The sequence below is a fragment of the Akebia trifoliata genome, chromosome 1, assembly GCF_017979445.1.
Source record: "Akebia trifoliata isolate Shusen 1 chromosome 1, ASM1797944v1, whole genome shotgun sequence".
Taxonomy (NCBI): domain Eukaryota; kingdom Viridiplantae; phylum Streptophyta; class Magnoliopsida; order Ranunculales; family Lardizabalaceae; genus Akebia; species Akebia trifoliata.
In genome coordinates, this window is record NC_141375.1 from 13,127,101 (window position 1) to 13,271,279 (window position 144,179).

A 144,179-nucleotide genomic window follows, 5' to 3' on the forward strand; every position below is an offset into this window, starting at 1 on the left:
TTTCGAGATTTTTCAAAGGTCCTAAATTTATGAGGGATATTTTCGTCATTTTATTAATTTTTACAGATTTTTACGAATTTTAACGTGAGGTTTCTTTCAGTCCCTGTGTGGTTATTTCTAAGTCTTGAGGTTGTAATTTCTTAGCGTAGCGTAGTCTCTAAGTTATTGCACTATGTAGCAAACGTATGCGTGTGTGCTTGCAAAGTTGGGAGTATGATGTAGCGATCCTAAGTGTGCGTAACTTTTTATGTTAAATCGTGACGAGTAGGGGGGATGAAAAGACTAGAAACAGAAGGAATCAAGCAGTACTCACAAGTCTTCGAGTTCTTTTATACTCATTATTAGGAATCCACAGCAACCAGGTGACGTATTGTCGAATTAGGCAGATGTAGAAATAGGGTGTCTACATGCAGGTCTAGTTTGAATTGGTCCGCCCACTTACCTGTTGGTTGGATTGATTAGAGCAACCCGGGAATACCCATAGTCAGTTTGGGTCGTGACTTATAGGAAGGCTTTTAAACTCCAGGTTTACTACGTGCAATGCAATTTATCCGGCCACCCTTTTCCAAGTGCACCTCGAGTGTACTCAATCAGATGGTACGTGGTGACTTGGTTTGATATACTGTATAGGTGATAATCTATGACTCCAACTCAAATTTCTGAAGTCAAAAGCAACAAATCTAATCCCCAGTTGAGAGGTGGCTCACGATGCTGAGCAAGGGCCCACTTAAATACCTCTCGTCTAGAATAGACGTTGTCTATCCCCCTCGTACAATAAGGTACAGTGGGGCAGGATCTCGCTTAGGCACTGATTTTAACCAAGAAGTGCAGTTGATGAACTTAGATTAACTTTGATATACTGTATAGGTACTAGTCCAGGGTTGGCGATCGGGACATTTGACTGTGCGGCTTACAATAAGACAAAAGGCTCAAGTCACACCAGTATGGGTGCATCGATATACCTTTCAGTGTCACCTGATCAAACGGTACTGATGCCTCAGTTTTATATACCCTAAGGTACATGACTAGAGTTGTGATTTTCATGAATGATGTCGCATCTTTGAGGAGATCGGGTCACACACTAGTGCAAGGTTGGCTAGAAGGGACATGTAAGCGTGCAATACAATAAAATAAATGTGTTAGTGGTATGTGCAAAATAAGGTGGGGTGTGCCCGAGGCTTTTTTCAAATAAATGAGCCCATGGGCCTGATCATATCATTACAACATAGAATATCACATGATATTAACCAAACATTCAAAATCAAGACCTACACATCTCATATGTATATCAATTAAGATCATGGCATATCAATCAATGAATATAACACAGAATAATCAATCAGATCTAATATTGAAACATGCACAAATACATAAAGGATTTTTTTCTATGGTCCAATCAAGGGTTACTGTGGACGATCCAAAATAAATTAAGATTTTAATGAATATTGAATCAAGGATAAGATAAGGGGTGATGACTTTTTTCTTTTTTAGAAACAAATTATTATTAATTTTTTTTACGATTTTTTATTGGAATCCTCTTCTCATCACGAACATTAAAAAAAAAAAATTGTTTCTTAGCGTATCACTCACAAATAATTTATTTGAAAAGAAGATGAAAAAGAAAAAATCGTTTTCTGCTAACGGCACACCACACATAAAAATAATTTTTTTTTTATTTTTTGTTTTGTAATCTTTATTGGAATCCTCTCCTCATCACTAATAACAATAAAAAAAAAGTAATTTTTTTGTTTCTTAGCGCATCACTCACAAATAATTTATTTGAGAAGAAGATGAAAAATAAAAAATCATTTTCTACTAACGGCACACCACGCATAAAAATAAATTTTTTTTTTTGCGATTTTTTATTGGAATCCTCTCCTCATCACCAACAACATTAAAAAAATATATTTTTTTTGTTTCTTAGTGCATCACTCACAAATAATTTATTTGAAAAGAAGATGAAAAATAAAAAATCGTTTTCTGTTAACGGCACAGCACCCATAAAAATATTTTTTTTTTTTTGCGATTTTTTTATTGGAATCCTTTTCTCATCACAAACAACATTAAAAAAAAGTAATTTTTTTTATTTCTTAGCGCATCACTTACAAATAATTTATTTGAGAAGAAGATGAAAAATAAAAAATCATTTTCTATTAACAGCACACCATGCAGAAATATATATATATATATATTGAATTTTTTTCTTGGAATTCTCTCCTCATTACGAACAATATTAAAAAAGTAACTTTTTTATTTCTTAGCACATCACTCACAAATAATTTAATTTCACAACTTATCACCCATGCATAATAACGTGCTAAAACATTTCATCCACAAAATATTCTAAAACAAAAATAATTTTCCATGACTCTCACCCCAACCACAATCATTCCATCTTCAATTCATATGTAAATTTGAATATTTCTTTGTTTAGAGTCATCCCAAAATGACCCTAAGTTGAATCATAGAAAGTGATACTCCAAAATAACATACCCAAAATCAATCCAAATAATACCAAGAGAAGATAATTCAACAAAAAAAAAGGTCAACAATCATTATTTCAAATCATTACCTTTTTGAAATCCTGCATTATTTAGGATCATTCCGAGTGACCCTAGATTGAACCATAAAAAAAATGTGTCAAAACAAAATATTCACCATTCAAACAAGTAATCAATAATTGAGTAAAAAAGAACGATAAAAAAATAAAAATAAACAAAAAAATAAACAACTAAAAATAAAATAAAATAAACTAGGTCATTCTGGCAATACTTCCCATACTTGGGGTTTTTCAAGTCTGATCCTCAATAATCCCCAGTGGAGTCGTCACTGAAAACGCCCTCGATCCGCGGGGTGTGCGGATCCACTTTTGATTTTTGAGGTTTGGGAGTCGCCACCTAGTTATTTGGGTCTAGGAAACAAATATTGACTCTAACAGATAAAATAACTATTCTACGAATAAAAATAAACTATGGTCCAGGGATCACGTTACGGGGTTGGAAGGTGTTAGCACCAATCCCGTCCGACAAACGTTGATCTCTACTACTTCCCAAAAAAAGATTACATTACAAAAGAGACCTAGAATAAATAAAAAAATAAAAAATAAAAAGTATACCTAGATGATCGCAACGATTTGTTCCCTCAAAGCTGACGGAGAGACTCTTCGTATGAGATTCCTTATTTTTCCTCCGTTACTGGATCTGCTTCAGATCTCCAAGTTGATGTGTCTTCTTCTTATATCTAAGTATTTCCTAATTTTTTGATGGATTTCTAAGTGTTTTTAAAGGATTTTTGGTATTTTTGAACAAAATTTGGGTCTTGAATACTAAGTAGGGAGTTGGGACTTCAAAATCAGGGTTTGAAGAAGGCTAGGGAGATTTTTTTATCTACTTTTTCTAAGATTTATTTTGACCTAAGAAATTAGGCTATGGGGGCTCCTATTTATATATTTTTTGGAAGAATTAAGGTTTAACTAGGTTTCCTTTTAGATAAAGTGAATTAGAGTTTTGACTTAAGTCTTATTTGATTGACTAGGTTTTTTAGATTAGGATTTTAATTAGGGTTTTAACTTAAGTCTTATTTGATTAACTAGATTTCTTTAGATTAGGATTTTAATTCTTACGTACAATGAAAGAATATATTTTTTGATTTTTAAAGAACCTCCCTTAATTATATTTTAATTCTTTAGGCCCCTAGATAGAGGGGTCTTTTAATAAATATCGGGGTGCTCCACTTAAATAAGTGGGCAACCATCAACAATTTTGCCTAGGAGCTTGATTGATTAATTTTCTTGGTTCAGATTTTTAAATTAATTTTATTAAGATTTCACTTTACATTAATTAATGTTTTATTTATTAATTTCCAAATTTAAAATTGATAAAAATTGAAAAATTATTGTTTTACCCCCGAAGAGGACTTTTGTGTTGAGAAGTCATTTTTCGATATTTTGGAATGTTTTGGAATCGATTTTTCATAAGGAATTCAATGGGATTATCGATTTGTATCATTTATGAATTTTTTGGCATGAAATGATTGTGAACCCTATGAGGGGTATTTTTGTAATTTTATCAAATTTGGTGAAAATTGACGAAATAGTTTATTTGGTTTCACTTTGTTATTTTATGTGTTCGAAAGAATTTTTCCTAAGCTTAATGTGGGCTTTAAGGATGTTTTGATGTTAGGGGTATTTTGATAATTTGGTCATTTTTTAGTGATGTTAGGGGTAATTTGGTAATTTGGTCGTATAGCTTCTTTTTGTTTGCAAAATGATGATTTCTATATTTTTGGGGTTATATTTTCCTAACGTAGTGTGGTTTCTACAGTTTTGTTAGTTTGAGATACCTCATCCAAATTTCTGAAACATATCTAGCAACAAAATAGAACATTGGAATATTCATCCATCATTGGGAACCATCCCAATCGGGTTGACGAGTTGATTCATCAAACAAGTACAAAAATAGGGTGTCTGCACTTCCTTACTCTCAAATAGGCCATGATGACCACTCCTACATTGGCTATGCCGAACTTCAACGATGCCTTCACTATTGAAATAGATGCATCCGAGGAAGGAATTGGAGCGATCGTGTCTCAACAAAGCAAACTAGTGGAGTACATGAGTTGAGCCCTCGAAGTGACCAAGAAATCTTGGTCGACATACGCTAAGGAGATGTTGGCTATCGTAGAAGCCATATGCATGTGGCGGCCTTACCTTTTAGGCAAAAAATTTTATATTCAGACCGATCAACGTAGTCTCAAGTATTTTCTAAAGCAACGAATAGCAACTCCGAAACAAAAAAAAATGGGTAGTTAAGATCTTGGGCTACAACTACGAAATTATATATCGACTAGGCTGTGAAAACTCTGTAGCCGATGCTCTCTCACAAAAACAAGGTAGTCCCATTCTTCACCATATTTTCCTTCCGCAAGTTAGTTTATGGGAAGAAATTAAAAAAACTGCAAAGGGGCACCAGTACATTTAGTTAATGGGTCGTGCGGCCACGGAACAACTTAAAGGATCATATACATGGCGTCAAGGGCTACTACTATACAAAGGGAAGGTCATTGTTCCAGGCAATGCAGCTTTAAGGGCTAAGTTGTTACATGAAATGCATAACACCAAGGTAAGGAGTCATTCAGGTGTCCTACGTACGTTTAAGAAGTTGGGACAACAATTTTATTGGCATGAGATGCATAGATCAGTGCAAGAATATGTCAAGGGGTGCGAGGTATGCCAAAGATAAAGGCCCGAGACATTGGCTCTAGCTGGGCATCTTCAACTGTTGCCAATTCTGTGCCAAGTATGGGTCGACATCACCTTAGATTTTATTGAGGGATTACCGATTTCGCAAGGAAGGGACACCATTATGGTGGTTGTCGACAAGTTAAGTCCGCTCATTTTCTTACTTTAAGCCATCCTTTTACTCCAAAATTATGGTAGAAAAATTTGTGGAAGGCATCATTAGGCTTGACAAAATGCCAAGTCCATTGTTAGTAATCGGGACTCAATCTTCATCAGCAACTTCTGGCTAGAATTTTTCAAGATGTAGGGCACCAAACTGTAGCTCAGTTCTGCATACCATCCACAAATGGATGGCTAGATGGAAGTCAATAATCATTGCGTCAAGTAGTATCTTTGGTGTTTCGTTCATCAGTGGCCACGAAAATGGTGCTGCTACTTACTTTAGGCTGTGTATTGGTATAATACAACATACCATATTTCGACAGGAATGACCCCTTTTCAAGCGTTGTATGGAAGACTACCACCATTTCGACATACAATGAAGGACTTTCACCAATACACGAAGTTGATCAACAACTCATGAACCGAGATGAACTTCTATGATAACTAAAGGCCAACTTAAAAATCAGTTAATATAATGAAACAAATGGCAGATCAAAAGAGAAGGGACATTTCGTTCGAAACTGACAAATGGGTACTTTTGAAGCTGCACCCATACCACTAGCAAACGGTATTCAAACGGGTCCATCAGAAACTAGCTAGTTGTTTTTATGGACCCTACCAAATTCTAGACAAGATCGGACCTGTCACATACAAATTACAGTTACTATACGGGGTGCGCATTCATTCGGTGTTTCATGTGTCACTACTTAAACGATACCAGGACAACGGAGGAAATGTTGAGACGAAACAAACCGAGTTACCACCATTCACTGATGAAGGGGTAGTCATATTGGAACCTCAAACTATTTTAGACTACCGCTGGATCAAGCAAGGAACCTAGTTTGTCGAATAGAGTTTAGTGCAATGGAAATATCGTCCAGCCAATGAGGCAACGTGGGAGCCAACAAAAAAGTTACGAGAGATGTTTCCGACTATGGACCTTGAGGACAAGGATCCGCTTGATGGGGGAGGTATTGTTAGGCCACGACATTTTGGGAGGGGCCATAAGCCAAATCCCAAATATTTGGGATGAGTTGGGACATGAACACGTGAAGAACAACATAGGAGTGGATTGGGTCGTGGCAGTTGAGAGTTTTACGTTGCAACATGTGTTTTTTTGTTGCACATTTATTTTTGTTAGTTATGCTCTGTTTTTACATGTGTTTGAGTTCTAGTTCTAGTTGCTAGCTACTAGTTTTCCTTTTATTCAGGCATTTATGTACGTGGCCTTGCTTATGTAGGCAACCAAGAATTAATCAATGAAAGGAAAAAAAAAGAAGTTATCCAAACTATGGTACATTCTTACCCGAAGAGAACAGTTACTTAAGCACTAATCTTTAGCGGGACCTATCACAAACTGCCCTCTCTCTCTGTCTGTCTCTAAATGCATATAAATCTATGATTTTTTTTTTGTTTTTTTAGCAATTGATGTGGGGCATAATTGCATTATGATCTTCATTGTTTATAATTGTGTTTGGCATCTTTAGATGTATAATGGTGAAAAATATATATATATATATATGCATAAGGAACACATGCACTTCATCCTAAATGCCCGTATGATATAGTTCACTAAACAATAATTGTAGTTTTTCTAAATTAGGAAGCGCATCTGAAAGCACCCACGATCCGCGGGGTGCACGGATCCGCTTTTGACCTTTGAGGTTTGGAAGTCGCCACCTAGTTATTAGGTCTAGGAACCGAACATTGACTCTAAAAGGCAAAAGAAACTAATCTACGAAAAATAAGAAACTAAGTTTAAAATTAAATGACTTTCAAAAATACCCCTAATTTCAAGGTTGGATTTAACTGGAACTTGACTATAAGACTGATGGAGTGGATTACGCTTGAAAAATATGAACTCTGATGTATGACCGATAGAAGAATTGACATTCCCTTAAATTTAAGACTCTTAAGATTATTATATGTGCAATAAGGGATTGATCATTTTCTTTCGAATTTCTTTTGAAAAATATTTGAGCTGAACTTAAAAAATCTTGATAAATATTAGAATAGAAGATCTTTCTCTTCAAAGTGGTTGATGATTCTACATCTTCCATTAGCGAACACTTGAACAAGTAAACATACTCTTGAAGATCTCACAATGTTCAAGATGACTTCTGATTTTTTCGACTTCAACATTGTCTTCGTCGGATGTGAACTCTTGGCTGAAAAATGAATATTGTGACTTGAATGGTTCTGCATTTTCTAGTTTCTGCACAAGCTTCCTTTTGAATTTTTCTTCTTGATGGGACATTCCCTCCCATTTGATGATGCCCTAATTTTTACCTAGATCGCCTATTCAGATTTTCAATCTAGTGGGTTTTGTTTTTTTTTTTTTTTTTTCTGATGATGCCTTAATTTTTGCCTGGGTTGCCTTTTTAGGTCTTCAACCTAGCAGGCTTTCTTTTTTATAGTTATGCCCTAACTTTTGCCTAAGTCACATTTTTGGATTTTCGACTTAGCGGGCTTTTTTTTCGTGATGATCTTGAATATTTAACTCGACAGCTTCTTAGTTCCCTACACCTTAACTGAGTCAATTAGCATTCAGGAGGACTTAATAGGTGGGCTTAGGACATGGTTTAGAAAGAAAGGGTAAAAGGCTCGACTTCCCAAAATACCTCTAGTCTTATATTCTCTTTTTTTTATCATTCTTTTCTCTAAATTCTTTTGACTTTTTTTTTCTAATGCCCCTAGTTTGACATTCTTTTTTTTTCTACCAATTTTTTTTAATGCCCTTAGTTTGGCATTTTTTTTGAACATTTGAATAGGGGATTTTTCTTTTGGATGACATTTTTCTTAAAAGAATATATTTTTTTTGCGTGATCGGGCCTGAAATAACTTCTCAGGTTGCCTACGTACCCCAAATATTTCTTTTTTTCTTTTGGGATCAGGTCAAAATGTAGTTCATACTAAAATTTCCTCCCAAAGTTGGTCGGTGCGGTTTAGAAAGAAGAGGCTATTAATTTTTTTCAGAGGCTGCAAAGGGCTAAAGAAGGGTTTTTTTTCTCTTTTGGTAAGATAGGAAAATTCTTTGACCAAAGAAAGCCTCCTTTGGTGACTACTGCTTGACTTGGTCAAAATTTCAAGAATTCGATATCTGGATTGCTCTGTCAAGTAAGGTATTCTTTTGAAAATGTATATTTTTCCGTCTTGTTTTATGAAATCGAGTATGATCGAATTTTCTGTATTTGACTATTCAACTCTTCTAGAACTTGAGAAAATCTTTTATTCTTTTATGAATGAGAACTCTTCTCTCTTGAGTGAAAAAACATGGTAAATCCTTTTGTAAGTCTTAGCACCTTTGTCGATGGTTTCAACTGCATGATTCTTAAACTATAATTTTTTATTTTGAAAATCATCATTGACTTTATATCTTGATCTATTTGGGTGCAATCTATCAATATATCCTCATGAGACCATGAAGAAAAATTGTTGAATTTCTCAAGTAATTTATTATTCTATCATGTTCCCTTGAGGATAATGTATCACCAATTTGTACTTCTTAAGTGTACTCTTTAATTCTAATATTTATTAAGTTTGATTAATGAGCTCTAAGTCAATCCTTATATTAGATATTATGCTCAAATCATTATTACACGCATGATAATCAGAAGCTTCCATATTTTATTGGAATTGAAAAACATAGACTGACAAACCTTACTAAAACCCAAAAATAAAGATGACTAATTGAATTCAAAGACTGACGCAACTGAAGTTAAAAAAAACTAAGAAGACTTGAAAAGACGACATCATTCTGAATGGAGAGACACAATTCTAGGGCCTATGCCACTTTGATTATCTTAGATGGATGACTTGAACTTGCCAGTTTTTATTATCTTTTCATATTCTGATTTAATCTTGTTATATGTGGGACAACCCGTTGCTTCAATAATCGTTCTGTTCTTTAGTTCTAGTACTACCTTGGGGTAGATTTGTTCATCTTGGCATGATGGGGGTACACTGTTAGTACCAATTAGGTGAATGAAAGAAACTGGGTCAACTGATCGGGTTTGAATATGAATATTAGGTTTAGAGTAGGAGGGGGTTGATTTTGAAAGGTAGGTAAATGATTAGTTTTAGCACTATAAGTCTATGGTGACCAAGAAAGTGAGAAAGGTTAGACGCGGGTCTACCCTTGATTGGGATTGAACATTTGATCAGACAAATTAATTTGGTCTTAAGATCGAATCTTTCTAAATAAAGTGGTCTAAATCTTTAAAAGTGAAACCAATTAGTCCAACTGATTTGGTATTGATCAGTTGATCCATTTGTCAATTGGGCCAACTGATTGAATTGGTTCAAATTGATCGGTACATTTCACCGATTGGGTCGGACCGATATAGTGAATTTAGTTTGAACAGTCTAGATCAGTCCACCCTCTTATCTGTTGGTTGGATTAAATAGAGCAACCCGGGAACACCCACGATAAGTTCAGGTCGCGACCTATAAGGGAGGTTTCTAGACTCTAAGCTTACTACATGCAATGCATTTTCATCTAGACACCTTTGCCCAAGCACACCTATATACCTCTCGAGCGTACTCAATCAGACGGTACGTGGTGACTTGATTTAATATACCATATAGGTGATAATCTAAAACTTCAACTCACTTTTGTGAAGTCAAAAACAGCCAGTTTGATTCCCTATTGAGAGGTGGCACACAATGCTGAGTAAGGGCCCACTTAAATACCTCTCGTCTAGAATAGACGTAGTCTATCCCCCTCGTACAATAGGGTACAGCGGGGCAGGATCTCGCTTAGGTATTGGATTTGACCAAGAAGTGCAAATGATGTACTTGGATTATCTTTTATATACCTACGGGTACGAGTCAAGAGTTGTAGCTTTCATAAATGATTTAGCATCTCATGAGGGGATTGACCACGTACTAGTACTATGTTGGCTAACGAGACATGTAACTGTGTGGCTCACAATAGGTCAAAAGCTCAGGTCGTTTCAGCCTGGGTGCATCGATATACCTTTCAGAGTCACCTGATCAGACGGTACTGATGCCCTAGTTTAATACCCTAAGGTACATGACTGGAGTTGTGGTTTTCATGAATGACGTCGCATCTCCGAAGAGACCGGGTCATTCACTAGTGTCACGTTGGCTATATTGGGACATGCAAGCGTGCAAAATAGTAAACGTGCATGTGGTGTGTGCAAAACAGGATGGGGTGTGCCCGGGGCCTTTTTAAACAAATAGGCCCATGCGCTTGATTATACTATCACACATTGATACCATATGAATATTAGCCAAAATAAATACCAATCCAATAACATCATTAAGATTACCAGTAAGCACATCAACTATATATCTGATCAAGATCAATGGTAAATTAATTAATGAGCATGGCATATAATAATTGATCAAACCCAAATATTGCAATAGGCTTAATTTTTAAAAATTTTAAAGTCCAATCAATGATCACTTTTGGGTGATCTAAAATAAATCGAGATTCCAATAGATGTTACATTAATGATAGAATGATAATTATTGAGATGAGGAACGATGAACCCTTTTTTTTTAATTATAAAGAAAAAACTAGAAACACATCCCAAAAAAAATCAAAGAGAAAGATCCTAGTGCCAAATGAGCTCGCTTTCAGGAACATTAACTGTGCTAACACTAGATAAATTCGGATTTTCGGTGAATTAGAAAAATACAATCTGAACTTGCATCGATGATATCTAAGGTTCCCGTAACGAAATCGAGTGAATTCAGGTTCTAAATTAATCTACTCGATAGGATTTACATTTTATTAAAAGGTGCCCAGACCTAATTCTGACTAGAATGTTCTGTAAGAACGTTTTAACATTGTTATCTTAACCTTCATTTAGCAACAATTCCATATTTATAAATTGAACTTGCATCGATGATATCTAAGGCTTCCGATAATGAAATTGAGTGAAATCAAATTCTAAATTAATCTACTCGATGAAATCTACATTTTATTAAACAGTGCCCAGAATTAATTCTCACTAGAATGCTCTGTAAAAACGTTTTAACATTACTGTCCCAACCTTCATTCAGCAACAATTCCAGATTTACAGATTGAACTTGCATCGATAATATCTAAGGCTTTCGATAACGAAATTTAATGAACTCAAGTTCTAAATTAATCTACTCAATGAGATCTACGTTTTATTAATAGGTGCTCAGACTTAATTTTCACTAGAATATTCTGTAAAAATGTTTTAACATTGCTGTCCCAACCTTCATTCAGCAACAATTTCAGATTTACAGATTGAACTTGCATCGATGATATCTAAGGCTTCCGATAACGAAATTGAGTGAACTCAGGTTCTAAATTAATCTACTCGATGAGATATAAGTTTTATTAATAGGTACCTAGACTTAAGTCTCACTAGAATGTTCTGTAAAAATATTTTAACATTGTTATCCCAATCTTCATTAAGCAACAATTTTAAATTTACAGATTGAACTTGCATCGATGATATCCAAGTCTCTTGATAACGAAATTGAGTAAATTTAGGTTCTAAATTAATCTACTCGATGAGATCTACATTTTATTAATAGGTACCCAGACTTAATTCTTACTAGAATATTCTGTAAAAATATTTTAATATTGCTATCCCAACCTTCATCATTTCATCATTTTCATATGTCAATTTGAATATTTCATTATTTAGGGGTCATCAAAAAGTGACCCTCAATTGGACAAAAATACAATACCTAAAATCATCCACAATCAAGCCACAAAAATAAATAAATAAACAAATAAATAAATAAAATAAATCAAACTAAATAATTAAAAAACTAGGACATCCTGGCAATGCTCCCATACTTGGGATTTTTCAAGTCTGATCCTCAATAGTCCCCAGTGGAGTCACCACTGAAAGCACTCACGATCTGCGGGGTATGCGGATCCGCTTTTGACCTTTGAGGTTTGGGACTCGCCACCTAGTTATTATGGTCTAGGAACCGAACATTGACTCTAAAAGACAAAAGAAACTAATCTACGAAACATAAGAAACTAAGTCCGGGGATCACGTTACGGAGTTGGAAGGGGTTAGGCATCAATCCCGCTCAACAAACGCCGGTCTCTACTAATTCTCAAATAGAACTACATTGCTAAAAAGACCTAATCAATAAAAACATAAAAATAGTTACCTTTTTCGAACGCAATGGTTGTGTTCCCTCATATCTGATAGAACAACTCCTTGTACAGTATTCCTCGCTTCGTTCTATCATCGGATCTGATTTCTGATCTCCAAGTTGAGGTATCTCTTTCTTAGATCTGAATTCTTCGAATTTGTTTATGGGTTTCTGGGTGTTTTGGAAGGGTTTTTAGGTATTTTTTGAACTAAAATTGAGATATGGGTGTTAGGTAAGGAGTTAGGATTTTAAAATTAGGATTAATAGCAGGCTAGGGAAGCTTTTTGACCTACTTTTTCTAGGGTTTATTTTTTTATACGAAAATAGGTTGTGAAGACCCCTATTTATAGATTTTTTTAAGTGTTTGTTTAGATAGAATAAGTGTTTAATTATAATTCTTTTACTTAGAGTTATATTTTAATTAGAATTATTTTAGGTAGAGTTATATTTTAGTTAGAATTCTATTAAATAGAGTTATTATTTAATTAGGATTGTTAAATAGAATTATTATTTAATTAGAACTCTATTAGGGTTTTGACTTTTGGTATTATTTGATTGACTTTAGTCTTACTTGATTGACTTTAATATCGTGACTTTAGTCTTACTTGATTAATTTTAATTTTGAATTTAGTCTTACTTGATTGACTTTAATTTTTTGGAGAACCCCCCTCTATTATATCTTTAATTCTTTGGACCCCCAAATGGAGGGGTCCTTGAATAAATATCTTGACAACCATCAACAATTTTGCTTGAAAACCTGATTGATCTTTTTTTTGTTCAAAATTTTAAATTAATTTTATTAATGTTTCACTTTAATTATTTAATGTTTTATTTATTAATTTAAAAAAAATTTAATTATAAAAATTCTAAAATTACCGTTTTGCCTTTGGAGAGGACTTTTTGTGTTTCAAGTCGGCTTTTTTATGTTCTAGAATGTTTTAGAATCAATTTTTTGTAAGGAATTCAATGGAAATATTGATTTGTGTCATTTATGAAATTTTTGTGTGGAATGGTCGTGAACTTTATGAGGGGTATTTTCGTAATTTTGTCGAATTCTATGAAAATCGGTGAAATGATTTATTTGATTTCGATTTGTTATTTTATGTGTTTGAAAGGATTTTCCTAAGTGTAATGTAGACTCTAGGGATGTTTTAAGATTAAGGGTATTTTGATAATTTGATCATTTTTTAGTGATATTTATCGTAAAGTTTCTTTTTGTCTGCAAGATGATGATTTCTATATTTCTAGGGTCATATTTTCCTAGCATAGTATAGTTTCTTTAGTTTTGTCAGTTCGAGATACCTCATCCGGATTTCTGAAACATATCTAGTAACAAAATAAAGTATTGGAATATACATCTATCATTGGGAACCATTGCAATCGGGTTGGCGAGTTGATTAATCAGGCAAGTGCAAAAATGGGGTGTCTACAGCATCTAGAAAATCAATCTTATAAAAAATTACAAAAAATATTTTAATAAGGATCCAACTCCTTGATTGAAAAAGGTCAATGTCCATTTTTGTAGCTTGTCAGTTTTCTGTTTAACCCTCGGAGGAAAAACTAGGCCAAGAGGTTATAATTTGTGTTAAAAAAATTCCTAAGCCCAAGAACATATTGTTGGTTTGGACAACCCCCCCATCAACAAAGTGACTATTGGACATAATCTAGAAGAACCAACAGCTACCTCCACCCATAGTGACAAATATTTGGGTTTTATTTTTTAAAGAGATTAAATCCCAATTTTTTAAAGAGATTAAATCACAATTTTAAATCACAAAATCCTAAACAACATTCTAGACAAAGTTGTCTTATATGTTTAAAGTTTCAAAATGGAATGATTTTTTATGAGGATGATCTCTATAATCAGTAGATCATCCTCACAAAAAATCAACGAATTCTGAAATTTCTAACCCTAGTTTATAAGACAAAGAATCGTGAACTATCAATTTTTATCGTTAATTTGTAACAATTTTTCATGGGGTTAGAAGTTTTAGAATTCACTGATTTTTTGTGAGGATGATCTAGGGTTGCGTACTTTTGACAAAATCCTAGACAAAGTTTTATCTTATATGGTTAAAAAAATTCGGAATGGACTGATTTTTTATGAGGATGGTCTCTATTGTCAATAGATCATCCTCACAAAAAATCAGCCAATTCCCATGAAAAGTGGTTACAAACTTACGGTAAAACTTGACTATTCACGATTCTTCATGTTATAAATTAGGGTTAAAAATTTTAAAGTTGGCTGATTTTTATTGAAAATGATTTTCTCATCATAGAGATCATCCTCACAAAAAATCAGCCTATTCTGAAATTTTTTGCCCATATAAGACAAAATGCTTTGTCTAGAATGTTCTCTAAGATTTTGTCAAAAGAAAGCCACCCAGATATATATATGATTTTGTCAATAAATTTCAACAGATCTACTTCGAGATTCATAAAATATGATCGTAAATTATTTTATTGATTTTTGATAAAAAAAAAAAAAGAGATACAGATCTCAGTGTTTCCTCTGATTAATAGTTAAGTACAAAAAATAGTGACGATGTATGTAACTTTTCTTCTCTTCGGGCTTCGCGTTTTATCGGTTGAAAAGGTTGCTTGGACGGTGCCTTTGCTTTGTGCTTGATCTTCTGTAGAGGCTTCTGTAGATTTTCTTCTCTCTAGACTTAACACTTTATCGGCTGAGAAGGTTTTCTTGACTTCCGGAGAGGGACTTTATGCTTGATCTTCTCTTTAGTCGGAGTCCAGATCTCTGAAGAACTTTGCTTTGTCTCTAGAGGAGGGCCTGAGAGCTTTTTCTTCTCTAGAGGAAGAGCTTCTGTCTTCTGAGACAAAGTGATCTTGATCACCCCTCAATGAAAGAGGCCCTTGTATTTATAGACTTAAAGGTAATTTAGCTTTCCAATTATACTCCAACTTAAAGAGATTTAATTGATTTGTTTAAAAGGTTAAATTTGTCTAAATCCAATTTTAAGGATTTTATGGATTATTATTAGGTCAAACTTATTTATTTGGGTATAAGGCCCAATATTTAATGTGTGGATCACTTGAATTTATTGGATCATGGGCTTTATCTACGAAAACCCAAACCACATGAGGCCCATTCTGATTAATGAACTCCCAATTTGGACCTGTGAGCCCCATTTTGATTTAGGGGTTTTTTTTTATTAACTTAGCAAGCTACGAGGGCCCATTTGAATTTTGATGCCTACAAATGCCCCCTCAAGGATGACTTGATGGCAACGTAATTGAAGGCGATGTATCCTTGATCTTGTTTGTAAGCAGATGAATGCTTGAATTTAGAGACATTGGCCACGTGATTTCACCTTGTGACTCTTCAATTATCAACAAACAAACATCAATTTTTTTATTTTTTTTTAAGAACTTATTTGGTGGATTGCAAGAACGTGAGTTTGGAGTAGTTAACAATGCAAACTACAACCCACGTCACTTCTCCAAAATAGAGGTCCACGAATTTTAACAATTTAAGAAAATATTTTTTTGAATTTGCAAATATTTTCCAAAAGCTTTTTCTAGAAAGCATATTGGGAGAAACTAAGTCCATCAAAAAAAAATCTTGTACAGTGGTTGCTTTAACAATAATGACGTGGCCTCATATCTTCTCCCATTATTTCTTGGACTTGGGCTTTAGATGTAATGGGCCATTAGGTGAACCCAATGACTTAAGTAAGATTTGACTCTTACTAAGTTAGTAAGCTTAGCTTATTATCCTTTTTTTTTTATTGTTCTTCTTCTTTCTCACGTTCCTGCACGGTTGAGAGTCCCACTCCTCTTCCATCTTTTCTTTCCTACTCCTTCTCCAATTCCACCTTTTATTTTGCCTATTTATTTCATTCTCCCTTCCCTTTTTGTTATGCTTTTTTTTCTTCGTTGGAACGATGTTCACAACAGCCACTCATAGGTCTTCTTCTGTTTTCTCTCTCTCTCTCTCTCTCTCTCTGTTTTTTATTTTTTATTTTTTTTATTTTAAGGAGAACAGGGACTTCCCCAACATACACAGATGCACACACGTGCATCCATCTCTCCCTTTTCTCTTATCTTCTATACTGAATTTTTATTTTTATTTTTTTTCAGATTTTGAAGGAAAAACATCAGTAAGTATGTCTTCTCGCTACCACGTTTTATTTATTTATTTATTATTCCTCTTGTTGTTGTTGATCAACTTCATCTCTTACACGTGCTTTAAGATCGATGTAAAAGTCGAAGCCTCCTTTCATCAATTCGCAATCGTATAACAAGAACTGGGCTGGTCCTTTTTTTATGTTCACTGTGAGGTAACCTGTCTTGATCTGTATTCTGAAGCAGCATACCCATGCGTCCCTGCTACTACCGTGGATACATGAGTTTGTCTGTCGGTTGATGAGAACATGAATTTGCTTTCAAATTTTTGGCGTCAGGAATATGAAATTTTGATTTACCACTTTGAGAATGGGAATATGGACTCGACGATTTTTATACAATCGTGCTTCGATGAATCAATGGAATTCTTCACAGGATTTTTTTTTTTCAACTTTGAGATGTCATCTCTAGCAACGACAATCTCTAGTTGTTACTTAATTTTCCATACCGTTTGGCTCGAAATATAGAGTATTCTGGTCTTTCCCCGCCTTGGATTGAAAACACCCAATGTGATTTATCAGCTTCAGAGTGTGATTTAACCAAACCAATGAAACTTTCTGAAAAAAATCAGTCCATTTCCTTTTTCCTAAAATTTTTATTCAATGAGAACAGGGCCTGACCACCCGCGACACGGTAATTTCCACCAAAATATAACAAAATCCATTTCTTTTTAGAACGACTTTTTGAAGGATATGAATAGATTTCTTTGAGCATATATAACAATCTTCTTGAATTGATTGTAATTTGAACCCCTTTTTAATTACATTGTTGTACTTTGTCTCTTTTTCTGATTTGGTCTTGCCTTTTTTGTATGACTCAAAACTTGAAAATGAGTTAACATTGAAATTTTTTTTTTATATGACTTATCTTTTTCTTCCAGATCTAAGACTATCAATAATATTGATATAAAGATCTGATTCTTTTAAACTGATTGCAGCTCGACTATAGCTTCAAAAGCATAGAAAGGTATGGACCTTAGTCATTCCTCGCATATTTTTTATTTAAACTTTATTATCTTCACATATTTTTTCTTATTTTCTTATGATGAATTGTAGCAAGAATTACAAATCGGGAACTTATAACTCTTATCAGTCAATTTCTAGAGCATTTATCGGTTAGTCTGCTTAACAGTGGACAATGTTGAATTGTTAAAAGTGTTGCGTGATAAACGAAGTACACGCAGAAGAACCATGCGATGAACTATTTGTCCAGTTAGTTGGCCAATGTATAAAGCAGTTGTTTATCAGTAATGTTTAGGAGTAAACAACGTCAACTAGCTGACAAACGTCAATTGGCTTGCAGAATCATGAGACTCAAGATTTGTACACGCAGAAGAACCATGCGGCAACCTATTTGTCTAGCTAGTTGGCCAATCTCTAAAGCAGTTGTTTATCAGTAGTGCTTAAGAGTGGACAGCGTCAACTGGCTGATAAACGTCAATTGGCTAGAAGACTCACTTGATATAAGATTTGTTCACACAAAATAACCATGCAACGAGTCATTTGTCCAATCGGTTGGCCAATCTCTAAAGCAGCTGTTCATCAGTAATGCTTAGGAGTGGACAATATCAACTGGCTAACAAACGTCAATTGGCTTACAGAATCCCGAGACTCAAGATTTGTATACGCAAAAGAACCATGCAACGACCTCTTTTTCAAGCTAGTTGACCAACCTCTAAAACAATTGTTCATCAATAGTGCTTAAGAGTGGACAACATCAACTAGCTAACAAACGTCAATTAGCTAGAAGAATGACTTGACGTAAGATTTGTTCACACAAAATAACCATGCGACGAGCCATTTGTACAGTCGGTTGGCGAATCCCTAAAACAATTGTTCATCCATAGTGCTTATGAGTGGACAACGTCAACTGGCTGACAAACGTCAATTGGCTAGAAGAATCACTTGACGCAAGATTTGTTCACACAGAAGAACCATGCGACGAGCTATTTGTACAGTTGGTTGGCTAATCTCTAGTGCCATAGCATTATTGAGCATGATGGATTTTTTATTCATACTCTTATATACGTTTAGTCAATGTGACACTAGTACTTAGTGAGGCATTATATTTTTTGAATAAGTATGTTTATTCTTTTTTTTTTTTTTTGAAATTTCGCAAAGATAGTTAGGGATACTCTTTTCAAAGGTTTAATGAATAAGAATAGCGGAGCTTACCACATGAAGGTTGGGTAGATGACCATGTAGATCCTTCTTAGAAAGGAAAATGGCTTTGTTTTCCCCATGTTATGATAGTTGATCATTCAAGAGGAGGAAACATTTCATTTGTGGAGCTGAAGCTTATCGTGCATACACCGATGACTGGTCCTTTGAAGGCACAGGACACAGAAAAGGATACATCACTTGATATGACGGCTTTGAGTGACTATCCTTCAACAACTGACATACTCCTTGGAAATGAGATTGATACGGAACGTCAACCATATTTATGTCATTCTCTGCATCTGATCAAACTTTCAATTGTCCACAGGTTGTTTTGGTGTAGAAAATCATGCAACGCTTTACTCGATGGGATTCGGATATTGAACCTTAAGGTGACATTCGATATCTCAGTGATTTTTGGGATTGGAGCTCAGATGTGAGACATAAACTACAGAGCAGATAGTCAACAGCTTTCCTTGGTGAAGCTATATTTACAGCTAGTAAGGAGTACAGTCATCCTAATGGTATGTATCGGGCTTTGTATGAGTTTTGGTGTCTTGAAACCAACACTTTCGTGATGATTCATGGGAAAGTTGGCATTTTTTATGGGAAATACAGAGGATTCCTAAACTTTCTATCATGGGTGAATATTATGAAGAAGTGATGCCTAGTTTTGATGAACTCATGGGTTGCAATGGTGTTTTAGGACTTCATTTTTTTTGCCGGTATCTATTCAAGGCATATGTTTTACTAATTTTTGAAAAGGGGAGTGACTGTGTTAGCCATAGTGAGTGGCTTGATTTTTGGTACACCAAAGCTGAACGAATTTCTAATCCTTGTCTGACGGTAAAGTATAAAGAAAGGGTAAAATCGTTATACTTTAATCGTAATGGTCGTTAGTATCATAGAACAAAATTACGAAGACCCTTTTCTTCTCGAGTTACTTTGGCTAAGGGGGGTCATAAAGAGGGAGAGAATCCATTTATCAGACTCGATTTTCCTGTGAATCAAAATTTCGAAGATGAAGCTATGATAGCTGTATTTCTCTCACTGTGGTTGTGTCGTTTTGTTTTCCCTTGCGAGGATAGTGATAATCTTCGTCTAGGAATTTTCAAGGTAGTAGCGTTGATGGCTCGAGGTATTACATTCAATTTGGTACCTCCACTTCTGTGTTATTCGTACAAAGGTCTAACTCAAACCTATTGGAAAATGAAAACACAGAAAGTTGTGGGTACTTCTACGAGTTATTGCCTCCTTCATTATTTGTTTGGGTGGGTTGAACTTCATTTTCCTCGGAGAGTATTTGGTGACCTTGATACTGACTTTGGACTTCCATATTTGGTTCGCACAGCTAGTGTTTCCAACTCATATTTTTGTCAGGAAGATAGTACTAAGGATGCAAGGGATCTAATTATCACCATGAATTCTAATGATTTTAAATGGCATCCTGAGGAGTTTTGACCACCAAAAGGTCATAGAAGGCTATGGACTGATAATGGTGATGATCCTTCTGAGATTCAAGCCTTCATGATAAGTTGTCGTCCTGGATTTGTGTGTTTCGATATGGAAATGTTTGCGAGGTGGAAATGTATAGTCCTCACAGGTTTTCTCGTCAACAAGGCTTTCATCAACGTATCCTTGGAACTCTGATTCCTTTTGCAAGATCTGTGGATGTGATAGAGTTATACAGTTTGTAGCTATCTTTGACCCAGACCAAGAGTCGAGTCAACTTTTTTATTCCTCATAAAGTGCAAGACATGAGTCGACAATTTGATAAGAGTTATAGAGATTGGTGGATTCAAGACGTAGTACCTCACTTGGATGCCTTTGATTTTCGTCTTCTTGAAGAAAGTGTCTTCGTTTCGAACTTTAATTTTGACGAAAGGAAAGGAGTTGAAGATCGTGAGGAGCATCGTACTTTGCTTGCCATGCAAAAAACTTCTCGAAAAAGAAGAATAGAACACACGAATTGATGAAACACAGAATGTCATTACGAAGCCTAGATTGAAATTATGTTTCAAAAAAATATTGCCGACTCCCGTGACTACTCAAACGGAACAGGCCAACATTCTTGGGGTAGATGTAGAACAAGCTGTTCATAGATCAAGCCCAGTGGATTCTTTGAAGCATGTTGTTCAGACTGAGCCTAAAGATACGAATGTGACTCCGGATAGGTAAAAAGTTGAAGTTGAGAATGATGTGTTTCCTAGGAGAGGTAATTTTACACACTTTTTCTTTGTTAGAAATTTCACATTTCTAATATATATATATATATATATACATAAGTTTTGTGATTTAATTGTTCTCGTAGAATTATCAACCGATATATACCCCGTTGCTGATTTGTTTGCCCTAGAGGATTTTGTAGTCCTCCCTGCCTTTTTGGGTATGGGAGATGTTTGAAATGTCAGTTAGCTTAATAAGGGGGATTTCGAAATTAGTTGGTACTGAAGACCCTTTAAAGAGTGATGGGGACGAGGTTTCTTCATGTCCTCGTCAAAGTTCTCGTGAAACTCTATCAACTTCAACTACACATACGGATCGTATCGCATTAACATTACTTACTTCTAATAAGTTGGTTGATCCATCTGTGATTGCCCCGAAGCTGCGTGGAATGCTTACCGTTTCCACCCAAACTCGACAAGCTTCCTTGCATGATACAGACATCGACTTATGCGTTCAACAAGCATTACATAGAGCTCGTGATGAATTCCTTCAATCTAGAGTTGAGTTGATGCTCAATATTGGCTTTTCCAACCTAAGAGAATGACAATCTCTTCATATGCCTGCTATCATCTCTTCTCTCAATGATGCTTTCAGAACTAATCCTATGCCTTTCGTAAAAATTTTCAAGTCGCTTATAGCTAGAGTAAAGGCGTATCTTTCAAGACGAAAGAGAGCTTTATCATCTTTGTCAATAGATGATAGGGATATTCAGCTATCTGTCTTAGACAATGAAGCTCAACTAAAATGTCAATTAGGGATAGTTTACGTAAACAACTGATTGAAGCTAAAGAGAAAAAAGTTGAACTGACTAAACGAGAAGTTGAGTTAGAAACTGAGTTGACTCAGATCAGAGAATTGCTACCACAAGTTGTTGTTTCTGAAGAGTTTCTTAGTACCCAAGTTCGAGAAGAGGGGGAGGCTTTACTTACTATTGAAGCGGAGTGCACTCGCCTATCTAATGCGCCAATCATTGATGATGATGAAGTAACTACTTGCGAAGTAGAAAGAGAGTCTTTGAAGAAGAAGTTTTGGAACCTTACTTCTTTATATTAAGTTTATTTTTATTTATTTATTTATTTTTTCCATTATATAGGACTTAGGAAATCACAACATTGTTTATTTCGTTTAAAATTAATAAAATTCCATTTTTTCCTTATACAAGTATATATATATATATATTTTTTGTTGATGTGGTTGAACCTAAAGTAACTTTACAAGCTGCCTACGTACCCAAAATGAGATCAAACCATAACGTAGTTCAGATGGATAATGCTCTAAGTTTTGCCTAGATCGCCTTCTTGGATTTTCAATCTAGCGAGCTTAAAATTTTTTTTTGGCCCGTTCACAGTTTTAACTCATGCGGGTCAGGAGTATCATGTAGTTTAAGCTCGTACAATAAAGAGCATTGTCAAACAGTTTAGGCTCGTGCCGAGAAGTATTATCAAACAATTTAGGCTCGTGTTGGGGAACATTGTCAACCAGTTTAGGCTCATGCTAGGAAACATTATTCTTTTAAAGATAGTATCATTTGAGGAATTTGCCATTGATTAGACCAAGACGTAATCCTTCCGGTGTTACAAGAAGGTACACACCATTAGTGTATACATTTTTCACTACGTGAGGTCCATCCCATTTTGGATCAAACTTCTTTTCAAAACAGTGTAAGAGGATGATTGGCCGTTGTACGGCAATAACTAAATCGTCAACTTGAAAATAACGTGGTCGAACTTTCTTATTGAATGCACGTGACAAACGAGTTTGGTAACACTCTAGTCGTTGTTGTGCTTCCAATCTCTTTTCGTCCAACGCTTCAAGTTCAGCCAGACGTAACTTGACATTCTCATTACAGGTTAGACCTTCTTGGAACGCAATCCTTAGAGAAGGTATCTGACGTTCCAAAAGGAAAACAACTTCAACTCCATAAACAAATGAGTAAAGTGTAGCTTGTGTGGGGGTGCGGTATGAGGTTTTGTATGCCCATAGTGCTTCCCCAATTCATTTATGCCAAATTTTTTTTTATTTTGAGAAAACCTTCTCAAGAAGCTTGTAGAGAGTTTTGTTGAAAGCTTCGGCAAGTCCATTTGCTGCAACGTTGTATATTGTAGAACATATCTGCTTGATGTCAAACTTCATGCAGAACTGATCCATTAATATATTACTAAAAGACTTTCCATTATCTGTCATAATATATCGGGGAATGTCGTAATGGAAGACGATATTATTTTTGATGAAGTCGACTACCGTTTCTTTCTTGACCTCTCGAAGAGGAACTGCTTCAGCCCACTTAGAAAAGTAATCTATTGTGGTAAGGATATAAAGATGTTATCTTGAAGATTTTGGGAGTTGTCCAAAAACATCAAGTCCCCACCCGTCAAAGGGCCAAGATGTGATTGTAAGATGCAATGGCTTCGGTGGTTGACGAATGTAATTCCTATGAAATTGGCAAGCTTTACATCTTTTTGCATGGTCTAAAGAATCTTTCACCATAGTGGGCCAGTTGAATCCCATCATCTTTAGACTATGATAGAGTTTCGAACCTGACTAATGTGAACCGCACACTCCAGAGTGTACTTCTTCTAAAGCATCTCGGATTTCATCATCTCCGAGACATCTCATTAAGATGTCGTCGAAAGAGCGACAATATAACTTATCGTTGAAATATAAAAATCGAGGTGCCTTACGACGTATTTCGATTTTGTACTTTAGGTCGTCTGACAGCTTCCCATGTTGTAGATAGTCAATAAGTGGTTGTCTACAATTTTTGACTTCAACTATTTCAACAGTGTTTATTTCATGCGACTCGCAATTTTCATCTATCAGATGAGGTAGTACCCACATATGACAGATAGGGATACTCATTCCCTCTAGTACAATCAAACTTGTAGCAAGACTAGCTAAAGCGTCAGCCTGCTTATTTTCAACTCTCAGTATATGCCTAGTGATGATGTCTTCAAACTGACTTATAAGTTATACAGCATAGTGGTGATAAGGCACTAACTCATGTTTTCGAACGTCATACTCTGTTGAGAGTTGGTTAATGAAAAATTGTGAGTCCCCATACACATAGAATTGGTGTAGCTTCATCTCTAACTCGAATTCTAAACCAATGATTAGAGATTGGTATTCTGCAACATTATTTGAACATAGTTTTGTCAAAGTAAACGAGAATGGCAATACCTAATTTTGTGGGATGATAAAAATTATACCTGCCCCCACTCCATCTTTTCTAGCTGCGCTATCAAAGAACATTCTCCAAGCTGGAAGTACATCAATAGAGAATACTTGTTCATCAGGCAAGTTGTGAGACAATTCCCATTTAGTTGGAATAGGATAATCAGCAAGACAGTCGACTAATGCTTGCTATTTTACAGTCTTTTGAGGGATGTAAATAATCTCGAATTCTGATAAAAGAAGGGCCCATTTAGCTAGTCTTCCTGACAAGACTGGTCTTGTTATGATGTACTTGAGTGGATCAACTCGCACGGTGAGTCGGATTGTATGTGATAACATGTAATGCCGCAGTTTCTTTGTAACAAAGATGAGTGCTAAACATGTCTTCTCGATGGGTGAATAATTTACTTCTACTCCAACAAAAGTTTAATTCAAGTAGTAGAGTGCACCTTCTTTTCCTTCGTCATTTTCTTGAGCCAACAATGTTCCTAGTGACATTTCTTGCGCACTAATATAGATAATCAGTGGTTTCTCGAGAATTGGTGCAGAAAGAACAAGAGGCTTGAGAAGATACTCCTTAACCGAGGTAACACCAAAAGCACATTTTAATGGATTCATCTTGAGCTAGTACCGTCGCAATCTATCGAATGTATCACGTAGATATTGTAAGTGATCTTCTTTTTTCTTGGACTTTACTACTAGGTCGTCAACATAACATTCGACCTTGTCATATAGCATGTCATCAAAGATCTTTTGCATAGCTCGTTAGTAAGTGGCACTAGCATTTTTAAGTCCAAAAGGCATGACTTTATAATAATATATACCTTTCGGGATATAGAAGGCCGTGAGCTCTTCATCTTTTGACGATATTCGAATTTGATTATAACCGAAAGATCCATCCATGAAAGACAAAACTTCATGTCTTGTAGTTGCATCAATCATAAGTTCTATGATTGGAAGCGGAAAATCATCTTTTGGACACGTATTATTCAAGTCGCGAAAATCTACACACACTCAAATATGTTAATTCTTCTTTCTTATCGAAACTATGTTGAAAACTTAGGTTGGATACTCTACTTCTTAGATAAAGCTAGCTTCTATCAACTTGTTGACCTCTGTTTCAATCTGTGGTACCAATACTAGCTGAAAACGACATTGTGACTATTTTATTGGGCGAACTCCATGTTTGATTGCGAACTGATGAACAACGATCTTCGGGTCAAGTCTTGGCATTTCTTTGTAAGTTCAAGCAAAGACATCTTTGTATTCTTGTAGTAACTTGAAGTACTCAGATTTCTCATGCTGGTTTAGAAAAGTATTGACAAACGTGGGTCGCAACTTTTCAATTGTCCTAAAATTTATTTCTTTCAAGTCGTTGACAGTGGCTTGTTCGTCTTCTTCAAAGACCAGTGGAGAATTTTGAGTTCTTCATCTGATGACATAGAATCTTCTTCAAAGAATTCCTCAATGGTAATTTGATTTACATAAACAATATCTTCAGAATTATCTATCCCTATAGTTGAAGCTTGACTGACGCTTGTTTAATTTGTGAGGACGATGGTACGTCGCTTTACAACTAACACATCTGATATTGAGACTTCTAAAGCTGCTCGTTGTTTCATTCGAGACGGAATAGTGCTATGCAAACCACTGTTATCTTTATGCTCAACATGTTTATTTCTTTGCTTAGGTCGGCGTCGTGATTCCCTTCGTATTTTTACTCCAACATTCTGATCGAGTCTAGATAATGTAGATGCACGAGGTTTATGAACTTGTATATTATGGTGATCATCTAAAGCACCCAATCAGTCAAATATCGATGTGATCGAGATGTGGCCACCAATTCGATCAAAGACCAATGTGCGTGAAACTGGTGATTTTTTAATAGACTCATCGATGACTTCTACTGTAGTATGTTGTGAAGAAGCTGTCTTTATCTTAAAAATTTTGATTGGAGCCTCTAGCACATACCTTAGCCCTGCTCGTGTGAATAAAACTTTTTTTCCAGCTCGAACAAGTTTGACTTGTGTTGCAGTTAAGCCATGAATTTGATTAGTTTGTGATAGTTCACCCAATCGCACAGGTTCACCTTTCTCATAACCAACAATCTCGAATAACTTTGAAGTCTTAGGACCGAACCAACTTTTGGAGTCTACTTTTGTGAGATTATCTTCATGGCTTTTCGTGATTGATGTAGCTGGGATAACATTTTCCACAGGTGTCCTTACTATATAAGGTTTTTGGAAAGCTGTAACCGGAAGGGTTAACTCTTCTTTCAGTATCTCCAATTCGACTTTAGAGATAGAAGGCTTGGTCTTTGAAGAAATCTTTTTGAAAGGTGATTGTCCCTACTTTCGTCACGATTGCGGCACATAACAAAGCATTGGGGTTGACAACACAACTGTGGATGACGCATCCACCATTGATTGACTCACCTTGACCCGTTGAGTTTCTAGTTCTTGCTTCTTTACTCGTTCTTTCTGAAGTTGAGGGTCAGGAGAAATCTTCTCGGCATCATTCATAGTATGTTTTTCTTTGTTAGATTTCTACTTATTAGAAGGGGGTACCAAAATTGAAAATGCCTCTTGAATGACGTCGCTTCAAAAATAAAATTTTGCATCAGCAAAATACGTTTCTGCTTCGTCAAATGGTTGATCTTTGACTACTACACGTTTCTGCACACCATCTTGGTAATACTTGAAATACTGGTGTAGCGTGGATGGTATTACTCCAGTTTAATGCAGTCACGATCGATCGAGAAGTAAGTAATATGAAGTTTCACAATCAATCACGTGGAAGAGTATTGTCGATTCCAATTCTGCGATAAAGAGCTTGACTCTTATCATGTTGATAGCTCTCTGACCACCCAAGTTGAAGCCTTAGATCATCAACTTACTGCAAATGAGTTGATCCGATAAGATCCCAACTTGTTTCATGGTACGAATTGTCATGATGTTGACCGCAAAACCACAATCCAAGAAGATTCTTTGAACTTTATTCTCCCTCACATAACTTGTGACGTAAAGAGGCATATTGTGAGGTCGAGACCCCAATTGGAGATCCTCATCAGTGAAGGTAATTGTGGTCATGCACATACTATCTTGTTGTAGATCTATGTTAGGTTGAACTTCCTGTTTTGATTCAGTTGATCTTTACTTTGAAGTATGCTGAACTTTTTGGAGTTCATTGGACAAATCCAAGTTGATCTACGAATATTTTGTTTCCGATATGCTATTATTTTTCTCAAGTCGCTAATCTCCATTACTAGAAGTAGTAGGATGTTCTTTGGACCTATCATCAATATCATCTTTTAGTACTTCCGTTTTTACTTGATGACATGAAACACTGTAGACTTCCTTCAAGAGCTTCTTGGGTAAGAATTCTAGAAAAGTAACCGGCACATGGGAAGGTTGCTGAAGGATGTCTTCGGGGTCTATTGGAGGAACTCAGAAAGTCTTCTTCTTTGTTGCTCTCTTTCATTTTTTTACTTTGTACTTGGTTTTGATTTTCTTCTATTTCTCTTTGGCTTTGGAGTAGGAGGAGTCAGCACATGTGTAGAGCGTCTTTTTCGACAAATAACAACTGTCTACCCCTCGTCATCTACTGAACCAAACTTTGAGATGTTTGACTTTGAATTTGAAACCGAATGAGATTGTGATCTTTGTTGAGGTGAAGTAGGAAATGTGATGATCTTTATTTGATTTGGCCTTTCCCCCGACGTAGGATGGGCCTTTTCAATGTCAAAATGTACAGACATGAGTTGTGGTGGTTGAAGTAGAACTTTTATGATTTTGGGAGATGGAGTCTAAGTTGCATACTAACTTGCTAAAAGTATTGGATCAAAAGATCCAAAGGTGACAAAGGTCATGTTTGAAGTAGCAACATTTTCGATACAGTCAAGTTCAATTTTTTCTTGATGTACCAAATCCATAATTTTCTCCTTGAAGACGAAACATTTTTCAATCGGGTGACTAATCACCCTGTGATAGCGACAATACTTTAGATTATTGTCGCTATCGACTTCCTCGGGTCGTTTGGGTATTAGAAGGTCAATGAACGTTAATTTCAACAGCTCTTCGAACATGCCCAAGACGTCAACATCAGGAAACATGTACTCTTTCGCTTTGAGTTTTTTGAGAGTTTTCCAAGCTTTTCCTTTTTCTTGTGTTGAATCGGCTCTTGACTGATCTTCTCTTCTCTTACATGTGATCTTGACAGGTTTGCTGGTGGTGGTAGACAAGACTTCTTTAGTTTTGAAGGACTTGCCATCCTTATTTTCCTGCCTTCGAGACTCACTTGGTCGTGGAGTCTGATACACAGCTATACTCTACTTCATGTCGTGAGTTCGAGTAGCTAGCTCTTCGAAAGTATGTGATTTAATTTCTTTCAAGATGTAAAGGAACTGTCAGTGCATCCCTTGAACACACATCTCGATTGTAGAAGATTGAGAGAGTTAATCCATACAGTTAAGGGAAAGATTTCTCCAGTGTTCAATGTACTTGATGATCGGTTCATCCTTCCTTTGTTTAACGACAACAAACTCTACCATAGTCACCGTTCTTCTATTACTGTAGAAGTGATCGAGGAACACTCTTTCAAGTTAATCCCTACTATCTATTGAGTTGAATTCTAAGTCAGTGTACCAATCGAACGCATTGCAGCAAAGGGAGCAAACGAATTATTTCATCATGAAGCCATCGAATGTACCGACGTTGTTGCAAGTTTTGATGAAATGGGCAATATGCTACTTTGGATTGCCTTTTCCTTCGAATTATTGGAATTTTGACCGTTGATATCCCGTTGGAAGATGCATTTGTTCGATGTATTGGGTGTAGAGTTTGGAATAGACCAATGAGGATTGTGGCATGCCCTCATACTAAGTACGAATGGTGTCAATAATCATTGCTTGTAGCTGTTGAACGGAAAGTGAGACAATAGACCTATATGGTGGGTTTCGCGTAGCTTTACGTGAGCCAACATAGTCTTTTCGTTCTTCTTCACGCGAAGCCGTGTACGCTTCAAGAGTGAATCCTAAAAGATGCGAAGGTCCAGCACTCGATTCATTCTCCTTGTCTTTATGCTCTAAATGACTAATAAGGGTTGCAATCTGGATGTCTTTGTCCTCCATTGCCTTTGTCAATTTGTTGATGGTGTCTACCATTTGAGTAACTTGTTCCTTCATTATTAGCGCTCCAACTATCATCACTGCTCTGATAGAGGTGTGAGTTTGTGATGGAGAAGTGATCGATAGAGATCTAGACAATCATTCGCTTGACTTCGAATCAGATCCAGAATCTGACAAGTCGTCTTCTACAACGTCCGCCCACGATGCCTTTGTTGTAAGTGTCATTTTTGTGGCACATTTCTTGGAGTGATGCTAGAGAGGCTGCACTAGCTTGGATCCACCAGTTTTCATTATTGTTCACGTTACATGATGATCGCGACTGATAACCTAAGCAGACTCAAGGTTGGAAGAATTGAATTTCTTACCTTCTCAACAGTAGCTGATGCGATAGTGTTGACGTTGCGAGATGCCATCGATGTTTTGGTTGATGTTTTTGTAGTTGACTGAAAGATGAGAGGTTGAGATAGTCCCACCAGGCGTGTTAGAAATTTGTCGACAATAAATTTCAACAGATCTACTTCAAGATTCATGAAATATGATCGCAAATTATTTGATTGATTCTTGATAAAAAGAAGATACAGATTTCAGTGTTTCCTCTAATTAATAGTTAAGTACAAAAAATAGTGACGATGTATGTAGCTTTTATTCTTTCTAGGCTTCTTACTTTATTAGTTGAGAAGGTTGCTTGGACGGTGACTTTGCTTTGTGCTTAATCTTCCGTAGAGGCTTCTGTAGATTTTCTTTTCTCCAAGCTTCGCGCTTTATCGACTGAGAAGATTTTCTTGACTTCCGGAGAAAGATTTTATGCTTGATCTTCTCTTTAGTCGGAGTCTAGATCTCTGAAGAACTTTGCTTTGTCTCTAGAGGAGGGTTTGAGAGCTTCTTCTTCTCTAAAGAAAGAGCTTCTATCTTCTGAGAGAAAGTGATTCCGATCACCCCTCAATGAGACAGGCCTTTGTATTTATAGACTTAAAGGTAATTTAGTTTTCCAATTATACCCCAACTTAAAGAGCTTTAATTAATTTGTTTAAAAGGCTAAATTTGTCCAAATCTAATTTTAAGGATTTTATAGATTATTATTGGGCCAAACTTATTTATTTTGGTATAAGGCCCAATATTTAATGTGTGGATCACTTGAATTTATTGATATATGGTTTATTTTTTATTACCTTAGAAAGCTACGGGGGCCTGTTTAAGTTTTGATGCCTACAATATATATACATTTTTTTAGTTATTATATTTACGAAAGGTTTTCGAACCCTTGAAACTCCACTCTAATCTTTCTAAATAGGAGACCAGAGCTTAAAAGATATCTATAAATGTATATCTAGATATCTCTACAATTTAGGTTTGGAAAATTAAGGTTTTCCATATTTTTTGTTCTTTCTTTCTTAGTTTTGATTTTTGTAAAGAAACTCTGCCAGATTCAATTCCAAGATCAATAAAGATAACTTTTTTCTTTTCTCATCTCTTTCATTTTATTTTTATTCAATTATTGTCCTTGTAATGTTTCTAGGCTAAACCTCTATTAGAGAGGTCAATGAAGTCAGAGTAACATATAATGAATGGATTTGTTCTAAATCTATCTTGTTTAATGTTCTTAGTGATTTACTTTTTATTCATAAGTATTAGAAATCTATTTTAAATTATCAAGAGTTCTGATGGTTTAATCTTAGATAAGGTCAAATTAAATTATACTTAATTCCGGTAGTTTAATTTTTGTTTTGATATTTGTTTATTTAAAGAGGGAATCATACTTTTTAATTATTTATATACTAAACCAAATTTACTTTCCGATCTACGGGCATTAGTTTTGTTTGAGTAGATTTAGATAAAAAAGATTCGAACTTGTTTATTTACTATATTGTTAGGGTGGATTTGATTGATTTAAACTTTTCTCTTATAGTTTTATTCTTTCATTTTTATTAGTTTGATTGATAAATATTTTCAAATTAGTTTTTAATTGGTTACCCAAAATTCTTATTTGATTTGAGTTAGAAAGATAATTGGATAACGTTGTCTCTATGGATCGATCCTTGCTTGCCAAGATTTTTATATTTTGTTATATTATTATTATTGATTCATAACTACAGCTTGAACACTGTTGATGGAGGAGGGTGAAGATACGGCTGGAACGCTAATGTGTATGAAGCTGTTGTGGAGGCTGAGAAGAATAGAGAAGAAGAAGGTGGAAAACGTGATGGGACTACCGATTGGGGCTGTTAATGGATGAAGGTGAGCTGTTGTGGCTGGAGCATTAATGGTGGAAGGTGTGCTCTTCTTTTTTTTTTCTTCTTCTTTCCTTTCGCTTTTCTTTTCTTACAAACTCTTTCTCACTATTATCAAAGTTGAAATCCCTTTTTTTTATATAGCTATGTCGTTATTCTTTGTTGTCTAGAAAGAAAGGAAATATGATATATTTGTATAGGAGGTTGAGTGGGAGAAGATGTAATAAAGAATAAAGAGTGAGAAAATAGAGAACGTGTCATTCCAAGAGACAAAAAGAGTAAGCCCTCAACGTGTGAGAGAATGGAGGATTTTATACATTTTTTCTTTCTCAAAAAAACACTTCTTTCTATTTTATTTTTTATTTTTTATTTCCTAGACAAAATGGGATATTGGATTCTTATCTAAATTTTCAATTTTTTTCCAAATTTTCTTCCATGCAAGTTTCTTGTATAGTGACATGGGTAATGATCTTGTGCTATTCGCAAATCGATAGTCCTCTATCAATTTGGTGCATTTTAAATTTTACTTTAATTGGTCAATTGAATTTTAGTTTTAATTTGGTTTTATCGATTGGATTTTAATTTTAATTCAATTGGTTGCTTGAATGTTAATTTTAATTTGATCGATCGATTTTTAATTTCAATTTGATTGGTTGGCTAAATTTTACTTTTAATTTGATTGGACTTTAATTTCAATTTCGTTGGTCGATCAAATCTGAAAATTTTCAAACTTTTTCGTCATTTTACATGAAATTTTTTAATTTTCCTAAGTTTGAGATTTCTAAATCTTCTTGATGTGCAAGAATGTTATCGGAAATTTATTCTTCAACCATGTTTTCCTAGAAATTGAGGTTTCTAATTCGAACATCAAGGGACATTTTGATCATTTTTGGAATTCTTCGTAAAAATTCTCTATTTCTATTAATTTTAGTCTCGTTAAATTCGAAATCACATTTCGAGACCAATGAAGATATTTTTGGGACATTTCTGAGATGTGGAGTCCCAAGGGGTATTTTGGTTATTTTGTTGAATTTTGCGAATTTTTTTTAATTTTTTACTGAGATTTCTTTCGATCCTGGCATGATTATTTCTAAGTTTCAAAGTCACATTTTTCTAGCATCGTGAGATCTCTAAATTATCGAAATGTATAGCGAACCTAAAGATGTGTGCTTACTAAATCAGGTGCTAGGTGTAGCGATCCTAAGCGTCTGTGATTTTCTACGTTGTGTGGAAGAGGCGAAAAATGGAAAAATTAGGGGAGGTATTCTCAAGCTTTCAAGTTCTTTGCATTCATCATTAGGAATCCACCACAGTCGGGTGATGAATTGTCGAATTAGGCGAGTACAAAAATGGGGTGTCTAAATACCTTGTTCTCACCATGTTGGTCGTTTCTCCTTATAACGATTTTTCACGGACGATGCCAAATTGTAGATGCAAAAAATCTTGCACTACCTCAAGATTCCCATTGGATGGTTGACTTCTACCTCTAGTACTCTTAGATGTGCCTGCAACAACCTCTCCGACACTCAAGTTAGATTCTTAATACAAAATGTATTCAGGGGTTTATGCAAAAAAGAATTGCGTACATTTTCATACCCCTACCCCCTTGTATTCATAGATATTTTTGTCCTCTGATCATCTCCGATTTTCTCCTTAAATTTAGCCCTTCTGCTTGAGAGGTTCCCCCTTATTAGGGACTTCCCTTGATCCTTGCAAACATGATCGAATTCCTGATTCTCAAGAATTCGATGTGACTGGCTTAATCTTCCATTCCTTGGAATCTTATTTCGAGACTGATTTCCTTATGTGTCTATCTTTCCTTATTCCGACCCTATCTAAAGATGAATATCGATAGGTTAGATTCTCTTCACCTCTCAAAGACTGGAGCTCGATGAGCACATCTCCTGCTTGCCACGTGTCGCTATTTGACGTCGTACGAAAAATACCCTCCACACCCACCATCACAAGTTTTCTTAGGCTTGCATCTCTACTAAAATAAGACATGCATGTCATTACTCATTAGTTATGGCTACTAAGGCAAGTTTTCCACGCCTTGGATGAGAACATTGGAATTGGAAGCTAACAGCAATGGCAACGATAACTAGATTAGAAAATGTTTTTGATTAATGAACATAAAATTATGTATTTAATCAAGATGTGCACATAAGAGCCTAAGAATCATGAAAAGGATTATGCATACCCCAACGTGGGATTACCTAACATGAGTCCCAAGGTCGGTTCTACACTTAACTATAAATCTAATTCCCATGAATTCCCACAGAACCTTCCTTCAACTGAAGAAAAGCATTGGACGGAGATTAGTAACGAAGACCAACAAATTTTAACTAAGAGATATTGCTGATGAGTATAAAAAGGTAAGAAAATCTAGATGGAGATTGTACAGATGAATTCAGTGTCTTTATGCCACAATTACATTGTGCCCAACCTCTTAAAGAACAGTATTATAGGGGTATCATATATAGTATAAGGTTTTATCCACCCATAAAGATATTTTGGGGTTAAGTGTTAGAGTATTATTACATAGGATGCAATGTAATAAGATGTATTGTGCTACACTCTATCATTTAGGATTAGATTTATAACTAAAACATTGATTTAGATGATGATGATTAGGATAGATTACATTCTAGATTTGAAATTATCCTTTAATGTTTCTATTTAAATCCTATGAGGACTCATTGTAATCATCCAAGAATAATCAAATATCCTTCTTCTTTAGTAAAGATTGTATTGCACACATCACTGATCTAGTTAATTTGTCCAATCGGAGTTGATTGAAGTCAAGCCTGGCCGAACGAAATTTCATTTAAAGGAGTGTGCCCACCAAATGTCCACCATCATGCAGCTCAGAAATAACCTTCTCCTTTAGCCGGTAAACAAAGTGAGAGCTGGCTTCCCAGGGATAAGGGCGTAGCGGTCGGACTGATTCCCAAGGTGCCCTTTCTCAACTGGCCTTCAGAGGTTAGGAACATTCCTCGCTAACATAAACTTAACAACCTGAAACCACACAAAACTGCCCTCTCTCTCTCTCTCTCTCTCTCTCTCTGAATGCATGTATTTATCTATGATGGTTTTTGTTTTTTTAGCAATTGATGTGGGGGTTAATTGTATTATGATCTTCATTGTTTATAATTGTGTTTGACATCTTAGATGCATAATGGTGAAAAATATATATATTGACCTATGTCGTAGGCACGGGCATTTACTTATATACATAAGTCAGACATTCAGTGCTTTAAGAGCAGAAAAGAGACAGAAAAGATTCTGCATATCTAACGATAAGTTAAAAGGTCCCGTTCGGCACCCAACCATTTGCCCAACATGTTTTGTCCTACATGGGTTAGAAGTTTTGGAATGGGCTGATTTTTGGTGAGAATGATTTCTAACCGTAGAGATCATTCTCACTAAAAATCAGCCCATTCCAAAACTTCTAACCCATGTAGGACAAAACATGTGGACAAATTGTTGAGTGCTAAACATGTCCCTCTTCTCTCTCTCTATATATATATATATATCTCTCTATATATATATATATTAGAGGGTCCCGTTCAACACACATTTTGGCCAACATTTTAGCCAACCATTTTTGTCTTACACCGTAGAGATCATCCTCACCAAAAATCAACCCATTCCAAAACTTCTAACCCATGTTTACAAGTTGAAAAATCGTGGACCATCCATTTTTTGTAAACCATTTTTTATGGGGTTAGAAGTTTTGGAATGGGCTGGTTTTTGGTGATGATGGTCTCCTCACCGTAGAGATCATCCTCACCAAAAATCAACCCATTCCAAACTTTAACCCATGTTTTAAAAAATGTTTTGCCAAAATGTTTGGTGCTGAACATGTCCCATATATATATATATATAAATTAAGATCTGTGTACACATATATCTACTCATATATCTATAACGTGTTTTGTCCTATATGGGCTAAAAGTTTTTAATTGAGCTGATTTTTTGTGATGACGATCTATATGACAAGAGATCATCCCCACAAAAAATCAGCTAATTCTAAAACTTCAAACCCCATATTTATGAGTTGAAGAATCGTGGATAGCCCATTTTTTTGAAAATTACTTTTGACGAGTTTAAAAATCCTAGATTGAGCTGATTTTTGGTGATGATGATCTCCTCATCATAGATATCATCCTCACCAAAAATCAGCTCAATCCAAAACTTTTAGCTAATAGGATAAAACACGTTGTGGATATAGTATATATGGGTAACGTTATTTTAACAAAATCCTATACAACATTCTAGACAAAGTTTTGTCTTATATGATTAAAAATTTTTGAAATGAACTGATTTTTTATGATGATGAACTGATTTTTTATGATGATGATCTCTATAATCAGTAGATCATCCTTACAACAACAATAACAACAACAACAAAAAATCAGCCAATTCTAAAGCTTCTAACCCCATGAAAAGTGATTATAAACTAACTTTAAAAATTGACGGTTCAAAATTCATTTTATAAATTAGGGTTAGAAATTTTAGAATGGACTGATTTTTTATGGGTGGCATTCTTTTGACAAAATCCTAAACAACATTCTAGATAATACATTTTGTCTCATATGGGCTAAAATTTTCAGAATGGGCTGATTTTTTGTGAGGATGATCTCTATGGTGAGAAAATCATCTTCATAAAAAAAATCAACCAATTCTAAAATTTCTAACCTTAATTTATAAGATAAAGAATCGTGAACAGTCAATTTTTACCATTCATTTGTAATCATTTTTCATGGGGTTAGAAGTTTCAAAATTGTCTGATTTTTTGTGAGGATGATCTACTAACTATAGTGCTGACCCACAAAAAATCAGCCATTCTAAAAATTTTAACCCATATAAGACAAAATTTTATCTAAAATGTTGTCTAAGATTTTGTCAAAAGAACGCTACCCATATATATATATATATATATATATATATATATATATATATATATAGGATAGCGTTATTACGACCCCTATTAACTCACATTGCGACACACCATTTGTCTTACATGGGCAAAAATGTTTGGATGGGCTAATTTTTTGTGATGATGATCTCTGTGATGAGGGGATCATCCTGACAAAAAAATCATCTCATTCCAAAACTTCTAACCCCATCAAAATTGATTTACAAAAATTGGACGGTCTAAAATTTTTCAACTTGTAAACATGGGGCTAGAAGTTTCATAATGAGCTGATTTTTGGCAAGGATGATCTCCTCACCATAGAGATCATCCTCACAAAAAATCAGCCCATTCCAAACATTTTTACCCATACAAGACAAAACGGTGTGTCGCAATGTGAGTCTACGGACCCGACCCATGTATATATACACATTTTTTAAACTCAAAAAATCATTTTTATTTTTTAATTTATCCGATATTTTCCCAACTTTATCGACTTTTTCCAAAGCTTTCTATTGCCGAATTATTCCTGAACCCCTCCACCCTACCCGACCGAACTCCCCACAATTACCAATGGGCGATCATTACGAACTATGAGTCATGGATAAAGATGAAAGTGTATTTCTAGCTTGAAAGTATGGAAGTGACATTAATAATAAATAAAGTCAACAATAGGAATAAAATCATTATTGATCAAATAAGTCAACGGGGCACCCTTCAGCTTGAAAGAAGGGAGGGAGACAAGGCTTGTCTTCTAAAGATTTTTCTGCAATATTTTGTCAGCAGCACTAAATATGGGAACGATGTCCACTGGTACCTGAAATCAATGGCAGATGATTAACATGACCAAATTTCAGTTTCGTTAATATTATGAAAATAGGGGGCTTAAAAAAAACATGTTTGATGATGATGATGATGATTATTAAAGTGATGCTTCGTGGCATCATTGATCATTTATAAACGAATCTCTAAGTTAAAAACATTGAACACACCTAGTATCTTTGGCACTGTGTTTATGCATGGCCATTTCTCATTTATAATACTAGAATTTAGAATAAGCACTTATCTCTTGTGGTCGTTACAAATAAACGCAACTTTGATTGCAAGGCAAAACACTGGCAAATCATTTACTGTGGAAAACTCGTATTTCACCGTGTTTGACAGCAAAGTAAATTTAAAAAGCGGGGTAAGGATTTGCATTGCCCATAAGATTTGCTTCTTCAAGTGGAAAATCTTTTCTCACTGCTCCCCCCTAGGAAAACGATTTGCCACAAGAGACCAAAATTTGGATCTCATAAATGCTCCCCACTTTGCATTTAAACTTAATATAATCAGGTCATTTTGGTCAAAAACAAATAAAATCGCAACCCATGACTCCATAATCCCGATAATCAAGGTTGTTAGTTTTCAAAACTACAAAAAATATCCTTTTTAACAATAATAAAACCTTATTGATTTGCATTTAAGAACAGAGCACCATACCTTAATTTTTTCCAGTCTATCAAGTGCGACTCGCAATGGTTGCGTCATTTCGCAGTATTCCTGAAGGAGTGCCTTTGCAGCAGCTTTGTCACCTTTTGCCTGTATTGTTAGTATCTCCCTGCTTAAGCCCTCAACAGCTCCTTCAACCTTTCAATAGCACAACAAATTTTATGCCTTGGAAATTTGTTCCTTGAGAACTCTAAATTGTAAAACTCAGGAACTATGGAATGGTACCTCGGCAAAATTGACAGAAAATGTCCCATCTGAGTGTAAAATAAAAGCTCCTTTCTCGAATAACCAATTAAACTGCAAAGCTTGTCCTTTTCTGGTTCATTTAGTAACAAATCAGTCAAAAATTGAATGCAGTAGCAGTAAACACTTAACGGGCCATTAAGTAAGATAAAACGATCAGTAACTACCCATGTGCTTCGTCTAACCCAAAACGTATTGATCGGAAGCATCCCGCAAGGAAAGAAACATACATAGACTTTACCAAGGTTTTCGGAAGCAATCCCTGCAGCAAGGAGAGAGAAAATTCATCAAATAGATCCCAATAAACATTTTAGGCCTTAAAATTAGAAGACTATCAAAGAGAACAAAAATTTTAAGTTATTTATTGGAGAAATAACTTTCAACATTAGAGAAGAAACAAACAAGTTTATTACCTTCAGCTTAGTAGAATGACTCGATTTGGAAATTGTGAGCATTTTATTTCAGAGGGAATATAAAGTACCAATGGCTAAACCCCCATGAAATAAGCTTACTACTATGAATTGCAATCTAATCAACAAATTGTAACCATCCAATCTATTGATTATTTGAACAATAAATGTGTGGTTATAATTAATCAACCGTGCTCGTTATTCACGCTGTAGATTGAAGTGGCATTGTTAATGATGTGGTGTATCTCATGCACTGAATTGCAATTCTTACTTGTCTCCATCAAACGAATGTGTATCTTTGAGCACTATGAGTTTGTCAACATTGACACACCAAGAAGATGGCCGCCTTCGAAGAATTTTGTTGATGAAAAATTGCCTGGTGATCATCATTATGTTCATCATCAAAGCCTTATCCCAAAAAATTGTAATAAGGTGGAACAATTCACATTGCTTCATTCATTTCTCTCCAATCCATGTTTTCTATTAATTCAAGTATTTCCATTCCACTCCATCAATCCAATGTCCTTTCCTAGTCATCCTTTCAGTCCTCTAGAAGCTTCAACTTGCATGTGTTCCTTCTAACAAAGAAGGTTGTCGGTCCAAGTTGCAAATGATCAAACCATCTCAATCGACTTTCCCTTCGTTTATCACCTATTAAGGCTACTCCCACATTTTCATAAATGAGTTTATTTCTAATTTAATCTTTTCTGTCTATCAACTCATCCATCTTAGCATCCTCATCCAAGTTGTGCCCAATCTATGAACATGTTTCTTGATCGTACAACATTTCACTCCATAACACATAGTCAAGTCTTACTAGGTTCCTCTAAAATTTTCCTTTCAATTTGATTAAGCTACATCCGAAAGAGCACTTCAGAATCACACCTCCCCATTACCCATATAGCTTTAATTCTAAGGAAACTATCTATCTCAATCTCTCTCCATTTGTTGAATAACTCTATTTTTTAGTGTTTTTATTTTTGTTGTCCTTTTTAGTCTTTTCCACTTATGAGAATATGTAATCACCTTTAAAGCCTAATTAGGGCTTAATAATTAAATGATTATTGAGTTCTCTCAATTCAACTTGGTATCAAAACCTACCTCATCGCCCCCACCCCTCCTTGCTACAAACCCCATCGTCCCCCTCCTCTCTTAAATCCATATTCAACAGGTCTTGAAAGACACTTCTCGTCTTGGATTAAAACATCACCCCTAAAGGGGTTTTATCGCACCATGCGATAGAGTTGTTAGAATACATTAAAGCCCTACGGCAACAATAGAGTTGTTGTTAGGCCAAAATGATGGCCCTTGGATCATCCACAGAACCTTGCGACAATAGTTATGACAGTATCATAGTCAGTGGATGCCTTTGACAACCTGCGATAGCAGCTGATTAGTCTGTGGAGACTTGCGACAGCACCTGGGGTGCCTTTGAAGACTTGCGACAACAACGGCATAGCCTGTGGAGGCTTATGACAGCACCTGGGGTGCCTTTGGTTTGCGATCATAGCAGCAAGGCTGTTTTGGGGCTGTGCTCACATCTGTGTGGTTGTTTGAAGGTAACAACAACATCAACTTGTTGTTTGAAGCTTACGACAACGGCAGAACTGTCCCTTGGTGCCCTACGATTGAGTTAAATACTATTCTGGTCACCTACAACAGTATTTGATCACCTTCCACGTCTTAAGATTGTGTATTGCCACCTTTAGGGTGCTGCGATCAGTTTCTTATTTGAACTCTCTTCAAACCAAAGCACATCGACTATTTGATGGCCTCTGAGACATATTTTTCCTCGATCACTAGTAATAGTGATGGATCGGGTGGTCTTCCCTCTCGTTCGACCGACTTTCCAAGGCATCCAAATTACCACCTTAAAATTAGATGGTCCTAATTATCTTCTTTGGGCACGATCGAAATGTTTATTGGTGGAAAAGGAAAAATCATTACTTTACAGGGGCAGAAAAACAACCTCCACCAACTGACACTACTTACCCCCAATAGTTTGCTAATGACTCTATGGTCCGTTCTTGACAGGTTACATCTATGCAACCACACATTACTGCTGATTTTATGTTCTCTAAGACTGCAAGCCAGATATGGGAGTCCACAGAGAGTATTTACTCACAACGTCAAAACAATGTTCAAATCTTGAACTTAAAGCGTGAGATTTCCCGCCTTTCACAAGGTGACTCTTCAGTCACCACCTATATATCACAACTTCGTGCTCAATGGGAAGAGTTGACATTTTATTTCGCGTCCTATGCTTAGAAGGACCCTCTCGATGAGGTATTATATGCGTCGATATGGATAAGAATCGAGTCTTTCAGTTTCTAGCCGGTCTCCAGGATGAGTTTAATAATCTAAGAGTTCATTTATTGGTTATGGATTCCTTTCCGTCCCTACAAACTACATATTCTTATGTCTTAGCTGATGAGAGTCGTCATACAACAATCCTACCCCACTCTTCTCAAGACCACTCTACAAAGCTTGCTCGCATACCTTCTCCACAACCTCACAGTCGATCTTTGCCTATACATCAACAACATAAGTGTGATCATTGTCGAAAGTTGGGTCACGTGAAGGTCCGTTGCTATGCGCTTCATAGTCATCCTAATCAGCAACGTCAACTATCTCAACGATTGACAAGTTCAGGCAATTTTTCAATCAAATGGAGACTTCATCTCAGCCGGTCTCTATTTTTGTTCACTCAGGTACCTTTGCATCTACACAGTGTTTCCACCATTTCCTCATCCTGGATCATTGATTCTGCTACCTCAGATAACATGATCGGTACGTCCTTCCTATTCAAAACCTATAGTGTTTGTTCTAGTCATCACAAGGTTCCCCTTGATGATGATTCTTTATCTATTATCGTTGGTTAAGATCATTTTTCTATTACACTTTTATCCTTAACTAATACACTGCATGATCCTCAACTTACTATCTTATCTCTATTAGTAATATTACCAAACATTTGAATTGCAGTGTAATCTTTTTTCCCTCTCATTGTGTCTTTTAGGATCTGGAGTTGAAGAGAACGATTGGCACTGGACGTTAAGTGAATGGCTTGTATCTCTTGGACGCCTGTTTTACCTAGCACCCATTCTATTTCTCAGCTTAGTAGTAGTAGTTAGACTAATAAGGCAATGCGTTGACACTTACGTTTAGGCCATATTTTCTTTGGATATTTGAAACACATGTTCCCTACTTTATTTAATAATGCCAATTTGGTTGATTTTTCTTGTGAAATTTGTCAATTAGTTAAACATGTTCATTCTCATTATCTTATTAGTATGAATATTATTGCACCTGCTCCGTTTGACCTAATATATTCTAATGTATGGGGTCCTTCTCCCGTCACAACCACTATTGGTTTTCAATATTTTGTTTTGTTCATCGATGACCACAGTCGTACCACTTGAGTTTATCTTATGAAACACAAGAGTGAAGTATATGGGATTTTCAAGCAATTTCTTGCTATGATTCATACCCAGTTTGATCGTACTGTCAAGACTTTCTGTTATGATTATGGTATGGAATACACCTATAATGAAGTATTGAAGCTTTGTTTAGAGTATGGCATTGAGCATCAAATATCCAATGTTACGACTCCTCAGCAAAATAGTCGATCAGAAAGGAAAAATCACCATATTCTGGAAATATCATGTACCTTCTCTATTGGCATAAACATGCCACAATCCTATTGGATTGATGCAGTTCTTACTGTTGTTTACCTTATTAATCGAAACCCCTCCCGAGTTCTTCAGTTCGCCACTCCCTTCCTATAGCTCCATCCAGATGATTCATTTTTTCACTTCCTCCGCATGTGTTTGGGTGCTTCTGTTTTTTTCAAAAAATGTATTTTTTTAGTTATTCCTCTATTCAGAAAGGATACTGCTGTTATCATCCTCCCTTTTGAAGGCGTTTCATTTCTCGAGATGTCTCTTTCTTTGAGTATGTCCCATACTACATTGGGTCAATTGATATTCAATCTAAGTGGTTTCCTCTAGATACCCCTGATGATGACATCTCTGCCTTATTATTTCCTCTTCCCATGCCTGTTCCTCCTTCTACATTTCTTGTCAGTCCATCACCTCATCGATTGCAGGGTTACTCTCGGCAGCCCCGCAATACTACTATCACTTCTATGATAGACCAGCTCGTTTCCTTGCCTCCAACTCCGCCTTCTACTGTCCCTTGTGATGATTGTCCTATCGCTACTCACAAGGGTAAGCACACTTGTACTTATCTCATTTCTAATTATGTATCTGATTCTGCTCTCACACCCTCTTATTGGAGTTTTCTTGTTTTTGTTTCCGTTGTTTCTCTTCCTAATACTGTTTTAGAGGCTATTGTCCATCCTGAGTGGCGAGCAGCTATGATTGATGAATTGAATGCTCTTAAAAAAACTCAGACTTGGGAACTAGTTCCTCTTCCGTCTGGGAGGAAAGTTGTGGGATGCCGTTAGGTGTTCGCTATTAAGCATAATCCTGATGGTTCTATTGCTCGTTATAAGGCCCGTCTAGTGGCTAGAGGTTATGCCTAGACTTATGAAATTCATAATCAGGAGACATTTGCTCTTGTTGCCAAGATGACCACCATTCGAGTTTTCTTTTCTATTGCTGCTATCAGAGGGTGGCCCCTCTTTCAGTTAGATGTCAAGAATGCATTTCTTAATGATGATCTTTAGGAAGAAGTCTATATGGTCCAACCTCCTGATTTTCTTACACCTGCTTCCTCTGGACATGTCTATCATCTTCGTCGTTCTCTCTATGGACTAAAGCAGGTTCCTTGCGCATGGTTTGAGCGCTTTACTAAGGCAAGGCATCAGTTTGATTTCCATCAGAGTTCTATTGATCATATTTTTTTCCTGTGTCACTCCCAAGGAAAAACTGTCGCTCTGATTGTTTGTGGATGATATTGTGCTTACTGAAGAAGATTGTGACTGCATGACAACAGTAAAATCTTACTTAGGTCATCAATTTGAAATTAAGGACCTTGAGCATCTTCGTTATTTTTTAGGCATTGAGATTGCACGGTCCCAATCTGGTATCTTTATCTCTCAGCGTAAATATGTCCTTGATTTACTTAGTGACTACGGTCAACTAGGTTCTCGTCCCGCCGATACTCCTATTGAGAAAAATCACAGGTTTGCTGATTCTGAGGGAGAGTGTTTGTCGAATATTGGTCAGTATCGGCATCTTGTGAAAAAATTGATCTACTTGTCTATGACTCGTTTTAATATTATTTATGTTGTTAGTGTTGTAAGTCAGTTTATGTACTCTCCTCGCACATCCCATCTTACTGTTGTCTATTGTATTCTTAGATATCTTAAGGGATATCCTGGTCGCGGTATTTTGTTCAATAATCATGGTCATCTTCGCGTTGAGGCATGGACTAAGGCAAATTATGTTGGCTCAGTGACTGATAGACGGTCCATTTCTGGGTACTGTACTAAAGTTGGTGGCAACTAGGTAACTTAGCGCAGTAAGAAATAGGACGTGATTTCTCGGTCCAATGCTGAGTCAGAGTACAGAGCTATGGCACTTGGAGTGTGTGAGTTATTGTAACTCAAGACCTTACTAGCTGATTTGTGTCTTCTTATGACAACCCCATTTTCACTATATTGTGATGATAAATCAGCTATTAACATAGCAGAAAATCCAATTTGGCATGACAAAACGAAGTATATCAAAGTTGATCGACCTTTCATTAAAGAGAATTGTTTTTTGGCAAATTTGCACTCCCTTTGTTCCTACATCTCAACAACTTGCCGATATTCTTACTAAATGTATTAGCAAAACTGCCTTTGAAAATGTCTTGTCCAAGTTGGGCGTTGCCGATATTCATGCACCAACTTGAGAGGGAGTGTTGAATAACTCTATTTATTAATGTTTTTATTTTTGTTGTCCTTTTTAGTCTTTTCCACTTATGAGAATATGTAATCACCTTTAAAGCCTAATTAGGGCTTAGTAATTAAATGATTATTGAGTTCTCTCAATCACTCTGGGATGTTTACTAGCCATCAGGTTAAACTTCCCATTCCTTTCTCTATGCATTATCCTTTGAGTTATACACTATATACTCCGTCTTGGTCCTACTTATTCTAAGTCCTTTGGGGCTCCAAAAGAACTCTCCGAAATTGTATGTTTGTGTTACTCCATATCTAGTCTCACCAACTAACCATCCCACTATCTACAAAAAATATTACCTAGTCTCCAAAGTTTCCCTGTCATACCTTACCAGCCAAATGCCCATTGCTAATGAAGAACTTCCCAGAAAGAAGCATAGAAGTGAAGATCAAGTCTTACTGGGACATTGTCCCAAAAGAGGAGATCTACTTAAGTCAATCATTGGTGACCTCTATTGGGGCTTCAAACGGTCACAATACAAGCTCCACCGTGGGCTCAATATTGGTCATACTCAAGGATTTGGATTTTCAATAACCAACAAGCAATGGGGGTGGAATCTTTCCCCACATTTTTTTCTTTTCTTTTTGCCACTTTTGTTGTCTTCTTTTTGGAGTCCACTTGGTAATAGGGGTATGACCCTAAATGATCTGTAATCATTTTTTATTATTTATTTAATTTCATTTGCTTGCTTAGCACTAGCACGCACACACATACACACACACACACACATTCATTAAATATCAGTATCATTCATGATGAAGAGAGGATCATGCTCGCCTTCCTCTTTCAAATGTATGATGCCATATGCAACAAGGTCAAAGTTGTAGTTCATTCCTCGGGAAATGCTCAAAAAAATGAGGAGATCTTTAAATTCAAAAGAAAACAGAAGTTTCAATTGAAGCTAATCCATGTAGAAATAAGTCTCACCTGAGTCTCCACCCAATCATGACACTTTATCCAACATATATTAAGTATGCTATTTTTTTTTTTTTTGACATAAAAGTATGCTATATTTGGATCTAAAAGGTTCTAACGAAAAGAATCTTCAACCATCAATGAAGTCATGGAAAAATAGAAAAAAGAAATAAGGTCAAGCAAAGTGTTTTTACTTAATTCTGGGATAGGAGAATAGGATAGCTTTTACAGCTCCACATAGGTAAATTATTCCAACACTTGAGGATGAAGATGGAAAGTGAGAAGTATCAAGTCCAAACTCACCCAATTTATAAAGGCTAGAAATAATTAATAAGCAAAATGTAACATCTCTGACATTTACATCTTATGCAAAATTGAGTAGGCACAATCATGATCCCGAGAAAAAACCAAAAGGTGCCTTAAAGATCGAAAAAGAGCAAGCACAATTACTTTTACCAAATACGATACCTTGAAAGAATTGGCAGAATATTAATGCCTAACGAGGGTGATGTGCGAGAAGAAATCTAAAGACCCAAGGGCATGGCCTTGGTTGTCAATACTGTGTTTTTGTCAAACCTGAGATTTTGGTGTATGTCAGCTTTGCTCCTATTGGAAAGCATGTGAAGACATCGACAACAACACGCAAGGTCAGACACTTCGACGAAACGTTTCATGTGTGCTCAAGACCAAAAAAATGTAATAAGACCACCTAAACCATGCCCCTTCACCAAGATGATCTTTAGGTCAATTATTATTAGTAAAAATACGTAGTTTTCCAACTTGATCGATCATCGGAATTCCAGAAAACATAAAATGTCTGAAAAATGGTATTTTATAGTTCTGGGAATAGTATTTTCGATGCCACCGAAAATCTTCCCTTGCCACCAAAAATCAGCTTTTTTCAGTTAACAGAGAGGGTGTCTATTCGATTACACTGAAAGTACCCAACGGTCAAAAATATAATCGTTGCAATTTTCGGTACCACCGAATTGATTTTCAGTGCCACCGATCATAGAGTTGTTGCCAACTTTGTTTTTTTATATTGAGAAGCATTGGCTTCACTTGGGCTTGATCATTCTTGAGGATTTGAGCTCCCAGCTCCCCTATACACTTTGGAGCATCTTCAACACCCTTGAGAACCTAGATTTAATTGAGACCATCCTCAACCTCCTCTATGCCTCTCACCTAGAACCTTCTTCACATTACCTCAACCCTTGATCACATTGGCTCATCTATTAGAACAAGGAGTGAAGTACGAAGAGTTGAAAAACTTGCAGGCATGATTGGAACATCGGACCGTCGAAAAAGCTCTTGTGGACTCAAGGATTCAAAGACCTCAAAAATGTGATCGACATATGTCTAGCAATTGAGTAAGTCTTTGTTATTTTGTTTTTCATTTCAAAATCACTGTAAGAGGTTACTTGGTTCAACCCTAAAAACCAAGCTCTGGTTAGAATCTAGGACTCTTGACAAAAGTAGAGGTTCATGAGTTTCCGAGACACAAAACTCACCATTTCGGGAGAATGCGATTCTCTTGATCCTAAAGTTTTAGAATTTAGCCTAGGTATAAAAATTTTGTGTAAACGGTTAGAGGTAAACCATAAACCTTTTTTGATATTGATCACCAAGTTCCAAAAGAAGGAATTTTGGGAAACCACTATAAAACTACGCGTCTTGTGTTTGTGCAAGTGCCTCTATGAACTTACACTTAAATGAATGAATGCCATGAATGAATATTATGCTATGTATGACAATGCTATGAATGACACGAATTAGATATGATGAATTTTAGTATTAAATTCAACAATTGCACATCAAGACAGAGTGATTCTGGGACCCGGTGAATCAACTTAGGAAAGTATTTAGTCAAACTCACTGTTTCCTTAGTTTAAATTGAAAATAATTTAAAATTTTCCTATTCACCCCCTTTAGGACTAGACACGGTCAAAGCCGGTAATTTCATTGGTATCCCAAAAGGAGGAAGAGTTGTGGGGGCAGGAAAAACATTTTTTCCCTAGAATAAAAAAAAAATATCACCTTGAGATTAGAACATGCTAAGGCACAACCTGAAGATGGGTCAAGTATTTCCCATAAATGAGGATAGGAAATGTTCGAAGAAGCATTGATAGACATGTCAAAATAATAGGTGAAATAACTAGGGTGTACCGCTGTGATATTATATTGTTTCATCGTATTGCTTATTTACTTTATTACCATCTTTAGGAGTGTGGTTTTAGTGCATTGGATTCTAGCATGGAGTCATGGGGATTCGTGTTAGATTTTAGGGGCGCTACAGGTGTACCCTATCGGCATGGGGATCAAGGTAAAATTATAGGATCTCAACCATTTGTGACCCATATTTCGGGTTTGTACAAAAATCAAAATTCTTTTCACATTGCCAAACTTAATCTAGAATTGGTAAGTAACATTTTTGTGATTTGCCCAAAAAAACAGAATTCAATTCTAGTACTTAATTCCATATAAGGTATGATATGTTTTGATCCATACATATATAACCTTGATGCATTATCATTTTTGGAAAATTTCCCTCTAAATTAACCTACCATTGGTCATTAAAAAAAATCTACCCATCCTACATATGGTCCATTGTTATCAAGATCAAACAATATGAATTAAAAGCATAACTAGATTTTTTTTTTTTGAAAGGTAAAAACATAACTCAATCGAAGTCTCTAACCTGGTTGATGAGAAATTTAAGTGCCCAAAGGCCAACGATATCTGCTTTTGCTTCCTCCAAAGCCGAGTGGAGTTCTTGAAGTTCCTTTTTCATACCAACAAAGATAAGCATGTCAGTTAAACAATGTTTGCTATAGATAATGGCTTCTCTGTCATGTTGATATTTCAACAAAATTTTCAACTATTGACAAGTGTTAATGCCATCCCGAAATTCAATTATCCAATTAAAAATTTCTTAGTAATAGGAAAAGTACATGCCTAGTAAATTTCACATAACCAATTAAAAATGACGTTTAAAAAAACACATTTTAAACGCGACTTTTGCGATTATGATTGTGACAATTGGGTAGCCATGCACATTACTAGTAACTCAATCGATCAAGAGAAAAACATTACACAGAGAAGTTAACTATCATTTCATTAGAAAAAGAAAACTATAGCAATCAGAGAAGTTAACTGTCATCGTAGAAACAATTTGCGTATCTCTTCACTAAGGCCCTAAATAACAATACCCCAGGCAATTTGATTCAAGCTGGGCATGGATGATGTGTATGCTCCAACTTGGGGGGGGGGGGGGGGGGGGTCGGTCAAAATGTCATGCTTGGTTTGGTTAGAATATTTAGTCATTTGTCATCAACATCGTCAAAACCTTATACCAAAGATTTAGGGTCGGCTAAATGAATCTTGTTCCTCCATTCAAATGTACCCAAAATCATGTCATCCATAATGGACAGTGTGTTCATATCCACTTTCACTATCTCAATCCACACTCTTTTGGGTCTTCCTTTCGTCTTATTAGCACCTTCGATTTGTATATTCATTCTAACTTGGGCTGTAATGGACATGTGTGTAACATGCCCGGCCATCTCAATCAACTTTGTATTAGTTTATGGCCTATTGGAGCCACTCCTACATTTTCTCAGATGCTTCTTGATCACCCAACATTTAGTATAGCTAGTCTTACTACCATCTAATAAAATAAAAAAAATTTGATGTTTATGCATCGGTCACATAGCACATCTACACTTTAACCATCTACTTCGGATTCTATGGGGGAGATCTACTCAATGTCCCCATCATCATGTTTGTTAATAAGGGTACTTTTAGAATTTACATTTGTTCACTTAAGTGGGTGACATACTTATGTAATCAAGGAGAAGTACATGCCTTTTTCTTACGTAACGGCATTTATGATAAAAAGGGGGAGAAAGCTCAACAATCTGTACCCTATAGGTAGATCTTCATTAGTTACCCCATCATTATGTTCGTTAAATAAGGGTATGCTAGGAATTTACATTTGCTCACTCAAGTGAGTGACAAATTAATATAATTAAGTGGGATTACATGTCCTTTCTTACATAATGGCATTTATGATAAGAATGGGGGAGAAGGATGGGGGAGGCAATGAAAAAAAATAGGTTGAGCTGAGCTTCTGTCTTCAATCGATCTTTCATTTTCCCCCCTTCACCCCACTACATTTGCTTACTTAAGTGGATGTCACACTTGCGTAACTAAGTGGAATTACATGTCCTTTCTTACATAGTGGTATTTATGATAAGAAAGGAACAGAAGGCTAGGGAAAGCAATGAAAAAAATAGGCTGAGTTGAGCTTCCGCCTTCAGTCGATCTTTTTTTTCCCACCCTACACTGAGTCCCCCAATGTGGAGTCGCCACAATTGCGTCATCATACATTTAGGAGTTGTGGGCAATCTCTCAACAGAGACCATGGCTAGGTTATGATATATAGTCTGGTCGTTTCCTTCCCTTGCACGTACTAGCCGTTCTCCTCCCGAACTATGTAAATTTGTACCCAACAATTCTCTCTCTCAATCGATTCTCTCATGGTCTCTTTTCATTCTCTTTCTCCTCCTCTACTACCTTAGAGTCCGTAAACTCTAATTTCTAACTCAACCAATGTTTTAACCCATCTATTTTCCACTCAATAAATGAATTTTTTGAAAGAATCAAAGGCGATGGAACATAAGACTTGAGACATGAACATGATTGAACTTCCATAATTGTTTGTATACCATTTATGTTCACCCTTCTTTTGGCTTGAAGGATTTTCTATCCAACTTTCGATTCAAGACATTCGAGGCAACATTTTACTATCGGAACAACCATGGAGGGAGACATTGGACTTGAGTTCTTTATCCCGTCCCCGTTATCGAGGATCTGATCTCACAAGTAATGAATTGGTTGGATCCAATTTGGATTCGATCATTTAGATTTGGTACAAAATAATAAATTAGGATCCAAATTTTTAGCTGATCTTTCATAATTCTATATTTTGAAGTGAATTCAGTAATTAATATTAGGATTTCTGATCTTACCCGGAAATTCGATAGAAGAGAAAAGTAGACACAAAGCAAATCTTTGAAAATTTCCCAAATTTTCCTTTAGAATCTTCAAGTTGCAAATTCGACAGAGTTCCTCTCCTTCGGAAGCTCTCTCCTCTATTTTGAAGTAGATCCTTCCCTATTTATAGAGGAATAGGGGTGGCCTTTACATATAATGAAAGCAAAATAAAGGAAGCAAAGAAGGATGACTTCTATATATAGTGAATTAGAATTTTCTATATAGAAAATCCCCTTGGTCTTTATGCTTGCAATATATTATGCTCTTCCTCGGATTCTCCATACTTGATACTTGCTCATGTCCTTCTGATTTTTTGAAAATGTGTCTGATTGGTAGACATAAATTTTTGTGGGCCCAAAGTGATGTATAACAACTAGCTCTGCATTTGTTGCCTCTACTTCATCATCTTCCCTTTGATGGGTCATTGATTCAAGTGTTATTGACCATATGACGGGTGAGTCTCATGGGTTCTCTATGATTTTTGGTCATTCCACAACTTAGCTGATGGTTTCTTTACTCCTGTTAGGGGGGTAGGAACCATTCAAGTATCTTCATCTCTTTCTTTTTCACGTGTTATATGTGTCCTTCCTCCCATCTTTTGTTAGTTAGTTACATAGCAAACAAATTAAATTGTGTAGTTATCTTCTACCTCTCTCATTGTATTTTTCAGGGGGTCAATATGAAAATGATTGTTGGTAGAGGTGTTGAGTGAGGGGGCTGTACTACTTGGATCCACTACTATGTTTGGCTCTACATTTTCATTTCCTATCGTAGCTACTCATCAAACCTTGTTTTTGGGGCAAGCCAACCTTGGGCATGTGAGCTTTCAAACATTATGTTCAATGATTCCATCTCTTAGACAATTTTGCAAATCTATTAAGTTTCAATGTCATATGTGAACTTTCTAAGCATACTAGGCATGTTCATCTGCATGCATCGTTTCATTTTGATGCATGGGGTCCTTCTTTGGCTAATCTATTTATGGATTTTGATACTTTGTATCTTTTAACGATGATTGTACTCAAACTAAATAGATTTATCTCTTGGAGTCTAAAAATGATGTTCTTTCAAAATTTCAAGAATTTCATGCTGTGTGCATACCTAGTATGGTGTTCTTATTAAATCTCTTTGTTCTGATAATGGTGGTGGATACATTTCCCACTCATTTTTTTACTACCTTGAACAACATGGTATGGTATATCAATTTTAATGTCCATACAACCCACAAGAAAATGGTGTTGCCGAGCATAAGAATAGGCATCTTCTTGGTGTGATCCGTTCTTTATTACAAGGTATGTACATACTGAAGTTATATTGGTTAATGGCATTACTTACTACCTACTTCTTAATTAAACGCACTCCTAGGTTCTTAAGGGTCATACTCCTTTTCACTCTGTCCATCCTCAAGATCTATTTTTTCTATTAACCCTCGAGTTCAAGATCATCAACCTAGTCAATGAAAATTGGATATTGCTATCCGTTGTATTTTTTGTTGGCCATTATGGGGTGTACAAGGAATATACATGCTTTAATCCTCATTCCAAAAGTTTCTTCACTTTGATGGACGTCACATTTTTTGGACAACTTCCCTATTTTTCTTTTGACAATTCGGCATTGATTTCCTTATCTCCTACTCCTTTACCTGTTTTAGTAATTTTCCTGACTCTTCTTTGTAGCAACGTGAACATCTCACGTATATTTACTGACAATCTTGTATTCCCCCCTATATCCTATTATAGCCTCCATCTTTTTCGTCGGTAGCATCAACTGGTAATCTTAATCTTTTAGCCATGTCTCCTGATTTATCTCATATTAATGTTTCCTCTGTTGATTCTTCTAACCTAGATTTTCTTATTATTTTCCAAAAAAGAGTTCGTAAGTTTGTTTCCACTGCTTACCTTATTGCTCAGTATATGTGTTATCTATTGGAAATAATCTAGTTATTTCAGTCCTAATTGTTTTTAGTAATAGCTTTTATTTTTCTATTTCTTGTGTGTAAGGACATTTTTGTCTATTCACTCTTTTATTAATATAAATACCTGCCAAGCTCTCAGAAAAAGACTTGACAATTATTATTCTCAATTCTTCTTCGTATCAGAGCCTAGAGGATCCATCGACCCCCTTTGGGTTCCCCTCTATGGTTTGTGAGATCTTGAAGTCTCCTCTCTCCTTTTCTCATCTTCTTCCTCCCTCCATCAATAACCCTAGATTTTTGAGACCTAATAACCTAGTAGGAACTTCGTTAGAAGGTCTCCCCTTTGGGGGCTTTTTTTCTTCTTTTCTCATCTTCCCTTTGATAGCATGTGCGATAGGGATTCTATCAAAATTTTCACATGCTGCGAAAATATCTTTTGCGCTATGCTTCTACCCTACGATAGGGTTTCTATCTTTCATAGGTTGATTGAGTTGATTTTTACCTGCATTAAGGTTTGCACTTGCTGCTTGCGATAAGTTTCTATGGGCTAGGGATACCTGCAACAACAGTAGTAGACTATGTGAAGAGTTGCGATAGCAATAGCAGACTGTGAAGAGTTGCAAAAACAGTATCAAGCTGCTTGGTGACTCGCAACAGCAGTAATAGGCTGTTTGAAGTTTTGCAATTGCAGTAGCAGGCTGTTTAAAGTGTTACGACAACAGTAGGACTATTTTTGAAGACTTGCAACAAGTCTGCTGGACCTTCTGAAGAGTTTGACAAGTCTATTGGACCTTGAAAAGAATCGCAACAGCAGTAGCACTGTTTGTGAAGGTTTGTGATTGCTCTATTGGACCCTGTGAAGGAATACGACAACAGTAGGACTGCTGACCTGCTGTTTGGGCTGCTTCTAACTGTTATGTGGGTTGCCGACAGAAGTAAGACTGTTGTCTATGTGTTGCAACAAATTTGTTGGACCCCCTAGAGATTTGCGACAGAGTAGAACTGTTGTTAGGGCTGCTAAGAGACCTGCGACAGTGTTGTTGCCCCCCTTTCTACCTATAGCTTCTTCCACCTTGGGTTAATACTACGGGTAGATCTCCATTCAAACCAAAGTTTCTTCTTTCCTAACAAGCAATGACGACAAATCCAAAGCCTAAGGAATCTAACTCGACTCTTTGGACCAATTTCTCAACCCAACGCATCACCACTGCCTTATTCGATGGTCAGAATTTTCAATCATGGTCTCGGTCTATGCGTCTTTATTTGGGTAGTAGAAGGAAAACCGGATGGCTTTTGGGCACTATTACTAAACCACCCCTCACTGATCCCAAATTTGAACAATGGAAAATCGACAACTACATAATTCTTGGGTGGCTATTTAATTCCATGGAGCAATGCATCTATACCATGTTTATGTATCATGAGCCTATCTCATCTTTGTGGTCAGCACTCACTCAGACTTGTGCATATGCCAGGAATGACTCAAGGATTTATGAACTTTATAGAAACATAGCTCAGGCTACCAAGGGACTCGGAGTGTAACTGATTACTTTGATTTTCTTCAGTATCAGTAGAAGGAACTCCTTCATTATGAGTTTATGACTGAGTTGTCTGCAGAGGCAGCTGGGTATGTGGTTAAGAGGATTTCTCGACATCAAATATATCAGTTTCTCATGGGTTTACGTCCTGAGTTTGAGGCACTTCGGATGCAGATTCTTAACACCAACCCTTTGCCCTCTCTGTTTGAGACATTTGCGATCATTGATAGTGATGATGGACATCGTCGTGTCGTTCCCTCTCAGCCCCTGGTATTCTCTTTGCTCTGGATACAGATCAGATGGCTCTAATTACAAATTCGGGTTATTCGGCTCTCGTCCCTAGGGATCTGGGAGTCGTGGCCCGAGGAGGCCGTGGTCGTGGTAAAGGAAGTGATCTTACTTGCAGCCATTGTAGGAAGATTAGCCATCAACTCTATCCTCATTTGTTGAGATCTTCTACCACTCCATCTTTGAGGCATCTTGATCCTCATGCTGCTATTGTGGAATCATCTCCAGTGCCTCCTACTGATCCCTCACTTCTCTTGGCATTATTGATCTGCAATAACTCTAGACCTAGATTGCCACTATTGTACGAGATCAGATCCAGGCTCAACCTTACTCATCTTCCATTGTGCCCTCAGTTACCATGCCTCTAGGTACATCCACTGCATTTCATGTCTCTCAATCTAACTCTGCTCAAATGACTTGAGTAATTGATTCTGATGCGTTTGATCACATGACCGGTGAGTCTAGCCATTTTACTTATTCCATTGTACCTACTACTCATAGGGAGGTTCGCATTGTTGATGGATTCCTTACACCTATCCACAACAAGGGTATCATCTCTTTATCCTCTAATGTTTTCATTGATTATGTGCTTCATGTTCCTCACCTATCTCTTAACATTTTGTCTGTGAGTAGTATTACTAAATCTTTAAATTGCTCCGTAACTTTTTTTCCTACTCACTGTGTTTTTCAAGACCTGACTTCGAGAAGATTTTTGGCAAGGGATATGAGAGGGATGAGTTGTACCTGTTTGAACCTCAACCTATTGTTGTTCTGGCTTCTGTGCTTCCTCTTTTTGCGAGCCATACGTTTTTTTCTCAGACTTTAGATTTATGGTAAGATTGTTTACGACATGCTAATTTTCAACACTTATATTCTTTATTTCCTGCTTTAAAACCTTCTTGTAGTGTACACAAGTTTCAATGTCATATGTGTGAGCTTTCTAAACACACGTAATTCTTATATTCCATGCATACATCGATTTAATACAATATTTGATTTAGTTCATTCTGGTGTGTGGGGGCCCTCTCCCGTTACTACTTTTAATGGTCATAGATATTATTATGTTATATTTATTGATGACTACTCTCGTTGTACTTGGGTTTATTTGATGCATTCTTGTTCTGAGATGCTCCCTATTTTTGTTAATTTTCTGAAAATGATTCAAACCCAATACAACATTACTGTTAAATCTCTTAGGTATGACAATGGTGGGGAATATATTTCTGATGAGATTCAATCTCACCCTTACGAGCATGGTATGCTTCACCAGTTGACTTGTCCATACAATCCTGAACAGCATGAGGTGGTGGAATGCAAGAATCGCCACCTTATGACTATTGTACGTTGTCTTCTTCGAAGGATGTAAGTTCTCAAGTTATATTGGAATATGTCAGTCTTCAATGCTGCTTTTCTCCTTAATCTCATTCCGAATCATACTTTAGGAAGACAGGTACCTCTTCATGTTCTTCGACCTGATAGCACTCTCTTCCCCATTACACCTAGAATCTTTGGGTGTATTTGTTTTGTTCAAGACAGGACTCCTCATCGCACGAAATTAAATTATAAAACCATTTGTTGTGTTTTCTTGGGTTATTCTTCTATGTCAAAGAGATATCGTTGTCATGATTCCTTTTTCCATCGTGTGATTCATTCTTTCGATGTCACTTTTTTTGAAAATGTACCTTTTTTCGTGTTACATTTTCTTTGCAAGTCTCTTCATCTTTGTAGGATTCCTCCCAATGCTACCCTCTTCATTTTTCTCTCAATTTTTATCTTTGCCGCTCATGAAGGTCTACTCTCGTCACCGTCGCCCTTCTCCAACTTTGCCAACTTCCTCCTTGGACTCAGGTATAACCCCTTCTACACTTCCTATTCCATCTATTTCTAACTCTTGCTTGCCTATTGCACTTCGCAAAGGTAATCGAGGGTATGTTACTGATCATCCTATTATCCAGTTTGTTTCCTATCATGGACTCTCTCCTTATCAAGCCTACTTTGCTGCCACTGATTCTATTCGAGTTTCTCGATCTATATCAGAGGCTTTGCGATATCCTAAGTGGATTGGAGCCATGAATGCTGAGATGGATACTTTGCAGAAGAATCATACTTAGGAGCTTGTTCCCCTTTCCTCTGGGAAGGGGACTGTTGGTTGTAAATGAGTTTTTACTGTCAAATATCTCGCGGACGGCACCATCGATCAATACAAGGCCCGCCTACTTGCTAAGGGATATATGCAACTGCAGGAAAGGATTTTAATACTACATTCGCCCCTGTAGCTAAACTTTCTACTGTCCATCTCTTTATTCTTTAATTGTGTGTCATTCATGGCCTCTTCACCAGCTTGATGTGAATGCCTATCTGAATGGGAATCTAATTGAGGTTATATATATGGAACCCCTTCTCGAGTTTCATCTTCAGGAGGAATATTATGGGAAAGTATGTCATCTTCTCAAATCTTTATATGGCCCAAAACCATCTCCTCAAGCCTGGCTTCAACGATTTTCTAAGGTCTTTTTATCTATGGAGTTTTTCAGATGCCACTCAGATCATACTTGCTTTATTCGTCGAGGAGTGGATGGCCGTTGCACCATTGTTTTGGTTTATGTGGATGATATTATAGTGACTGGAAATGATGTATAGTGGATTGATAGGGTTAAGATGTTTTTGGGTCGTGCTTTTGAGGTTAAGGACTTGAGTCCCCTCAAATACTTCTTGGGGATAGAAGTGGCCTGTTCTCACCGTGGTATTTCATTATTGTAGCACAAATACACATTAGATCTTCTTTAGGACACCGGTATGCTTAGTTGTCGTCCTACCTCCTCTCCTATGGATCAGAATCATCGCCTTCATGCAGAAGCAGGTGATCTATTATCTGTCTTTTCTTCATACAGAGACTCATACACCGCTTGATTTATCTGACTAATACGAGATTGGATTTGACCTTTGCGGTTAGTGTGATCAGTCAATTCATGAATGCCCCACACACCTCTCATCTTGATGCTATTTATTGTATCTTTCACTATTTGAAGTCTCATCCTAGTCTTGGGTTTTTTTATTCTTCTACTGCCCAATCACATTTGTCCTGTTTTACTATTGTTGATTACATTAGTTCTCTTATAGATAGGAGATCTACCTTTGATTTTTGTATTTTTCATGGTGATAACCTGATTTCATGGAAAAGTAATAAACAGAGTGTGATTTTTCGTTCTTCTGCTGAAGCTATCGTGCTATGGCCCTTGGCACTTGTGAGCTTATTTGACTTAGATCTTTGTTGATGAAGCTAGATTTTCCAGTCTCTGGCTCTTCCACTCTGTTTTGTGATAATAAAGTCTGGCATCATGCTTACTTCTCACTCAATTCTTCACGAAAGAACCAGATGTTCACTTTCTTAGGGAGAAAATTCGATCTGATGATCTTCAGACAGTCTTCGTACCTTTTTCAAATTAGTTTGCCGACATGCTTACAATGTTTGATGGTCCTTCTATCACCAATTCTCATCTTGACAAGCTAGTTTTAGTTGATATATTTGCCCCAGCTTGAGGGGGAGTATTGGAAATAATCTAGTTATTTTAGTCCTAATTGTTTTTAGTAATAGCTTTTATTTTTTGATTTCTTGTGTGTAAGGACATTTTTGTCTATTCACTCTTTTATTAATATAAATAACTGTCAAACTCTTAGAAAGAGATTTGACAATTCTTCTTCTCAATTCTTCTTTATCAACCTATATCTCCCTCTTATAGAGTTTTCTTTTTGTTGTTGATACTATGTCTATCCTTGTACTATCCATGTTTTTATTCATTCTAAGTGGAAAGCTAAGATGAAGGAAGAAATGAATGCTCTGTAGCATAATCATACATAGGACATAGTCTTTCTTTCTTCAGGGAAGCTCATCATTAGCTATGGTTGGGTTTTTGCTGTGAATCACAACTTGGATAGCAATGTTGCTCGGTACAAGGCTCATCCTAGTTGCTCGGGGTTCTACTCAATCCTACTATCAGAACAAAGATGTCACATTTTCTCATGTGGACAAATTGACATTTGTTTGTGTTTTATTTCCCTTGTTACTAATCAGGGTTGGTCTATGTATCAGTTATATGTGAAGAATGCTCTTCATGAGCATCTCAAGAAAGAGGTCTATATGAACCCTTCTCCAACCTTTTGCTTCAGGCGGAGTTTCATGTGAAGGTTCATCATCTTCAAAAATCTATACATGGTTTGAAACAGTCAACTCGTGTTTGGTTACCTTACTTGAGTGAAATAGTAATCCACATGGGATTTTCAGAGATCCCACTCCAACCATATCATTTTCACCCATTCCAGTGAGATTGGACGTATTATTTTGTTGGTTTATGTAGACGAGATCATTCTTACTGGGAATGACTCTTCCTTTGTCTCTTATGTGAAGGATGAGCTTTGTCGCATGTTTGAGGTCAAAGATTTGGGTAGTTTGAAGTACTCTCTTGGTCTTGAGGTGGCTCGTTTAAGAAAATGAATATTTCCTTCTCAAAGAATATGTCATTGATCTCCTTAGTGATACTGGTATTCTAGGGTGCAAACCCTCTTCATCACCTATGAATTCTAAGCATTCACTTCAAGAGAGTGATGATGATCTTCTTTCTGATCCTCTAGTATACCAGCTACTTGTGGAGCATCTCATTTATCTTACTATCACTCGACTAGATCTCACATTTGATATTAGCTTGGTGGGTCAATTCATGCATACTACTCGTGCCTCTCACCTTGTTGTTGTCCATTGCAATCTTCAGTACATCAAATCTAGTCTCAGTCATGGATTTATGTACCGTTCTCATGGCCATCTAGATATGTCTAGATATAATGATGTTGATTGGGCAGGAGCAAGCACGGATCGTCGTTCTACTTCTGGATACTATGCATTTCTTGGAGGAAACCTGGTTTCATGAAAAAGTAAGAAGCAACATGTTGCTGCTCACTTTAGTATTGAGGCCGAGTACCAAGCCATAACTTGTGGACTGGAGCTTGAAAGATATTATGGCTTCATTCCTTCATTTTTGAGTTGGGATTTTCCATTGGCGGTTCCTTGCATCTTCACCGTGATAATGAAGCAACTTAAAAAATTGCATCCTATTTAGTCCTTCATGAGATGACTAAGCATATTGAAGGAGAACAGCACTTTATTAGAGAAAGTTTCTAATAAATCCATAATCCTTCAACATGTCTTCTCTTCTCAACAACTTGATGATATCTTCATCAAACCAATTGGGCCTACTACTTTTCATGATGTTTCTATCAAGCTGGGCATGTTTGACATGCATACTCCAACTTGAGGGGGAGTGTTGGTGTGTGTATTGTAAGTGTAGAGCTGGTGTGCTCTAACTAAGCTTCCATGCATTGCAAGTCAAACACCCTATCCCTTGATCTTTCAAATCATTCTGGACCCAACACATCTTCATTGAGGCTAAAGATGGACAATTCTGGAAAGGCAGCACATGACTTATAATCCCCATACAAATATCTAACTTTAAAACCACCAACAAAGAGGACACCCTTCCAACACCAACCTGTATCTAGAAGTGACTATTTTTAGCCCAACATAAGCTGGAAGTGCTCTAATAAGCATGTTGGAGACTCTCAATATTATAATGATTCAATAGATGAACAAGAAATTATCGTAGCAAGTGCAATTTGACAAGTAGGTTGTGCAAAGAAATTTCAATATACAAATAAAAATAAGCAGAAAAATTGATGTATCTCACCAATCTCACAGTGGACTTTTGACCATTTGGAAGTGTTATGGTATGAGGTCCAATCCCATGGCAGCACTCATGGCAAATTGAATGAGTGAAGAAAGAGTTGAAATCAATGTGTTTCCTCTGCTCCTCTGTAATACATATTCCAGCTAGGGGTTGAAGAATATGCTTGAACCTGGTTAGGATTAGGGTAAATTATGAAGTTTAGATTTCAAGTCCAACTAATCACAATATCGAGTGAAAATGGCAAGAACTGTCCAGGAATGTAGTTTAAAATGTACCTTTTTTTTTCAAAAAAAATAAATAAACAAATAAAAAAGAACTAATTAAGAAGAAATTCACTTGGCCTCTGAGACATTCTTGAGCATGACCATTGATGTTCCACGCTCCTTTACTATACGCTCATCATTTGGCAAATTGAAGGCAACAGTTTGAGGACCCTTCACATCCTGACAAAATAATAAAACTTATCAACTTTTGTCAATATATTACAATGCCAATTTTATTTTGTCACAGCAAAGAGAACATGAAGTCATGTAGGAAAAGGGAATAATAAATCATAATTAACATAACAAGAAGATATCTATGAAAAAGGAATAACAACTATCAACTAAGAACAATGGGATTTGAATCAACATTATTATTATTATTATTATTTATAGATCAAGATATAAGATATATTAAGTAACATTGTTTCAACTATGTGAATCACAACAATGTCAATCTTCCTATTCTTTATACTTGCAACCAAATAGGCAAAATAAATTAGAGTTCATGACTAATTTTCTCATAGTTCTGTTTCCGATGTTTCCAATTTCTTTGATATGGGAATGCACAATCTATGCGTGCTTCACCCGAAATCTGCTAACATCAGCAGATGATGATGTCAGCAGTCGTATGGCTGACGTCAGCCCTTCTAGCTTGTGATGGATTGGAAGAAAAAAAATTGCTCCTCTTGCTGAGATCGACTCTCTGATACCAAGTTGTAGAACAGATCTGAGGAAGAATGGAAGAGAGAAAATAGAGATAGAAGAGAGAAAAGATTAGGGAGAAAAAATATGAGATTAGGGTTTAATCAACCCTTCTCTCAGTATTTTTATAAAACGTTTCCATAATTACAATATACTCCCCATACTAATAATTATTGTGTTAGACCTCCTCTAACATGAACATATTACATAACTTTGCTACTTCTACAATTATGACTGAATTTTGGACAAAATGAAATGCAAGAACCTTTTGATACTAGTCCTTGTGGAACAGAAAATAATTCACAATATTTTCACCAAGTTACCAAAAACTTTTAATACCTTATATTCAACATCCAATCCAAATTGAATTAAGATAACACAGAAGCTATGATATCATCATCCATCAAATCTAAGCAACCCGAAACTTTAATCAATTATAGACTATCAAAAACAAATGAAGAAACAAAAAAGCCCTATGGTAGCAATGTCAAACTACGTCACAAAATGAGCATGTGTTGGGATCCATGTATAATATGGCTCAGTTGTACCAAAATAATATTAAAGAAAACATAGAATATTTTTAAACTTTATAATAACAAATAATACTACATTAAAATACACAAAAAATAAATTATATATTCATCTTCCAGTAATTAAAGAGGTCTAACACATTAATAGTTGGACCTATATTTGTAATTGATACCTATAAATGTACCCAAGTCCTAGAACATTGTATCAAATATGTCAACTATAACAAGGTGCACATGTGATACGATGTATCGTTACTGTTGTATCATTGTACCACAATCACAATATTAGACAATCAAGATTGGTGATAATTAGCAGGTGCAAGCTAGCCTCGTTGGTAAAGTCTTTGGGTGATGATACCATAGACTTGGGCTCAATTCCACCAGCACCAAACTGATCTCATTGAAAAATCAGGCTTACCGGAAAAAAAATTAGGTTGGTAATAATTAGGATTAGAAAATTATGATTATTTGCTTTTCCATATTCAGACTTTTGTAGTGTTCCACATAGAAAATCAATATGGGTCAATGTAATCACCCTACAAATATTAATAAACACATTCTATCAAAATGCAACCACCAAAGACAACTCACAAAAATCATTATCAAATAATCATTTGTTCCAACCCTGTCATTTATCCACTCGTTTTAGATGTAGAAAGAATATGGAAATTAATTATATAAGTGTTACAGACATTGTATGGATAAGATAATCCCTTCTGGTAAAATTGTACTTATATCTCTCATGTATGGCCTCAGTTTCATGAGTGCAAGAAAGGATAAAAAAACTCTGGTCCTTGAAAGGTTAATTAATGGGAGCAGGAAACATTATACGTGATATTAGAACTTAAAAATAGGTTGTGCTACATTGAAGTTTAGCCTACTCATTGTATATGAAAAATCTAAACATCTAACAATAATTAGAATAAAAGATAAAGTATAAATAATAAAAATAAAAATAAAAAAAGAAAACTCATGGCTCTAAAAATGGACTATAAAAATCTTGGAAGTGATAACTAGGGGCTGCGAAGTTTTGTGAGAGCAAAATTCCAAAGCAGAAGCAGCACCATTCGAAACAACTGAATTTAATTCCCTTGCATTGTGTGGCATGCATGCTTAGTTAAGGAGGATTCTTCTTGTCCGGATAAAAGTATTCATCAATAGAAAATATCCCTAAAGAACTAAGAACTCACCCCAGCATTGAAAACAAGTTGAATCACACGAATGGGAGCGGCAACCACATCTTTTGATTTGTATCGATCATCCAATGGTAGACTTTGTTCCAAAATCTAGTCAAATATTGTCATTGTTAAACTAAATAAATATATAATGACAAAGCCACAAACTAAGTGGGTCAATGATGCCTTTAAATTTACCTGCAAATGATCTCCAAAGAGTTTAACTTGAGATGTTGCTTCATCATCTCTTATTCCAATGAATGCTTCAAATGTAGCCTAGAAAATATGTAGTGCAACCTGTAAGTGACCCAATGAAACCTAATAGGAAATGAATGATATGAAATATCTGTACAGAAAGCTAAGTGAAACAAGTGAAAGACTAACTGCTTCAAATGTATATAAGCAAAGGAACACATCTGCGATACATCTTGGGATAAACAAACTACATATAAATAAAGAAAGAAGCTCCAAACCACCCAATTAACTTTTCGATGGACGAATAAATGCCATCACTAAATTCATCTAATTGAGATGACCAGCCAGCGTTGATTGAAAATATATACTTACGACATTCCTTCACAAACAATTCGAGCATGAGCTGTAAAACAATTTTAGAAGTAGAGGATAAGGTGTCTTCTTGCTAAGATTCCTTTGATGAGGCATTCCTTAAAATAGTGGCCCCATTTCAACCCCCATTTTGCCTGGCTGCAACATGTAAGGATTTGCATATCTACCATGTAAAGCAGAATTTAACCAAAATTCCACAAACAATACATCCTTCCTAAATTTACATGTCTTTGATCTCCTCATCATCTGAAGGAAACCGAATTCTTTCCAAACCAAACTTGAAAAAAGTTCAAATTAAAGCTGAATTTCAAGCTTTGACTGCATTACAAGAGGGACTCGGCCAAAGATCCCTTTCTACAGTACTAATATTGGAGGTGTGAATAGACCTTGAAAGCATGGACAGAGGATAGGTTAACTTGTTTTGTTTTGTATTACAATTTGCTATGTATAATCATGCCACGAGGTGTTTGTGTGCCAAAGTCGTACTGCATAGATTTAGTATTAGTCCTAATTATCTTAAAAACCCTCAATTTCTAAATGTATCCCTCCATGGACGATGCATTTACTTCTGTTGTAATTCAACTAACCAAGACTACAACATCAATAAATACTATGCATCATAGGATATCTCCTAAATATGATCAATTAATCCATCAATCACTTGTGCAAAAAGATGTGGACTTAGGTTGATCGCTAGTGTAACTCTACGACAACTGGAAACTCATTTATCTTACCACCAATTGTTCTAACACTATAACAACCCCAACAAAATATGCTTAACAATGTGATGCAAGACGGTGAGGAAAGAGGAGGAAAAAAGGGTGCTTAGGGAATGTGGTTGAGGATTTTGGGTAAGGATTAAGGATTAGGGTGATAATAGGAAAAGGGTTTCCAAAAGCCCAATTAGCTATTGAAATGTAAAATGCAAAGTTTTATAAATTATGATATTTTGATTGGGTTGGATAAGGGATAAAGGAAAAGGATTATAGGGTAAGGATTAAAGGTTAAGAGAATGGGGAAAGGATTAAGGGTTGAGGAAAAAAGTTTTCAAGAAATCAAGATTCAAGAATCAAAATCAAAGAATTCAAGAATCAAAACTCAAGAAATCAAGAATCAAGAATTCAAGATATCTTGAAAAATCAAGTAAACGTAATTTATGGATTGGTTTCTTGAAAAGATTAGAAGTTTCTTGATGCTTTCTTGATCTCTTACAAATAAACAAAAAAAAATTGTAGAAAAAATGGATTGAGGAAGAAGATAGAAGATAATAAAAAGATTAAAGAAAACGATATATTTACCTTGGAATCCCCTAATGATTTCCATGGCAACAACCATATTGAATGCCCCAATATTTAAAACAAGATAACAATTCTGTTTTTCTATTCATTCATCAACTATATTTGAAATCAATTACAATAGTCATATATATAGGTTAGACTCAATACCCTAATTCTAAAATTATAAAAAAAATTGATACTTTTGATATTAAGATGCAAATCCCATGTAAAACTGATACCCTACCAGTATTTTGACCATAACTTTCTCAAAACTAATGGGAATCACAAAATCTTGAGCTCGTTGGATAGGCATCTGATAACCTTTCAAACAACACCAAAATTAACTTAATACAATAAGTTTTGACCCCTCAAAACAATGTCTAAATAAAAATGACATGAATAGTACCTAGACTTGAATCAAATTCCTAAACTAACATAATAATAAACTTCTATAATAAAAAAAAAATGAAACAGACCCATAACTAAAGTCCAATAATTAAAATAAAATAAATCCTAAAACTAAAACATTACCCAAATAGGTTAGGCCCATGAACTTAGATGTCCCCATCACAATGTCACTAAATTTTTTGAGATAAGGCTTTCTTGATGATGCTGATGACTTGTTTACTCCACTTTTCGGAATACCAACCAAATTAACTTTCTAGTGATGTATTACTAAGTTAGTAAACCCATGTCTAATATGTTATCTTTTCTCAAAACTTCTCCATTTTTCTATGTAATAAGGAAGTAGCCTCGAAAGTAAACGTTCTTGACATAAATCCAAACTGGTTATGATACAACTGCTTTTTTTTTTCTTTACTTTTTCACCATCACTATGCTCCCATAATTTGTAGCGCAACTCATAGGTTTTATCCCACAACAATTTGTGAAAGTTTTCCCATCACCCTTGTTCTAATAAATAGGAGCTCTAGAACTTCTTCATTTACCAGACATCTCCTTAGACTACAAAAGCATATTAAACAACTTAGTTAACAATCATAATCCTATTTATTTCATGCACTTTCAAACCTCCATTGGAATATCAACTGGATGTGAATTCTTTCCTACAGTTGTAGGCATGGTTCAAAGTTTCGTTCTGTTTTGAAATATTTCAGTGGAAAATTCAATTTAAACTCAGAGTGGAACATAAAACATTGAATGATTCAGGAATGTTTCAAACTATCACATAATGTCTCGGAATGTTTTAATCAAGACCATCTTGGTTTTTCTCTTCATCAAGACATTGCGATCAGGAGAGATTATAAACCTTGGTTCTAAGAACCTTCTACCCTTTATGTGTTTCCACACCCTTTCATGCTTTAGAATTTCGCTCCAACATAGTGAAATAAAAAAAATTAAAATTTATCCACAATAGCCATTCCCAGCTCAAGCACCCAAGTCCCCTCCCCTCACGCAAGCGCTCGCTTCATGTACCTAAGGTCTTTCCTATCTTCACCTTAGCCAAATCTTCTTTAACCTCTGAAACCTTAATCTTATAACGTGAGTTTGTCTTGTTGACAAGAGTCATTCATCTTCAACAGATGGGAAAAGGAATTTCTCTTTATTCTTTGTCCCCAGTCCCTCCCATGTATTTTACAAAACAAACCTAAAGTGAACAAGAGTGAAAAATCAAAAAATTAAGTACACCATTGAACCTCAAGAAAGCAGCATGTACTAATTTTGTCAGTCAATCCACCCGATCTTATTTTGTCAGTCTTAGGCATCTTGTTTATGTGGTCTAAAGCTTGTAAAGAGCTTGCAGGGGTTTTCTTCGAGGATTTTGTAGGGAGATGGGATCAGGTGTATGGTATTGCGAGAGATTAACTACTATGTATTTTCTGTCCGCTTGGCTGGCCATCTCAGCCGACCTTGCTTTATTATCAATGAAATTTTGTGCTTATAAAAAAGAAAAAAGCAGCATATACAAATGACCATAAACCTTTAAGTGATTTATTTCTTATTGGTCCATGAAGTTGGAGTGTGATTATGCACTTATGGTAAAAATCGTGACAACCCATAGCAGGTCAATTTCTGTTTGAGAAAGCTAAGTGACAGATTTTCCAAAGTGCTGAAGGCAAAATAAGAGCCCAGAAAGAGTAGCATCTGCTCTGAGTTTTGCAGGCCTGATTCCAAAACCAAAAAAAACTAATATTTGAGACCTCCATATCATAAATTTATCTGTATCTATTTTCTCGGACTCTTTTTTTTTTCTTTTCAGTTCATTATTCTATAGTGCACATAGAGTTCACTACAATGCCTTCCATTTTCATCCGGTCATGACTTGTTATAGTCACACACACCATAGAAGATAACTGCAATATTTGGGAAGCTTCTGACGATATCTGGACCAGCAATATAAAAGAAAAATAACTGCAGATAAAGAAGCTTCCATATCTAAGTGAAATGCTAAACTCAATATAAGGCAAGGATGGGTAGTTCTAGGCCTTCATACGTAAAAGATAAAAATGGGAACAAAGGAGATGGCCAGATCAGATATACCTTATATCCAAAAAGTGTATCCTCGTATGTCTCGTATGGGCCTATAGTAACATCCAACTTAGAGTCCTGCAATTTATTAAGAAAAAACTGGTAAGTGAGTTGGTTACAGTCACATAAAAATCAGGACCAAAAAGGTTCTTATATCTCATATTCTAACAAAACATAGAACATAAAACAGTCCGATTGATATTCATGAAAAGCAAAAGCTCATCAAAGAAAGCAAGGAGCAGATTTCTCCATATGAAAGCTTTTAAACTTTGCTTACAGTAACACACACACACACACAAAGATTTTAGTGAACAATTCGGTCAGCTTGGGACTATAACATTTTGATTAATATAGAATACTATAAATTTTGTTACAATTAAAAGACAAATACTATCATGATGGATAGTAAAAGGAAATAAGAAGATGCACTCAACCTGTAAAGGATTTTTTACTTCAATATGCCCATCATACTTGTATCAACATGCGTATCAAACCCAACGAATTATAAACACCTAGCTCGCTGCCAGAGAAATTAGATTGATTTCCCCACCATGTAAGAGACTAAATGAAGACGATATAGTTCAGAATCCCAAATCATGTGGTGCAAATTTCCACATGTAAGTCCTACCAGGCTACCAATTATAACTTAGGACACCATGCCGATCAATCAAATCAAGGCAAATGGCACAATGTGAAAGGTGCTTTTTAAGGGTAGAAATGTCACAAAAAAATGCTTACATGATAATACATGGGACAAGATTCAGGGTAAAGTCTGGTGGATGAGAGAGACCAATGGAGGTATGTTACCACAAAAATATCCATGCAAAGTCGCTTGTGGGAAAAAAGCTGATAACATACAAGTTTTGGGCAACTAGGCTGACACATTCACTACGTGTCACCAAGCCTCATACATGTCAATGCTTATAAGGCTTGCAAAACTGAGTTGAGAGCATCATTATCCTTTCACACAATTCCATATTACAAGTAGGGTCCCGAGCACAAATCAGAACTGAACACAAGGTTACAAAGTAAGGGGTTCACAACTGAACATGACTAATTGAGAACTACATCACTCTAAAAGTCTTCTTTCAAGCTATGCTCCCTCTCAAACCCTCTCCCTCTCCCTCTCCCCTATACCACTTTCTCTATACATCCCTGATTGACGTAACAGCGACCAAATGCCAAATGGATCTTGCCTTGGTTTAGGAAAAAATTGAAGCCACCTTACCCAACCTTTCAACGACATGTACGCACACGTGCAAATAACAATTAGCATGTATGTCACGTGCAAATAGAAGGATCCACCCTGTTATACCGAGTGATTACTAACAAGATAGCAAAGAAAATGTTATAAATAAAAAGATGGATATGAAGTAAACCCTGCTGAATGATATAAAACTGATAGCAAATGCTGAACAAATTCATAAGCATAAAAATTATACTAACCAACTCCATCCAAGCTATGTCCGAGTCATGATAGTCATTTGAAAGAAAAGCATCGGCTTTGATTTTCAGCAACCTCTTCAAACTACACATGGAAAATAGTGTGGAATTTTAAAAATCTAAATTTGGTTATGGAAGTAAGAAATCTTATAAATGAACCCTTAGCTTTAGAAATTCAGTAAACAGCCTACCTAGGAGAGTTGGTCAAGTCCCCAGCTTTGTGAAGCAGCTCAGCTGCTTTCGTAAGAAGAGGCTTATACTCATGAGAGTATGGAACAATATAAAGATCATGAATAGACCCCAAAACCTGGTCATCACCACTAAATGTACTAATGACTTGAGGAGCATCCAAAGTAGATTCACTATGCCTTCTAATAACATTAAAAAACCCAGTTGCAGCTTCTTGTTGTTCATCCCGTAGACTACTCTTCCATAACTCAAACTCCTATGAAAAATACAGAAATCCATGGGTCTTCAAGTTGAATAAAAGAAATAACATGTAGATGATAATCCACCATGGAAAATTCAGAAGAAATTCCATTAAATCAAGGGAAGAGTATTAGTTCTACATATTTATGGTATAACAGTCAGCAAATAACTTCCCCAAGTGTCATCACATGTGCAATTACCTTTTTGTCCATATCTGGAGGATAGAAATTTGCACCAGGGGGTTTCAGCATTGGGAATGCAGCTCTGTATTCAAGACCCTTCCACCCTGGTATAGGTCTTGTAGATTCCACAAGCAACTTGACAGCAGAATCTGCAGTTGTTAAAAATGCCCGATTCTCATCAAGGCATGACCTGTTACATGATGAAAATGAGAACTTTTCGGGACAGTGTTTATAAAGCCATAATTATTCTCTGGCTTTTAGCTAAACTTTGAAGTAAATGATCTTTTCATGGAAATAAATTCTCTCTCCCAAAAAAGAGGGAGGAAGGCCAAAAAATAATTAAAGAGACATGCACAATATATTAAATTTTCATAATTGTAAACTAAAAGTTTCTCTTCCCAAAGTACCAATTCTCTTCCAAATTTCTGAAGTTATCACTTATTTATTTTTTTAAAGAATTTCAAACAATGTAGTTCTGCAAAAATATTAAAATTTCACTGTATACATTATTTGCTTGAGATTATGTTCGATAGAAAACCTTTTAGTTGGAATGGACGTTGGGTGACATGCAGGAATCCCACTCTAAACCAGTTTATGTAGCTGTGAGTGTAGAAGAAATTTAGAAGAGAAAAGTCAAGTCTCATAATGAGATGTTGGTATATATTTATAACCAATAATAAGGGAATGGACATAAATGCCCTTACAAAGAAATAAAACTAAATAAACTAATTTTAGTCAAACTAGAACTGACTATTCTAATATTTCCAATACTCCCCCTCAAGTTGGGGCAAATATATCAACTAGACCCAGTTTGGCAAGGTGAGAGTTAGTGACAGAAGCTCCAACAGATTTTGTAAGCATATTGGCCAGTTAATCTGAAGAAGGAACAAAGACTGTCTTAAGAGCACCAGATCGAACTTTCTCCCTAAGAAAGTGAACATCAACCTCGATGTGCTTAGTTCTTTCGTGAAGGACTGAGTCAGATGCAAGCATGATAGCAGACTTGTTGTCACAGAACAGCAAGGAGGAACTAGCAATAGGAAATCCCAACTCTGTCAGCAAAGATCTAAGCCAAAGAAGCTCACATGTGCCAAGAGCCATAGCACAATACTCAGCTTCAGCAGACGAACGGAAACCACACTCTGTTTCTTACTTTTCCATGAAATAAGGTTACCACCATAGAAAGTACAAAAACTAGATGTAGATCTCCTATCTGTAAGAGAACCCGCATAATCAACATCAGTGAAACAAGACAAATGTGGCTGAGTAGTAGACAAACAAAATAAGCCTAGATCAAGACGAGACTTCAAGTAGCGAAGAATACGATACACAGCTTCAAGATGAGAGGTACGCGGAGCATGCATAAACTGGCTAACTACACTAACCGCAAAGGTCAAATCCGGTCTAGTATTAGTCAGATAAAATAGACGGCCTACAAGTCTCTGGTAAGATGAAGGATCAGATAACAGTTCCCCAGATTCAGCTTGAAGACGATGGTTCTGATCCATTTGGGAAGATGCAGGACGACACCCAAGCATACCGGTGTCCTGAAGAAGATCCAATGTGTATTTGCGTTGAGATAACGAAATACCACGATGTGAGCGGGCTACCTCTATCCCCAAAAAGTACTTGAGAGGACCTAAGTCCTTAACTTCAAAAGCATTACCCAATTGCCTTAACTCTGTCAATCCATTGTGCATCGTTTCCAGTTAGTATAATATCATCCACATAAACCAAGACAATAGTATTGCGACCATCTACTCCTCGTCGAGTAAAGCAAGTATGGTCAGAGTGGCATCTAGAAAACCCCATAGATAGAATGACCTCAGAGAAATGCTGGAACCAAGCTCGCGGAGACTGTTTTAGGCCATATAGAGATTTGAGAAGACGACATACTTTCCCAGAATACTCCCCCTGAGGACCAAATCCCGGAGGGGGGTCCATATAAATGACCTCTGTCAGATCACCATTAAGGAAAGTATTCTTCACATCAAGCTGGTGAAGAGACCATGAATGACAGGCCGCTAAAGAGATAAGTAAACGGACAGTCGACAGTTTGGCTACAGGTGCAAATGTGGCTCCAAAGTCTTTTCCCGGATTCTGCGTAAATCCCTTAGCGACTAGTCGAGCCTTGTAGCGATCAACAGCACCATCTGCAAAGTACTTGACGGTGAAAACCCATTTACAACCAACAGTCCGCTCCCCAGAAGGAAGAGAAACAAGATCCCAAGTGTGATTCTTCTGCAATGCATCCATCTCAGTAGTCATGGCTCTAGTCCACATAGGGTCACGTACAGCCTCAGATACAGATCGAGGAACCCGAATAGAGTCTGTGGTGGCAACGTAGGCTCGATAGGAAGGAAAAGACCCTGATAAGAAACAAAATGGGCGATAGGGTAATTAGTAACACACCCTCGCTTACCTTTGCGAAGTGCAATAGGTAAGTGAGAGTTAGAAATAGAAGGAATAGGTGTAACCGTAAAAGGGGATATACCTGAGTCCAAGGAAGAGGTTGGCAAAGTTTGAGAGGGGAGGCCGACGAGAGCAAACTTGCAATGGTGGCGGCGAAGATGAAGATAGAGCGAAACTAGAGATGGTAGCACTATTGGAGAAGAATCCTGCAAAGGAGAAGAGTCCTGCAAAGAAGATGAAGTACGAAAATATAGAACATTTTCAAAAAATGTGACATCTAAGGAATGAATAATAAAATGAAATAAGGGATCATAACACTGATACCCCTTTGACATAGAAGAGTAACCCAAGAAGACACAACGGACAGCTTTGTCATCTAGTTTGGTGCGATGAGGAGTTCTATCCTGAATAAAGCAAGTACACCCAAAAACTCTAGGTGTAATAGGGAAGAGAGTGCTATCAGGTCGAAGAACGTGAAGAGGCACCTGTCCCCCTAAAGTGCGGCTCAGAACACGATTCAGAGGAAAGCAGCAGTAAGAACGGTCATATTCCAATAGGACTTGGGAACATGCATCCCTCGCAGAAGACAACGGACGATGTTCATGAGGTGGACGATTTTTACATTCCGCCACCCCGTTTTGCTCAGGAGTGTATGGGCAAGTTAACTGATGAAGCATACCACACTCATGGAGATGGGAATGGATCCTATCAGAAATATATTCCCCACCATTATCTGTTCTAAGAGATTTGACAGTAATGTTGTATTGAGTTTGAATCATTTTAAGGAAATTAACAAAAATAGGGAACACCTCAGAACGAGAATGCATTAAATAAACCCAAGTACAACGAGAATAGTCATCAATAAATGTAACATAATATCTATGACCATTAAAAGCAGTAACAGGAGAAGGTCCCCAAACATCAGAATGAACTAAATCAAAAATAGCATTAACTCTATGCATGCGAGGAATATAAGAAGTACGTGTATGTTTAGAAGGCTCACACACAGAGCACTAAATTTGTGTCCACTACAAGAGTTTTTTAAAGCAGGAAATAATGAACATAAGTGTTGAAAATTAGCATGTCCTAATCGAGCATGCCATAAGTCTAAAGTCTGAAAAGAAAAAAATATGAGTTCTAGTAAGTGGGAGAATGGAGGCTGGAACAGCAGTAGGAGGAGCTCCAAATATGTACAGCCCATCCCTCTCATACCCCTTGCCAAAAATCTTCCTCGAAGTCAGGTCCTGAAAGACACAATGAGTAGGAAAAAATGTTACAGAGCAATTTAGAGATTTTGTTATACTACTCACAGACATAAGATTAAGAAATAGGTGAGGAACATGAAGAACAGAATCAAGAAAAAAACAGGGGTTAAGGAGATAGTACCATTGCTGTGAATAGGGGTAAGAGACCCATCAACAAGGCGAACCTCCTTGTGAGTAGTAGGAAAAGTGGGAGAAATAAAATGATTAGACTCACCGGTCATGTGATCAGAGGCACAAGAATAAATCACCCAAGTCAGAGAAGTAGAGTCAGACTGAGAGGCATGACATGCAGAAGAGGTACCTGGAGGTGTGGTAACAGATGCGACTGTTGAGGATGAGGGAGTCTGAGCCTGGAGCTGATCCCGTACAATAGCTGTAATCTACATCTATAGATGTTGCAAATCCATAGTTCCAAGGGACGCAGAATCAACAAGGTAGATTCCACAAGAGCAACACGGGGCTATCCCCCAGAAGATCTCAACAGGTGGGGATAAAGTTGAAAACAATGGGCCTTTTCATGGCCAATCTTCCCACAGTGGCTACACGTAAGACCACTACCTTTACCACGTCCACGGATTCCACGGCCTGGATTTCCGGATCCTTGAGTACGAGAGTTAGAGAAACCCGAGTTGCCTGCAATAGCCATCTGATATGTGTCTAGATTAGGGAGAATGACAGGGGACTGAGTCTGGGAAGGAACTACACGGCGACGACGCTCATCGCTATCAATTGTCGCAAATGTCTCAAATAGGGACGGTAGAGGCGTGGTATTAAGGATTTGGGTCCGCAATGCCTCAAACTCAGGGCGTAGACCCATGAGGAACTGATATGTCTGATGTCGAGCAATTCTCTTGACCACGTACACGGCTGCCTCAGTAGACAACTTAGCTATAAATTCATAGTGCGAGAGTTCTTCCCAACGGGACTGAAGAAATCCAACGTAATCTGCAACACTCTAATTTCCTTGTGTATCCTGAGCAATATCCCAGTAAAGTTCATAAATTCGCGAGTCATTACGAGCATGTGCATATGTTTGGGTGAGAGTGGACCACAAAGAAGAAACTGTCTCATGATACATAAACATAGTGTAGATGCGTTGCTCCATGGAGTTAAATAACCATCCAAGAATGGTGCAATTATCAATTTCCCATTGTTCAAATTTAAGATCAGTGAGAGGTGGCTTTGGAACAATGCCGGACAGCCAACCAGATTTTCCTCTACTACCCAAATAAAGTCGCACCGACCGAGACCAGGACTGAAAGTTACAACCATCTAGAGGGGCATTAGTTATACGTTGAACTGAGAAATTAGCCCCAAGGTTTGAAGTAAAGTCCTTGGTTTCGTGAGTCGTCATGGCACACTATGAACAGGAAGAAACTTTGGATTGAAGAGAGATTTCCCGTAAGGCAAGATAATACTATTGATTGTTGTCAACAACACTCGAAATAGCCACTATTACTGTTGTTGGGATTTAGGTAACCAAAGTAGATGGCGTAGATCACAGAAACAGCCTATGCTGTTATCGTAGGACCTGTAGGCTGATCACAAGGGCAACGAACACTTGACAACTGCTGTGGCAGGGCCTGTAGGCACTGATTTCACCCAGTTGCTGCTGTCGCAGGTCCTGTAAGCTGATCGTAAGAGCACTAATACTTGGCTGTTGCTGTCGCAGGGCCTGTAGGGTTGATCAACTCTTGTTGTTGTCGCAGGACCTCTGGGACTAATCGCAGGGCACCAAAACCCTTGCTGGTGCTGTCGTAGGGCCTCTAGGGCTGATCGCAGGGCACCCAAACCCTTGCTGTTGCTGTCGTAGGGCCTCTAAGGCTGATCGCAGGGCACCCAAAAGCTGGTAGCTACTGTCGCAAGGCAGTTTCAGGCCTGTAGACTGATCGGAGTTCACCCAACCCTTGTCTAGGGTTGATCAACTCTTGTTGCTGTCGCAGGACCTCTAGGACTGATCGCAGGGCACTCAAACCCTTGTTGTTGCTGTCGTAAGACCTCTAGGGATGATCGTAGGGCACCCAAAAGCTGGCAGCTGCTGTCTCAAGGCAGTTTCACGCCTGCAGACTGATCGGAGATCACCCAGCCCTTGTCTGCTGTTGTTGCAAAGAAGATTAGGGCCTGTAGGGATGATTGCAGCGCAGGTAGGAACTGCAAAAAGCAGCGAATACCTAGGCGAATACCTAGAGGGATGATCGAAGTTCACCCAACAACACTAGGGCTAATCGCAAAGAGAAACCCTAACGTAGGGCAAAAAACACAGTGCAAATCTCTATTGCAGCATGTGATCCAAAAAATAATAATGAATCAGAAAAAAAAAAAAAATTTGCCCCTGAAGGGGCGAAACTCCGGATGAGACTACTACTAGATGATTGCGGTGATTAAAGAGAAGAAGAAAAATTGTTGAAGAGAGTGGTGTTTTAGCTCTAATACCAAGAAGAAATTTAGAAGAGAAAAGTCAAGTCTCATAATGAGATCTTGGTATATATTTATAATCAATAATAAGGGAATGGACATAAATGCTCTTACAAAGAAATAAAACTAAATAAACTAATTTTAGTCAAACTAGAACTGACTATTCTAATATTTCCAATAAGTGTAGGTTTCAGATGTCGAATCCATATCTTTCCAGTAAAGGAAGGAATGGATTAAAAAAATCAGTTTATTCGGATTAAATAAACAAGCCATAGGATGATGTGTTTTCAAAACAGATCCAGAACCTGGGTGACAGATCTTATATTTTTTTCATATATATTCAAAGGTTACCATGCTACTAAGAGTTGAGAGGACACCTCCTAACATGCTTAATTAATGCTAGTTTATAGGTTAAAAATTAAAATCCTTCCACATTAATTTGGGAGTGCTAAAACATTTCATCAAAAACACATGCAGGGACTAAATTCACCCTCCCCCCCAAACACCCCACCCATATCATCACTGCTGAATTTCTCAGCTTCAGTCATTTAAAAAAACGATATACTTGTAAAAGACTGATAGCCAAAAGGGGGTACTATGCCAACAGTTTGATAAGGCAAGGGGGCGTCTCAAATATAAACCAAAGCCTGGAGGAGTATGGTAACCCATATAGCATATAAATGGGCCAGGCAGGGCAGGATTCAGAGTTTGTCCCATTACTCCTCGTACGATATTGGCCCAATGGGCCAGCACCCCCTAGCCCAAGCCCTGTTCTCTTAATAACCAAGCCTAACCCAGCCTGAAATCTATTCAGCTTTACTTTTGTTGCCCACCCCAAACCAAATGGGATGGACTTCAGGGCAGCCCCTGGCCTGGTGACACACCTAATAACCAGCAATATGAGGGGGCGCTCTAATCCTATTGTCAACATGTTTTTGATCTTCCTAACACATCAATAAAAAAGAAAATATATATATATATATGACATACCAGGGACTCTTGTTGATCAAATAATACATCCATTTTAACTTATCCAAGTTAGATAAATCAGCGCGCTCCTTCAACCAATCTCTCAATGGTGGATTGTTGTACCATACCTAGAAAAAAAGTATCAATAACAGTCATCTGATAGCATTTAATATGTATGTATATATTGATGGGAAAGTTGGACTTAAACCCACAACCTCAAAGTTGCTTTGCAATATTTCAAACGAACTGAGAAATGGGTCCAAGCCCAATAGCATTTAATATTTAATGTGCATGTATTTAGATCAATATGCATTGAAATGAAAATATATCTAAGAAAGAATAGGACTACACACACACAAGCATGCACACACACACGAGAGAGAGAGAGGGAGAGATGTAACAACCTGCAAATAAAAAACTTCATCAATAACCATTGCACATTTAATAAGTAAGATAAGAGCTTCCATGTCTGCCTCCGTGAGCCCAGTCAACTGTATTCAAAAAGAAAGAAAGAATCAACAAAGATATTTAAAGATTAGAACCATAGAAATTTAAACAATATCACATTAATTTATGAGCCACACTGAGAATTTAAGGATAAAAAGTGATTGAGACAAGAAACACAAATATCATTTCACACCAGGTAAGTCAACAATCGAAGTTGATTTCTTGCTAAGACTATTACTGAAAAGCTTGGAGAAAATAGCAAGAATCTACGATCTTATATTGACTTAGAAAAAGTATATGGTAGTCCCTGGATAGTTAATGTGTGCACTAAGAATCAATTGTTACACTAATTAGTACCCGGATAGTAAATGAATTAACCCTACTTAGTGCCTTCGGTCATTTATTGTGAATCAGTTAACTATGGGCATTCAAATGGTCCCTTAGTATGCTATTTTCAGATGATATATTGTTGGTTGATAAACTGAAGAGGGAGTAAATTTCAAAACTAGAACTATGGAGGATATGATAATTAGAAGAGAGTGAGTACTCAACCACAATTCAGTATTGCCTACCACCCAGATTCAGATTAGCAGAATGAAGTGTGAATGGTATTCTAGAGGCAATAGGATCTAGCATTGCAACAAGAAAATTTTGCATATAACAATGCTCGTAGCAGATCAACTGGGAAGAGTCCATTGAAGTGGTTGATGGGCAGAACCCTACCCATTCATTAGACTTGGTTCCTTTTCCAACTACAAGAGAGATCATACTAATGCCAAGAAGTGTTAAAGTAGATGAAAGAGATACATGAACAAGTGTGAGATTACTAAGAAGTCAATACAACCAAGATCTTGAACAAGTAATGGGTAAGCCTCATCAGTTCAATGATTTCAATGTAGGAGACTTTACAATGGTTTACCCAAGAAAGAAGAGGAATCCGGTAGAAAAATATAATAAGTTGAATAATAGAAGGTAGGATCATTCAAGATCTTGATTAAGATGGGAAACATATATATATATATATATATATATATATAGATAGATAGATAGATAGATATCTATATGTAAGGATGAATTACCATCGCATATGGAGACTACAAATGTTGCTGATTTGTTCTAGTATCATGAGCTAGATCTTGGTGGAGATGATGGTTATAACTCAAGTTCTTCTCAACTGAGGGAGAATTACGAGGAGTAAATCCTAGGGACTGTTGATTCTCCACCATTAGATATTCAGATTCCTCCATGGCCAAGGTTTTATCGGAAGGATCCAAACCCTAAGAAAGATACAGAGAAATACGAAAAGTCTAAAAATTGATAGTGTTGTTGCACAATTGTTTTACTATTAGCAGTTTTTCAGTTTATTATTATTCAGTCCACAATTTTTCTTTATTTTTAATTGAAATGGATATTTTTAGGAGTAATAAGTTATTATTAGTAGGGGTAGCATTGTCTTTTTCTTTCTTTTGTTATTTGATTGTGATATATAATAGTTGTGTGGTTAGGGTTGCAGTCAATTTCGACTCCTCCATGTTTCTCCAATCTCTTGTTAAATTCTCCTTCTCAAACTCTTAATCTACATGGTATCAAAGCACACTATATAAGTTTGAATCTTTCCATTTTATTTTATTTTATTAATTTTTACTATTTCTCAATTGATTCGTAAGAAAATCATTTTTTTTATCTAATTGAAGATTAACAAAGAATTCGTATTTAATCCTCCATGCGGAGGTACGGTTGTGGTTGTAGTTGCATGTAGATCCTTATATAAGTAGATCTAAGAAGTTTTCTTAACGGTTGATACTATTTTCAGGTAAATTTTGTGGTTCGATGGTGTGGTGAAAGGTATTGATAGCAGTGTTTGAGGTCATTTGAGCCCTAAAATCAATTCTTCAATCCCTTCTAGCCTGTGTGATTTCACCAAGATAGTTTAGAAGAATTGTAGAAGAGAATTATCAAGTCTCATAATGAGAGCTCGACAGATATATATATATATTAACTAAAGTAAGAATGGACATAAATGCCCTTACATAGAAAACTAACAATAAATAAATATAAAAGGAAACTACATATTTCCAATACTCCCCCTCAAGCTGGAGCAAATATATCAATCAAACCCAGCTTGACAAGGTGAGAGTTAGTGATAGAGAGACCAACAAACTTCATAAGCATGTCGGCAAGCTGATCTGAAGAAAACACAAATATTGTCTGAAGAGCACTAGATCGGACTGCTCCCTGAGAAAGTGGACATCAAGCATGATAGCAGACTTTTTAAGCCAAATAAGCTTACATGTGCCAAAGGCCATAGTTCGATACTTAGTTTCAGCAAAAGAACGAGAAACCACACTTTGTTTCTTATTTTTCCACAAGATTAAGTTACCACCATGAAAAGTGTAAAAACCAAAAGTAAATCTTTTGTCTGTAATATAATCAGCATTAGTGAAGTAGGACAGATGAGATTAAGCTATGGATAAGTAGAAAAGACCAGGACACATCTTCAAGTACCGAAGAATACGATAAACGGCGTCAATATGAGAAGTGCGCGGAGTATACATAAACTGAATGACTACACTAACCACAAAGATCAAATTTGATCTAGTGTTAATCAAATAAATCAGACGGCTCACTAATCTCTGATAAGAAGAATGATCAGATAATATATCACCGGATTCAGCATGAAGGCAATGATTCTGATCCATAGGAGAAGAAGCAGGACGACAACCAAGCATACTAGTGTCTTGAAGAAGATCCAATGTGTATTTGTGCTGAGATAATGAAATACCACAATTAAAGCGGACCACTTCTATCCCCAAGAAGTAGTTGAGAGGACCCAAGTCCTTAACCTCAAAGACACGACCCAATAGCATCTTTACCCTGTCAATCCACTGGGTATCATCTTCATTTAGGATAATATCATCCACATAAACCAGAACAATGGCACAACAGTCATCCAATCCTTGACGTATAAAGTAAGTATGATCTAAGTAACATCTAGAAAACTCTATAGATAAAATGACCTCAGAAAAGCGTTGAAACCAGGCTCACATAGACTGCTTTAGGCCATACAAAGATTTGCGAAGGCAACATACCTTCCCAGAATACTCCCACTGAAGACGAAATCCAAGAGGGGGGTCCATATAAATAACCTCAGTTAGATCACCATTCAGAAAGGCATTCTTCACAGTGGAAATCGAACGGTGGAAAGTTTAGCTACAGGAGAAAATATAACACCAAAATCCTTTCCAGGAGTCTGCGTAAATCCTTAGCAACAAGACGTGTCTTGTATCGATCAACAATGCTATCCACGAGGTACTTAACAGTGAAAACACATTTACAACCAACAGTCCGCTCCCCAGACGAAAGAGGAACAAAACATCCATCTCAACAATCATGGCTCAGTCCACTGAGGATCACACAAGCCTCTAATACAGACCGAAGAACTCGAATAAAATCAGTAGCAGTAAGGTAAGCTTAATAAGAAGGTGAGAGTCCCTGATAGGAAACAAATTGGGCAATAAGATGATCAGTAACACACCCCCGCTTACCTTTATGAAGTGCAATAAATAGAAGGAATAGGAGTAGAAGAAGGTATACCTGAGTCCAAGGAGGAGGTTGGCAAGGTTGGAGAGGGGCGAGGACGACGAGAATAAACCTGAAAAAGTGGAGAGAAAACCGGAAATGGTAGCACTATAGGAGAGAGATCCTGCAAAGGAAAAGAATTCTACAAAGAAGAATTAGCATGAAAATATGGAACATTTTCAAGAAAGGTGACATCCAAAGAATGAATGACACGATGAGAAAGGAGATCATAACAGCGATACCCATTTGACATAAACGAGTAACCCAAGAAAATACATCGAATGACTTTGTCATTTAATTTCATGCGATGAAGGGTTCTGTCCTGAACAAACAAGTGCACCTAAAGACTCTAAGTGTAATGGGAAAAAAATGTTATCGGGTCGAAGAACATGAAGAGGCACCTATCCCCTAAGGTGCGACTCGGAACGCAATTAAGGAGAAAAGTCGCAGTAAGGACTACCATATTCCAATATAACTTGAAAACATGCATCTTTCGAAGAAGACAACGGACAATGTTCATGAGGTGGTGATTCTTTCATTCCACCACCCCGTTCTGTTCAAGAGTGTAAGGACAAGTCAACTGGTGAAGCATACCATACTCTTGAAGGAGGGGCCGAATCCCATCAGAAATATATTCCTCCCTATTATTAGACCTAAGAGATTTAAGTCTAAATCATTTTTTAGAAAATTAACAAAAATAGGAAGCATTATAGAACGAGAACGTATCAAATAAATCCAAATGCAATGAGAATAGTCATCAATAAATATAACATAATATCTATAACAATTAAAAGAAGTAACAGGGGAAGACTCTCACACATTAGAATGAACTAAATCAAATATTGCATTAAACTGATGCATGCGAAGAATAAAAGAAGTACGTATGTGTTTAGAAAGCTCACACACAGAGCACTGAAACTTGTGTCCACTACAAGAGATTTTTAAAACAAGAAATAAAGAACATAAGTGTTGTAAATTGGCATGTCCTAAGCAAGCATGCAATAAATCTAAAGACTGAGAAGAAAAAGTATAGCTCCTAGAAGATGGAAGCACAACAGCCGATACAGCAATAGGCTTAGATCCAAATAGGTGTAGCCCATCCCTCTCATACCCCTTGCCAAAAACCCTCCTCAAATATTACTGAACAATTTAAAGATTTGGTAATACTACTCACAAACAAAAAGTCAAGAGATAGGTGAGGAATATGAAGCACAGAATCAAGGGAAAGGCCAGAGGATAAAGGGATGGTACCCTTGTTGTGAATAAGTGTAAGGGACCCATCAGTAAGGCAAACCTCCCTATGAGTAGAAGGAAATATAGTAAAGGTAAAGTGACCAACTCACCAGTCATGTGATCAGAGGCACCAAAATTAATTACCCATGTCAGAGGAGCAAAGCCAAATTAAGCGACATGTAATGCAGAAGATGTATCTGAAGGAGTGGTAATTGAGGCCACAATCGAAGGGGAGTGGGTATGAGCATGAATCTGATCCCGTACAATATTGGCAATTTGAGTCTAGAGCTATTGCAAATCAATAGTACCAAGAGAAGGAGGAGGATCAGTGGGAGGGACTGAAGATAACTTAATAGTGGCGGCACGGGGAATAGAATGTCCCAAAGGAATTGCAGGAGATCGCAATAGATGGGCATAGAACTGAAAACATCAGGCCTTCTCATAGCCAATCTTCCTACAATGACTGCAAATAAAACCACTCCTATTACCACAACCACGACCTCCACTGCCACGATTCCCAGATCACAGGGCACAATAGTCAGAAAAACTCGAATTGACTGCTAGAGCCATCTAATTTGTGGCTGAAGCAAAAAAGAATACCAGGGGCCTGAGTCTGAAAGAGAACTATACGACAACGCTCATCATTATCAATGGCCGCAAATATTGCAAATAATGAAGGAAAAGGAGTGGTATTGAGAATCTGAGTCCGAAGTGCTTCAAACTCAGGACGTAAACCCATGAGAAACTGATATGTCTAGTGTTGAGTAATCCTCTTAACCACATACTCTGCTGTCTCTGGAGACAACTTAGTCATAGACTCATAATGGAAGAGATCCTCCCAATGGGACTGAAGAAACCAAAAATAATCAGTTACACTCTAAGAGCCTTGGGTAGCCTGAGCAATGTCTCAATACAATTCATAAATTCGTGAGTCATTCCTAGCATACGTATATGTCTAAGTAAGGGCTGACCACAAGGAAGAGATAGTATCATGATTCATAAACATGGTATAGATGCATTGCTCCATGAAATTAAATAGCCACTCAAAAATAGTGCAGTTGTCGATTTCCCATTGTTCAAATTTGGGATCAGTGAGGAGTAGCTTATGAATAGTACCCAACAGCCAACTAGATTTAACTCTACTACCCAAATAAAGTCTCACAAATCGAGACCATGACTGAAAATTACAACCATCAAATCGGGCATTGATAATATGTTAAGCAGAAGAATTTGTCTTGAGAATAGTGTTGGAATCCTTGATTTCTAGAGTCGATGTCATCGCTCACAGTAAAAAAGAATTTAAAAAATATTTGGATTGAAAGGAGATGACATGTAAAACCAATCCAAGACCAAGAGAATCAACACCTCAACCTTCTTGCAAGGCAACAAACAACCCAAGCAGCAGTCGAAATTAGAAATTAGAAGTCGCAGAAATAGCAGTCCAACAGATATTGTCAAAGGGCAGAAATAACCTCCGTACTTGCTGTCGCAAGGCAAAGAACCTCCCAAACAGACCTTTGTTGATGTCGTAGGGCAGAAACACTTCCCCACGTGCTGTTGCAAGGCAGTAAATCTCCCAAGGTTGTTGTCGTAGGGCCTCAAAAGGCTTCCATAAGGCAGCAGCAAGTTCAGAGACCAATCGTGTTCTCCAGTTGCTGTTGCAAGGCCGTAAATCTCCCAAGGTTATTGTCGTAAGGCCTAAAAAGGCTTCCGTAGGGCAGCAACAAGGTCAGAGACCAATCATGGTCTCCAACTAGGCAGAAAAAGGTATATTTGCTATCGCAAGACAAAAAGTCTCCCAAAGTTGCTGTCGTAGGGCAAAATTGTTTCCAACTTGGGCAAAAAAAACCTCTCAACAGCACCCTTTTGCTATCGCAAGGCAATCTTCCAATCACCTTATCTCAAACACAAACCCTAACGTAGGGTAGAAGACAAACCAAAAGACCTATCACAAGGTAGAAACCCTATCATAGCGCAAACAACACAGCGCAGAAAATTAATTGCAGCATGTGAAACATTGATAAAAAATCCTATCGCAACATGTGATTAGGAGAACATAAATAAAAGAAGCCCCTGAAAGGGAGACCTTCCAACAAAGCTGCTCTACGTCAGTAGGTCTCAAAAAATCCAAGAATAGGGGAGGGAAGAAGAGGAGAAGGAAAGAGAAGAGACAAAGAACTTCAAGAGAAAAACAAGCGAAGAAAGGAACCCAAGAAGGGAGACATTGGATTCTCTAGGGGCTCTAATACCAAGAAGAATTGTAAAAGAGATTTATCAAGTCTCATAATGATAGCTTGACAAATATATATATATATTAACTAAAGTGAGAATAGACATAAATGCCCTTACATAGAAAACTAACAATAAAAAAATAGAAATAAATATAAAAAGAAACTACATATTTCCAATAAGTTTCTGCAATTTTTTGGATGGTGTGATTTCATTAAGAGAGATATCTCTTTGTTTTTTAGAGGTTTTTCGCAGATCTTGACTATAAGGAATTAGTGCCAACGATATTTTCAGCCAATAGAAAATCATTCACAAAAATATCTGAAAACCTCTGAATCCAATTTTATTGTGTTCTCATGGTTAATTTATGGAACAGAAAACAAATTTGGGGATTTCGCAATGCCTTGTAAAGCTTCAGATAACTTCCATCAGACTTAATGGAAGCAATTACATTTAGTGGTCTAAAGCAATAAAGGTACTTTTGAAGGCAAAGGGAAAACACAGTCACTTGTTGACAGATAAGCCAACTTCTAAAGATCCGAATGTTACAGATGTATGGGAGCAAAGAGATACTTAGATTGTGACATTGTTGTGGAACAATATGGAACCGCAAATCAATGTAAACTTTATGTTCCTTGACACCTCAACGGGTAAAACACATGTATTCTAGATCAAATAATATCACATGGACTTATGAGCTCACACAAGAGCACTTTTCTTTGCAACAAGATGACAAGACCATAAAGCAAGTTTTTGCCTCTATCATGTGAATGCGTGAAAAACTTAATCAGTACCAACCTATTACTAGTGATATTCGCATGATTCAGAAACAGAGGAAAGATATGGATGTCATTTGATTCCACTTTTCTCTTCAACCAAAGTACGAGGTAGATAGATCTCAAATCCTGGGTAGTCAGGATCTTCCATTTCCTACAAATGTTTTCTCTCAACTTAAGAGAGCCACAATATCAGATAGTGGCAATGTTAGTGGTGATCAATCAGTTTTAGTGGTTCCTAGAGATCGAGGAAGCCTTGGTTGTGGTACTCGTGGTGGTCGAAGGGGTTGTGGTAAAGGTGGCAAGGGTGGTGGTATAGATTACCGAGGAGGTCGAAGTGGAGGTCGTGAAACCCATAAGTGCACCTATTCATGAAATGGGCTTTAAAGTAGAATTACCTGTAAGTCTATTTTGTGACAACTAGGAAGCCATACACATAGCTTATAATCATGTGTTTCATGAGAGGACAAAGCATATTGAAGTTGATTGTCACTTTGTTTGTGACAAACACCTGAATGGTGAAATTGCTACTCTTTATGTGAAGTTTGAAGATCAAGTTGTTGATTTGTTTACTAAGTCATTGGGTTGGTAGGGTTGACTATATTTGTAACAAACTAGGATTATATGATATATATTCTCTAGCTTGAGGAGAAGTATTAGGAGTAATAAGTTATTACTAGTAAGGGTAGTATTATCTTTTTCTTTCTTTTGTTATTTGGTTGTGATAGATAATAGTTGTGCGGCTAGGGTTGGAGTCAATTTCAACTCGCTCCCACGTTTCCCCAATCTCTTCTTCTATCCTCCTTCTCAAACTCTTAATCTACATGCTAAAAATGAGGGGTATAGGGTCTTGTAGCTTCAGTTGTATTTCATAATAAAGTAGGCATGTCATTCATGTTTTTAGAATTGAAGCAATTCACTTTAGAGACCTAGTTTGGATCTTGGGGGAGAAACTTCAGATCTTTTTACGTATGTTCTTGTGTTTGTGAACTATTTTACAGCACTCTTGTGTCGTTGTTGCAATACAAGCACTTCTAGGGTATTATGTGCTCATCGTGTGCTATAAAACCAGACAAAATATCTTACAAGGGCACAATAAGCTAGACAAAATTAACATCTTTTTAGGAAATTAAATAATAACGACAAAACAGCCTAGTTCAACAAATGACTTCAGTCTTATATCAACTTGAGCTTATAATGGGAAAAAGTCAACATAGAAAGCAAGAGAAAAAGCTATTTACCTCTACGTCGAAACAAATAGGAGCATAACGATCAAGTTGTTTTTGAATAGCCAGATGGCGTGCCCCCATGTTCTCTTTATACCTTGAACAATTTTGAACAAAAGATCATTTCCCATAAACAATATAATTCTAAATGAAAATTTAGTAATGCATTTGGTGAAGTGAAAATAACAGATTACATTATTAAGAATAAAGCCTTTCCTAAGAACACATTACTTACCAAGAAAAAAAATGTGGAACCTCAAAAACATTTACTGGTAAGAGCTGCATCATTTGCATAAAATATAACTGAATGTTGGAAGAGGAGTGGGTGCATGGGTAGTGTATGCATGTGATTTGTTCATGTTCACAAGATGTATAATGTCAGATTTTGGGGTTGGGGTGGGGGGGCATATACAAGTAAAATGGCAGTAAATTGAGAGGGAGAAGATTTCCTAGATAGATAATGATTACATTTTGATTTAAATGTTAAAAATGAACAAAGCTAGAAAAGCCTTGCTAAATAGGAACTATCTTTATGGATAGATACCTTAGAAACTGAGAGTTTTAGGATAAGTAGGAATAGGACAAAAAACATGCAGTGCAACAGGATTCGCTTAGCCAACCACAAATCTTTGGGATAAGGCTTTGTTGTTGTAGGAAAAGGACAAAAATACATGCAGTACAACATTACCAAGCACACCCATTGTGAAGAGAATTGGAAAGCATGTCAAATTGATATGCAAGAAGTGGCCCAAAGGGACTACTAATATTTAGGTTCAACCATCCATATAGATAGGGCTATTGGTAAAGATGTGACCATAGAATTAGTATTGAGTGGAGACTAGCATTTGGAGTTTTATGTGATATACAGCACAAATAAAACTAAAAGTTATGGCAGTAATAAGAAAAGTAACCATGCTTTTGGAGCTTTAAAAAGTTTGGGGAACTTGTTCATAGAATGAGAGCAACGGAAATAATGATGTTGAGATGGATGAGTGGTATTTCTAGCAAATATAATTAGAAGCGAGTACATTCAAGGAATATAGGAAAAGCCTTCATAGGAGATAAAATAAAGAGCACCAAGAAAGGATAAAATACAAGAAATCAATTGAGATGGCTTGGGCAAATACATTAATGACCAATGATAACACTATTGACAAGGAGCACTTTAACTCAAGTAGAATGCTCTAAAACAACAATAAGAAGGTCAATAATTACATGGATAAGAAGAGAAGATCTACATAAGCATGCCAAGACAGAAGACATAGCTCTAGAAAGAGTTGGAAGGAAGAAAAATGATTCATGTTGTTGATCCCAATATTTGGGTAAGGCATGGATGAGGATGCTTGTAGATACCATTCTCAATGGTATTGACCAATGCTTGATGACATTAAGACCAGGAAGGTGTCATCACTGACCTAGTTGTTGGGGAACTCCGCCAAATCAGGGAAGCTAAATGAGGTAAAGGTTTGTTGGGAAAAAGAAGGATCTGCCAAGAAAGACCGCTTCCACCTGGAAGGTTCGTAGGGCTGTCAAGGAAGAAAAAATGTTACCCAAGGTACGTCACTGCCTCACTGGCACCAAGGGGTAAATATAGTGGCTGACACATTTGGATGGGGTGTTACAAAGTATCCCTAACATTTTCCTAACTGGTAAGCATCACTGACAAACTCTGGAATATCTTATGACTTAGTGCAAGTCGTGCAGAGCATAAATTTCCTTGTTGAACTATCAAATGACTACGACACTGCTTACCTAACCTAGGTGATGGTGCAATGCCTGTCTAGTTTGAGACATACAAACACAAGAAAAAAGTGGGGAGAGTTCCACCTTCCTAGATATACCTAACCCCTTGGCAAAACAGGCGATCCAACCTTCTTCACTCAAAGGGATTGCTTCACTGTATTTCTCTCTCTCTCTCTCTCTCTCTCTCTCTCTCTCTCTCTCTCTCTCTCTCTCTCTTTCTCTCTTTTCTCTTCTTCTTTGATCAATTACATCTTTTTCTCTAACTGCTAAACTTTTTTCTAACTTCGTTATCCTCGACATTTCGGTGTAACACGACCCAAAAAACCATAGACTTGATTTAGGTGGAAGTCATCATGGATGAATCCTCATTCCAGGTGAGAAAAGACCTTATCCACCTCCTCAACACCCTATTACAATGGGGGCTCTACCAAGGAAGGTAGTTCACGCTGAATTACGAGAGGAAGGAGGAATCTTGTTAAAGTATAGGAATATGATTGACTCGATCAATGAAGTTAATACAGAGCAAGATAAGCCCAAGTAACCAATATGATGACTGTGCAAAGCATGATTGGGAAGGCATCTAAATCCAATAGAAGTATTGCACAATTTCATCCAAACGAGAAAAGAAATCATAAACTACTTACAATAATTGGCTTATTGTCCACATCAGTGGTTGAGCCATTGAAGTGTGTGAAGTTGAAGAGTTGTGTGTGTGTGTGTGTTGGGGGGGGCACTTACATCAATAAGTTATGGGCTTATGGGCCCAATGCTAAATATCACATAAAGATAAAGATAATAAAAATAAAATAAATCTAAACCTCTAACACTCCCCCTCATGCTGGAGCATACAAATCAAACATGCCCAGCTTGGTACATAATATAGAAAATAAACTCCTAAAGCAACGCTTTTGTGAGGACATCCCCCAATTGATTTTCTGACTTGATGTATAGAGTAATAATCTACTTGGTCAACATCATATCACAGATAAAATGACAATCCACCTCAACATGTTTTGTCCTCTCATGAAAATTGGGTTGCTAGCAAGATGGTTGGCCACCAGATATTTCAATACATAGACATAAGCGAAGAAACCTAAACTCTCATCACCTTGAATAGAGACTAAACCCAAAACATCTCACATGTTGTGTGAGCCATAGCCATATACTTGGCCTCAGCACCGGAACATGCAACCACATTTTGCTTTTTTACTTTGCCAAGTCACCAAATTGCTACCAACAAAGTACAATATACCAAAATGCCCTCATCTTCAACCTCTTGCCAAAAAGGCTTAATTTTCTTCCCAAAAAAAATCCATTGTACCCAACCATGTTCACCATTAGAACAAAATGTGGATAAGGTCTTACACGTATGGATAGATTCGTAGAGTGACTAGGATCCGATGTCCACTCAAACCAATGGTGTAATCATATGATCACCATTTGGATGAGAAAGAGACAAAAAATGATTGATAGGACCTAAATCAAATGGGGGATGAGAGACAAAGTGCTGGACAGAGAGAAGGAGAGGGGGAGAGAGAAAGTTGTGGGGACCAAGAGAATGTGCAGCGAGTTGGTACTCTTGAGGGTTTAATGATAAATGTCACATCTAAGGGACCACTTGAGTTTATAAAAAGAGGATCTCTCTCTCTCCTTCTCTTAGACAAAGGGAGTCAATCGAGGTAACAGATGGGTAGGTAAGACAAGTAACTATCCCAATCTGACTTCCCTTTTATCCGTACTTGTGTCAATAGAAAAGTCAACCTGGGACAACTATATCAATCTCGAGAGGCTATTAAGGGTGTTGTCAACAGTGCTAAGCTACTGACACCTTTGTCGTGCAAAACAAAAGCCTCTCAAATTTTATACATCTGTCAACCTCGAATCTCTCACTTAAGGCCCATCGAACCATGGCCTCATACTACTACTTCCTGGCTGGTTAGTCCTAAACCTTTTAATGTTGATAGGTGTCTTTGAATCTTGATTGACATGAATCTCGAGGATGCCAACCAGAACGTACAGAGGCTAGCAAGTCATGCACATCAACACGAGGCCACACTGCCATGACCATACAACAACTAGGTCTGCCAAAGACACAATTATTTTCCATACCAATACCACGCCTCAACCATAATAACACGCTAATGGGGTACTCACATCAAGTGACTCTCATGGAATAGATGGATGGCGTGCATGATCAAAGGTTCAACACTAACCAACTAAGGGGGGAATAGTACGAGAACAGGGTTCAATGGGCCTTAAGTAAGAGATCAAGGTTGACAGATGGACAGATAGATATAAAACCTAGGGAGTTTCTGTTTTGCAAAACAGAAGCTTCAGCACTATTGATAGCACTCTTAGCAGCCTCCCTGGGTTGACTTAGCTTTCATAGATTGACCTTCTTGCTAATACAAGAAGGAATAGATTGAATTTCGACTGGGACAATAATTTTTCCTACCTACCTATTTGTCATCTCAATTGCCACCATTGTCTTAGAAGTAAGAGAAAGATCTCATTTATATAAACCGAAGTAGTCCCTCAGATCGGACATCTATCATTAGACCCTCACAACTCTCTGCACATTTTCTTGATCCCCACAACTCTCTCTCTTTCTCCCTCTCAATTTCACTCTCCACCACCTGATCTCTCGCATCCCTCTTGGTTCAAGTTCCATCCATCCTACCTTATCTCTTCCTCAACCAAATGATAACCATACAACCACACTACTGATCTGAGTGGACTTCGAATCCTAGTCTCCCCGCTAATTTATCCATGTGTACAAGACCTTATCCACTTTCCATTCAAATGATGAACACTCATCAACCTCTAATGTTTCTCCACATAAACTGTTTTCCTCCACTAATATGATGAACACTCATCAGCACTCATCAACCTCTAATGAAAGTTTCTCCACATAAACTGTTTTCCTCCACTAATATGATGAAAAGGAAGGGAGAATAGCTTCCAAATAGTTAGTTGAAGTACCATTCACAAGGGTGAAAAAAAATGCTATCGAAACACAAATCCAAACCGTCTCATCCATTTTTCACTCAACCCTATTCTTCTAATATGTATTTTGCAAAGTCAATTCATGCGATCATAACAAAGGATAATGACTATATCCAAGAAGACCAATAAAGGCAATAGTCAAAAAGAGTGTTTTCAAAGCTTCCTCAAATGATGGGTTTTTAAACTTTAGTATTGGTATAAAATTCTTTTGTTGGGTGTAAAAAGTAGGGATATGATGTAAATTTAAAAAAAACACATTTAGGTTGGAGTGCAATTGGTGCTAACTACTTGTTGGTACATAGATGTGTTATACTCAATCTCTAGCAAACCACACAAGAAGCTCCTTGCTTTTTGTACCACATTTAGAAAACTTCAAAATACAAAATCCAGCATGGCCATGAATTTACATAAAAGGAAAGAATTACAAAAGAGGGTGGTCACAGATAAGAGAGATTACTAAAATTATTCACAAAATTACACCAGTAAATGCAACCAAAGAAAATGAAGTTCTCTATGATGGATGTCAGTGGTCTACCTTCTTGAAAGTACGTCGAATAGTTGACCATATTGTCCACTAACATCATAAGGGACATATTCAGGATCTTCTTTTGCGAGTAAATTTTGATATTCCTCCCAAGAAATATATTTAACAACAGAAACTTCTGTTTCCTACCAAAAAAAAAACAGGGCAATATCTAGTTTTATTTTATAATTAATTAAAAGAGAATTTACTACATGAAATCAATCACATGTTCCAGTAATCATGATGAAAAAAATGAGCAATTTTAAGTTGGAAGTTAAAACAAATATAAGCACCTTTAAATCATGCCCTAAGCCCTAAACTGACTATGTTTCAACCCTAAGACTTGAAAGGAAATTTCTAGAAATCCACCAACATAAAATCATTTATTTGACCCATAGCTCAGTTGATTTTAAGCATTGCAAAGCAACTTCGAGGTCGTGGGTTCAAGTCCAGCTTACCCATTAAAAAAAAAAAAATTTAAAGAAAAAACATAAAATCCTTTATTTGACATCAAAGGAACAAAACCGAAAAAAAGAAAAAATGGCCCAATGGTGATACTTTTGCCATAATTAATATAAAAAAATCCGATGCTTTGCCGACTTTTTCTAAAGTTTTCCCTTGTAAATTATTCCCAAACCCCAACTTTGTCACTATGCCTCCAAGCACAGGAGATCCTTGGAATTTAATGACTAACGAACATAGCTTCATGCATCAAAATACCAAAAAATAGTTGTAAAATTCATAGACCAACTAATTCAATGAAAGCCCTGATAAGCAACTGTGAGTGTGAAATACCAACATATGAGAATTAAAATTAAATACCTTGTCAATAAGATAGAGAAATAATTTGGTAAAGTGTTTATTACTTTGAATTAAGAAGTATAACCGAGAAATCTTACAGATTCTAGAACTAACCAACTGAACTATAGAGGTAGGTCAGAAAGCACTTTAGTTGATAATCAATATGATATTCTCACCTGAAGAGTAAAAGCCTCCAGAGGAATTGGAGCCAGAGTTGTTACAAGATATACGTCATCGAACTCATTGTTGATAAATTTTCCATCATTTATAACACTGCATTAACAATTTGAAACAAGAAACTGTAAACATTTACATGGCATTCAAGCGCTCATTAACTGTTCGGCAGAGTTCATGATTGAAAGCAGTTCAAGTCTTTGCGAAGCATATACTTAGATGTAGGGGTGCAACTTGGTACGGTTCAAACAAAGAAATGAGCCAAACCAAACCGATAGCTTTGGACTAGTTTGGTTCAATTTGAAACAAGTTGTGGTTCAGTTTTGGATTGAGAAAATGGAGAACCAATCAATTTGGTTTGGTTCTTGGTTCAAGAAATGTATAGAATCTTACTATTGTTTAGGAGTTAGGACATAGATGATTAATTACTCTTTTTTATAGATCAATTTATGACTCTTTTTTTTTAATAGATTAATGACTTATTACATGAAATTTCATGCTCATTATTTTTTTTTTTAAAGTTCATTAAAAATATGTTGCTTCCAAGTAGGTTTATAGGATATTGACAACCCACAAAACCAAACCGAACCAAACCAATCTTAGAGCATCTCCAACAATGTTCTTGTTAAATAAGTCTATGTTAAGGCTCCATGTCCTTTTTGGTCTTTTCCCTTTATTCATATTATGTAATCATTATATAGTCTAATTAGGGCTAATTAATAAACTTAACTTTTTCCTTAATCTTCTTCTCTCTAATTCGAACTTGGTATCAGAACCAAGCTCTCTACCTCCATCGAAACCAACTGCTGCAACTTCATCGACTTATTCTTCCCTAAATCATCGAAACCCTCTCGTTTTCAATTCATATCACCCCTACGGGGGTCCTCTGTCACTACAAACCCTAATCGCATCATGCGATAGGGAGTTAATAGTTAATCGAAGCCTGCGATCAAGCTGTTCTCACAGCAGTGGCTGTATCTAGACCCTACGACACCCCAGGCGACTGTATATGGGCATTGCGACACTCAAGGTAACATTTTTGTTATTGTGCGACCATCGTAGGTGACTGTATGAGGTGTGCAATCACCGTAGGCGACTGTCTGAGACCTGCGATCACAGTCGATGGCCTTCATTGTTTTTTTTTTTACATCGTAAGAGACTGCTCTAGCTTGTGCGACACAGCAAACTGCTGTTCTGAACCTCGCGATCATAGAAGATGGTTGTTTGTTGATTTTTGACTATCGTTGGTTGTTTTATGAGAGTTGTGGCTGTCATTTTTTAACATTACAGCAGGGTGCTGTTTTTGTGGGGCTGTTCTAACAGCAGTATTGATCCTTGAGTCCTCGCTCGCGGTAATGATTATTTGCGTCACACACATCAGTGTTTGATCAGCTTTCACGGCTCTTACAATCGTGCCCCTTGTTATTTACTTGAACTCCCTTCAAACCAAAGTACACGGACCCCTTGATGGCATCTGAGAAATCATCTTCCTCAATCACTAGTACTGGATCGAGTAGCCTTCCTTCTCACTCAACCGATTTTCCAAGCATTCAAATTACTACCGTGAAATTAGATGGTCTTAATTATATCCTTTGGGCACGATCGGTTAAAATGTTCATTGGTGGAAAGGGAAAGATCGGTTATCTCACAGGAGCAGACAAACAACCTGCACAGATCTACGCTTCTTACTCCCAGTGGTTTGCTAATGATTCTATGGTTCGATCGTGGCTGGTTACATCTATGCAACCACATATTGCAGTTGGCTTTATGTTCTCGTCTACAGCAAAACAAATATGGGATTCTGCTAAGAGCATTACTCGCAACGTCAAAATAATGTTCGGATCTTTAACTTAGAACGTGAGATTTCTCGTCTGTTGCAAGGTGATTCTTCAATTACCACTTATATATCACAGCTACGTGCTCGGTGGGAGGAGTTGACCTTCTATTCATCGTCTTTTGCCTGGAAAGACCCTCTTGATCAGACATTGTATGCGTCCATCCTGGATAAGAATCGGGTTTTTCAGATTCTGGCTGGTCTCTGGGATGAGTTTGAGTATGCGAGAGTTCATTTATTGGGTATGGATCATTTTCCATCCCTACAGACTGCGTATTCCTATGTCTTGGCTTATGAGAGTCGTCACGCAGCTGTCCTACCCCTTTCTTCGGGAGATCACTCTACTATGCTTGCTAGCCTACCTTCTCCACAGCCCCCAGCGGGTCTTTGCCTACCCGTCAGCGACATAAGTATGATCATTGTGGAAAGTTGGGTCATGTGAAGACTCGTTGTTATACACTTCATGGTCGTCCTAATCAACATCGTCAACAGTCTTAACGATCTTCAGCTCATGTCGTTTCTCAGCAGACGACTGTTTTAGCACCTCCTTCAGCTACTACCTCCCCATTGGAGTCGGTATCTCTATCCCAAGCCGAGCTTGACAAATTCAGAAAATTCTTCAATCAGATAAAAACTTCATCTCAGTCGGTCTCTACCTTCGCTCACTCAGGTACCTTTGCATCTGCACACAGTGTTTCCACCACTTCCACAGCATGGATCATTGATTCTAGTGCCTCAGATAACATGACTGGTACGTCCTTCCTATTTAAAACCTATAGTGTTTGCTCTGGTCATTGCAAGGTTCGCCTGGCTGATGGTTCTTTGTCTTCCATAGCTGGTCAAGGTCTTTTACCTGTTACATCCTCTTTATCCCTAACTAACACACTACATGTTCCTCAACTTACTACTAACCTTGTATCCGTTAGTAGTCTTACCAAAACTTTGAAATGCAGTGTAACCTTTTATTCCTCTCATTGTGTCTTTCAAGATCTGGAGTCGAAGAGAACGATTGGCACTAGACGTGAAGTGAATAGATTGTATCTCCTGGATGTTCCCAGTTCCTCTAGCACCTATTCTGCTGTTCAGCTTAGTAGTATTAGTAGTCAGTCTTATAAGGCTCTTGTAATGCGTTGGCATTTACGCTTAGGCCATATTTCATTTGGATATTTGAAACACATGTTCCCTAATTTATTTAATAATAACAATTTGCTTGTTTTTTCTTTTGAAACTTGTCAATTAGCTAAACATGTGCGTTCTTCTTATCCTATTAGTATGAATCCTACTACACCTGCTATGTTTGACTTAATTCATTCTGATGTGTGGGGTCCTTCCCCCGTCACATCCACTCTCGATTTTCGCTATTTTGTCTTGTTCATCGATGACTACAGTCGTACCACTTGGGTTTATCTTATGAAACACAAGAGTGAGGTTTATGGGATCTTCAAGCAATTTCTTGCTATGGTTCAATCCCAATTTGGTCGTACCATCAAGACCTTCCGTTCTGATCATGGTACTGAGTACACCTATAGTAAAGTCTTGAAACTTTGTTTAGAGTCTGGCATTGAGCATCAAATGTCCAATGTTAAGACCCCTCAGCAGAACGGTTGATCAGAAAGAAAAAATCGCCATATTCTAAAATTAGCCCGTGCTATTTCTATCGGCATGAACGTGCCTCAATCCTATTGGGCTGACGCAGTTCTTACTACTATTTACCTTATTAATCGAACCCCCTCCAGTGTTCTTCAATTTGTTACACCCCTCTCTAAGCTCTCTCCAGATCGTCCCATGTTTCCATTTCCTCCGCGTGTTTTTGGGTATGTTTGTTTTGTTCAACTTCTTGACCACACTCGTTCTAAACTTGACCCTAAGGCCGTCAAATGTATCTTTCTGGGTTATTCCTCTACCCAAAAAGGATACCGTTGTTACCATCCTCCTTCTCGACGACGTTTCATTTCTCGATATGTTTCTTTTTTCGAGCATACTCCTTACTATAGTGGGTCAGTTGGCATTCAATCTGAGTGGTTTCCTCTAGATTCACCTGATGATCATTTTCCTTCTTTATTTCCCTTTCCTATGCCTGTTCCTCCCTCTCCACCTCCCGTCAGTTCGTCCTCTCCTCCATTGCAGGTTTACTCTCGACGCCAACGTGATACTAACATCATTTCTATGTCCGACCAGCTCGCCTCCTCGCCTCCAGCTCCGCCTCCGTCTGTTCCCTGTGATGATCGTCTTATTGCCACTCGTAAGGGTAAACGCACTTGTACTTATCCCATTTCACATTATATATCTACTTCTGCACTATCACCCTCCTATCGGAGTTTTTTTGTTTCTGTTTCCGCTATTTTTCTTCCTACTACTGTTGCAGATGCTATTACTCATCATGAGTGGCGTGCAGCTATGATTGATGAGTTGACTGCTCTTGAAAAGACTCAAACTTGAGAAATTGTTCCTCTTCCTTCTGGAAGGAAAGTTGTGGGTTGTCGCTGGGTATTCACGCTTAAGCATAATCCGGATGGTTCCATTGCTCGTTAGAAGGCCCGTCTGGTGGCCAAGGGTTATGCTCAGACTTATGGGCTTGATTATCAAGAAACTTTTGCTCCGGTTGCCAAGATGACTACCATTCGTGTTCTCCTTTCTGTTGCCGCTATTAAAGGGTGGCCTCTTTTTCAGTTAGATGTCAAGAATGTTTTCCTCAATGGTGATCTTCAAGAAGAAGTCTATATGGTTCAACCTCCTGGGTTTCTTACATCTGTTTCTCCTGCCCATGTTTGTCGTCTTCGCCGGTCTCTTTATGACCTGAAGCAGTCTCCTCGTGCCTAGTCTGAACGCGTCACTAAGGCTATGCATCAATTTGGATTTCATCAGAGTTTTGTTGATCACACCTTGTTCTTGCGTCACTCTCACGGCAAAATTGTTGCTTTGCTTGTGTATGTGGATGATATTGTAATTACTCGCGATGATGACGATGGCCTTATTGCGGTCAAAACTTACTTAGGACGTCAATTTGAAATTAAGGACCTTAGACATCTTCGATATTTTATGGGTATTGAGGTTGCACGGTCCTAATCCGGTATATTTATTTCTCAGCGTAAGTATGTCCTTGATCTACTCAGTGCCTCTGGTCAGCTTGGATCTCGTCCAGCTGTTACGCCTATTGAGCAGAATCACAGGTTGGCTGATTCTGAGGGGGAGTGTATCAAATATTGGTCAATATCAGCGTCTTGTGGGAAATTTGATCTACTTGTCTATGACTCGCCCTAACATTGTCTATGCTATTAGCGTTGTAAGTTAGTTTATGCACTCGCCTCGAACATCTCATCTTAATGTTGTTTATCGTATTCTTAGATACCTTAAGTGATGTCCTGGTCGAGGTATTTTATTCAAAAATCATGGTCATCTTTGCGTTGAGGCATGGACAGATGCAGATTATGCTGGTTCAGTGACTGATAGAAGGTCTACTTCTGGGTATTGTACTAAAGTTGGTGGTAACTTGGTAACCTGGCGCAGTAAAAAGTAGGATGTGGTTTCTCGGTCGAGTGCTGAGTCAAAATACAGAGCTATGGCACTTGGAGTATGTGAGTTGTTGTGGCTCAAGATATTACCAACTGATTTAAGTCTTCCTGTGCCGGTCCCTTTCTTACTATATTGCGATAATTAGTCAGTCATTAACATAGCTGCAAATCCGATTCAGCATGACAGAACGAAGCATATCGAAGTTGATCGTTATTTCATTAGAGAAAATATTGTTTCTGGACAGATTTGTACTCCCTTTGTTCCTACATCTCAACAACTCGCTGATGTTCTTACTAAAGGTGTTAGTAAAACTTCCTTTGAAGATGTCTTGTCCAAGTTGGTGCGTGGAGTTGGGCGTTGTTGATAACCACGCACCAACTTGAGGAGGAGTGTTAAATAAGTCTGTGTTAAGGCTCTATGTCCTTTTTGGTCTTTTCCCTTTATTCATATTATGTAATCATTATATAGTCTAATTAGGACTAATTAATAAACTTAACTTTTTCCTTAATCTTATTCTCTCTAATTTGAACTGTTCTTTTAAATAAAAAGCATTTTTTATAATAAAAAAAGTAACAAAAGTTTTTTTAACTAGTGTAAAATTTGATCCCAACTCCAGCAGACTCATCAATTCTTTCTCTATTCTTACATTTAATATTATTTTACTTTTCAAACAAATATTTGTTAAAACCTACTTAAATCCTACTAAGGGTCGCGAACTCACATCTTGGCATCCAAAAACATGATCAGATGCCACAGGCTTGAAGAGAATAAGATTCTAAGAATTTTGAAAAAAACAATTATTTTTCACCGTTAAATTTTAATTTTAAGTTTTGGGAATTTGGTAACCCTCTATTTTCAACACTTTGGATCAAGCGCAATATTCGTTTATTTTAAAATTAATAAAAAAATTTCCATGAAATCTAGAAGGACTTTGTGTTGGATTGCCAATGGAATCCATGTTGGGCCCAACGACCCTAAGTAAAATTTCAGGAAAATGTTTTTTCATTTTTTAACATTAAAATAGCTAGTCTTGGAGGTTCTCTACATGTAGAGAGTAGAAGCCCCCTCTTTATTTTAAAATTTACTTTTAAAGAGTCTCTTGGAGACCGTTTTTCAACTTTCACTTTTTAAAGTAAAGAGCCAACAAACTTTAAAGAGTCTGCTAGAGATGCTCTTAGTATGGTTCAATTCGGTTCGGTTTTATGGGAAATTTGATTCGGTTCTAGTTCGTATTGAGTAGAACTGACCTATGTCAGTCTGGTACTAATTTGGCCCCAAATTGAACAATGCTGCACCCCTACTTAGAGGTAGCATGTGCAACATTCACTAAAATGGTGGCCAACTGTTAGTTATAGATGATGAAATGGGACAGTAGAGAAATAGTAAGTAATGTAGCAATGTTTCATCCTGGCACATCAAAGAACCAAAATGTTTTGGTAGAAACCTTTGAAAAAAGAATGAAACTTTGAACCATAATTGCAAAGACTCTACTTTCAAAAATCATGCAAGAAACAGAATAATGCATACTAATAAACTTGTGCTTAAAAGAAATCATTGCACATTGTGAAATTATCACTAACTGAAGCAATGCTTAAAATCTTGTCTCAAAGCGATGCCTCGGTCTGGAAGAAAACTGAGACATTTCAAGAAACCATTCCTAAGACATTCAATCCTTTAGGTCAATGTTTCCATTCGTGTCTTGACCGAAACCAATGTCTAGGCTAAAACATTCCAAGATGGTACGAAACTTTAAACTACTTAAAATTATGCATTTTATTCCAAGATTTAATAAAATGAACAAAACTCTTCCCAAGAATATACCATTCAAAATAAAAGAACAGAACTATATGAATGGATATTAAGGGCAAAATGTGAAATTTATTTACCCATATAATAGTATAAAACCATGTTGCATAAAGAAATATTAAACATCAACACATAATAGTGGGTCTACCAACCACTCTTGAAGGAAAATGAATATCAACTCAAATGCATCCTTCGGAAGAGTTACCCCTAGCTCTTCGTCAAGCTCCCTCCTGGAAACATGCAAAATTTTAATTTAAAATGTACAATACGGAAATGATAACTTTAAAACTAGACATATTAAAACAATATTAATATTGTTCAAGCATAAAACCTTTATTAAGTAAAACAACGTATTGCAAACTGGAACAACCAATCAATTACTAATATGGAAATGAGAGAAAATGGAAATAAGTTAATACTTTAAGCAATGTTATAATTTTCTTTGTTGCATCCACTATTTAAGTAAATTGGCATAGTTGCTCAAAACAGAACATGATTTAATTAAATCTACAGAAAATATGTTGAATTTTTTTCTTTTCTTTTTTTTTTTTTTTGAAATATTAAATACAGTAAAAATGGAATAACTCTTCTTTTTTCCTTTTATATTAAGTTTGTTGAAGAAACAATCAAATACAAATCGAAAGAGCTCCCATATTTGTATTCTGACAACAGAATTAGCTTTATTGTGAAAACATCCATTAGTAGAAATTATGGGTTGATTTTTTGTGAGGTTGATCTCCTCACCATAGAGATCATCCTCACCAAAAATCAGTCCAGTCCAAAACTTCTAACCCATGGAGGACAAAACACATTGACCAAAAAATTGGCTGCCAAAGCATAGTTTTTGCAGGTGCCAGCTAACATAGTTAGTAAAGTCTTTGGGTGATGATACCAAAGACCTAGGTTTAAATCCTGGCGGCACCGAGTTATTGAACTCATCGAAAACAGGCTTATCGATAAATAAAAAAATTAGTTGGTTGCCGAACGGAACCTATTTATGTATATAGGATTGGGTTCAAGGGACAACAAGATAGCCAAAGTTTTTTTATAAATAACTTTTGATGGGGTTAAAAATTTTGGAATGTGCTATTTTTTTGTGAGGATGGTGTCTATGGTGAGGAGATCACCGTCACCAAAACTCTGCTCATTCCAAAATTTCTAACCCCATCAAAAGTGGTTTACAAATTAACACTAGAAATTGGTGGTCCACAATTTTTCAACTTGTAACCTGGGGTTAGAAGTTTTAGAATGGGCTGATTTTTGGTGAGGATGATCTCTATGTTGAGGAGATCATCCTCACCAAAAATCAGCCCATTCTGAAACTTTTCTAGCCCATATTTCACAAAAAACTTTGGCTATCTTATTGTCCCTTGAACCTAACCCATATATATATATATGGGGAGCATTTGGAGGCCCTAAAGAGAGCAAAACATTTTTCAATATACGGGTTAGAAGTTTCAAAATGGGTTGATTTTTTGTGAGGATGATCTCTATGGTGAGGAGATTATCCTTACAAAAATCAGCCCATTCTTAAACTTCTAACCTCAGTTTACAAGTTAAAGAATCGTGGGACCGTTAATAATTTGTAAACCACTTTTGATGGGGTTAGAAGTTTCAGAAATCAGCCCATTCCAAAACCTCTAACCCCTCTAAGGCAAAACACGTAGAGCAAAATGTAAGGTGCTGAACATTTCCCATTTATTATATATACAAAAAAGAAACTCCTAAAAGACTCCTTCCCCAAGTGCCAGTTCATCTCCACAAAGAAAATATCATCTCTAAGCATATAGTGGATGGATTTAGCTATACCTAGCCGTTACAAGGGACGAATCACCAGCAGATATATGACCAGCACTGGAGATATCCCATAAGCCTGCCCATGAATCCTTGCAGTCAGCACGTCGCTGCAAAAGCAACTCTTGAGTACTCTCGGCAAATATCCATACGTGAACAGCTCGATGATAATCTCCATCTCTATGTACATGATCCCTGCATAAGTAGCAAAAATGTTTTTATGTCTAGAAAAAAGCATAACAACAGCAACAAGAAGAGTAGCAAATTCAGGTTAGCTTTTATGAAAGATGATATGTCCATGCAAATTTCTTGAAGCATAAGTGAGGTTGTTCACTCATACACAAAATAGTTATCACGTACCTAAATATGCCTCACTTTCGTTAACTAATCAAAGCAAAAATGTATTTTACCAACTTTGAACCTTATCTTATCTAACACAAATGGCATATAAAGCAAGATTTTAAAAATCGTCCAATACCACGATGACTCACCCAAGTCATTTCGGTATCATTTGTGATAGACGCCAAAACCAGGATTTAAGTTCCGCATCCCTTTTTTTTTTTTTTTTTCTAGTTCACAGGTCTGAGTGGGATTAAATATCGTCCAAAAAAGCAGGATTTAAAACCATGATATTAAGAATTGAGCTGTCACATTCCTACAAATCACCGAGACCAATTCAAGATGGTCAATCTCCTAAATCCAAAATATTCTATTAATTTTTCCGATTGATCTTCAATGAAAAGACATTGCTTATTTACAGAACAAATCCTAAAGCAACAAAATTCAATTTTAATTAAAAATTAAAAGAACAAAATTCAATTTCAAATTCATAATTCATAATCTTAATATTAACAACTAACCCTAGCTCAACCAATCCTATGATAAGGAAATTTATGTAGGGTTAAAATTTCAACAAAAAATCAATGAGAAACCTTGCAGAGATCGGTTTAAAGTGGATATTTTGAGGAATTGGAACAGAAACAATTAGAGTGCTAAGTGATGGAAAAGGATAGAGAAATCACCTGGGTTTGGAGATGCCAGTTTTCTGACCTGTTTTTGTTAGAACGTCAAAGAGTTCTTCCTCGTGGGTTTCCGCCATGACTGCGTAACCAAATGGATGATGAATGAAAATCGATCAAGTCAACTTCATTCTTGTATTTATTATTTTTTTTTTTTTTTTTAAGTGGAAGCTAGCATTTAAATATTCGAAGCATCTAAATATGCATAGTGATGGACCTGATGCTTCAAAATTGATATGGGTTCTCACATTGCTGACGTGATGTATGTGCGGAATTATTGATGCTTTTCTTCCATACGAGTGAAAATCATCTCTGGCTTTTTGCACACCTCCATACCAGCAATGTGAGAATAATGCAGATGTAACCTCAAGATTGAGTGTGCGATGTGAGGTCCAAATCTTGAGTTCGCTCCAACACGACACAATTTGGATACTTGACTTATAAATTTACTTTATTTATAATATTTATTTAATTTAATTAAATACTACTAAAAAAATATCTTGAAGAAAATGTACTTGAACTAAAATTAAAATATATAAATGAAGGGATTTAATTTTTGAAAAAATTACTTAAAAACCTTAGCGAAGGGAATTTTTTTTTTAAATGGTCTTTAAATTTTGCATGGTAACTTGATAGGACTTTTAATAAATTTTTTATCTTTTAATGATCCCTCATTAGTGGCAAACACATGGCTTTTTCATTTATTGACACTTTTATTTAGTATTGAGTTCACAATTTTTACTATCGAACTTACTATTATTTATTGTCGAGTTCACCACTTTTTATTTATTGTCAAACTCAACACTTTTTATTTACTGTCAAGTTCACCACTTTTTTAGTAGAAAGTAGTAAGCTCGATATAGGTAAAACCTACAGACATCTCATTTTGTGATCCCCTGATTCGACAACTCGCCACCCTATCATTGTAGATCCCTAATGATGAGTGCATAATAAGTGCGAAGAGCATAAAACTTGTGCAAGGCCCTTTCCCATTTTTTAGTCAGTCCTTCATCATTCTCTCTCATTTCTATACATGCAACTTAGAAATTACACACGCTTAGGATCACCACTATTTTTACGTTAACATTGCAAGTACATACACTTAAGATCACTACACATTTCGACAATCTAGAGACCTCATAATACTAAGAAAATGAGACTTTTAAACTTAAAAATAATCATATTACAATCAAATGAAAATCGTTCACCAAAAGTCTAAAAAATTAACAAAATGATAGAAATACCCCTCATAGATCTGACATCTCTGAAATATTTCAAAAGTAGTTTCATTGTTCTTTAAATGAAATTTTAAGTCTAACGAGACCAAAATTAGTGAAAACGGAAAATTTTACGAAAAATTCCAAAAATGATTAAATACTCTTAAATGTTCGACTCATACTTAGAAATCTCGATTTAAAAAAAAAAAATACTATTTTGAGACTAAAACTAAGCCTTTTGCCAACATTCACATAAATCAATAAAATCTAGAGATCTCACGTTTAGGAAGACCACATATTTTCATATCAATCTATCACATGAAATGACAAAATTTTCATATAAAATAACGAATTTTTTAATAAAATAAAGTTTCCTATAACCACATAAAACGATAATTTTCACTATTTGGAACACACCCCTCGAATCATGAAGATTCCTCACATGAAATGATAAGTATTTCTCATTGAAAAGTAACAAACTCTAACAGTCTTAAATTCGAAAAATTGAAACTTTATTTAAAATTAAATATCAGAAAATGAACTACAAATTCTAATCAAATTCACAACCAATCAATAAAAATAGAAAATGATCCTACCCAATTATCAATTTTGATCAGGATTCAAAATTAATCAACAAATTAAAATTAAAATTCGATCTAATCACAAACAAATCAAACTAATCTATGTCAAAGAATTTTTTTTGAAATCATCAATCACCAATCGAAATAAATGACTAATTGTATTAATCAAATTATTTAATTAAAAATAATAAACTAATTCGAAAAAGGGCAGCTGCAAACACCCCAATTTGAACGGGCCCTCACTTGGAAGGGCCCAAAAACAATGATTTTCCGATAAATTTGGCCAACGGGCCTCGAAGGCCCGAAGCATTAAAATTTAACATTTTTGCCAAAATCAAAGCCTCTAACACCTCTCAATGGGTTAGTAGGTCCACCAAAAGGATTCGGCATGCTCCGATCTATCCCGCTTCATTCAAAATACCGATTTTCCAACAAAATAGGCCAACGGGTCTCTAAGACCTAAACAATTAAAAAACGGCAATTTTAATTTAACCGAGGCCCTTAAGACCTCCCGATGGTCTAGGGGACTTCCAAAAAGGTTGTGACCCATCCTACACGTGTCCAACCTCACCGCACCTCCTTCATATCCAAGAAAAATCGAACGATCGATGAAACTCTCCAACGGGCCTAAAAAGCCCGCTTTGCCAACACGTGGCATTTTTTATCAAATCAATGATCGCAAAAATCTAAAAAAAATTAAAAAATAAAAATGTGAGACTTGGGATACCTACCCTTCATCTACCCTCCACCGCTTCGCCTCGAAATTCACAAACACCTTAAACTCATTAAAGGCCCGTGAACCCGCAATTCTCCAAAATTCAATTTTCCACCTTACCCTTTAACCTAAAATTTCTCACGTATCCCCTAAACCCTAAAACCTACCCACCATCAAAAATCCCATCCAAAACAAACCCTACCCCATCCAAAACACATATAAACAATCTTCAAAACCCAAGCCCAATACACTAAAAGCCCACAAACCACTATCCACACCCCTTTAATTATCCAACCCACAACCATAACCTATTAACCACTACCCACATCAACCAATCACTCTCCCAACCTCAAAAGATGACACATGTCATCATCCCCTTTCACCTCCCTCATCTAATCACCTACCTCCATCACCATTCTCTAAAAAATCAATCAAACACATCACCTCTCTCCAAAATCACCTCAACCCATACCCTACCCTAACCAAACCTATCCCCATTCATCAACCACCCACATCACAACCCATATCCTACATACCCTAACCTATCCCTATTCTCTAACATCATCAACCACCCACATCACAACTCATATCTCTACCCATCATCTTCCTTAAAACACTCCAATGAAATCACCTCAATCCAAACCTCAATCATCATCAACCAACTAACTCATACTTCTCTCTCTAATCAAACAACCACCATCAACCAATCAACCAATTCATCACCACACTCTCTCATCACATATGCCACATGGCATCATCCCCTTCCTCCTCCTAAAAATCAATCTACCAACCTCTTACACAACTCATTCTCCTAAATCTAAACACCTCACCTCTTCAACCAACCTAACACTCCTTCTCTAAACAACCCCCTTACACCCCCATTCCTCCCATCAACCATCACTCATCTCACCCCACCAAACACTCTACCCAAATGGATTTGGGTAAAATCCAAATCATTTGGGTTAAAACACAACCCATTTCCCTCATTACACAACTACCCTCACTTACACTCAAAATTTCATACCCTTCACTTCTAAAACCCATGCCATTATCTATTCTCTCAACTCTTCACCCCATTATACCCCTCAAACCATTCTCCAAACACCTATAAATATCCCTCCCCTCCTTCCAAAAATGGTTACCAAGTCTTATTAGAAAAAAGCAATCTAATCTCTACTCATTTCTCTTCTACTCTCCTACTCTCACTACAACCTTAAAAAATATACGTATTCTCTCATAGCCTATTAAGAACTCAAGAAAAGTCAAGAAGCATAGAAGAAGAAGGAAAAAAAGAAAAATAAAGGAGAACCTTGAAGCTTCAAGGTGGGTTCAAAGTGCATTATCTCCCTTCTCTGTCCATCCTCTTCTCATCCTTCTTCTAGCACCCCCTTCTTTTTTTTTTTTTTAAAATGGGTTGAGCATGAATGGATTCCAAGGCTAAAGATCTGTAAGGGTCATTTCCATCAATGAAATGACCCTATGATCAAGCCGAAAATGAATCCCTATCTAGGGTACAAACACCCCCACGTGGCACATTATTTTTTAATTTTCTTCAAAATAAAAAATGACCGAATTATTTGAGGTTACCGCCACTTGGCGGGGAGGAAAAGGTGCCTAACACCTTCCCTTTTCTCCAACCGAGCCGCTTACCCGAATTCCTAGGTTCGATTAGTCCCCTATCCATCACGAGTCACTAATGCCAAAAATGTCATTTTTTGGAAAATGTCCATCGGGTGACCATTCACACCCACTTACAATATGAATGGTGGCGACTCCAAACCATTGTAGATGTGGCCGTCGTAATGACGAAAACCACGTAGCTTCAGATATTACCAATCAATTCGAATAACAAAATACAAGAAATTAATGGATTAAGTCCTGCTCAACCATCGAGATAATTAACAAGCCTACTTCAAGCCCATTGAGGCATCATCAACGTCGTGAAAAGCATAGGATCATTGCCGTTATCTCATACGCATGAATGAAATATAAAAAAATTGAAATAAAAAATAAATTAAAAAATAAAGGGAGGTTCGACTGGACACAAAGAGTAAGAGAGAGAGTTGCATAGGAACTCAATCTCATCCTATGTTTGGTTCAGCTAAGGTAAATAGTATGACTCCCATAGGGACTCAGACTCACATTTTATAAATAAAAGGCACCACACCCTAGATGAGGAAAATTTTATAATAAAAAAAAAACTGAAATCAAAGAAAAGCGCAACAAAATAGAGGATAAGGCGGAGAAAAAAATTATCGAAGATAAAAAATAAAAAAAAAAGTAAAAGGAAAACCAGACTCACCTCATCACCACACAACCCTTCAATATGGGCTATTCCTTACTCTTCACCCCCAACCATCACCTCTCCCTTCGTAGCTTCTTCTTACTACCTTCACTACATCCAAACTTCACCCACATTATTATATTTTTATAGTACCCAACTAAAAATGTCCTCGATCCGTCGGTGTGGATCTAATTTTTTTTTTAGAGTTGTCATCTAGTTTTATGGTCAAGGAACCAAAAAAATGACTCTAAATAGATAAGAAACACATAATTATGAATAGATTATTGGTATGAGAATCAGATTACAAGATTGTCAGGTATTAGGCACCAATTTCGTTAGGTGAAAGTCAGTCTCTACTCCTCTCAAATATTTAAATTGCAAAAATTGCCTAAATTCAGAATAAAAATAAAGAAATTACATTTTCTTTTACCTGAGTAATTACGACAATGGTTCCCTCAGAAATTGACAGTGAACGTTCCTCATGTAAATTTTCTCATTTTATCTTTATTTTTAGATTTGTTTTCGATCTTCAAGATAATACTTTCTTCTTTTAGATGTAGATGCTTTATGATTTTTTTGGGGACATTTTTAGGGTTTTGGGTGTTTTTTAGGTTTAAAATTAGGGTTTGGGGTTAAGTATTGACTTAAAACACCAAATTTAGGATTTTGGTGAGGTTTTAGAGAGTTTTTTACCTTAATTTTCTAGGATTTCTCTTAAACTACGAAATTTGGTGGTAGAGCCTTCTTTTTAAAGAGTTTTGTTGACAAGATTAAAGTTTGATTACGTCTCTTAGGGATAAGGTATATTTCTAACTGATCTGTTAAGTGATTTAGATAAGATTTTAATTAGTTTTTTTTTTTTTTAATTATTAACTTACATAGAATGAGTTTTTTTTTTTTTTTTTTAATTTTGGAAAACCCTCCAATGGAAGGTTTTTTATTAAATTATTTTGAATTCTTTGGGATCTAAGTAACCGAATTTCCGATAAAAGTAAAATTTTTTTTTCTTTGTAGACACCCCAATTTGCACGAACCCGTTGGAAAAATCAAATGTTCATCGAATTGAAGTTAATTTAGAACTCAAACCTCTCAACGGACCCACATTGCCACGTGGCATCATTTTCATGCATACATGCATACATGCATCATACCACATAATTTTGCATACTCAACCTTGTCCCTGATCCGGTCTAAATCCACTCCACCTCTATGATCTAATCCGGATTCGTAACCGTTCTCCATTCACCGCCCCATCACCTATACCACAATCAAGGTCCATTTCCTAATCCAACTTAAGCCCAAGACAAAGCCTACCTTCTAACCCAAATCCAAGTCCATTCTCTTAGCCCACCCTTAAAGTCCATAGTCCATAACCCAAGTCCATTACCCAAGTCCATTCCAAGCCCATTATTTCACACCGCCTCAAAAGATGACACATGTTGATACCTCATAAGCCCCCAATACCCAACGCATCATCTAATTGGATGGTCAACTTCCCTTTTGTGAAAACTCAAGAATGCCCTTCTCAAAAAGTTTAGTCAAACCAAAAAGGTTATTTGGTCTTTGATAATAATCCATAAAAGGTGGAAATCTTCAAGTACATACATGGAGTTCTCCCATTGGTCCATTTCAAAAATATACTTCCACCTTTACTTTATGAGTTATTTACAAATGAACCAAGGTCTACTTTTCACCTACCACTTCACCTTTACACATGTCATTCTCCTACTCACCCTCCCAAAAGTACTTTTGTTCTCCCATTGGTCCATTTTAAAAATATACTTCCACCCTCGCTTTATGTGTTATTTACAAATGGACCAAGGTCTACTTTTTACCTACCACTCCACCTTTACACATGTCACTACCTTATTCAACATCCCAAAAGTACTTTTGTTCTCTCACCTCTATTTATCAAAAAACCAAAGATCAAATAATGCTTTTAGGATTTTCTTCACAAATGTCATCTTTACCCTCATACAAATGAAAAATCCAAAAAGAAATAACATAAACCTCATGTCCATTTTCTTTATTTTTAAGGGTGGACCACTTTATCCCCAAAAGTTCTCCAAAAACTCTATAAAAACCCCCATTTTCTATTAACAATTCATGCTCTCAAGCCCCCATTTCTCAACCTAAAACTCTACCAAAATCTCTACTCATCTCTCAACCTTCAACTCTCTCAACCCTCAACTGCGTCCTTCAACTCTCTCAACCCTCAACTGCGTCCTTCAACTCTCAAGTTCAAGTTCATTCAAGACTTCCAAGGGGACAATGTGGGTATAATAGTTGTTATTTAGTTTTTTTAACTTGCATCTTCTTCTTCTATCCCTCTTTTTTTTTTAGAAACCTTTAGGATGTGATGGAAAACCCTCATTCATTTCAAGTAGATTGAACCTCAACCTTGGGCATGGAATGCTTGAGGCGGTTAGGAAGAAAGAATGGAGGTTGAAGCCCTTTTTAACCCATTCTCATATCATGCATCATAATGACACTATGCACACACATCACACATGTATGGCCATGATGAAGAATTGTGTAGCTCTCTTGATGGGGCTAAAACACTAGGTTTCTAGCTAAGCATGCATACATTAAGGTTATGGATCTAAGGGAACTCCATCCATGGAATTTCTCTAAAATCTTAAACCAACATCTCAACTCATGTAAAAGTGTGTTTATTCCACAGAATATCCTTTCCATAGGATATTTCTTATGTCAACACTAACATCAAATCTTCTTTTAAAGAGGTCCATATTCACTAAGTGCACACACCCACTTCATGCATTTCATGCAATTTTGTTATGTTAATCTTTTCAAAAAGTGGTCAAATCTCAAGGTAACCACCTTAGGTGGAGAGAATGGGGTGCTTAACACCTTTTCCATTCTCTAATCGAATCCCCTTACCTAGATCTTAGGTAGACCATACATTTTCCATGATTGAGAGTCACTACAAATGCTATGAAAAAATGGTCTTCAAAATAATTGATTCGGGTGCCCATTCACACCCATTTCCAAAAAAGAATGGTGGCGACTCCAAACAACGTAGCATTGAGGTTCAAGGATGACCATTCTCATGTCTACACTCTTCTTATTGATAATTTATGTGCGATTATTTTTATGAATGTGTGGGAAATAACATGAGTTGACTCATTGAATTTTAGCTAAATAAGTTTTTTATTTTATTTGACTGCACAAAAACTGGATTTTCTTCCAATTTTTTTGAGTTTTGCATTGGTTCTTCGATACACTATCCCACCTATATGTCAATTGTTAAAACACAATTAAAAAGCATCAAATACATATAATTTTCATGAATTTATAATAAATGAAGAAAATTCTACGTTTTAAAACAACATCACAAATTTAATAAAAATCCTAAATGCAATTTTTGAAATTTATGATTATTAGTAAGAATCATAAGTTCCCTATCAAAATTGTGGTTGTTAGAAATAGAAAAATAACACAAAAATTGAGGTGTACAGTGTAGGAATCGTGATGATTGGTACAAAAATCGAGGTTGGATGTGACTAATGTGAAAAGATCTGGTGGTTTGCGAAGATCTCGATGACAGCGATATTTTTCTTTTTTTCGATGAAGGACGAATCTACCTTTAAATAGATGAAAGCGTGTGGCTGATTTTTGATAAAAATGGAGAATCCAAGCCGATGAAATTTTAGAGCTCGTCAACGTCAACAACTTTCTCTTCTTCGTCAATGACCAACGAAGTCGCGATTGTGACGAATCTTGATGCAAAAATGGTTGAAACCCATATTTTAAGTCAGTTGGTTTTGTTTCTCTAGAGAAGAAAATGAACTTAAAGGATTTATAAATTCTTTAGATAAAGAGTTTGTGGGATGAAATTGGTATCTCCTAACTTGTTTCTATTATTGAAGGTAGTTCAACTTTTCAAGCTCGAAAATTGACAATGAATATCATTTTTCATTGTGAACCTAATGGTGCGATCAAATTCTTTCAATTTTCAGGAACACTCTATCCTCAACCTAGAACTCCAAAGGTCTGCGCCACTTGTCTATATTGCTTTTTTGTCTATATTGAGCAGTTTTTAGTATATTTCATATAATGCGTACTATCTCAGTAGTTTCCTCAACAATCTCAGGTCCCAACACTGTGATATCTCATGTCTCTACCCAACATATCGGTGAGCGACACGGTCTACCATATAAAGCTTCGAATGGTGCCATGTTGATACTGACTTGAAAATTGTTGTTGTAGGAGAAATCTACCAACGTTAAGTAACACTTCCAACTTCTTCCAAAATCCAAAACACATGCCCGTAGCATGTCCTCTAAAATCTGTATCACCCGCTCAGACTGTCCATCTAACTATGGATGAAAAGTTGAACTAAAGTTCAACTTAGTATCCATGGATTTTTGTAGATTCTTCCAGAATCGAGAAGTAAATCTGGGATCCTTGTCTAACACAATAGAAGCTAACACGCTATGCAGTGAACTATCTCAATTATATATATCTGGTTTAGTCTATTGACGTCAAATAAAACTTGAATTAGAGTAGATCCACAATCACCCATATGGCATCTGATCTGTCATTGGCCTTCGGTAGCCTAACTAGAAAGTGCATGGTCATATGTCCCACTTCCATTCAATTATGGATAATGACTAGAGTAAGCCTGCTCGGTTATGGTGTTCTGCCTTGACTTGTTGACACGTCAATTATTTACTCATATTTTCTATGATAACTTTCTTTAGACCTGAAAAACATAAATTTTTGTGTAAATCTTTATATATTTTCATACCTCCTGGATGAATAGAATATTGGGAGCAATGTACCTCACCTAGTATATTGGACCTCAATTGTGAGTATTGAAGTAAAAGAGAAAAGAAAAAAATAAATAAATAATGAATAAAAAAAATACAACAAAAATACATTACCTTTACGATAAAATGGTGGTCGATGTGATTCCTTCAAATAGAATTTGAAATAATTATTGGGATGTTAATGGCTATTGTTGTAGGATCACAAGGAGAGAAAAAATGTAGTTAAGGGCTGCTGCTATATATAAAAGAAGGTAGAGGTGAGTTGCTTCTTCCTTCTTGTTTTTTATTCTTCTTTCCTTTTTCTTTTTCTTTTTTTTTTTCCTTTTTTCTTCTTACCACTACTATGAGGACGTGGGGAGTAGTAGGGAATTAGGGAAGGATAGGGTGAATGGGAGAGACCTTCTATCCAAGTGGGAGAAAATGTGTGTAGGTTAATGAGGTGTGTAGGTAAGTTTGTGGTAGAGATGGAATGAGGCCTAGAGTAAATAGAGGTGGTTGTTGTGGGGGTGTGACAGTGTGAAGTAGGGCTGCGTCACTGGTTGGGTGTAATGAAGGATGCAATAAAGATAACGTCTTAAAGACCCTGCTGTAGACGATAAAGGTGTGACAACTTCCCACTTTTCTTTCTTCTTTTTTCTCTTTTTTCCTTTTACTCTTTTTTTTTGGGTTACTGTGAGAAGAAGGGTTCAACAAGCTCGTGTGAAAAGAGTTTGATGTTGTTAAGATGTTTAGAAAGGATGAAGAAGAGTGGTGAAGGGAATTGCTGGAATAAAAAGAAGAAGAAAAGACGTGAAATTTGTTGGCTGGAATAAAGAGATGGTAAGGTGGTTTCTTTTTCTCTTATTCTTCTTTTCTTTCCTCTTTTTTTTTTCTTTTCTTGTACTTCTCTCTTAAAAATATAAGAGAAGAAGGGAACGCAAAAAGTTAGAGAGAGTAGAGAAAACGTTGAGAGGTAGAGAGAATTGTCCAAATGTGGAGAGTTAGAGAGAGTAGCCCCTAAAACGTGGAGAAGTAGATAGTCTTATATAATAAAAAATTATATTTATCTTGCTTTCCACGTTTTTTTTTTCATTTTTCTTTCTTTTCTTTGCTCTTTCTTTTTAGAACCATATGGGTAGCAATCCTACATTATTTGAAACTCGATAATCCCTGTTTTATCGATTTGATATTCAATTTTATTTTGATCGGTTAACTTCAATTTGATTGGCTGATTGGATTTTAATTTCAATTCGATTGGTCGATTAAATTTTAATTTCAATTTGATTGATTGATTAGATTTTTATTTTAATTTGATTGGATTATTTGATTTTAATTTTAATTTGATTAGTTGATTGAATTTTAATTTGATTGGTTAATTGAATTTTAATTCGATTTGATCTATTGAATTTCAATTTTAATTTAATTTGTCAATTAAGTTAAAATTTTAATTTCATTGGTTAGTTTAGTTTAGTTTAATTTTTGATTTTGTCATTTTATGTAAAAATCCTCAATTTTCTTAAGTGTGAGGTTGCTAAATTTTTTTGATGTACATGAATGTTGTTAGAAATTCATTCTCAATTATGTTTTCTTAGGAATCGAAGTTTCTAAGTTGAATATCAAGGGGTATTTTGGTCATTTTTGTAATTTTTCATAAAATTCTTCGTTTTCATCAATTTTAGTCTTATTAGATTCATAATCACATTTTAAGACTAATAAAAGTACTTTATAGACGTTTTGGAAGCGTGGGACCCATGAGGGGTATTTTTCTTATTTTGTCAATTTTTACGAATTTTGACGTGAGATTTATTTTGGTCCCAATATGATGGTTTCTAAGTCTCAATGTCTCATTTTACTAGTGTTGCGAGGTCTCTAGGTTATCGAAATGTGTGGCGAATCTAATCATGCGTACTTGTTAAATCGAGTGTATGGTATAGCGATCCTAAACGCTGTAATTTTTCTAAGTGAAGTCGTAACGAGTTAGAGAGATAGAGGGACTAGAAATGAGAAAAATTAGGGACAATACTCACAAGTCTTTGAGTTCTTTACACCCATAATTAGAAATCTACAACAACTGTGTAACGAATTGTCAAATTAGGCGAGTACCAAATTGGGGTGTCCACACATACACCATTTTCTCATCTTGATTAACATGTACTAGAATATAATCACCCTGACTAATCTGCGTGTGATATCCAGTCTCATCATCTTATTGCTCTCTAAACTCCTCATCTTGTTACTCTTTAGACTCCTCATCACCCACCTCTTATTTATCCTCATCCTTAGGCTCAAACTCTAGCTCAGGCTCACATCGACGTTGTGAAACTGTATAAATTGACTTACCTGATATAGGTATCTGAAGAGGTAAAGGTGGTAAGAATGTCAAGGTCGCGATAACAACTTCCAACTGATCTATGACTCGTTCATGGACATTTGTCTTACAGATCTGAGAAGTCAAAGAATTAAGAACATTGGCTTGAAAAATAATTGATATGTTAAATATATATAAAATCAAATTATTAAAATAAATGGTATAACTTACCACATTATAACATCTTTCTCTGTATAATGCGTATAAGTCATCCGTATAACCACGAGGTATATATCGTAGTTCAAGAAAATATAGTATCGGATTATGCATACGAGGGCAACCACACCATCTCTGAAACTCCTCAGATGACTTATTAGTTGAAATTTTTTAAAATTATCATATAAGTCGTAATATAATTAACATAATTAAACTTTAATTTTTATAATTACCTTACAAGTTCTGACATAATTGACCATGTACGCGAAGTCTAACAAATCTTTAATCCCAATCCATCATTATTATAGGTTGTAATATTCATCTCCTTCCTACTATAGCCCATAGTTGGACAGGATTTGGGATAAGCTACTGTAAATCGAATTGTCGTATACATCAATCCGCGAGATGATATAATGCAATAAATACTACACAAGATCGGTGCAAGCTCATATTATAGTTTGTACCCATAATTTTCATATTTTCATCTGTAATATGAAGATATGAGGTCCATACAACCTAAAAAAGAATAAATAAATAAATAAGAGGAAATATCATTATAACATTTTAATTAAACATATACATTAAAAATGTTTATATTTACCATAGAGGGAAAAAGAAAACCTAGTTTAGTTTGGTATGGCAATACACTATGATGCAAATTACCAATATATATCCTATTATGCGTCATCTATCAACACACTCAAGTAAATGGAAGATTGTCACTCGTAAGTATGGGCCTACCTACTAGTAATCGTTCGTGTGCCCGTACTTGTAATAACGGTGTACATCCCTTAAGTCTCGATGGCTGCTTCATTTCGTTCCTTACAAATTTACTAAGAGAATAATACAAAAAATGCAAATATATATATATATAATATTTACCTTATCTATAGACATTTGTCTATCTAACAATCTCCCAAATGTATCACGTAGCCATGTAAGGCTAATAAAACTGTATAAGGAATTCCATTAGTAGGAGGTGGAACTCCAAGACATTCATAAATAAGACTAGGAATACCTCTCTCTTATCGTATATGGCATAACAATAGGGTACTCGTCGATCCTTAGTCCCAGACAATGTAAAGTGTCATCTGATGTGATGGGCATATTTTCAAGTGGAAGATGGAATGTAAAAGTTTGTGGCAAAAATCTCTCAACTAATGCATAGCCAATACATGAATCATGATACAGCCACCGAATGCGCGGGTAGTGCTCAAAACCAATAGTAGCAGCAATGTGAAAGTGCCATCGATCCGTGGGGTGTGCGGATCCGCTTTTGACCTTTGAGGTTTGGAAGTCGCCACCTAGTTACTACGGTCTAGGAATCGAACTTGACTCTAAACGGATAGAAAACAACTAATTTACTAAAAAAAACTAAGTTCATGGATCACATTATGAGGTTGGAAGGTGTTAGGCACCAACTCCGCCCGGCAAATGTCGATCTCTACTTATTCCCAAATAGATTTACATTGCTAAAAAGACCTAATAAATAAAAAAATAAAAAAAATCAAACCTTTACATTTACAAAGACAACGGTCTTGTTCCCTCAGATCTGGCAGAATAGTTCTTTCAGCACTCCTCGTTTCGTTCTATCACCGGATTCGTTTCGGATCTCCAAAGCAAAGTATCTCCTTATGAGTTTTTAATTTTTTTTGGATCTCTGGGGTGTTTTGGAAGGATTTTTCGATATTTTTTGAGCTAAAGTTGGGGTATGGATATTAGGTAAGGAGTTGGACTTCAAAATTAAGGTTTATGGGAGGGTAGGAAGCTTTTTGACCTACTTCTCTTCGGGTTTATTTTTAGATACGAAAATAGGTTGTAAGGACCCCTATTTATAGATTTTTTAAGTGATTGTTTTGATAGAGTTAGTATTTAATTATAATTGTTTTGGAAAGAGTTATTGTTTAATTATAATTATTTTAAGTAGAGTTATATTTTAATTAGAATTATTTTAGATGGAGTTATTATCTAATTAGGATTGTTTTAAATAGAGTTATTATTTAATTAGAATTCTATTAAGGTTTTGACTTTTAGTCTCACTTGATTGACTTTAATATTTTGACTTTAGTCTTACTTGATTGACTTGACTTTAGTCTTACATGATTGACTTTAATATCTTGACCTTAGTCTTACTTGATTGACCTTAAGATCTTGACTTACTTGATTGACTTTAGTCTTACTTGATTGACTTTAATTTCTTGACTTTAGTCCTTAATGATTGACTTTAATTTCTTGACTTTAGTCTTACTTGATTGACTTTTAAGATTTTGACTTTAGTCTTACTTAATTGACTTTAATTTTAATTAGGATTTCACTATACATTAATTAATGTTTTAATTATTAATTTTAGAATTTTTAATTATTAAAATTGTAAAATTATCGTTTTGCCCTCGGAGAGGACTTTTTGCGTTTTAAGTCGATTTTTGATGTTCTAGGATGTTTTGGAATCGATTTTTCATAAGAAATTCAATGTGAATATTGGTTTGTGTCATTTATGAAATTTTTTGTATGAAATGGTTTGTGAACTTTATGAGGGGCATTTTCGTAATTCTATCAAATTTTGTGAAAATTGGCGAAATGATTTATTTGGTTTCGATTTGTTATTTTATGTGTTTGAAAGGATTTTTCTAAACGTAATGTAGGCTCTAAGAATGTTTTAAGGTTAGGGGTATTTTGGTAATTTGAACATTTTTTAGTGATTTTTATTGTAAAATTTGTTTTTGTCTATAAAATGACGATTTCTATGTTTTTAGGATTATAATTTCCTAGCGTAGTGTGGTTTCTAAGGTTTTGTTAGTTTGAGATACCTCATTTGAATTTCTGAAACACATCTAGTAACAAATAAAGCATTGGAATAAACATCCATCACTAGGAACCGTTGCAATCGGGTTGACGAGTTGATTAATTAGGCGAGTGCAAAAATGGGGTGTCTGCACAATGTCTTTCGTGGACTACTAATGTCCTAATCTCTACAAAATTGCGAATGATATCGTAATCGTAAAGGGTACTCATAATCAATCTGTATAATTATAAAATTAATTATTAAATAATTATATAATTTTAATCAATCTGCATTATTAATTTTTAAATAAAATTATAACATGTCTCATCCAAATGTCATTCGATATATGACCCTATCGATCAGTTATAACAACATCTATACTTAGACCTCTAAGAATACGTCCATCATTAGTTATCATCTATTACAATAATTTTTTTTTTATATAAATACAATATTTAAATAATTATTTTACTTATTAATTTATTGATCTTAAATACAATGATCATGATTTAGATCATTTTATAAATTCTTAATGTTGATGTTGATCTAGATCAAGATCATAATCATGATAATGATCATCTTGTTTTGGATCAAGATTATGATCATGATCAAGATCAAGATCATAGTCAAATTATTTTTGGATTAAGATCATGAGCTTCATCTTGATGTAGATCAAGATCATGATCATGAACATCATCTTATTTTCGGATCTTGATCTTGGTCTTATTTTAGATCAAGATTTAGATCATCATCATCTTATTTTCGGATCAAGATCTAGATTATCATCATGATTTGGATCAAGATCATGATTATCATCATCTTATTTTTAGATCATGATCGTGATTTTAGATCAAGATTAAGATTAAGATCTAAATCATGATTATCATCATCTTATTTTTGGATCATGATCATGATCTTGATCTTGATGATCGTGATCATTCTCCCAAATTAATAAAAAAATAAACAATGTCCTTACCTCTGTAAATCTTGATCCAAGGTAAGAAGAAGAAGAAGAAGAGAAGGTCCAAAAATGGAGAAAAAACCAGGAAAAAGAAGAAGAAAGAAAAATGGAGAAAAACTAGAGAGGAGAAGAAGAGGGAAGTTGAAGAAAATGTCAAAAAAATGGAGGGACATATATTTTTGGCACTTAAAGTGCCGAAAATTGCATTAAAAAATTATTTTTAAAAAGTTCGACACTTAAAGTGTCGAATTTTGATTAAAAAAAAGAAAAATTCGACCCTTTAACAATCGAAATTTTGATTAAAAAAAAAATCGATGCTTTAATGGTCGAAATTTCGATTAAAAAAAATTTCGACCCTTCAATAGTCGAATTTGGTTCCTTCTATATTTTTGAAAAAATTATTATTTTTTTAATAAATACTATTTTAAATAAGTTTATTTATTTATTTATTTATAATTTCTCTTTTTTTCTATGGTTTAAATTGAAATTTTAATATTTTTTTCAATTTTGATTTAGTAATTTAAGTATTTAAAGAGTATTTTAAAAAGAATCAAAACTTTACGGTAAAATCATCAAGAAAATTCAATGTTGACTTACGGTAAGAGGGTAAGGCTAATCTTGCATATTGCAAGGAGGTAAATCTAATATCACCAATTTTATAGGGGGATTTTTTAAATTATTCTAAAATAAAATTTTCATTGTTTATTTATATTTATATTTAAAAAAAAAAAATAAAGGAAGTTGAACATAAGGTCGTGAGTTCGACACCCATTCTTAGCAGTTTGTTGTTGGATAATACTTGTATCCAACATCGTGGGCCACTAGAAAAATCCTTTATTTGAACTTGCTTCCCGCTCGCTTATCGGAAGAGAGAGTCAGACATTAATTTCAAAAGGTCCAAATATCAAAAGTTACCGTTGCCCTACCATCAACCACTACTGCGCAGCTTCCCAGGCCATTCATATTTGAATCCATCCCTATCTGCATTTCTCCACACTCGAGGTCGTAGTTTTAAAAGGACAAAAAGCCCACTTCAGAGAATTAAAGAGAGTCTCCTTTTCTATGACACGTGTTTTTTAATCATTTTAAATTAATTTAATACCCCTCAAGTTTTGGTGAATAATTTTGAGATTCCTCTATGTTTTCAAATTTATTAATCTCAATTTTCTTTTATAAACCAAAATGATAATGATTTCAAATCCGTTGTCTTAAACCCATAACAAGAAACTGTTGTTTTGCATCCAAAAATCAGTTTTCCAACAAATTTTAATTTGTTGAAACTCAAGCTCAATTCATCGTGTTCAACCTCATCTTAATCCCTTATATATGATTTTAATTTTCCTAATTGAAATTCTATCCCCATTTGCTTTAAAGGTCCTGTTTTGATGTTTGAAGATTGAAATAATATAATCTGAAAGTTGCATAGGATTGAAATTATTTTGAAGATGTTTGAGATTATAATAAGACTTTTATTATTATTTATTTATTGGAAGACAATGAGGGTACTTAGGTTATTTTTTATTTGTCTATTAGAGAAGATAAGGGTAAAGGGGAATATCATTACTTTGAAATTACAGGGGTAATTCAAAAATTCACCAATACATAGAGTGATATCTGATATGTTTATAAATTTAAGAAAAAATTACTTAAAGGATCTTGACATAGGAATTTTTTCTGTATGATCCCTAAATTTTGGGCGGTATCTAAATATTTTATTTAGTAAATTTTTATTTTCTTAATAGTCACTAAATCTCATCTCAAGTTATAATATTTTTAAAATATTCAAATTATCAATTTTCTCATCTTCTTTAGATAGGATTTTATTTATTTATTTATTTATTATGAATGACGAATGAAAAATGATATATTCTTAATTTTGAATATTTAAATGTATTTTTTGTTTTTGATGATTTATAATATAAACAAATTTGAAGAATATAATTGAGATTGTAAATTTGTTTATGATTATATCGTAACTTTTGATTCGAATGTTCATTTTATAAGCATGATGCATGCATTTGAGTATTTCAAAAAGATTTATCCAATATTGAAGTTGAAAAAATGGAAGGAAAAAAAAAAAAACAAGTTTATTGTGTTGAGTTCATCATTTTTTATTGTTGAACTCACCAATTAGTATTTAGTTCACCAATTTTTATTCTTCAATTCAATATTTTATTGTCGAACTCATCACTTTTTATTGTCAAGTTAAATGGGTTTTTTTTTAATGAAAATATTGTCAAACACGACAATAATTAAAAATTACTTAAAAATATCGAGTTAATCAAATTTATGGACTATATCATTGAGTTCGATAATATTAATACTTTGAATTTGACGATGCTTAGTGATGAATTCAGATATTTTAAATCATGATTAATTACTGTTGAACTCGACAATAAAAAAACGGTGAGCTCGTCGATAAGAAGTTTGCCTAAATAAAATTTTAAGTGGGTTAAACAGTTTGACTAAGTCATCTCGATATCTGTGGTGAGTCATGAGTGAGACCTGACGAGGTACCTGGTTTTAAAACCATGTTTTGAAATTGAAATCCATTCAGGAATCAGGACATCATCTCCTTCGAAATTTGAAACCAACCCATCAATCTCTCTTTCTTTGTGTGTCTGCCATGACTGGGTTGAGGAGGAAATCTTCAGTTCCACGTCAAGCTTCCTATGATTCCCTCTATCTGAACCCCCTCAATGATCTTAAACACAACCGAAACAACAGCGAAGGTGATCTCACGAACCGGAACACTCTCGGCCATCAATTACGCCTAAATCATCATCAACTCATCATCCCATTTGACAACAAGGAAAATGCAGTCCCCAATCACAAGAAGCAACAAAGTAGTAGTTCAGAAAAAAGGGTCCCTGTTACTCTTCCTCTTCGAGACAATAATAAAGAAAAAAGGTTTCAAGATGGGAAATCTACATCTATTAATAAAAACAGGATCTTGAAGCCATCTTCACTTCACCTATGTATTCAAGTTAACGAACCAGATTCAATTTTGGGTTTGAAGCTTTGGGATCCTTTAGACTCTGAGAAAAATGTGTGGGATTACTCTGATTCTGAAGCTGCACCTGCACCTGCTTCTTCTTGGTCCACTTTACCTAATAGGTTTCAGATATAATCTTTTTCTTTTTTATTCTTAGTCTATCTATGTATGTATGTATGGTAATCTTGTTGTTGGGATTCTTTCAGGTCATTATTGTGTAGACCTCTACCTTTGGATATAGGGAGGTGTACTTGTGTTATAGTGAAGGAAGCATCATCAGAAGGACTTAATGGACGAGGTTCTCTTTACTCGCTTTACACCAATGTGAGATCTATTTAACCTTCAAGGATTCTTTGCTACTTATCATTGTTACTGAATTTGGCGAATCAACCAATTCACTTGTGATTTGCAGACTAATTTCACTCCCTCCCTGTTCAACCTCGAGATCCTATCTTATTCACCCTTCAAATCTCAAAAACGATACAAGATAGGGTTTTTAGGGAGGTTGAAGTTGATGTTTTTTTTTTTTTTTTTTGGTGAAGAAACCCAAAAACATAATTTGCATAATCCCCATTTTTTCCACCCAAACTTCTCTGTATGTATCTGAATTAGACTGAACCGACTCTTTCCAACCTCCCCCCACCCCTAATAATTGCCGAATCTGAACTTGTTTGCTATGATAGTTAGCATTGTAACAAAATTCGGACAATTTTCCGGAAAATTGGAAAATTTTCTGAACAAGGGAGTAATCGATTAAATTGAGGAATCAATGACTTAATCAGTGATTTGCCAATTAACCCACCTCCCCTACAAGCTTCAAATCTCAAGAACAAGATTGGGTTTTTTAGGGAGATTGAAGTTGTTGAATTTATGGGGAAAAAAAACGCAAAAAAAGTCATTTGCATAATACCCAAAAGTTTTCCAAAACTTTCTAGGAATTATTTGAATTAGATTAATCTGACCCCATTGAATAATTTCAGAATCCAATTCTGGTTAGCATGTTAGTTAGCTATTTTCTCATTGTAATCAAATTATTTGTGTCAAAGCTATCAAAAAATCCCTTTTGAAGCACAAAAATTGCTCATCTTGACACAAATTTAAACCTATAAACAGGAGGGTCAAGGACGACAGGATCGGAAACTAGCTGTGGCTTATCATAGAAGGCGAAATGGAAGATCTGAGTTCGCCATAGCTCAGAATCTAAAGGGTTTATCTTGTAACTCAGATGAGAGTTTATTGGGAACTGTAAAAGCTAACTTCATTGGATCAAAGTACCACATATGGGACCAGGTTCACTTCTATGAATAAAACAATCAAAAATCGATATATATATATATATATATATATATATTATAATTTTATTTCAAATGTATTAGAACAAATGCGGAGTTCTTCTTGTACTTAATTGCCTAAATAATCCATTTAATTGCAGGGGAGCCCCCTTGATTCCTTGAAGGGGCAATCTAAACTACTTCTTGCTGTCGTGGCGTAAGTTAATTTCATTATCCTTTCAATTCCTGTTTTCTAATGACTTTTTAAGTGATTTATTTTAGAGAGATAACAAAAATGGGTATCGAATTTTCAAGAATTATAGAATAGGTATGTTTTTAAATTAATTTTGTAAATAACTCTTTTTATTAAAATGTGTACACCATGTACGGATGGGCTATTGAAATTATGTATATGCCCTTTATTTATGTTCTCTTTTTTTTTCGTGTCCATGTGTAGATGACATTTCCTTGACAGCCTACATTTAACCTTCAAGGCTTCAACAAATGCTATTACTTTGTTAAATAATTGCAAAAAAGTCGTCTACATGGACACAAAAAAGGGAATTTAATTAAGGGCATATATGTAATTTCACTGAGCTATCCATATGTGGCATACCTGTTTTTTTAAAAGGAATTATGAAATGGGTACATAGTTGTTTTTGTGAAAAAGATAATTTCGAAAATGGGTATATACCCATTTTATAATTATTTTAAAAAATACCTGATTTTGTATTTTTTACATGGTTCATACTCATTTTCCTAGAAGACCTTTTATTTGAGTGTTTTTTTTTTTTTTTTAATTTCTTTTGTCTCCAGATTTGTGCCTACCATTACCACCTGTACAGGAAGTTACAGAAGCTTGAAGGCATGGATACCCAAGCACCAATCCATGCAGTTAAAAAATACAGCTCAGGTGAACTTAAGATGTGTCTTCCTAAGTGCAATTCACACCACTAATCTTCCCTATGTTATCAAATAATCCAAACTCTTGCTATTGTAGATTCAACATATTAATGGACTGTCGAAGGACTGGGAGGTAAAAATGAATAAAACTCATCAGCTGTTCTCAAGGGTTCCACATTACAACAAAGTAAGTTTTATATGGAGATACATTTCTGTTGACTTTAGTCCCACATCGGACACTCATTGCTTTGTCTCTCTCCTTACAAGCTTTTGGGCCTCTCCACTCATAGCCAATTAATTTTGAGTTGGACCCCCAAATTTATCATGGTATAAAAGCGGGCCTTTCTCTCCTCCACGTCACCCAGATCATATCTTTACGTGCCTTGACCCAATCCAGCCCACACATTCGGGGCGTGTTGAGTTTAGTCCCACATCGGACACTCATTGCCTTGTCTCTCTCCTTATAAGCTCTTGGGCCTCTCCACTTATAGCCAATTGGTTTTGAGTTGGACCCCCAAATTTATCAATTTCCTCACCAAGTACACCCAAATCATCATAAATGTTAGGGTGTTTTATGAAAATGACTCGAGTATTTTGCAAAATTTACTGTTACAAAATCTTCATATCCAATATGTATATAAATGGTTATCTGATATACGATGACATTTGATATTTTTTTACTTATTCACCATTTCTGTGAACCTACATTCAACTCAAGGGCATAAAGGTAATTCATCAAATTGTCCATACATAATACACTATTTTTCATTAAAAAGTAATTATGAAATCAGCTATATGATTGTTTTTGTAAATACTAAAAGAATATGGCTGGTTTAGTTTCTTTTTTTTGGTTAAAATAAATAGCTGTTTTAATAATTTCCTTTTAATGTTAAATTAATAGGCATCTGATTTCTTGGTTTTTTGTTCTTCAGTTTTCAAGGCAAAATGAATTAGATTTCCGAGAGAGGGGAAGAACAGGACTTAGAATTCAAAGCTCAGTCAAGAATTTCCAATTAGTGATGGAGGTGACAATCTTTTATTTATTTATTTATTTTTAATCTGAGTTTTTAGAATTTCAATTTTGTTTTGATAGATTAATTTCCGAAATGGAATATTGCGCAGAAATTGGATTCCTAACCATTCTCTGATACAAACTGCACATTGTAGGAGTACAACACTAGCTCTGTGAAAATTATTTATACCTTGTGTTTTGAAAAGCTCATATTATTTTTTCTATTAGGAGAGTGGAAGGCAATCTATTCTACAGCTTGGTAGGGTAGGGAAATCAAAGTATGTGATGGATTACAGGTAACATGTTAAACAACTTAAATAACTCTTTTTATTTTGGATAATTTAGAGATATCCATCCACGTTTTGGTGAATACTTGAGATGCCCCCTATGTTTTCAAGCAGATGACATGCCCCTTGACCTTGGTCTACTCTAATAAATTAATGAAAATGACCTAAATGCGCCCTATCTTCAACTTGTACCAAAAAGCCATTGGTTTTTCTTACGAAAAACCAGTCATCTTTAGCCTCTTTGGCCTTTGATAAAAATATTTACTTTTAGGGTCAACCTCAAAATCTCAGAGAACAAGGATTTTTGGAGAAGTAGAAAACAGTATTTGGCTAGAAGTTGAATTTTTTTTTTTTTACAGAAATGGTTTGTCGCATTTGCTATTACTTATTTTCTTCCTATAATAAGCTTGCATTCAACTCATGGGTCTATAGGTAAATAAATCAAATAATGTATATCAGATAACTGATTTGGTAAAAAAATTCATGAAATCAGGTCTAATACCATTTTGTAAATATTAAAAATGCTGGTACAGTAATTTGGGCAAAATATGTAATTGTTTTAGTAATTTCCCCTTGTATGTTTGTGCAGATTTCCATTGACAGGTTACCAAGCCTTCAGTATATGTTTGGCGTCCATAGATTCAAAGCTATGTTGCACTGTGTAAAATTCCTTATCTTTGAGGTTCAAGTGTTCAACCATTCATTTCTATGGTAGTTTTCTCCATTTTGATTGAAGGGAGGGGGTGACATATGGGAAATTATGTGGGATGTGGTGGATCTGTCATGGCTCGTGAGAGGTTATTTAAGTTAACTAATTACAAAGTATCTTTTCAAGACCACAATTGAAAAAAATACCCAAGAATCCTTTCATCTGTAGTTTGTTAATGTTATTCTCTCTTTATTTTTTGGTTAATTAATTTGCCCCTACAGGTTTTAGTGAATATTTGAGATGCCCCTACATTATCTGACTGTTGACTATCTCTTGACTATGGTCTTCTTTGAGAGATTAATGGGAAATTATCAAAATACTCCTGTCAAAATCCCTTGATTTTTCCCATATTGGGTTTTGGTGACAAGATTTCTACTTTCTCCTTGCACATTTTTGATTAATTACTCTGTTTTTCTACTTTCTAGGTTTTTTTTTTCTCACAATTAATTAGTAGACTAAACTAATGAAAATTGAGAAGAGGAAAATTAAGTAAGTTTTACCATAGATGTTTGGGTTTTTCCCAAAGATATTTTGGGGGCAATCATGGATTGTTTGGTTTCATACAACATTAGAAATCAAGCATTTTTCTATCTATCAATCATCATGTTTACAAATTTAAATTGTTGGTGTTTTTTAATCACATCAACACATTCATTACATCTTGGGTAAGATTTGTTTACTTGCATTGAGGTTTTGTTATTAGTTAGGGAAAATTACTTAAAAGGACTCTCACGGAGGGACTTCTTTCCAAATAATTCCTAAATTTTTGGCTGTAGGTTGGCAAGACATTTACTAAACTTTTCTTTTCTAAATGGTCCCTCATAATTGGCGAATTCATCGCTTTTTTTTATTTATTGTCGACTTTACCTCTTTTTATTTATTGTCGAATTCTACACTTTTTATTTACTGTCAAGTTCACCATTTTTACTGTCGAACTTATCACTAATTACTATTGAGTTCACCACTTCTATTTATTGTCGAACTTGACACTTTTTATTTATTGTCGAACTCAACACTGGAAAAATCCATCCATTTTCAATTTTTGAGTTTTTTCGACTAAAATAAATAGAAAGATGGACTAAAAACTTGAGATAATAACGACTTATTTAGATGATTTCAACCCAAAAGAACTATTCTTGATCGATTTTCATCTAAAAACTAAGAAGAAAAAAAAAAAGTAAAAAACCATAGGTTTTTACATACATCTTCAAAATATTTGAAAAAATCATTGAAAATGATTTCTTTTTTAAATCCTTTCCAACCGAATGGAGTCTCCGAAAGTCGATTGAAATGCCAAAAGTCCAATTTTTTTAGATGAAAATGATGAGTTTGAACAATTAATTCATTCAATCGTGAAAAATGTGGGAGATGAGGTCCAAGGACTGTTAAGAAAATAAAAATTTACTAAAAGGACCATTAAGAAGCCACCCAAAACTTAGGGAACATTTAGAAAGAACTCCCTCCATGAGGGTCTTTTTAAGTTATTTTCCCTACTAGTTAAGCACATTGGCACAGGTAATTAGTAATCGCAGTAGCACTAGCACTTGTTGGCCAGTAAGCAAATTGGTACAGATCGGCTAGTAAGCATTATTGTGGCATTTGTCTCCTTTCTCTCTTTGGTGTTTCTTGAATGATTTTTCAACAAGATTCCAAGTGTGATAAAGGAAAAGATAAAAGTACACAATATTTACAATATCCTATCCATTAATACATGAATGCATACTCCTATGGGGTTGGTTCAGTTGTAAAACTAATGATAGGAGTCTGCTCCCTTTGGTTTGTGTTCACAACAGGGTGACCTTGTCTCTTGACTTACTTTATTGCATATTGGAAAATTTATGTAGGGTTAGGACAAACAATTGAAAGAACTAGTCTCATCCCAAAGAATGTGGGGATACCTTGACGATATAAAAGAAAATAAATTTATGAATACATATTTCTTCATTTATTAATTCTTTTAATTAAAGTGTCACTATCATCAACTGTGCATAATTCAATATTTAAGTAAAGTGTTGTTATCATCAACTATGCATTTCTACATCCTCCTTCATTTTTGGTTTTCTAGTCTTTTTAGAACTTTCATTCTTTTAATATGATTGCATTTCCACATTGTTGTGTAAATGACTTGTATTATATTTTTTGGATTATTAAAAAGGAATTTATGGAATATTTTCTTTAGGGGTTGTAGATACGCGGGCTTCAAAATCTTTAGGGAGGTTTGAGTTCATTTACTTGAATTTTTGAGTTGCCATCATTCTAAGAGTTTAGGTGTGAATTGACATTACTAAAATAATTTTTTTTTATAAATACTTTCGACTTGTAATGACTCACTTTCAATGGTAAGGTAAAGGTCTACCTAGAGAATTAAGGGTAAAGATGTTCGATTAAGAGACAAGAAAGGTGTTGGGCACGTTGTCCTTCCCATCCAATGATGATTTCCAAAATGACTATAAATAAAATTTTAAAATTAATTTTTTTGGGTTTTGAGAGTAGAGAGAGTTGTAGAGAAAATTAAAAAAGAAAAACCTAGCAAAATGGACCAAAAGAGACAATGAATAAGCTATACACTAAAATGTATACTTGCTGGATTTTTTTTGTGAGCTTGGGATTTTGATAGGAATCCACCAGTTTTTTTTTATCTCAAAGCTCTTTTTCCACTCATATGCTCTCTTAGGAGTCTTTATTTATTGGTTTAGTCCTAAGGTCATGCCCATGAGTTGGACACAACCCCTAGTGGAACTAAACCTTCATGGATAAGATGTTGTTCCCATGGGACTATTTTGTTGACTTAGAGAATTAGGTTTAGATCTAGGTAGATTTCACTTTTAACTCTTAGTCCTTTTAGAATAGAAAGATGTGGTGTGTGTGCACATAGTGTATATATGAGAGATTCTAATTGAACTTATTACATGACTTATTAAAGGGAAGATTACCTCAAGTAAATGAATTATTCTCTTTCACCTCAACCATGGAAAGAAAAGAGGACTAAACTAATAGGGTAAAATAAAACTTTTAAAAGTAAATGGAATGAAAATAACAAGACCATGAAAATTAAATGCTCATTAGGAGCTTATTATGGACTTATAAGGAAAAATTACCTCCAAAGAGAGATTACTCTCTACCTTAAGCCATCTACTAACTAGGAAATTAAAGAACACATACTTGAATTTAAATGTACTTGAATATGACGTATTAGAAATGGGAAATTAGCATAAAACAAAAATTTAATTGTTGCACCCTACCTTGGTGCCTTCTTCCTCTTCTTTCTTCTTCTTATTTGGTTTATGAAAATATGATAAATAACTTGGACAAAATTTTAGTAGGTTTGGGAGCTTTAAAAATGAATTTGGATAGAGTTTTAGAGCTCTAGTATTCTTCTTTTATTTTGCCTTGGAAGGGTCTCCTATTTACAGGATTTTGGGAGACCCATGGGGATAATTTTGTACTAAATCTTCAAATCCTCAATATTCTCACTAAAACCTCAATGAAAGACCCCAATTACTCTCATCTCTTTGCCCTTGATGGTCTTTTACTTCTTATTGAGTTCTGTCAATCATGGTTATCAATGGTAAGAAGGTAAAAGACAATAAATTCTAGAGAATTCTTAAGGAGGGTCAAAGTTGTCTTAGGTCCTAGACCTTGAGTCAATTGTAGAAGAATTATAAACCTTCTACCTATCTAGGATTCTAACAACCTAGTGATAGGAATGTTTTTGCACATAAGGTTTTGGAGACTTCTCTTGTATAGGCAAAATTGTCTTAACTTCTTGAATTTGGCAAATTTACATTGAATTCTCTTTGAATGATGAATAAGGTTGGTGACACTAAGATAATTTACTCCTGATAAATCTCAACAAATCAATGTTACGGGCGTAATTATATTTAAGTAGGAACCAATGTTGACTTGGAATCAATTGTAGAAGAAATGGAAAATTTACATAGAAATTTTTTATTTTTTTTAAGAATAAGCCATTAAGAAAGGGGTTTAAGGGGTCATTTTCCCTAAGCATCCTCAATCGAATGGGCCTTGGGTGAGGATGCTAAAATGTTGATTTTGCCTAACTCGTTGACGTATCCAATGTTTTGTGCAAAAATACACTTTGTTGTAAGTGACCCACAGCCTTGAGGAAAATTCCTCTAGGCCACGAGTTCCCCAAGTCCTAGCTTAAATAAGCTTTGAAATTATTTTTTTGGAGAGTTGGCTCCACTGAAGTGGGCCCCACTCAATTCAATTTGAAGACTACATTGGACTTTTTTTAACTAGATTTCGAGAGCTTTCGGGTTCGGTTAGGATAAATTGGGGTATCTACAACTATCCATTTTTTTTATAGTTGCTGACAACAAATCACAAAGGTACTCTAATTTATCTGCATGAGCACATCTACTTGAATTTTGGAGTCACCACCATTCAAAGAGTTTGGGTGTAAATGGAGACCACTAAAATGATTTTTTAAAAATACTTTCGGCTTGTAGTGACTCATTTTCAATGGTAAGGTAAATATTTACCTAGAGAACTAAGATTAAGGAAGTTTGGTTGAGGGACAAGGAAAATGTTAGGCACCTTGTCCTTCCCATCTATTGATGGTTACCAAAATGACCTTAAATGAAGTTTTCAACTAATGTTTTTGGGTTTTGAGAGTAAAGGGAGTTATAGAGAAAATTAAGGAAAATTGTATGTAATCTAATTTTGCAAAATGGACCAAAAGAGACAATGAACAAGTTATACACCACAATGTGTACTTGTTGGATTTTTTTTTTTTTTGTGAGTTTGGGACTTTGGTAGGAATCCATACGGATTCCACCATTTTGTTTAATCCCAAATATTTTTTTCTACTCATATGCTCCCTTAGGAGTATTTATTTATTAGTTTAGTCCTAAGGTCATGCTCATGAGTTGGACACAATCCATAGTGGAACTAAATCTTCATGCATGAGATGTTGTCCCTATGGGACTGTTTTGTTGACTTAGAGAATTAGGTTTAGATCTAGGTAGATTTCTATATTTAACTCTGAACCCTTTTAGAATGGAATTTTATGAAGGTCCAGTAAACATTTTAACTCTCTTTGAATCTTAGGAGTTTTCAAAATTGTTATCAAGAGGATAACCTTTAATTTAAAGTTTACATTATCCTTTAGGATTGAAATTGACCAGGCTTCAGAACCAAAATGCCCCTAGTTTGACAAGGAACATTACACTGGGGATAATTGAACATAATTTGAAAACGAATGCCCCTAGTATAAAGGGGGAAAATGTACTCTTTAGAAAAAGGAAGTGCCCTTATTATGAAAGTTTGAAATCCTTGATTACCGTAAGTGTAATAAAGGTTTAACTTTTAATTTTGACTTTTTATTGAAAATTTTGAGTCAGGCTTAAAGAAATTGGAACAAAATATTTCTTTTTGAAATTCATCATAGAATTTGTTATTTCTCCCCGTCGGTTTGCTTAGGGACATGAAACTCTTTAGATCAATCATAGACGAGATACTTTTATCCACTGAGTCTATGTTTGGTTCAAACTGGGTATTGAAACTTGATCATTCGGACTTCTGATGTTTCGGTTTGGACCGCTTTTTCAGCTTCTCAACTCAACAGAGATTTTCTTTTATTTTTTGGTTGCTCTAAGTTTTGCCTAGATTACCTTTTCAGGTTTTCAATCTAGCGAGTATGCTCTAGCTTTTGCCTAGATCGCCTTTTTAGGTTTTCGATCTAGCAAGCTTACAATTTTTTCTCTTTTCTAATTGGGTTTAGACTTCCTCCTATGGTCAAGGAGGGGTGCTTAATTTTCTCCGAAGTTTGATGGTTAAATCCTCGACTTGTGAATAACAAACTTTGACCTTCTTCTCAAACGTGTAAGTGACTCTTCTCTGATAAGTTTACACGTGGTGCAGAACTTTTAAGTTGTTTTTCTTCAATTAAGTTTAGTTCTTCGTACCCATGACGGACCTAGTTTACTTTTAACAATTGACTTTCCATCAAGACCTTGAGATATGGGATTTCCATGTCAACTGGTAAGATTACTTCCATATGAAAAACTATATTGAAGTACGATACACCCAAAGTGTGAATGATAACTTCTCTGACCAATTCCAGTGCGATTGGCACATTTTCACGATAATTGTTTTGAGATTTTATTAGTTACTTGCTTCAACTGCTCCATTAATTTGAGAACGGTAGGGAGATGATGCCAGATCTTGAACTCTTAACACGGAGTAATGACAATTATCAGAGATCAGCTCAAAAGGTACCCCCATATCAGCTGATAATATGAACTTTGCAACTCGAGCTGTAATAAGGATAACGCTAATATATTTTCTAACATCTTCTTTGATTCCATCGATATAGATGAGTATCTATTCCGTGTTGAACAACACCCAAGCTTGTACCTAACATACCCGTATATGATCACATAAACAAGTCTTTTGAAATTTCTGAGTAAATTCATTATCCCATCATGTTCCTCTAGGATATGATAGTTTCTATCTGAATTTCTTGGAAATTATTTTTTGTTCTAAGGCTCAATAACCTTTACTTTCTAATTGAAAATTGTTGAGCCCGACCCTTATCTTCTTGTTCAGGAGAAAAATATATCTTTGAAGCCATATTATTAGTTAATTCGTTAATGCACTCGAGATATTCAAAAATTTTCTTTTATTCAGATGGGGAGATAGACACCTCTATAAACTTGACAAATTAACCTGACTCAACAGAAAAAGAGTTGACTCAATCTAAAGAAAAAATGACATTGATGGATTGATAAAAAATTGGACTCAAGTTAAACTACATGACTCATGAAAACTCGAGACACGTACCCACAACGGGCTTGATTATGGATTGCGGACTTGGGACATTGCTTACAACTGGCAGGATTGAGGTACGAAGATCTTCAAAGAACAACTGTATAATTTTGAAAAATTTTGGGGTCATTTCTGACTGTTGACTTGATATTGACGTTTGTTCTAACTGACTGGATTTACAACCCTAGATAGACGATGGACGATTGAGCTTAGGTACAATGATAACCCCATCAAAAATGAATTCCAGTGTTACCTCCTTGATAAAATTTTAATAAATTCTGGGATTTTATTGAATTTGTGCACCAATTCATTAAACAATCTATTCATGCAATTCTATTGCACCATTTTCACTAAATAGTGGGTAAGGGTCCGATTTATAAATGGGGGACTTTTGAAAAATGGGAGTCGCTACCTAGTTTAGGTCTCGGAACCATAAATAACTCCAAAATGGATCGGGTCGGTCCACGGATCAGAGAATTGGGTAAGGGGTCAGATTACGGGTTTCGGAAGGTGTTAGGCACCGAACCCGCCCAATCGAGATGATCGGTCTCTACTACGATCCAAACTATCCTACGGTCAACGGGTAGAGATTAAAGTCAATCATCGTCACCATCATCATCAAATTATATCGAGTGTGCCAAACGAATCTCAAGGCCAATATTCCCCAAGTATCATATAATTTCTCGAATTTCGCATAAAAATAAAAATATTTGAAAAAACCTTAATTCCGACCTATACTCCAAAGTCCACATGGCAACATTTCAATTACAAATCCAAATATGTAAAGATTTTTCAAATCGGCTAAAATAGGAATTTGTGAAAACTTTCTAAAATGGAAAATTGGGAATATGAAACTTCTAATTTGGAAATTCATGAAAATTTTAAATTAAAAATTAGAAATTTCCTAAATTGAGAGTTTATAAAAAATATGAGAAGTTTCTAAATTGAAAATTTTGAAACATAATCTTCTCAAAATAGAAAATTTCAACTATGAGAGACAAATTAGAAATTTGCAAAAAGATTTTCCAAATTAGAGAATTATCATTATTGGGTTTCCCAAATTAGAAAATGACAAAATTTTTAAAATTAGAATGTTCCCAAAAGTGAATCTTACAAAAAATGGGTATTGTAAACATGCAAACTTTCAAATTACGAACATATTGTGGAACAACAAGTCGGCGCTTCAACAATCAAAATATTAGGGACATGGGGCAAATTAGTGAATCAACCGTTCACACATATATGCAAATTTTCCTTAAAAAAAGGACATGTGGCAAACGTTAATAAATTGATCGGTGAATTGATTCCCATATACATAGAAATCAGTGAGTTGACTCATGCTTATTTTGTTAAAAAAAATGATTTTTAAATTTTCGTGTACATAAAAGATCAGTGAGTCGACTCAGTTCCAATTTGATTAAAAAACGATTTTGGAGTTCCTTTGCACACACAAATCAGTGAATTGATCCACGTGGCAAGTGAATAAAAAAATCCGATTTTAAAACCTTCTATATGCATAAAACTCAGTGAGTTGACTCACATCACTGTTAAAAAAATCAATTTTGAATCCCAATGTGCACAAAAAAGAGTGAGTCGACTCACGTGCATATATAAAAAATCAATTTTAAATCTCTATGTGCACAAAAACTCAGCGAGTGGACTCACGTGCATATATAAAAAATCAATTTTAAGCTTCTAACGAGCACAAATCAGTGAGTTGGTTCACGCAAATGTTCAAATTAACACTCATGAAGAAAGTCCACACATGAAATAACGATCAAAAGAGAATAAGAAAAGAAAGAAAAAAAAAATAAATAATAAATGATTAAATACACTTACCACGTGCAAGAATCTGGTTACTCGGAATCCCTTCAGAATTATTCGACTGCTCGCTGCCAAAGTATGTGAGAAATGCGAGATTGCATGAGGGAGATGATGGCAGCGTGGCTGCTGAGTCGTGCACACTATAGAGACGAAGAAGAAGATGCTCAGAGAGATGAGGATCTGGTGGTTATGAAGGTGGGGTTGTTAGCATTGTGCTGCTCCATTTTTTAACAATGAGAGAAAAGGTTGAGAAGGTCAGTGACGTGGCTGATGAGGCTGTTGATGGAGGCTATGTTGCAGGGATAAGGAGCGATGATTGGGGATGGTTTTGGACTGACTCGGGGCTGCCAATGGAGGCTATTTGAGGTGTCAAAGATAGCAAGGAGAGGGGGCTGTTGGACTATTTTAATGGCGGGAATGGGACTACGTTGCAGAGATTGGAGATATGGAAAAGATTATTGGAGTGTTAATGGAAAAGAGAGGGAGGTGTCCTATGGTGCAACAAGGGTTATATGAAGGTGGCTGGGGCGTTAATGGAGAAGAGAATAAGGTGTTCTATGGTGCAGCAAGGGCTGTATGAAGGTGGCTGGAGCGTTGGTATAGCAAGGTCGTTGGAGAATAGGTGAGTGAGAAGTGATCTGCAGGTTTTAATGGAGATGTGGAGGAGGGAGGATGGCTATGTTGCTGGGGCTGTTAGAGTAGCTGGGAAATGAGGAGCGTGAGCAGAGAGGAATGAGAAACTTGAAGGAGAGAGAAGGAGAGAAGAAGAAAGTGGGAGGGCAGAGATGAACCTCCGAGATAGCAGAGAGAGATCGTTGAAGGAGAGAAGAACCGATGTAGAGACCACCAAAGATCTTCGTTCAACCCAACGGAGAAGAAGAGATGAAGGAGACCCGCCCCCCTTTTTTTCTAACGTTTTCTTAAATAGAAACTATGTTTCTATTTAAAAAAAAAATTATTTCAATTTCCTTTTCACACTTTTCTCTTTCCTTCTTTTGAGAATATGAGAGTAACGATCCCATGCTTCTCACTTTATTGGTAATCTCTCATTAGCGAGTTGTGATTGGTCGATTCTAAGTTTTGATTAATTATTTTCGTTTTGGATTTTTATGGATTGATTAATTTTGTTTTAAATTTTATTGGTTTAAATTTAATTTTAATTTTCATTTTGAGCTTTAGTCGGTCATTTGATTTATATTTTATTTGGTTGATCGCTTGAATTTGAGTTTTAAATTTGTTGATTAGATTTTGAGTTTAAAATTTTGGTCGATCGATTTTAGAATTTTTTATTTAATTTGAAAATTTTTGATTGCATTTAATTTCTTGATTGCGTTTTAATTTTAATTTTAATTGTTGCTTGATTTTAATTTTAATTGTTTAATTGTTGCATAATTTTAATTTTAATTATTTAATTGTTTTAATTTGATTTTAATTTTAATTGTTTAATTCTTGTTTGATTTTAATTTTAATTGTTTAATTGTTGCTTAATTTTAATTTTAATTATTTAATTGTTTGAATTTGAATTGTTGAATTTTTTAATTTGAATTTTATTTTTAGTTAGATTAGATTTTTATCTGGATTTCGATTTTTATTACATCTTCCTAATGATCGGGATCTCTATGTTGAATTTGAAGGTTGATGGGCATTTCGGTCATTTTTATGAGTTTTTCTGAATTTATCTATTTTCGTCGGTTTGGGTCTCGTTAGACCCGAAATCATATTCTAAGTGCAATGGAGGTACTTTCGAGGTCTTTCGGAGGTCCGAAATTCATGAAGAGTATTTTCATCATTTTGTCAATTTTTGCAGATTTTTACAAATTTTAACGTGAGGTTTCTTTCAGTTTCAACGTGATTATTTCTAAGTTTCAAAGTCATATTTTCCTAGCGTAGCGAGGTCTCTAGGTCATCGAACTGTGTAGCGAACCTAAGCGTACGTACTTGCTAAATCGGGTGTACCGTGTGGTGATCCTAAGCGTGTGTGAATTTTATGTCGAGTCGTAACGAGTAGGGGCGATGAAAAAAGTGAAAACTGAGGGAATCAGGGACAATACTCACAAGCCTTCGAGTTCTTTGCGATCATCATTAGGAATTCATGGTAACCGGATGACGGATTGTCGAACTAGGCATATGAAGAAATGGGGTGTCTACAGATGCCCCTCTTTGGCAGAGGGTGGAAGCAAACTAGATGGCCAATCTATTGTGATAGATAGTACGACATCCGAATTCCAAAGCTAGTGACGGCTCATTTTGCAGTCTAATTCGACAATTTGTCAAAATGTCTAGATCCTTGAGGGTAAGCTCTCCTTGGACAAAAAAATGTCAGATCCTTGAATTTTAAAAAATTCTCCTTAACTGATGCAAGTGCGTGTATGCGCAATTGTGTAGTGATGATTTTGAAAAGGCACATCTCCATTCAACGCATTCATGATGAGAGGATAACAAACTTATTGATGGAAAACTGTGTAATAAAATTTGAGCAAAACCTGACGAAATTATGAATTAAAAATTGAGTAAAACTGAGTAAAATATGAGCATACACTGAGCATAATTGAGCATAATCTGAGTAAAAGTTGAATGTCTTACTCTACCTACCCTGGGTGAAGGAGTAACGAACTTATTTTTTGAGAGTTTTACTCTACGTACTTAGGGTGAAAGAGTAATAAACTTTTTTTTTCTGGGAGTTCTACTCTACCTACTCGGGGTGAAAGAGTAATGAACTATTTTTCTGAGAACCCTACTCTACCTACTCAGGGTGAAAGAGTAATGAACCGTTTTTCTAGGAGTTTTACTCTACCTACTCAGGGTGAAAGAGTAATGAACCTTTTCTGGGAGTTTTACTCTACCTACTCGGGGTGGAAGAGTAATGAACGATTTTCTGAGAGTTCTAATCTACCTACTCGGGGTGGAAGAGTACTGAACGATTTGTCTGGGAGTTCTACTCTACCTACGCAGGGTGGAAGAGTAATGAACTATTGTCTGGAGTCCTACTCTGCCTACTCGGGGTGAAAGAGTAATGAATAGTTGTCTGGGATTTCTACTCTATCGACTAGGGGTGAAAGAGTAATAAACTGTTGTCTGAGAGTTCTACTCTACCTACTCGGGGTGAAAGAGTAATGAACTGTTGTCTGGGAGTTCTACTCTACCTACTCGGGGTGGAAGAGTAATGAACTATTGTCTGGGAGTTCTACTCTACCTACTCGGGGTGAAAGAGTAATGAACTTTTGCCTGGGAGTCCTACTCTACCTACTCGGGGTGGAAGAGTAATGAACTGTTGTCTGAGAGTCCTGCTCTACCTACTCAGGGTGGAAGAGTAATGAACGATTTTTTTGGGATGTCTTACTTTACCTACTCGGGGTGGAAGAGTAATTAACTGCTTATCCGGGCAAAACAATTAGGAGATTAACAACACTTTTTGAAAAAGTTGGATTTTATGAAGGTCCGGTCATCATTTTAATTTTGTTTGAACCTCGAGGGTTTTTAAAAATTGCTATCAAGAGGGTAACTTTCAATTCAAAGTCAACCTTATCATTCGGAATCAAAATTGATCAGGCTTCAGAAAATAATACCCCTAGTTTGATGGGGAGTGTGGCATTGGGGATAATCGAACAGGTTTGAAAAAAAATGCCCCTTGTGTAAAGGGGGGACTGTACTCTTTAGAAAAGGAAAGTGCCCCTGTTATGAAAGTTTGAAATCTTTGATTACCACAAGCGCAATAAAGTTTTAACTTTTAATTTTGACTTTTTACTGAAGATTTTGAGTTAGGCTCGAAAAAATTGGAACAAAATATTTCTTTTTGAAATTCATCACAGAATCTGTTCTTTTTTCCCATCGGTTCTCTTAGGGACGTGAAACTCTTCAGATCAATCGTAAACATGATGCTTATATCTATTGAGTCTATATTTGGTTCAAACTGGGTATTGATTGTATGATGATTAATTGTTCACCCTGAAGTTGATGCAGCTTAGTCATTCGAACTTTCGATATTTTGGCTTGGACTGCCTTTTAGATTCTCATCTAGAATTAGATTTTCTCTTGATTGTTCTGATTTTTGCCTAGATCGCCCTTTCAGGTTTTCAATCTAGCGAGCGTGCTCTAGCTTTTGCCTAGATCGCCTTTTCAGGTTTTCAATCTAGCGAGCTTACCATTTATTTTTCTATTTTTTCTCTTTGCTCAAATTATTGCCAAGGCCGTCCTTTCGGATTTTCAACCATGTGAGCTTGCCTTGATTTTTGCATAAGTCGCCCCTTCGGGTTTTCAACTTAGCATGCTTTATTTTCGCTTTTCTTCCTTTTTGAACTTCCGGAGTTACTGTCTGATCACGCTTGGTTTCCTTCCTTGACTTTTTCGCACTGTACTTAGGAGGACTTTCATAGGTAAGCTTAGGACTGGGCATAAAAGAAAGGAATTTTGAGGCTCAAAACCTAAATGCCCCTAGTGTGGCATTTTTTTTAATTGTTTTCTTTTTCTTTTGGTTCTCTCCCCCACTTTGACAATAACTTTTTTTTTTCAATTTTTTGTCTCTTTGTTGGGGAATATATATTTTTTAATTGATATGGTCGAGCCTAAAATAACTCCTAAGGTTGCCTACATACCCCAAAATTTTGTGATCAGACCGAAACGTAGTTTGAATGGATTCCCTCCCCTAGGTTAGGTGATCTGGCAGAGAAAAAAAAAGACAATATTTTTTTTTGAAAGGCTAAAAAAGGGCTGAAAAAGGAAATATTGAGCTAGGTAACATGAAAATTGATTCGGCCAAAGAGGCCTCCTTAGATAGAGTACCATTCGATCTGGCTAAGGTTGATTGATTCTTGCATTTTGGTGTCGTGATGATCTTTGAAGTCTGACAGCTTTTCCAAATAATCTTGTCTTGGTGACAGGATGACCTTCCTTGTTGGATTTGTAATTTTCTTTAAAGGCTCAATCTTCAATTTGCATGTCTCGCATTTTTTCTTTCGTATCAACATACAAATGATTAATGACGATAAATCAAATTCATTTCTAACGATGGGTATTTTATTCGCACTTTAAGAAATGAGCTTTCCATTTCAAACTTCCTTTCATGCCACATAACATAGAACCCTGAGTAGTTCGTATAAAAAATTGAGTCGAAGTTTGACATGTTGAGGGCGTGAACTATGGTTTCTTTTTCCAATCTCAATGTGTCTCATACATTTGTGATAGAAGTTTCAAAATTCTTATTAGCTACCTAACAGTGCTCCACTTTGGATTCCTTTCCATTTTTGAGAAATTCAGTAATGATGTGACCGTCCTCTAATTATGTGATTCCACTCTATTTCGTAAGATATATACCCATTTCTTATTGAATAACACCCAAGCTTACCCAACATATCCTCATAGAACCACGTGAACAAGTCTTTTGAGTTTTCTGAATAAATTCATCATCTCCTTGTGTTCCTCTAGGGATAAGTTAGTTTCGATCTGAATCTTTTGAGAATTATTTTTTTCGAGGTCAATGCCTTTTGTTTCCTCGATTAGTGGTTGAACCTGACCTTTGTCTTCTTATTCAAATAATTCGATTGATTCGGGAGGGGATTCCTTGTTAGAGGATCCTCTCTAAAGCAAGATTATTAGTTAACTCGTTAATGCGCTCGAGGTATTCAGAAATTCCTTTTATTCAATTAAATTCAGATGGGACGACAGACACCATTGCAGACTCGACACACTGACTTGACTTAGCAGAAATAAAAGGCTAGACTCGATCTAACAAGAATAAGACATTGCGAAATAAATAATAAAAAAGACCCAAATTAAATCACATGACTCATGAAAAATTAAAGATAAGTACCCACAATGGGTTTAATTACAGACTGAGGACTCAGGACATCGCTTTCAACCGGTAGGACTGAAACATGATAATCTTCAAGGACCAGCTGGGTAATATTGAGAGACTCTGTAGTAATTTGCCAGTCTTGAACTTCTTCTTCAGATTCTTTTTCCTTTTCTTACATTTCCTTATTCAGACTTGATTCTTCTCCCTTGGCCAAGGTCGTACCGAGTTCAGATATTTTGAAAGTTCTTTTTTCCCGAGTTACCTGTTCATGCTCATTGCAATAGAGGGAGAAGTGTTTGCATTCTTGGTCCAATAAGTAAGTATTTTCATTTTTAAGAAACTAGATTCTTCCATTTGAGTGATGAGAGTAGAGCTACCACGATGAGGTGGGGACAAGCAATATATTTCATTTGAAGTTAAGTTGAATGGTTCACAACCAGTGGTGAGAACTTCCTCGGGGATTATCATTCCAATAAGAGGAAGACTAGGTGGTTTAGGATTGACTGGGTGGATAAGGAGGACTGGGTCAAATGGGAGATGGGTATTGGACACCATGTTCAAGGTCTGGGGAGGTTGGTACGTAGGTAAAGGATTGGTGGTAACATTTGGTTGCGCAGGGGTAGGGACGGTAACTTTTTTGGCATCGATGAGGTTTTGAACGGTATGACAAAGGGCAACACAATGATCAGTAAGGTGATCAGGATTTTGGTAAAAGTCACAAAATGAGTTGGGATTGTGAGAAGCGAGGAGTGGACTCGGTTGAGGTCGAGGTTGAAGAGGTGTAATAAGTCCTTTACTTAATAGTTTATGAAAAACAACGCTTAAAGACATCCCAAGATTTGTGAATTTCCTGTGCGGCCGAGGTTGACTAGAAGTAGCTTGGTTAATAGGTGAGATAGTAGAATGGATGGGTGTAGTAAATGTATTGGCTACATAGGCATGATTAGTACTAGGCTCTGAATTGGGGAAGGGCTTTTTGAGCTTATTGTCTGAAGGGTTGGAAAGGACCCCCGAAGCGAAGGCATCATCGATTTGGCTACCGACTTGTAACAGGGACTCGAATGTGGGGAGGTATTGGGTGACTAAATGCTGAGCATACCCTTGTTAAAGATTTTTCAATATGATCGCCACTTGTTCTTTTTCTGATGGTCTATCCCATATTTGTGCAGCTTTGGCCCTCCAACGACTGATGAAGTCAGTAAATGTTTCCTCGTTCTTTTGCTTAGTTGACTCTAAATACCTTCGAGAGGTTTCAATCTCAGTACTATACTTGTATTGGTGCCAAAACAACTTTGACATATTCTCCCATGTGCCAATTGTAGACGGATCTTGAGACACATCGTAGCGCTGATCTCGATAGGGTACGTTGAAATAATAATGTCATATGTTCATCACTGAGGCCCATGGTGCACATATTAGTGACATATACCTTGATATGCGTTTTTGCACAACCCACTCCACTGAATATTTCCATTTCTGGCATTACGAACTTCTCGGGCAAACGGATCTTAATGATCTGATTTAGGGCCTCGATGCTTGCTACGATTTCATCAATCCCTTTAATATTTTTAAGGCTGTTTCCAACTGAGTCATTCTCTTAGCCAGTATTGGACTTTCATGGAAGTGTTCCTCATTTCCATCAAGCTCGTAAACATCTTCCAGATTTCTAACCGTGCATCCTTTCGGTCTTTTTCCCCTTTGATCATCAGGGGGATTTCTTATCGATTCAGAGATCTGCTCTAGCACTTCTACCTTGCTCTTGATGCTGTTTATGTCTATTGCAAACACGGTCAAGATCTTACGAATTTTTGCAAGTTCAGATTCAGAGGCCATTTCTGATGGTTCACTTGGTGCTGATGTTCGCTCTAACCGACCTGACTCTCGACTCCAACTAGGTGGTAGATGCTTAAGTTTAGGAGCAATGATATCCTGAAACCCCATCAATAGTGGATTATTCGATGAAGACCCGAGGGTAAGTTTTAACAATTAGAACTAAAGGTCCCTCTTGATAGCATTTATTAGATTAATTCCGTAGATTCAAAGTCTCTAACCGATGAAACATTCTGAGCAAGGGATTACATGAAGATGATTTACCGATTGATCAAGAATTTTAAAAAAAATTTGAATCATAATTAAGGATTGCACGACCTTCAAAAGCAAGATCCAGATTGTGCCAATGATACATCCCTTAAAATGACTTTACTAATCTCGGTCTTGTTGATTATAAAATATTCAGTCCATTGAATTAAATTGGCTAATAAAAATGATTGGGACTATGTACCCATTTGAGTTTGGGCCTGTTCGACCCAATGGATCTGAATTATCTACTCGAATTGTTTCATGTACTATTTTTAAGCCAATTAGTCCAACCGGTCTAGGTGTTGATTCATCAGATCCATTTACTAATTGGGCTAACTAGTTTAACTTGACATTGATCAGCATGTTTCATCAGTTATATTTATTGGGTTGGACCGGTATTGCGGGTTCAATTTGAGCGGTGTGGACTGGTCCACCATCTTATTTTTTGGTTAAATTAAATAGAGCAACCCATGAGCACTATTGATCGATTCGAGTCGTGGCCTAGTGGGACCGTACTTAGGTTCAAGGTTCTAAGATCACTATATGATTAAGGCTAGGTTAGGACAAAGCTTAGGTCACTTCAGCCCGAAACATCGATATACTATCCCAGTTTTACTTAGTTAAGCAATACGTGGTGCTCCAGTTTGATATACCCGAAGGTACTGTACTGAAGTTGTAGCGTTTACGGTCATCCCCTGTGTCCCGAAGGACCATGTTAGCTTGGATCCGACTACGGGGGTTTATAAGGATATGTCATGATGCAAAGATATATATGCATGCTCGTGAGTGTGTGCAAAGGGACAAAGTGCGCCCGGGGCGTTTTCATAAATATCCAATCATACAAGCCACATACATCCTATCAACAAACCAATCATAATGAATACAATAATTGATTACATCCAATTACAACCTAATGAAAAAAAAGACCAAATCTAACCTAATCTGAGAGTCTCATTGAGTCAACTGGGTTGACTCGAGCAAAAGATCAACCTAAGGATAGTCTTGGATCGGGTCAAGTTTGACCCTAAAATCCCTAGTGGAGTCGCCACTGAAATCGCCTCACCCTTTTCACTAAATAGTGGGTAAGGGTCCGATTTATAAATGGGGGACTTTTGAAAAATGGGAGTCGCCACCTAGTTTAGGTCTAGGAACCATAAATAACTCCAAAATGGATCGGGTCGGTCCACGGATCAGAGAATTAGGTAAGGGGTCAAATTACGGGTTTCGAAAGGTGTTAGGCCCGATCGAGATGATCGGTCTCTACTACAATCTAAAGTCAAGATTATGGTCCAATCATCGTCACCATCATCATCAAATTATATCGAGTGTGCCAAACGAATCTCAAGGCCAATATTTTCCAAATATCATATAATTTCTTGAATTTCGCATAAAAATGAAAATATTTGAAAAAACCTTAATTCCGACCTATATTCCAAAGTCCACATGGCAACATTTTAATTACAAATCCAAATATGTGAAGATTTTTCAAATCGGCTAAAATAGGAATTTGTGAAAACTTTCTAAAATGGAAAATTGGGAATATGAAACTTCTAATTTGGGAATTCATGAAAATTTTAAATTAAAAATTAGAAATTTCCTAAATTGAGAGTTTATAAAAAATATGAGAAGTTTCTAAATTGAAAATTTTATAACATAATCTTCTCAAAATAGAAATTTTCAACTATGAGAGTCCCAAATTAGAAATTTGCAAAAAGATTTTTCAAATTAGAGAATTATCATTATTGGGTTTTCCAAATTAGAAAATGACAAAATTTTTAAAATTAGAATGTTCCCAAAAGTGAATCTTACAAAAAATGGGTATTGTAAACATGCAAACTTTCAAATTACGAACATATTGTGGAACAACAAGTCGGCGCTTCAATAATCAAAATATTAGGGACATGGGGCAAATTAGTGAATCAACCGTTCACACATATATGCAAATTTTCCTTAAAAAAAAGAACATGTGGCAAACGTTAATAAATTGATCGGTGAATTGATTCCCATATACATAGAAATCAGTGAGTTGACTCATGCTTATTTTGTTAAAAAAATTGATTTTTAAATTTCCATGTACATAAAAGATCAGTGAGTCGACTCAGTTCCAATTTTATTAAAAAACGATTTTGGAGTTCCTTTGCACACACAAATCAGTGAATTGATCTACGTGGCAAGTGAATAAAAAAATCCGATTTTAAAACCTCCTAAATGCATAAAACTCAGTGAGTTGACTCACACCACTGTTAAAAAAAATCAATTTTGAATCCCTATGTGCACAAAAAATAGTGAGTCGACTCACGTGCATATATAAAAAATCAATTTTAAGCTTCTAATACGCACAAATTAGTGAGTTGGTTCACGCAAATGTTCAAATTAACAGTCATGAAGAAAGTCCACACATGAAATAACGATCAAAGGAGAATAAGAAAAGAAAGAAAAAAATAAATAAATACATAAAATAAATGATTAAATACACTTACCACGTGCAAGAATCTGGTTACTCGGAATCCCTTCAAAATTAGTCGACTGCTCGCTGTCAAAGTATGTGAGAAAGGCGAGATTGCATGAGGGAGATGATGGCAGTGTGGCTGTTGAGTCGTACACACTATAGAGACGAAGAAGAAGATGCTCAGAGAGATGAGGATCTGGCGGTTATGAAGGTGGGGTTGCTGTTAGCGTTGTGCTGCTCCATTTTTTGATAATGAGAGAAAAGGCTGAGAAGGTCAGTGACGTGGCTGCTGATGGAGGCTATGTTGCAGGGATAAGGAGCAATGATTGGGGCTGGTTTTGTACTGACTCGTGGCTGCCAATGGAGGTTATTTGAGGTGACAAAGATAGCAAGGAGAGGGGCTGTTGGACTATTTTAATG

General features: G+C 36.0%; 2 protein-coding genes and 1 long non-coding RNA gene across 10 annotated transcripts; 2 read left to right on the plus strand and 1 right to left on the minus strand.

Annotated features, from left to right (window-relative positions):
• The first annotated feature begins 16,498 nt into the window (after positions 1-16,498).
• Positions 16,499-34,758, plus strand: LOC147410739 (uncharacterized). 6 transcript variants are annotated; one of them, XR_015177615.1, is made up of 5 exons: positions 16,499-16,638; positions 16,732-16,818; positions 17,544-17,629; positions 31,438-31,614; positions 34,374-34,758. It is a non-coding gene; the product is annotated as an uncharacterized LOC147410739 (long non-coding RNA). The 6 variants fall into 6 exon arrangements; XR_015177619.1 differs by having other exon boundaries at positions 17,601-17,629; XR_015177616.1 differs by having other exon boundaries at positions 16,540-16,642.
• Positions 34,759-37,095: 2,337 nt separating this feature from the next.
• Positions 37,096-102,208, minus strand: LOC147410740 (nudix hydrolase 3-like). 3 transcript variants are annotated; one of them, XM_086439638.1, is made up of 22 exons: positions 102,029-102,208; positions 101,815-101,893; positions 100,808-100,987; positions 99,151-99,228; positions 91,848-91,944; positions 90,883-91,016; positions 85,614-85,695; positions 76,513-76,599; positions 76,130-76,236; positions 69,066-69,237; positions 68,628-68,881; positions 68,440-68,521; positions 67,006-67,071; positions 62,861-62,938; positions 62,678-62,773; positions 60,329-60,435; positions 59,993-60,161; positions 48,160-48,243; positions 38,392-38,486; positions 38,207-38,297; positions 37,973-38,119; positions 37,096-37,307 (listed from the first exon to the last, which is right to left on the minus strand). In XM_086439638.1, the coding sequence occupies exons 2-22, from the start codon at positions 101,889-101,891 to the stop codon at positions 37,245-37,247; spliced, it is 2,346 nt and encodes a 781-aa protein (XP_086295764.1). In that variant the 5' UTR covers positions 101,892-101,893; positions 102,029-102,208; the 3' UTR covers positions 37,096-37,244. The 3 variants fall into 3 exon arrangements, with proteins under 3 accessions (XP_086295764.1, XP_086295773.1, XP_086295781.1); XM_086439647.1 differs by having other exon boundaries at positions 102,060-102,206; XM_086439655.1 differs by lacking the exons at positions 67,006-67,071; positions 102,029-102,208 and having other exon boundaries at positions 101,815-101,994.
• A 17,940-nt stretch (positions 102,209-120,148) lies between these two features.
• Positions 120,149-125,162, plus strand: TLP8 (tubby like protein 8). The gene is made up of 9 exons (XM_086439659.1): positions 120,149-120,764; positions 120,849-120,966; positions 121,756-121,932; positions 122,075-122,130; positions 122,730-122,826; positions 122,914-123,003; positions 123,749-123,841; positions 124,057-124,124; positions 124,705-125,162. The coding sequence occupies exons 1-9, from the start codon at positions 120,274-120,276 to the stop codon at positions 124,778-124,780; spliced, it is 1,266 nt and encodes a 421-aa protein (XP_086295785.1). The 5' UTR covers positions 120,149-120,273; the 3' UTR covers positions 124,781-125,162.
• Positions 125,163-144,179: the final 19,017 nt, after the last annotated feature.

Bases quoted from the DNA above. Each gene is read 5' to 3' on its own strand.
- LOC147410740 (XM_086439638.1), bottom strand. From the start codon at position 101,891: ATGGCGGAAACCCACGAGGAAGAACTCTTTGACGTTCTAACAAAAACA. The intron at 91,017-91,847 runs GTGAGAATATCA...TTTTTTTGGTAG, and splicing joins TGGAGGCTTTTACTCTTCAG to GAAACAGAAGTTTCTGTTGT. The intron at 85,696-90,882 runs GTAGACCACTGA...AAATTGTTCAAG, and splicing joins TTCGACGTACTTTCAAGAAG to GTATAAAGAGAACATGGGGG.
- TLP8 (XM_086439659.1), top strand. From the start codon at position 120,274: ATGACTGGGTTGAGGAGGAAATCTTCAGTTCCACGTCAAGCTTCCTAT. The intron at 122,131-122,729 runs GTAAGTTAATTT...TTTTGTCTCCAG, and splicing joins CTACTTCTTGCTGTCGTGGC to ATTTGTGCCTACCATTACCA. The intron at 123,842-124,056 runs GTGACAATCTTT...TTTTTCTATTAG, and splicing joins ATTTCCAATTAGTGATGGAG to GAGAGTGGAAGGCAATCTAT.